Raw genomic sequence first — 144179 nt, 5'->3', positions numbered from 1 at the left:
AAACGGCAGTAAGGAAGGTAGCAGAGTCCCAGGTCTGAGCATTTTTAAAGGGACAGCCACATTCTCTTCACTGCAATTTAATAAGCATTCCGTATCTGAGAATCTGTCAGAGACAAAAGGTAAAGTGAGATCAGCCCATGGCGACATGAAACATTTTGTTTCCCAGGCAGGATAATTATTTCTGTGTCTGAGGAAGGCTCCAGAGTCCTCTGTGTGTAAATGGAGTTTACACACATGAAGTTATTCTGCAGTTTAGGAGAAGGAAGGAGAAAGGCCAGCTTCCACTGGTCCCTTCCCTCTCAGATTGTGGGTGCTTCTAGGAGAGTATTTTTGTGGGATTAGTACTCTTCATGCATGCAAATTTTGTGCATCGTATAATGATGATGGCATCACAATTGCAGTCCATATTCCCCAGCCCATTTAATCCAGATTTATCCTTTCAGGGGGAAATCCAGTAAATAACACCCCTTCACCCCCCAAAAAAACCCATAACCCTATTGTTAATGACAATTTGCAAATTAAGCCTCTATGCGATAGTCAATTATGTGGCTTAGCAGAGGAAGCTAGACTAAAAACAAGCTTTCCCGTAGCCTGCCTGGCCCAAGAACCATCAAGTCCTTTCTGTCTTGGACTCCAGCATTTGCCAGCAGCCACTCTACATCAGACAAAAGGCAAGAGAGACTTTTCAGCTGGCCATTGTTAAGCTAAAGAATTTGCTCCTTCAAGATATAGTGATGGCCACCAGCTTGGATGGCTTTAAAGGAGGATTAGATACATTCATGGTTGATAAGGCTATCCATTGCTACAAACCTTGATGGCTATGTTCCACTTCCACTGTCAGAGGTTGTACGCCTCTGAATACCAGTTTGCTGGAACCAGAAAGAGAGGAGAGTGCTGTTTTACTCGGGAGCAGCTTGCAGGCTTCCCATAGGCATCTGGTTGGCCACTGTGAGAAGAGGATGCTAGACCAGATACACCTTTGGCCTGATGCTGCAAGGCTTCTTGTTATGTTCTTATGTGGTCTGCTTGGGCAACTGTTCACCATGGCTTTCTACTGTTGATTCTCATTCCCCTTTACTCTCTTTTGTTTTCTTCGGTAAGACTGTAAATCTTCAGGCAGTGGGCACAATCTGCACTTCAAAGGACGGTTCATGCCCACATTATTTTTCAAACATAGAAATGTCTTACAAAAAACAACAACTCCCTACTCCTGAAATACAAGTTGTCCCTGAGTGAGTATTTTAGATTTCACATATGTATCTGGCTAAAGTTGAAATGATAAAAATACATCATAGGATGCAATTATTTTTGCATGACACAATAATTATCATTGCTCTGAAGTGTTCTGAAGAGCCAAAAAAATCAGTGCCTTCTCCTTCAGGTGAAACATTTTGCAATATGTCAGGAAGAGGACTCCAGGCATATTCTGATGTGTGGAACGCAGGAGTGGCAGAAGGAACAGTAAAGACACACATTAATCTTAACAAAGTATAATTCTGAAGCTGACTAGAATCCTGAGTTCTTGGCATAAAGGGGCAATTTTTAAATGATGCACCAGACTCTTAGCTTGCTTTTGTTTTGTGTTTCATAACTTACTCTCTCACACATTCATTCAAATCTAATCCCTAGGAGTGCTACACAAGGTATGATCAACCTACATTAGAAAAGTGTCGAAATTTTGCCACAGGTGAATTTGTCATTTTTGTCAGGTGGAACCATACTAAAAACAGACAAGAGAACAGCCTGGAACTTCACAGTTCTCAGTTCTAGAAACTTCTTCAACACAGTAGACACAACCTGACATGTACAGAGATGTCCTGTGCTCTGTGGTGACTGATCACAGAGGAGACCTGTGCATGGAAGAAACTTCTGGAATTGCCAGACTTGAACCTGAAGGTTTATGATAAGCTTCAAGGAGGAGCCGGGTGTTCTACAATCCAAAATGGATTTCAAAAGCAAAATGTTTGGTAGCGGACAACTGAATAGAAAAGCTTGCTCCACCAAACCTTTCCTGGAATGGGAATAAAAGAATGTGCCCATCAGTAACTGAAGGCTTCTCCCCAAATCCTGTGAGGCTTGGCTGTGCTGGGCAGTGGACACTGTGCTTCTATGAGGATGAAAGGGAATTGGCAGAATGCAGAACCTAAGGTCCAAGTTGGTACATAGAGCTCTATGAATTGCCATGAAGCTGATATCAACAGCTTGGACTGGCCCAAGACCATTTGCTGCCTGAAGTGAAGAATCAGATGGCACCCAAGGCCAGGCATCATTGTCCTGAAGCTACTGATCCTGCCCCCCCCAACACCCATATACCCACTCTCCCAATGAGGTATGGTTTTGTTAAAAAACTATCTGTTGCTATGCAGCAGCAGCTGAGCATGTGCATTTTGGGTAAATTAAGATGGTGGACAGCCACTGCAGACAGGAGCCAACCTTAGTTCCCATTCAAAGCAGCAGCTCTGTCCACCCACTGCTGAAATGGTCACCCAGAGGTTGTTAAGTGGCAACACAGCCGTGTCAGGCCGGTGAGGGGCGGCTTGTAGCCCATGGGGCCCTCTGCCAGTGCCCAACCTGAACAGCCACTGATGTCCAGCCTGATGCCACCCCCTCCCGTTCCACATACAGAAGCTGATGGGATTGGCAGAGGAATCTTACTTCAAGGCTTGTGACGGGACAGTATCCTATGCTGCAGATCAGCAGACTGTCTTAGGGTCTGCAGGACAGGCCATGTGGTACACATAGCTCTGTCTGCCAATGTCTTACCAATGCTCCTTGCTTGCTGGTCTCTACCTGCTTCAGCAACCAGCTCCCCTTCCCTAACTGTAGAGAAGCAAACCAGGACTATGAATTTCTGCCCGTTTCAAAAGGCATTGGCTTGTAGTGTAACTGAGCAGCAAGTGTGTTTTCTCCCCTACCTCTACAGCATGGGAGATACCTCTGTGATGAAAACTGCAGGCTACGCTGCCTTTTTAATACCCAATTTCAAGTTATACACACAGACAAAAATGACTATTGGCAATTTTATTTATACTAAATTAAACTTTATTGACTAAGGTTTGCTCTCCAGACAAGGTGATTTGATGAACTATGGCGGCATACATGCAATCAATGAGCTCGGCAATGGTTTTAACATGGAATGTCAAACAACTTAGTAAAAACCTAGCATATTAACCCCAAACTCTGTACAGGTGCACAATGAAACCAAGGCTATGTTCCTTGTGGAACTGTGTTGAAGTATAAGGCACTGCGGTTGAAAAAGAAAATAAAAACTGATATATTTCCTTAGCATATATTTCAAATAAATTAGAATTGTACTCTTTCAGCCTCACTTACACCCCAAACAAAAAAAATTATGTGCAAATATCAAAGCTGTCACTGAGAAGGAATGAACTATCAAAATTGAACTGAACCATGTTATAGTTGAACTGATTTGTAAGTGAATGACAAGCAAGATATGCTTGTTTCTATAAAAACAGATGTAGGCATCATATTATTAGTACAGCTCAAAGCCGTTTGTATAAGGGTCCATTCACACAATCCACTGAGGTTGCAGTTATCAAGTGCTTTCTTTCACATTCCTTTGTTCCATCAATGATGGGATCTATGATGCGTAACCTTAAACTATCATGTGGTAACTGCAGCTACTGCGTGATTTACATGGATGTGTAAATTGTACCCAAGTCTCTCACATTATTGGCAGGCTAACACTCCCCCCTCCCCCTCCCCACCCCCAGTACTATCATCTCTGTTATTCAAGCATAAGTTAAAACAAGTCAGAGAAATGGACTCAGTAACCTAGCAGGTTTCTTCTTCCTTAATTTTTTACGAAGCAAAATAATCGAGAACTTCTGAAGCATGCGGCTTTCGGTGTTCTACTCACAGTTCAAGCAAAGCTTCTATTTGGAATGCAAGTGGAAGTTTTTCAAAGGTTGTCAGGGCTTGGTTCTTAAGATGGCATTCATATTTTGTAAAAATGGTAAATTATCCACTACAGGATGCATGGGAATAATATTAAGATTTGTAAAACTAACATTTGACTTGTTTGCACTGCTGAAATCATTTAATGTAAACATCATAGTGACCCATAATATCCCAAAATGCTTAAGAATTTTTGTGTGCATATTAGTTTGAGAGTTCATCAACTCCAGGCACCCTTGTCTTTAAAAACAACACAGAAGTAAACACAGATTTAAGGGTACTGATGTATGCACAGATCTCTCCATTAAACAGCAGTTGTAATTTAACTGGATATGTGCATATCAGCGCTCTGGAAAGGGTTGGTGGGGCAGTGAATAGACCTAACCCATATGCTGTTGAACTTAGTGGAAGCGTTCCCATCAATTTTAACCACATTCTAGTTGCTGGGATTCCATCTTCACCATTCAAATCTCATTGAAGTTAATAGAATTCTGTCATAAATTGGTTTGCTGACAGCAGACAGCATTAAACAAACACAAATTAAACAAATAAAAATGGCTTCAGTGTCCAGCTTTACATTTCACACCTGGGAATGGGTGGCAGGTGCTTGTGATTGTAAGATAACAAGCAATGATGGTGCAGAACAGGGCTTCCAACCTACACTCTCAATTAGATTGTTCTGTCTAAAACCCTGGGAACACCTGGGCAAAGCATAGTGGGTGGGCCTTAACTGAAATGTAGGTTGATTGATGGATTGATTCCAAGGAATTAAATGATTGAATGTATAGACACAGACAAGTTTTCTACCAGGAAATTTTCCTTCAAAGTGCACATTAACAATGGAATGTTCTTTATAGGAAAATGATCAAAATCTGACTTAAGACTGCCAGTTATTCAATAAAAGAATATCATCTCCATTTCATCCTGACCAAAAGAATTTTCTCAGGTTTAACCTTTGTTTTTAGTATAACAAAAACAAAACTCTTTAGAAAAATCAGCATATTATACACACACATATCCAGGCATTTTATAACCTTTGCTAAAACAAAACAAACCCAAACCCAGCTACTGTAATGTTGACTAAGTTTTAAAAAAATTAAAATTAGCATTTAAAATTTTAAAAACTGACTACTTTAAATACCAACATGTGCTGTATGTCTCCAAATCACCCCAGCTTCCCACTTAAAAAAAAATCCCAATGTTTTTTGTTTGTTAAAATCTCCAGGCTGAGATTGTTAAAGTACCACCTCCAATGGAACTGCATGAACACCACATGTGCATCTTCTAATGCATTTCATATCATAGTTGTGTTAAGTATTACTGTTGCTACAGAGGGTTAGATTTCCAGATCATCAGGTCGAGGTCTGCTGCTGGCTCGACTGCTAGCTCTGCTTGGAGGCCGTTGGTCTACCACCTTGAGAGGTTGTAGCTCATGCCCAGAGCCCATTTTTTTCGTGTTCTCAGGATCATCAGGGAATTCAAAGGGCTGGGCATGTGAATTCGAAATGGTGCTCCCAGCCTGTCCAATCCTGTTCTGCTCAGCACTGTAATTTGCCCAGTTCTGTTCGCTGGCTTGCTTATTGTAGTTACGGCAGGAGGACGAATTGTTCCTGTCTCCAGTAACCAGCTTGTATCCTGGCGGAGACATGGGCGACAAGGGGGCAGTTGGAGAGGAGCAGCCATTGAAGTAGGCGTATTTTGGGGATCCACATTCCTTGGAGGGGCTCATGCCACTGTTGGGTGAGAAAGGGTTGCTTTTTGTCTTCATGCGATCCTTGATGCTCTTGAGGGTGACGTAGAAAATCTCAATGATGTTCAAGCTAAGGGAGACGATAGACACCACCAGCATGAAGATGATGAAGATGGTTTTCTCCGTGGGTCGGGAGAGGAAGCAATCCACCTTGTGTGGGCATGGATATCTCTCACACGTGTAGATGGCGTGCAGGGTGAACCCATAGATGTACCACTGTATGAGCACGAATGCGACCTCAAAGAAAGATTTGAAGATGATGCTGATGATGTAGGTGCGAAGCAGCCCCCCGCGCATCTTGACTTTGCCATGCTCTTCAATCCCATACTTGAATTTCTTGATTTCTATTTGCTTGAGGTGGAGGTCTACGTTGACCCCTTCGCTTTGCACCACCTTGAGCTCTTCTTCTCTCCTGTTTAGCTTCTCTTCCTTCCGCATCACATAAAATACGTGTGCCAAGTACATGAGGGTTGGCACGGACACAAAAATGAACTGCAGGACCCAGAAGCGCACATGGGAGATGGGAAACGACTTGTCGTAGCAGACGTTTTCGCAACCAGGCTGCTGGGTGTTGCACCGGAATGCTGACTGCTCGTCTCCCCAAGCAGACTCTACAGCTGTCCCCAGCAGCAAGATTCGGAAAATGAAAAGGACAGAAAGCCACACCTTTCCTCCTGCGGTGGAATAGGCTTGGACTTTGTCAAGGAGCCTTCCCAGAGCACTCCAGTCACCCATCTTCACTGCCTGCTACCTACAGAGAAACAACAAAAATTGCTCAAGTATTGCCTGCTGTACAGTCAAAATAGTGTGCTCTTAAAGGGAGATGCATGAGTTGTCACACCTGAATCATGGATTGCAAGAGATATGGTAGCAACTAGAGCTAAAACACAGAAGACTAGAAAATCTACCACTTTCATAAATATGAGTATAGTTCTAAGCGCTCATAATTCTAGTTCTAAGCATTCATAATTGGGTCTCAGCCATTTCACATTTGTTTATGTAGTTTATTTCTTTTCATACTATAGATCAAGAAAGAGATAGGACCTGTGACCTTCTGCATACCATGCATGTGCTTCACCACTAAGTTTACCACCCCAAAGACTGGTCATGTACCCAACAGATGTTTGCGGGTCATTAAGTCTGGTGAAGACTGTAGCCCCTGTCCTGAGCCCCTAACATACAACAGTGGGATTTGTGGACATAATTCCACACTGATTTCTCTGCTGGGACAGGTGGCTGGTGCTGTCAGCTTGACAGTGTTCATAACTCATGAGGAGAGGGAGAGACAAGGTGCCTGATATCATTCCCCAAAACAAGTGATTGGTGACATTACACTGTGGTGAATGTTGGAATTTTGCCCCTGCGTAGCATTGTTTTGTGCATGAAGGGTTTCATCAAGAGGCAGAAACCATTTGTGGGAGCTTTAACATGTAGGTCATCCTGGTTGCGTGGGGTGACTATGAATGCAAAGTAGATTTGCAAGCCACAAGTGTTTAAATAGAAAGTTATGAAGCTTGTCTTTGAAAGGCTTCCTTTTTCTTCATTCTATCCGAGAGAGAGCCATTCTGCTGTCAAGTAATAACTTCTTGATTTCATTAACTAGCTTGGTGCCGATGTTAAAATATGCCATTATCAGACTTCCCTCCAGGCTTAATGGTGTTTTGTTTTTTTCACAGCATCGTGTTATTTCAGATTGAAAGTATGATTGGAGACAAAAGAAGCATTATTGCTAGAAAGTTTTGGATTATTTGTTTTTAATTACATTCCTCTCTGGTCCATTAATATGGGAAGATATATTCCAAGTCTTAGCTGTTTAACACTATGTCAGCAATATTTCTTTTCAAATTATCAATAATTTTAAATTTTGTTTTAGTAGGCAAAATGAAGTTTTGTTTTTTCTCTAGGCTATACTGTATTTACTTCAGGAAGAAGCATTTCTTGGGTGAATTACTAAAAACACAAATATTTTTCAACAAAACTATTCACTGCAAATATCCCTAAAGCTCTGCTAGTAGCTCATCAGAAGATTCTAAGGAGATATACAGTTTTAAAGAGACAAGGAATCTTATCCCCCTTTGGGGGAAATTAGAATGGTATCCAACTAAACAATTACTCTAACGCAACAACTTTTAGCTGCACAATATGACTTCCTCACCCTCTCCTCTCCCTGTACACCTCCTAGATCTGCTCTAGGGTTTCCCTCAACTCTCCTGGGCAGATTTAGGAGGGCGTGGGGTACATATGTGGAGAGGAGGCGGCCCAGAAGCTGCACTGCACAGTGAAAAGCCATGGCATTAGTGTAGGTCTTTAGTTTTATTAATTTTTGAGTGACACTATTTTGATTTAGCAGCTAATGAACGAAGTCTGCAATTCACAGCATTCTTGTTGGGAAATGTGCTCTGTTGAACACAGGGTGGCATTTTTCAGTCAACATGCATGGGATTGCATTGAATGGTTTGATCCTGAGCACAAGTCCTGGGTAACACAAGAAGAACTCTGCTGGATCAGATCAAAGGCCAGCATCCTGTTCCCCAGAGTGGCTAACCAGATGCCTCCAGGAAGCTCCACAAGTGGGACATGGGAGCAACGCTGTCTCTGATGCCGGAGATGGCATGTGATCATTGTGAGGAATGGCCATGGTGAACACACCATGGAAGTAACTCTTGGAATAATATCCATCCTAGCTTTCATATTATAATCCCCACTGAGGGCTGAATGTAAATAAATATCAAACCCTGATCCTAAATGTTTAGGTTGGCCCACCTATGATGTTAGCTATGTTCCTAACATGCTGTTCCTGCAGTGCTGGCATAAAATCATGCTTTATACTTGTCACACCCTGACTTAATCACTTATGTAGCAACACACCGCAGCATAAATGGTTTTTAAGCATGACATTCAAAAGCATCTTAATTTCTTGCAAGTCACTTGTTCCATGTTTGAATATTAACAATGCAGGATTGAAAGCGGAAGAAAGCCAACACTCCCTAGCCCATGAAGATTTTATAGTTGCATGGCAGACTTTCAGGGCCAGCCCAAGACATTCTGCTGCCTGAGTCAGAGCAGCAAATGGTGCTCTTTCCTTCTGGCTCAAGTTGAAGTACATAAAAATTAGTCTGAGATCACAGTCAGAAAATCCCACAAGCACCTTTCCTCCTCCCTGTCAGTAAAAATACAGTATCAATAAATCTGGGGTTATATTTTAGGAACTTTTACCCGGAGCAAAAACTTAATGACCATGGCTAACTTTGGTTCATTAATGTTAATGGTTCTACTCTGAATAAAAGTTAGTTGAGCACAACCCTCAGTAACTATCAAATTGCTGTCTTTTCAGGACACCAAAATCAACTGCCTATGACAGCTACCTCATTCTGCCTAATGGTAGGGCAGGTCCAGGAGAAATAGAAAATCCAATTTAGTCACAGTCAATTCAGGATTGATCTCCGAGTCCTATACACACTTACTAGGGCATAAGCAGCATTGAACTGAATGGGACTTCTGAGTACAGTGGTACCTCGGGTTACATACGCTTCAGGTTACAGACTCCACTAACCCAGAAATAGTACTTCGGGTTAAGAACTTTGCTTCAGGATAAGAACAGAAATCGTGCTCCGGCGGCCCGGCGGCAGCGGGAGGCCCCATTAGCTAAAGTGGTGCTTCAAGTTAAGAACAGTTTCAGGTTAAGAACAGACCTCCAGAATGAATTAAGTTCTTAACCCGAGGTACCACTGTAAACATTAACAGGATTATTGATCTTTTGAAGTCACTTGATTGGGAAAAGTTAGCAGAATAACCAATTGAACTTCAATATTTCCAAATAAATGTGGCTACAATTCAGGAACCAATCTCTGAAAAACCAACTAATGATTTGGCAACGTATAGTTTGGGCAGGTGGAATCCCAGTTTTGTCTGCAGTGGTTTGCAGTGTTGTGCCCAGTGATGACAAGAAGATTTCGGCGGGATTTCTACTGCATTCTATTTCTGCACACAGAAGGCTGCTGCGCTGCTGGCTCAGTCCTTGGGAAGTATCTGTGGAAAATGCAAGGTGCCTTTCCCTGTGCCGCAATCCGGCTCTCGCTCCGCCAGACCAGATGTGAGTTCCACACAGTCAGCACTAGCTCTGCGTCACTCCCTGTCAGACACACAGAGACTTCAGGAGACCAGCTCAAGGCAAGCTTTGCATGGGGTGATCCCGAACAACCAGCTGAACGTGCAGCCACTTCACTTGGCTGGTGGTGCAGGATTATTGCATCCCCCGGGGAACTCATGGAGGGAAGTTATGCACACGCTGTAGATGTGTATCCACTGCTTGTGCAACATCTCTGCTTATTTTCCTCCTTCAGAGGCACTGATGTTGTTCCACCAGCCAAACAGGGAAAGAACTGTACATTCTGCTGGCTGTGTGGGACCATCACGTCTGAAGCAACCCATACAAATAATGAGTAGCGATCAGAGGTGCCAGAACAGTAGATCCAATCTTAAAAGGGGCCTGTCCTTAGTGTCTTCTCAGAAAAAGAGCATGTCATAGGAATAAAATAATGGCAGCACTACTTGGTTAGCGTTTAAGTGACCATATGCAGGAAAAATTTGATCTGCAAACCACAATTGGGAAAGTGAAGCTGTGCCGTGTGCCATAACTTATGGCTCATGTTTTCCAGGGCACACAAGACATTTTCAGTGTTCTAGGATGATGACTGAGCATAATGTCAGAAGGTCAGAAGGAAGGATTTGTCATGGTCCTGTGGGATTGTGGTGGGGAGCATGTGCGCATATTGCAGTTGGCTGGCTAGTTCTTTGGTTCACATAAAATCCTACAAAAAAAACTGGGACTACTTGTGCTTTCAGCCAGCTACCTGTTGGAATTCTAACAGAGTACAAGCATGTGAGATGTAGGCATTTCCAAAGAGTAACCAGGACACAATAAAGAGAGGGTCAGAAATTGCATGAGAACTCCTTAAGAAAAGATATGGGTAGTGATTTACCAATGAGGACCAGGCTGGATATGGAAAATGAGATCTGGTGAGCAGAGAAAAATAACAGAAAATTTCACATGCAAGCCGGAAAAGACATTTTGCCTAGATCTACAGTTGTTGGGTTTTTTTAAAAAAATATCTAAGGACCCAAAATGCCTTTCCTACTGTCCAACAAGGCTACAAACCCAGCTCCAGCTGAGACACTAAAGGTCTTAAATGTGTAGGATTTCACTACAGAGGCAGTGGGCTGCAGTGGTTACAGCAGTGGGCTTGGGCTGCACAGACTCAGGTTCAAATCCCATTTGAACTACAAAGAACACTGGGTGTCCTTGGGCCAGTCAACTTCTGTCAGCCTGAACAGAAGGTTGTTGTGAATATTCAATGGGAGTTAAGGAACCTTGCATACCTCCTGATCTCTTTGGATCAAGGTGAGATAAAAAGAAATGCAATCAATCACTAAAGGGACTACATTTGGGACCAAAATCAGTATGCAGAGAAATGGGACAATAAGGCTCTTCCCCTTCTTTAGTCCCAAAATTGAATCTCCAAGGTCTGTCCAATAACTGAGAGCGAGGTTTTCCCCCCACACTTTTACCAAAGCATGAGATCAACAGGGAGTCCAGCTAACACCTTGAAGATTAAGGCATAAGGCGCCAAGCTCGTTTGTTAGATGCAGGGAGAGTCAAATGCAAGGAGGAAAAGCAGCATGAGGAGTTTCAACTGTGGTACTGAGGTCAACAGCTAAGGAAGCCCTGTAATCATTCATAAAAAGGCCTGCAAACAACATATCAGATAGCCCAATCTAAGCATGCTTCGAGGAGATTATTTGTTTACTCAGAAATATTACTTGGTGGTGAACAGATGTCATCCATGCAAGTGCCTTTCTACTCAACCCCAAGGAGCATTTCCTCGTAGTGCAAAAGAACAGCTTGTTTTTCAGGCCAGATAGGAGAGCCATTGCCTGCTGGATGGAGCTCTGCGTTTACTTGATTGGCATCTGTTTGAGTGCATGCATCTTTAAGCAGTAGTAACTCTGAGTAAACCACTTGACTCTGTGGGACTGACTGTGTAGGATATGGGGAGTCAAGACTGCAATTCTGAGCTCATTTCTACTGCAAAGTTATAGCAGCAAGACACTCACCAAGGAAGACCCATTAAATACAGGAGGATTGTGCTGCACATCTCCCTGAAATAAATTCTGAGCAAAGATACATAGGCCCCTTTGCTTCTTTGCTCAGTTAACCACTCTCTAAGATTGCTTTTCCTTAAGGCTTACTTTCCACCCCCTCATATAAAATGGGAAGCGTCCCACTTAATAGAGCTTCTCTGAAAGGATGAACAGTACAGTTCTTTTGCACGCTTAAAAGTGCTGAACAATAATTGCTTATGATTGCTGCTTTATCATGGTTGGTACAGAGTGCATTATTCTTAAAATCTCAGATTTTTTCCCATCATCTCCCCTTGACCCTTTCAAATTCCGCCTGTTCATCCTTCTCCCATTTGTATTCTAGTTAGGTATCATGGCTCAGCGCCAATGTTTAGCTTTGAACACGGCCAACCGCCCCCCCCCCCCCACCTCCAGCAAACATTACTGTAAACAGTTTCAAAGTCTGGAGGCTTCAAAACTCCAGATGTTAATATGGCTGAATGGAAGCTCAAGGCAGGTCAGCTCCTTCTCTCTCCCGCCCCCCCCCCCAGCTCCTTCCTCCCTGAGAAACAAACAGATTTCTGAAATCACAGAGACATGTCCCTCTGTTGGTTGACCTTGTTGGCGTTAACAAATCTCTCTGTGAACATTCTTCTGCTTCTAAAACACAATGCACCAGATTGAAGGACTAGCGATGTATACTACAGCAGAACCTGATCAGAGAGGTGAAACTGGGCATAAAAGTGTGTGAAAGTTGAAGGGGGGGGAGTGATGTTAAAAATCCACTTTTGTTGCCTTGAATTAGTTTTTCCCTTCCTGACAAGAAGCTTACTCATAGCAGGGACTTTGAGAGCCACCCTGCTATACCTTCAAAAGGAAAAAAACCAGCTTCAGGGTAGATGCCAATACTCTTTCCTTTCCAATCCTACACTATGGTTTTCATAAGAGGTTGCAGAAATGTAGCTTGATGCAGACAGAGACAATATTCTCTGAAAGACTTTGGTAATACGCAATTTCAGTCTAGAGTAACCAAAAGGTTTCGCAAGCATTGCCAGCCTGCGGTGATATAAGATCCCTTCCACACAGTCCACATCTGGGGTTGAACACTAACTGTACAGATTCCCTTGAAATCCCCATCAATTTTTAGCTCAGTTGTTCAAAATAGAAAATCAGGAGGAAATAAGCAAAGGCCGCCTGAAAGACATCCCGTTACGAGTTAACAGAAGCGCAGGCAGCATTTGAACAAAGCCCCTAATTAAGGACCTTGCATTGTATGAACTATTAAAGACAAGCCATGATTTCCATATGAAAGTGAAATGTGTGTACGCGTGTGTTGAGAGGGGGTACTTGGAAATACTTGAGGTAGGATCTAACTGCTTTAACTTGGTGACCCTTTCAAAGCAACTGAGAGATCACAACACTGTTGTGGTGTGATTACTGTGCCCCAAAGTTGGATGCTCTCTCCACAGAAAGAATTTCTTTTGTTATATGGGGTGAGGTACAATAAAACAGGCTCCCTTGGTAAATGAGATGGAAAAACCTGGCAAATAAAATGTTACAGTGTGAAAATGAAGCACCCAAATCAACTGAAATAAATGATATCTCTCCCCAAGTACAGTTCTCTGATAAAATTCTGGTACATTTAAAATGTGCCCCCAAAGAGGCGCATAGAGGAGGAGTCCTTGCAGCTGTAACAGGATTTTTTTAAAAAAAAGAACAGTAGTAAAACTCTTGCACTTAAAATATTCATTTCTTTAAAGTCTGAGGTAATCACAGTCCTCTGAAAAGATTTGCTTGGAACTAACTTGAAGTTAAAAAACCCCGCTCAAACCCAAACCCTTTTCCATCCTTACCTTGCTTGTCAGCAGTGAAGAAAGTCAAACAAAGTTCCTCAGAGGGTTAAAACTCAAAAGGCAGAAACTTCTTCAGGCACCCAACCTGCCTATTTAAACTTTAAAAGTCCCCTGCTCTTTTGTCTTGTGACGTCCTTTCCTTGCCCCTTTCCTGAAAGAAAAGTGCTGAGAACTCATTTAAAAAACAGAACAAAACAAAAACCCCTTTTTCATCCTAACTTGAAGCGCTGCAAGAGCTTTTAAAAAGTTTTCAAGCCACTAACTGTGAGGGAGGAGGAGAAAAGGAGGGGTGAAAGCATAAGAGGTGGGGCTGCCAAGGAATGGGGAGGAGGAAAGGAGGAGAGAAGACAGAAGCTGTAGACAGCATGGGGTGGGGGCAAAGTGGGGAGAGAGAGGGGAAAGGAGGGAGCATCAAAGTGGCTGAGTAAGCACAAACTTGCAAAGAAAGGGGGGTGGGATACATGAAAGAGACCGAACTGGGACGGTATCCAGAGCCGTCTTGCTGTAGGGAAGTGACACAGTTTAATTTACGGTATGAAATACAACTCTCCCAAGGTGCGTGGTTTGCCTAGATCATGAATTTGCTGCAGACCAGTGGCGATGAGTTGAAGTGGATTCCTTCAGCAGCTGGCCTACAGGAATTTCCGATAGCTGCCGGGGTGTTAGTAGCAGAAGCAGTGCTTCCCTAAACTGCACTGGCACCGTTTCAGGTCAATCAGACGGAGGTGCGCACTCCCCACACAGCTTTTAAGGAGTCAAAGTGTGGAGAAAGAGATGGGCTTCTTTCCACCCCCTGTGCCAACTCCCATATTCTGTCAGAACTTGTAGTTTTGTGTCTCCTTCTCGCCTCCTTTCTGCTGGATTGTCCGGTGAACTTCGCATACAGTACATAGAGAGTACTCCAGGGTGGCACAAACAAACCTTCTGCCAACGGAGCGAGGGGGAAAAAAAGGGAATACCAGCAAAGTGTTGGAAATAGGCATCTTGGCACAGGGCAGCCAGCTGCTCTGTGAACGAGGCAAGGGGTTCCTCACGCAATTCCACAGCCATGCTAAAAAAGCACCATGTGGAAACACTGAGAAAGGGGAGGCAAGCCCAAAGAAGAAATTCACCACAGCAGTTAACACAACCCATTTGCCTGGTTGTTGTTTTTTAAGTGCAGAGCAGCAGATTGGTCTTGTTTAAATATGGCCTTTTCATCTTCCTTTCGACTCTGGAAATTGGTATGGGTGGACAAAAACAAATTGAACAAAACAGCAATGAAGAAGAAAAAGAACCCTGCTGGGTCAGGGATCAGTACTATTAACTACTGTATCCTGTCTCTCACAGTGACCCAAACAAGGTGCCTTTGGGAAGCCCACAAGCAGCATTCAGATGTTACATTCAGCAATCATGGCTGGTAGCCATTGATAGCGTTATCCTTCAGGAATCCATGCTTTGGGCCTGATTTCATTGTCTGATGGAAGTGACATTGATCCAGTAGATTGGGATCCAGTAGGTCTTGGGCTGGCTCCGCCCTGCCCTCAGAACACCTCAGAAGAAAAGAGAGTGCCCTCTCCTATTTCATATAAAAAAGCTGACTAGCCAGGCTGTGAAATCTTACTTCAACACAGCAAACAGAACTGCAGGCTAATTTGGGAGACGCAGGTCAGGTCAGGTAGCACACACGGCCCTGTCTGCCAGCACCTCACCCTTGCAGACCTGCCCTTCGCTGAGGCACCTGACTCATGCTGCCTAATGGCAGAGCTGGCCCTGAGACTTCCTGATGCTGCTAGACTCCAACTCCCATCATTGCTGACCATTGGCCATGCTGGCTGGGACTGATGGGAGTTGAAGTTCAGCAACATCTGGAGGGCCACAAGCTAATCCCGCTACAGCAGAGATTCTGCCTGACTGCAGTAGAAACCTAGACTAAAGCTAATTTTGAAAGGGGTAAAATTTTGTATATAGGTTATATAAGTCTGGCCATGGTATAGCCTTTGTGTGAGTTAAAAATAAAAATGTAGATTTCCCCTTCAGTCCAAGTCCTGTTTAAGTTTTGAGTTGGCAATCATATACACACTTTTCTGAAAGTAAGCTTCGTTTAACTCAGTGGGCCAACTTCTCATAACACTGCCATACGTCTAGACATTACTGGAATTTCAAAGGCAGAAATGAATTTCCGCAATGTGGCACTTTGTCCTGGATGTTTGGCAAGTTAATCGAAAAAATGTGTTTTTTTAAAAAAAAAGCTCAACAATTTTTTGGGGTCTTCATAAAAGAAGCTCAACAACTTTTGAGGTGTCCTGGTTTATAGTTTTTGAAATATGGCGACCCTAGACTTCTCTTTTTTTTAAAAAAAAAGATATTTATTAAAATTTCAAAAGAAATTACAAAAGTAATAGAAAAATAGAAAAAAGAAAACAAAAGATACAAAATACAGAGGAAATAAAAACAATTAAAAATAAATCCATCTTTCCATGTCTTGCCTTTCATTTACTTGTTTCCCTGACCTCCTCACACCTCCCTTTTTTGTATTCCGGTTCGAATGGTTAATTCAGCAAATCCTTTCCCTCTTTGTTTTTATCTTAATTCTTTATCTTAACATATTATAACTTTATATTTTCATCTATTAACAATCCATTTTTACATACTCCTTTTTAACATTGTTGCTAAAACCGCTTCATTTCATTCCGACATCATTTTAGCATTCATTAATTTTACAATGTTTCTGTAGATAATCTTTAAATTTCTTCCAATCTTCTTCCACCGACTCTTCTCCCTGGTCTCGGATTCTGCCAGTCATTTCCGCCAATTCCATACAGTCTATCACTTTCATCTGCCATTCTTCCAGGGTGGGTAGATCTTGTGTCTTCCAATACTTTGCAATGAGTATTCTTGCTGCTGTTGTAGTGTACATAAAAAAAGTTCTATCCTTCTTTAACACCAATTGGCCGACCATGCCCAGGAGAAAGGCCTCTGGTTTCTTCAAGAAGGTATATTTAAATACCTTTTTCATTTCATTATATATCATCTCCCAGAAAGCCTTAATCCTTGGGCACGTCCACCAAAGGTGAAAGAATGTGCCTTCATTTTCTTCACATTTCCAACATTTATTATCGGGCAAATGGTAGATTTTTGCAAGCTTGACTGGTGTCATGTACCACCTGTATATCATTTTCATAATATTCTCTCTTAAGGCATTACATGCCGTGAATTTCATACCTGTGGTCCACAACTGTTCCCAGTCAGCAAACATAATGTTATGTCCAACATCTTGTGCCCATTTAATCATAGCAGATTTAACCGTTTCATCCTGAGTATTCCATTTCAACAGCAAGTTATACATTCTTGATAGTATCTTAGTTTTGGGGTCTAACAGTTCTGTTTCCAATTTTGATTTTTCCACCTGGAAGCCAATTTTTTTGTCCAGGTTGTAAGCCTCCCTTATTTGATAGTAATAAAGCCAGTCTCGCACTTTATCTTTTAGTTTCTCAAAGCTGCAATTTCAATTTGTCTCCTTCTTGTTCCAAAACCTCCCAATATTTCGGCCATTTGGCCTCCATATTGAGCTTTTTCTGAGCCTTCGCTTCCATCAGTGATAACCACCTTGGGGTTTTGTTTTCAAGTAAATCTTTATATCTTATCCAGACATTAAACAATGCTTTCCTGACAATATGGTTTTTAAATGTTTTGTGTGCTTTAACCTTGTCATACCACAGATATGCATGCCACCCAAAAACATTATTAAAGCCTTCTAAATCCAAAATGTCTGTGTTCTCAAGAAGCAGCCATTCTTTCAGCCAGCAAAATGCGACCCTAGACTTCTCATACCCCACAAGTTTCCTGGAAAAAATGGGGCATCCTGTTTTTTCTCACGAGAGAATGGTGACCATTTTGGATGTGGTGATCTTGCACAATTTTGCACCCTGATTTTCCTCTTAAAAGAGCACTATTTGGGGGCTGTGATTTCACAAGGTGTCCCAAAATGTGCATGCTTTTTTGGGGGGGCGGGACTGCGGTGCAAAATCACATGAGATCATGGCACCCAAAATGGCAACTGTTCTCTTGCAAGGAAAAACAGGAAGATGGCATCCCGGAAGATGGTGCCCCAGTTTTTTGCTTCCAGGTGTTGGAGTGTATGACATCTACATAGACATTTATAGGATCGTGTAGTGGTTAGTGTCAGACAAGGACCTGAAGCTCAGTGGTTGACCTTGGCCCAGTCACTGCCTCTCAGCTTAACCAACCTCACAAGGTTGTTGTGAGGATAAGCTGGGGAGGAAGAAAGCTATGTACACCATCTTGGGCTCCTTAGAGGAAAGGTAGGGTATAAATGCAAAAAAATCCAAACAAGCAGGCAAACAAACCACACCTTTGTTCAGTTTAAATGTTCACTCTTCTTGCTCAGTTTTTAATTAAAGTCTGCCTATTAAAATGTGCGAATTTAGCCAGTTGGTCAGGCTCCTTCACTTGCAGAGTGGCCCACATGACCTAATCACCTTTAATCCTCACTCATTGTCCATTTTCCAGATAAAATCTTCTGAGAAGGGGGTCGCTAACAGTCTTGAGTACAAACATTTGTTTATTTGGTTATCACACTCTCATTTGCTTTCCTTCTCATTCACATTAACCAGAACACAGTTTGGGGCCTGCTACCACTGGCCTGTCAATATGACTGAGGTGATGTACATATCACTTTCAGTCCCATAGTCTTGCATGGGAAGAACAGGTCTTCTCATTGTCAGTTACAGCAGGAAAAAACACCTTGTACTCTTGCCATGGTGGACAGTGGCTTGCAGCTTAAGTTGAAAGAAATGTTTGCAAATATTTTGCAACATTTCCTATTTCACTATTCAAATTTATAATGTAAAATTTGGAATCTGAGCACTGAATGTGCAGCTTTATCTCAGTACTTGAAAACTGAGTGCTTTTGGACATCAAAATACCTTTGCACATCAACCATCAAGGATTAAAAATCATTGTACGTTCAGTTGAAATCAAATTGTGCTCACCATTTGAGATGTAGATGTTAAACACTGCATGACTTCTTGGCAAATATTCAAAGAAGGAGGTGAATAATCAACATCAAAATGTGAGGAGGTGAAATCCGAAGTGTTTTTCTGTGTGAGGGGTCCAAGGAAAGGGCAGTGTCGTTTTCCACCAAGAATTCTTGGGACAAAACACAAAGGAGGACATTCATATTTCTGAGGACAGTTTGGAAACAAAACAAAACAAGAATTCTCTTTGTCCTGGAGCAGAACTGCTTTTGGACTGGAACCAGTCCCTTATAAACACTTGTAGAATAATTCCCTCCTTAGAAAAAAACACTTCAGAACCGTCTTGTTGTGATACGGCTTCACATGGCCAACCTACAGATGACACTGCTATGGAAAGTGTTAAATGCTGGAAGATTTGTGACTGTCCTATGTGCTGTGGCCAATTAGAAGTGTCTTTTGTCCTTCCTTCCTACTGTGTTCCTACCCTTCAGTGCTGGGCAACTCCTTGGAAGGCATAACAAATATTCCAGCAGCTCATCTTGTTTGGATAGTTCAGTAAGACTATTGTTCCGTTGTATTTCTATATTTTGACAGCTGAGGATTCTTGCTCCACTGCTGGGTTTCAGGAGGTTCATCAAAGGCCCTCACCCGGATGGTGCTCATCTTGAGCTAGCAACCTTTTGATATCATAGCACAATCTTTATAACAGACAGGCGTCGGTGTATAAGTGAAAAGCAGTCACATTTCCACTTGTTTCTCAAGCCTTACATGCATGCTGTGTTATCCAGCTGCAGTATATAATCCAAATCCATATCCACTGTATTATGTTTCCAATACAGTGGTACCTCAGGTTAAGTACTTAATTCGTTCCGGAGGTCCGTTCTTAACCTGAAACTGTTCTTAACCTGAAGCACCACTTTAGTGAATGGGGCCTCCCGCTGCTGCCACACCGCCAGAGCACGATTTCTGTTCTCATCCTGAAGCAAAGTTCTTAACCCGAGGTAATATTTCTGGGTTAGCGGAGTCTGTAACCTGAAGTGTATGTAACCTGAAGCGTATATAACCCGAGGTACCACTGTATAAATCTTGATCGGATCATAAACAAATAAAACAGAATAAATACAAATAGCTGGCTAGTCTCAAGCGATATTAAAAGTTGAAGGCAAGTATCATTACATAGACATTTAAGGTACACAGGCCCGAATTCTGGGAACTGTAGTTTATCTCTCACGGAGCTGCAATTCGCAGTTCCCAGGATCCTTTGGGGTGGAAATGTGCTTTAAGTTTATGGTGTGCGTGCAGCCAAAGACAAATTTTCCTCCATTTAGTGTCAGAAATGGGGGGGAGGGGGCTTTATATAGTCAATTGATTGCATTGCTGCCTCATTTGAAAGGACAGGAACCAGTAGAGCTCAGAAGTATAGAGCATGCTTCTCAGTCCCTTCAAAAGCTATCTGTAGGTAATCTAAACTCAACTGCTTCTTTCAGTCGAACACTGCTATCTAAAAGTTTGATACAATGTTTGGTACGTTGGATTCCAGTGATGGTAGAAAGTAGATACATAATTACAGTGGAGCCTTGGTTGTCAAACGTAATCCATTCCGGAAGACCGCTCAACTTCCCATTCGACAACCAAGGCGCAATGGGCTGTCAGCAAACTCAACTGAGAAAATTGAGAAACGCACCTTGGAAGCCCTTTGAACTTCCGAGGCGTGTTCGAAAACGGAAGCAATTACTTCCGGGTTTTCAGCATTTGGGTTCTGAAACATTCGGCTTCTGAGACAATTGAAAACTGAGGTTCCACTGTATAAATATGGAATGCTCTCCTCAGAAGACTGCCTGGCACAAACACCAATATCTTTTTGGTACCAGGTTAAAATGGTCGTCTTCTCCCAGGCATTTGATGGAATATGATGCCATGGATTATTATTTGGGTGGGCGTGCTGTCATAACATTTATATTGATCCATTTCCCCAGTATTTTCAGACATAGATATAATATTGGACCTTAAGAATTTGTCAGCCTAATGAATTCACTATCACTTTTTATTTATATTTACCTGAAGTAACACGTTGAGCCTGAGCTTAATTATTCTAATATTTTTCTCCTAGTCTTTCAACAACATTTGGTTTCCAATGTAGCTAATTAACAAAAAGCCTTTTCACTACTGGGTTTCAGCATATAAAAATTCAGCCATTTCACCTGACTTGCTGATGAGGTTTGTTGTTTATGAACTGAAAGACTTTCTCTTTCCTTCTGCTTCCTGGCACTTTGTATCATAATGTTTAGATAATGTTGGGATTCATCATTTCAGGATGCCATGGAAAAACTTAATTGAATAACAAAACAACTCAGCAGGAAATTACAGAAATGCCAGGGTAAAGTATGCTAAGTACTGTAAGTGGAAAGTTCAGATCTGACCTGTAATAGGGGGCTTTCTGGTTCTTAATCTAAACACAAACACTATTTTTCAGAGCTACATAGTGCTGCCAACCGATACTGATGGTCTTTGTGCTACAAAGCATCAAACACAAACCAAAAAAATACCTCATATCCCTCAAACTTGGGCTCACACAATGAAATATTTGACAGGTTAAGTTCTGGACAGAACAAATAAAGGACCTCTTCATAGTATGTGACACTTGTGGAACTCATTGCCACATGTTGTGGCAATTTTTGCTAGTGCAAGTGGCCTTTTAAAAAAAGGTTAGACACATTCATGGAAACGGGTCTGAGAGGAATCCCAAGGAAAGCAGAAACCAGATGTTTCTCTTATTAGTAAAAGACTTACAGCAGGGGCAGCCAGCATGGTGCCCTCTTGAACTACAACTGCCATCAGCTCCAGCAGCAGTCTGACCAAAGATTACAGATGTTGGGAGTTGTCGGCTAGCAACATCTGGAAGGAACCCCTCTCTTACAAGATGATGGACTTTTCTGTTCAAAAGTTGCTTGGATCCAAACATTCTGTTGCATGAGCAGCCCTCCCCCAGTTTCCCCCGACAACTTCCTTCTTCCGACTGCAGCCCTCTACACCACAACCCATGCCTCAAGAATCAACTTTTCTCTGTGTGTGTGTGTGCGCACAGGGAACTGCAATAGAAAGGGAAGTTCTGATCCAAGCCATTGTATCTAGTCTAATTGAAGCTGGAGGTTGCATCACACAGATAAGATTTTACTGGCTGAAGAGAGATTATTCTGGTTGTTCTGAGTTGCTTTTGATAAGATTAACCAGGGCTATAAGGAAAGTGGGTTTAGTTCGGCCCACACTGTGAACATTTCTTCTGAAGAAATTGCTAACAAGATGCAAATTAAGTTGTGAAACTCAAGTCTGCTCTAATTTTCCATTAACTGGGAGAGAAGGAAAATAAAGAGCAAAGGCAGCTGTGTTGATCCATAATGGAAACCCCCAACCACTCAGGTGGTCAACAACTTTTTTGGGACTTCCCAAATGTTTTGCAAAACTAGTCAACAAGGTTTTGGGGTTCTCCAAAATTCCTTATCAGGTGAGATGTTGCACAAAGCAGGAGAAGGAGGGCTTTTGGTTTTAAAAGACTGGTTCTTGATGCTTTGAGGTCTGCATTTTGACTCAGTCTGAAGATGGAGATTCTAGTCTGAATTAGTCTATGTATGTTAAGTCCCTGCAGGCACACAATGAAGACAGAATTCAGTCTGTAATCTCCATCTTCACACTGTGCCTAAAGGCAAACTTCAGTAATTCAAGATCCAGCATAATTTACCCCTTTCCGCTCTCATTTCTCCAATCCAATTTGTGTATTATTATTATTATTATTATTATTATTATTATTATTATTATTTTATTTTCCTAATACCTCAAAAATAAAGTAAGAATGCAGACACAGCAAGAAGCATCACAATAATTTCCCTTCAAATGCCCAGAAGAAGAGTTACATCTTCTCTCTTCTCCTGAAAGGTTGCTGGAGCCAGCATCCCACATAGACTCTGTAGGCTCACAACCAAAGTTCTGGAAAGCTCAAAAGCCTGGAAACTATTTTGTGACATTTTCGTGAGTCCTAATAAAGATATTGCCCAACAGTGGACTTGGGAAAATAAAGAGTATGTAAAGAATTCACTAATTAGGCAAATGGAGTTGTCACATGGCCTGCAGTCCAAAGGCCATTGTCACTCATATCTGGGCAGACTCCCCTCAGCTGCATGTACACACATATCCATTAACTAAAGCTGCTTTTATCTGTTAAACGGTGTCTAAACATGTTTACTGGCCTTCACAAACTACTATAGCTAAAGAGCAGCAGTTGACACCCTGCCAGGGATGAGGAAATTTCTCTAGAAGAATTGCAAGACACCTGAGGGTGGCGTCAGGAAAAAGTGCAAGAAGAGCTTGTAACAGACAAGTAATACCCATAAGCTGATGTTGACATTGATGTTTATCTACTCATTTTTATTTACTCAGCTCTTAGAAAGCCACCCAGTAGCATTGTTCTCTAGGTGGCTTGCTGGATAAAACAATAATTAAAAACACAATATCCTAAAATGACCATTTGCAGCTTAAAAATTTCCAGCACAGAGAATAATAAAAGTGCATAACTAGCAAATATAGCGCACAGAAATATGAAATGTGGTTTGCAGAGCAATGCAACCTACTCAACTGTGTGTGGGTATGGAAACGGTGTTGTACTGGAAACTGTGGAGGCGTCCTCCTGCCCAGCTCTCCTGGATGATCTGGTCTTCTGGTGCTGACCACTCCTTTTGCTTGTTGCCCATGCAGACAGCTGGGAGGCTGCTGCAGAGATTCTCATCAGGAGCAGCTAGCAAAAAGTCCTGAAATGGTGATGTTCCAAGAGTAGGAAGGGACAGGGGCTGAGCTGGCTGGGAATCCATTAGGAGATCCATTAGATTTAGAACCACTTTCACTGCTGTCACATGACAGCATGGGGCCCAGTTATTTCAACATTTCTAAGTTGGTAGAGAAACCTGCCTGTCCTCTGCACCTTATGCCGCAGCTGTAATGCAGAGCAGTTTCCTGAGCCATTGGGCTTAATAAAGGTTACAGTTGTTTACAAGGTCTAGCAATGGCTATTAACCATTGAAGCCAAGGGGGTCGTCCCTGTTGAGATCATCACCACCTGTTAAATGCCTACTGCTAAAAAGTCTTGAGGCAATTCAATGCACAAAAGTACATTGCAAAATATACAAATGAATTTGAAACAGCAACATATCAATGCAAATTTTGCATCTATGCATGTACAGTGGTACCTCGGGTTACATACGCTTGAGGTTACATACGCATCAGGTTACAGAGTCCGCTAACCCAGAAATAGTGCTTCAGGTTAAGAACTTTGCTTCAGGATAAGAACAGAAATCGGATTCCGGTGGCGCGGCGGCAGCAGGAGGCCCCATTAATAAAGTGGTGGTGCTTCAGGTTAAGAAGTTTCAGGTTAAGAATGGACCTCCAGAACAAATTACAATGGTACCTCGCAAGACGAAATTAATTCGTTCTGCGAGTTTTTTCGTCTTGCGAATTTTTCGTCTTGCGAAGCACGGATTCCCTGGGTATTAATGGTTTTAAGAAAAAGGAAACAAACTCACAAGACGTTTTCGTCTTGCGAAGCAAGCCCATAGGAAATTCGTCTTGCGAAGCAACTCAAAAAACGAAAAACTCTTTCGTCTTGCGAGTTTTTCGTCTTACGAGGCATTCGTCTTGCGAGGTACCACTGTAAGTACTTAACCCGAGGTACCACTGTACGTAAGTATGTGCATTCATTTTATTTTTATTTTGTTTTATTATTTTACAAATCTGTGTTCTCTCTGGTCCTTTTGGATGATCCCTTCCTTCTTTTTGATGATGCATGAGGCCATCTTCCTTTGTACTGACTGCTGAACCAAGTAGCCTGTTTCCAATCAGTTGAGGGAGCAAGGCAGTTAACAAGAAGACCAGATGACCAGAACACAAAGCACAAATATTCTCAACCGCTGTTCAGGGGAATTAGGCAGCTAATCGGGAGGATGGCATTTCTTCTCACAATGACCTCAGATGAACTATTATATGCCAGCTAATATGCAGTCTTAGTCACTGTTATAGGCTTACGGATTAGCTAAGGCCCCAGTTCAGCTCGGATGTAATAAAAAGATTCACACAGGCTCTGCGAACTAGTAAAAGCAGAGCTCTGGTTGTTTTTTTAAATGAAAGTGTAAAATATTATTTGAGACTTTGGGCAGGACAGATTTAGGGGAGTGCAACCAGTTCGCCCGCATTGGGTGCTGAGCTGAGAGGGTCCTGCAGGGAGCATGGCCACAAGAAGGGAAGACAAGATGGGGGGAGGGAGATACACCAAATTTTGGTGTTTCACAGGCCACTCCTGAAATTTTAAAGCCCACTGTTTGGGGATGCTACCTTGAGAAATTATAATCAATGGGACTGATTATAATAGAATGTATGTTGCCTGTTTTAGGAAATAAAAGCAATGTCAACTAATTGGCCATCATGAAAATAACAATTGAAAAAGAAACAGTAATACATTATAATTCAGCTTCCAATTCCTATTGTCACTAAATCCCCTCTAAATGGATATTTTAAAGATTTCTCAAATAAAATAAATAAATTCCTTTACAAATTTGTTTCCTGCCAAGATAGCCTATCTATCCACAGGCTTGAGATGAATATTCTTTGCCCTTCAACAGCCTTCAACCCATGATGAATTCAACCTGGATCTCATCGTTAGCCATTAGAGGTGCCTTGAAACCAGTGCAATATCCTTCTAATCTGGAAATGCACCATTTGAGGTTTCTGCAGCGGGAACCTTGATTTTTCCAAGATTTTGCATCACTCAGGCAGCCTCCATGAGTGCAGGTGACTCACCATTTCAGATAGTCTTTCTTCAACTCATGGAGGTTGATGGGGATATGGATGGGTAGAATGGGGTTAGTTTTTTATCCCCACAACTTCCTTTGTGCTATATTTTCAGATTAGAAGACTGTCAAACAGGGCTATGTCTTTCATGGTCTGTGCATGCCGTAAAGCAGGCCTTGGCATTCTGCACCACCTGAAGATTACGAACTGTATTCAAGAGAAGTTCCACAGACACCTCTTTGCAGATTTAGGCCATAGTCTAAATCCATGCAGTGCATGGATGCAAATTGCAAGATCTCTTGGTAGCGCATGGGGCAGATCCCACTTGCAAAGCAGCTAGTGAAAAGGATCTTGGACACTGCTATCGCCGGGGACTCCAGGAACAGTGCAGAGTTGGGGAGCTCTATCCTTCTGTTTTCCAAAGGGAGTGTGATACTATCATTAATAGCAATCTTTAAGTCTTCAAATTATCTAATCCTCCTGCTTTCTAAACTTCTCTCTTGTCTGGATTCATTTTCTGCAGCAAAGTTTTCAAATATGAGAAGTCAACAAGTTCTAACTTTCAGTAGTATATTCCTGGTGCCAAAGGCCATATCACAGCTCTTTGCCCCCATGACTTGACTTTGACAGATGCTCTGTGCTGTCTGCTTTGAACAGAAAGTCTCGGAATACCCTAGTTACCAACCCTGATTTACTGCCTGCTGGCCAAAAATTAGAAATATAGTCCCTTCAGTTGTCATTTATAACATTGCTCCATGAAAAGCATCCTTCAGCCTACCACTACAAGTGATTAAGCATAGTACACTTCCTAGAAAGTAGAATACTTTTATTTTTTTTTAAAGCTTCTATAAATAAAAAAAATCAGATACAATAACACTGCATATAATCAAAGGCTATGCATGGCCTTCATTTTTTTGCATTTGGCTCCCCCTTCTGTACACAAGAGAAATGAAACAAAGGGTTGAAATCCTTGCCTGGAATGTTATTTAAATTTTGGGGGTGGGGTATATTTGTGAAATGTGTATATATCGTTTTAGGAAACCTTGGGCTGTTTCTTTTCTGTCGTTTATGGTGCAATTTATGCGTGTCTACTCAAAAATAAAACCTATCAAATTCAGTGGGGTTTAGTTTGTTCTAGACCAGTGAGTAAGTCGGTAGAATAGTGTCAAAATTTCTCCATACTTTATATGGGCTAAATTCAATGGATTGGATCCCAACCTAAGTTATCATAGAAGTAAAGTTTCATGATCCCTGCTTTCCTATGCACTTAAGTGCATTTCCCAGAAAGTCTCTATGAAGGATAAGGACAATCTGAGATGGAGCACAAGGGGCTTCTGAAAAGTTGGAAATTGCCCCAAATTAGACAAAAGGTTTTGGATGATTCTATCCTTCCCTCGAAGTGCTTTACACTTTATCCCCTATTGTTCAGAATACCTTCCCAGAGCCCTGCAGAAATGCCTGGCTGCCATCCATGGTGCTTGGTTTGCTGCCTGCCTCCATCTTCCAGTTTCACCTGGGTTCTGAGAAAGGGCTAAAGGTGTCCTCCTTCTCAGAGTGAAGCATTCTGGGAGAAGTGGCCAGGACTATGGCTGCACCACTGTTGTGGTTTCCCACTGTGGCTTGAAAGGCTTTTTAAAGTTCTTTTTTTCAAAAAGGCTTTTCTTAAAAAAGAAAACTAAGTTGAAAAAGCTTTTCTAGCTACCGTAACAAACCTTGTCTGGTCTCACTGCCCGGAATGACTGACTTGGAAGAAGGCCTTTGGCCTTTTCTCAGAACCCAGGATGAGTCAAGGATCCAGAAGTTGAAGCCACTATGGCTGAGTTTGGTTCCGAAGCATAGTGGTGCCTGCATAGTGCTAGAAGCCAGGTGCAGGAGGCAGCGGAAAAGCTCCCAGCACTGTCCCTGCTATCATGGCAGTGAAGCATGCTGGGATAGTAGGGCCTTTGATCCAAATCAGCAAGGTTCAGCACTACCTTTCTAGAAAAGGAGGTGCCAGAACTCCCCATGAATGCCTCCTGGTTCTCTTATAATGGCAATGGTGCCCACCCGAGAAGGGCCAGAACTGAGTTCTGCTGAGTTCTTCCTGGGGGGAAAAAGGCCCTGGCAAGGTTTATATCATTAAATCTACCATTTATAAGGATCCTTGGTCAAATGGACTTCAGAATCACGTGAAGCGAAATTATTTTCATTCTTACATATGGATATTTAACCTATAAAATGATACCATGCTACTTAGAATTGTGTTACAAAAGTGTACAAAAAAAATTGGACAGACAAGCACTTGCCATTTCATCATGTGTAGATTTGGGGCACAATCTAACCAAAGTTGATTATTTATGTGAGAAATAAATACAAGCTAAGTACCTTTAAATCCCATTGATTTCAATGACAGAGATTTAGGAAAGTGCTCAACTCTCTCTCTGAAATTGATGGGTTTAAAATTTACTTAATTGATGGGTTTAAAATTTACTTAATTTGGGTTGGATTATACCCTTTGTTTTTTAAAATAGCATGTCTGTTAATCGGCTTTAATATTACCAGGTTTAAATGATATAATGTAAAAAAATACCTCTCAACATTCATAGAGCTCTTTTTAATCCAGATATGGAACGCTAATTTAAAAGCCTATTGTGAGCCTTTGAAAAATTGTAGAACTAGCATTTAAATGTGGCAGTAAGCATTTTAACAAGATCAAAACATAAACTTGTGAGGTACAGCCGGGAATAACATTGAAAAATCCTTCTGGTTTCCATCTCAAATTACTGTTTACATGGATTTTCATTGAAGCCAACTCTGCATTTCGGCCTCTGGATTTAGGAGTGTGAGCAAACAAGACAGCATGTTTATTTATTGTTTACATCTATTAGTTGCTTCCCAACCAAGTCCCCCAAGCAGAGTACAATAGAAGCATCTAAAACAAACATCAAGACAGAACGCAAGTAGAGCAATCAAATGTCACAATAAAGCCCAGACCCAGCACAGAGAATACAAACATGTTATATCACCATACTCAGATTGCCAAAGGGCATAGGGGGAGCTAAGAACAATCTCAAAGGGCTAAGATTTTTTTAAAAAATATATGAGAAGACAGAACAATGTCAAAACTAGTAACATCTATCTTTAGATCAATCTTTTATTATTATTATTATTATTATTATTATTATTATTATTTATACCCCTCCCTCCCCAGCCAAGGCCGGGCTCAGGGCGGCTAACAAGCAATAATAAAAACAAGTTGAAAAAATACAACTTAAAAACAAGATTAAAATACAACATTAAAACATTGAAATATTAAAATGCAGCCTCATCACAGGAGGAGAAAGGAAAAAAGAGGGGGAAGGAATCAAATTGACTCCAAGCCAAAGACCAGGCGGAACAACTCTGTCTTACAGGCCCTGCAAAAAGCCACTAAAAATAAAATAAACCCCCAAAGTTATTAAATATGTTGAAATATATTGCTAAGATGTTAAATGACATGGGATAATAAAAATGTCTTTGCCTGGTGCTTGGAAAATATGTAGGTGCCAGTTAGGGCTCTCTCTGGAAAGAGTATTCTACAACCCAGGCGCCATGATGGAAAAGACTCTCTGCATCATAGCCACCATAAATTGTTGGGGCACTCAGAGAACCTCCATTGATCTTTTCCAAGTAGGTGCCTATGGCAGACCCTCCAAGTGTCCCTATTTTCCAGGGATGTGCCTGATTTAGAGAAGCTGTCCTGGTTTCTGATTTGATCCTGGAAAGTCCCACTTTTCCTTAGGATGTCCCTATTTCCATTATAGAAATGTTGGAGGGCATGGAGTTATCCGACCCCTGAGCTGTCTGAAGGCAATCCTGCATACGGAAGTTCTTTTTAATGTTTAATGTTCTATTATGTTTTTATATATGTTGGAAGCTGCCCAGAGTGGTTGGGGCAACCTAGTAAGATGTGTGGGGTATAAATAGTAAAATTATCATTATGCAATGAGACATTTCTATTTTCATCAGAGAAATTACTGGATGGTATGTTATAAGAAGAGGTGTTCGTTTAGGTCCTACTGAGGTCCACAGCCATGCTGGGCTTTACAGCTCAAAACCAGCACTTTAAATTGGGCTTGGAAATGAATCAGAAACCAAGGGAGCCCAAACAGTCCTGATTAGAACTTTGGCTGTGTTATTCTGAACCAGCTGAAGTTTCTAGACCACCTTCAATGGCTGTCTTCAAAGGCACCAGTCCCATTCTCCCAGAGCCTCACCTGATTTAGATGCAAAGGAGAAGCAGAGTTGGATACCATCTGCATACTCATGGCATCCCTCAATCCATCGTTTTATTTGTATGCCACCTTTCCATAGTCAAAACCCTGCTCTAGGTGGCTTACAACATATAAAAAGTTCCATAACTACAAACAATACAAAAGTAGTCATAAGCATCAAAAAGTAAAAAACCAAGAGGAGAAAAGTTTAGCATGCAAAGCTCCACCAGCACCACCGATTCCTTCAATATCATGAGGGAAGAACTGTGCCTTTAAAATCTGTCTTCCTTGTGGCTCTTAAGACCTTAAAGCTCTTAAGACAGCAGAAAATCTGTTGTTCTTGGAAAGTAGTCACCATAACCCATTGCTTCATAGCTGGCCTGTTTGTAATCCAGACACCTGCTGTCTGCTGGCAAAGTGAGGTCCGCTGGTTCCGTAGAGCTGGACGGTCCCTCGCTGGTCCAGCCCTCCCCAGCCCAAGAACTTCTTAAGAGAGTTTTCCCCTAAAGAGCCCTTAGGCATGTCTCTTCCCTGTTGAGTTGGGTGTTTATTTACATATCACAGTTTTAAAACCCTGCCTTTTTGACAAAGAGCCCACAAGGCGGTGTTATGTTTTAAAAACCAAGAACAAACATAGACACTCCCCCAGATATGTTTTTATCTGTGAAGGATGAACAACACAAAGAGAAGAAGAAAGACTCCTATCCAGCCACGACCACTGCAGGCTGGTATAGTGCCCGCAGAAGCTAAGGTTGTAGGTCCATAGCAGCCCATCCTGTTTTAGAACCCATGACCAACATAGCACAGCCACAAAGTGCAATTCAATTTGGAAGCAACTATTTTGGGAAGGCTGGTAGCATGGCTTATATGCGGGTGCAGCAAGCTGAATTTACTTCTTGGGGAACCTGATTTGCTGTTTCCATCCTACTGTTCCGGTCCATGTCCCAAATCAGTGTGCAAGTTTTTGTGTTCTTCAAAACTCTTCATCAGGCTAGAATGTCAACAAAGCAAATCAGGTGTGTATCAGGTGTGTGTGTGTGTGTGTGTGTGTGTGTGTGTGGAGTAGAAGGGGAAAAGAAATGACTGGTGGTAAAGTTATGAGACTGTATATTGTAAGAATCCTAAGGTGGAATGTGCATGTGTTGTCACCACATGTTACAATACCAATCTCTGCCCGATGCAGCCAGCTTGAAGACTTCTGTACTCATGTCCTCAGTGGCTACCCAGTTCAAAGGAATCATTGACTTATTTACTCCCCGCCTCTCTCTCCCTCCCTCTCTCTCTATTGGGGATGGATCAAACTGTCAGTTTTTGTTTTCTTAGTTTCTCATTGTTCCAATCTTAAATTCAGTTTTCTGCAACAATTCATGAGTTGTTGTTCTTGTTGTTTTAAAAATAAAAATCATGGAAATTCATCATTTTAATGTGAATTGCTCCAAATTTTGGTATGCCTAACATGCATGTTTGCAAAGCATTTCCCCCCTAATATGATGCATTTTATGTGTTATTTTATTAACATATGCATTTTAAAGCACACTAATCCTAGCTTATGCATTTATGTACATATTACTTGTCTGGAGGATTGCATTGCAAAATTCAGAGATGAGAGAATGTTGAGGGATGGGCTTTTTCTTTGCCTATGGTTTCGTAAGGTACAAATTTGGTAGGATCACCTTGAAATGTGAACTGAATTGAATTTCTCCTCCATTCCCATCCTGTGCTGAGGCCTACTGCCATATCACATTAAGTATCTTAAATATGTGGGGGGACCTTCAAATTACCTAGCACCAAATATATGAAAGCTTAGTAAACATATGTTTTTTTCCTGAGGCAGACCTCCTATTGCTACAAATCAGTTTATTTCAGTCCATGGTGTAAATGAAAAAGAACCACAGACATTTATTGTGTTCAATGGGACTTTTTCCCGGGTAAGTGCATACAGGATTAAACCCCGCATATACAGTAAATATGAATGTGTTGTTTAAGTAGCATTGTGCGAACTCAGTTCTGACATTCTATTCTGCGTTCCTTGTAAGCTTTAATATGTCCCATATGTTTTGCTTTTTGGAGAGGAATGACAAAACCTGCAGTTTCACACCTGATCAGGAGCATTTCTGGAAGAGAAAAACAAATGGGGAAAAAGATTACTACAAATTTAAAAAGTGTACCCTAATATATTGACTTGTGCAAATTGCTGTAAAGTTTAGAAATAGCACATAACATTTAGATTTTTCTGCACTTACTCTGCCACCTAGTGTTTATGCAGTTAAAGTGTTTTTATATAGCATTCCCAATGATGCATTGCACAACAAACCCTTGTTTCCCTTGTTTCCCACTAGCATATACTTACCAAGGAACCATGTGGAACTTCCAGCCCTTGGAGAGGGGTTCAGCCTTCTTCGGTGCTGAGTTCTCATCATCAGCTAAAGATCCATCTATTTATCCAGGCCTTTGGAACATCCTGGTATCTATGCAAGGTTAGTTGTATTATGCAACCTGCTGCTGGACTGTTTCTATGATGTGCACCATTATTATTATTATTATTATTATTATTATTATTATTATTATTATTAAATTGCCCTATACCTGCAGGTCTCAGGGAGGTTCACAGGATAAAATCACAATATAAAAACACAGAATACGTAATCAAAATAAAAAAACAAGAACCCAATAGCCACCCGCAAAACACATTTTATAAAAATGCAGCAGCACATGTTTTACAAGTCCATCTTTAAAAAAAAGTGTGAGATGGCTCTTTAAAAGTATGTTTCAGACTTGAAAACTATTTAAATATTTTCTCCTACAGTATATGTTCCACAAACTGTACAATGTTTAGGACACCTGCGTGCCATTTAAAGAAACCAGCTCACATAAAGAAGAGATGCTGAACTACAATAATTAAAAAAGGCTTGACTTTTAGAGCGCTTTCATAGTGGGATGGCTCTAGACTTGGTCATGCTTAGAGTAGACCCACTGAAATGAACCGTACTTTAAGCATGTGTGAGTCTGGATCCAACCCATCTTTGCTACAAACTAAAATTACACTCCCTTTGTTTTCTATTACAGAAGAGGCTACACAAGTCCACTGAAATAAATAGGACTTGATTTCAAGATGCTCTAGGCATCTGGATCCAACCCATTTCACTTTATTATTATCACTGCTGGCCATCATTGCATTGAGGTAGGAAATGAACAAAAATGCAAGTGTCTCTTGTTAAAGCAGCTTTAGATATTATATTGAATGCAAAGCCTTTATAGTGGTAGTGGATGTGTAGCATGGTAGTGATGCTCACCTGACCTTCAGCTGGTCATGTTGCTGCTGCTGACTGGGAAGAGGAGATCAGCATGGGGCAGATGCACCAGCGGCGCCAATCTGGCAGCCCCACAGTGCTTGTGCCCCACAGTGCCCTTGCCCTACCCCTTTTGCCTCTTGGTAAGCAGCAGCCGCAGCATGACAGATCAGCGGTAAGGTGAGTCCTGCCACTTTCTCACATCATCTGCCGCTGATTAGTAGACATTTTATGTTCTGCAAATTCATATGGGGAGAAAAAGCCTGTTACTAAGTATTATGTTATTGCTCCTTTTCAATGTTCAAGGCCTGTTTATAATTGTTTCTGAATACATTTAACAGTCCAGCAGTAATCGCTACACAACTGAAATTAATTCTGCTTTCAAAAATATATGTCAATCTCAGAAGAAGTTTGTCTGTGTCAATGATTACCCAAATATATGAAAAAGACTGATAATTACATTTTTATTGAAAAGGAAAATTCATGTTGTTAGCAGTGGATACATATTAAAATGATAAATTATGTCCCACTAGGGGGAGTTGCAACATAAAGAGATTTCGATCCATATTCTGGTATAGTATTATTAATGTGTGTGTGTGTGTGTGTGTGTGTGTGTGTGTGTGTATTGTAAGCTGTGATCTCCACAAACTGCATTTATTTTAGTTTTCAACTTCTGCTACTGCCTGGTTTGTACATTGAGGATAATGAAACAGGCCTACCTTACATGCACGTTTTGAAAGGCTGCTGTAAACATCAAGTTACAAAATGAAACAATTTGGGATTCCTGTCCGTAAAACCTACTTCCTGCACTGTTTGGTCTTATGAATAATGATTTTGCAGCCCTGATCACAATGAGTTCAGTCCAGAAATGTCTGTGTGCTAATCAACAATCAGACTAGCATACAAAATAGCATACAGTAAGACTTGTGTCCAAAAGAATGCTTATTAACCATCCTGTCAGCACATGGAGTTAAGCATGTGCAACAAGATTTTCCCTACTCTCCTCCCTGCCACCCCCACAATCTGTTTTGCCTCCCCCCCCCCCCGCTGCAAGCAAATTTGGGGAGGTTGCGGAGAGGCAAAGGAGTTGTGCAAGTGGGAATCCTTGCCAGGGCTGAATTTAGGTTTGATGAGGCCCTAAGCTACCTAAGGCCCTAAGGTAATGGGGCCCTTTATATGTCCAGCTGTCCTTTGTCAACAACAAATTGTAACAAATGGTTGCTGTTTCTTGTGTTGAATATATGGTAATTTATGAACCTAATAGGTATCTAGATGTGTGCCATTTGCATACGTTGTCATGCAACCAGTCCATGCAGAATGTAGGCACCCTATATATAGAAATGAGCAAACCAGTGATATTTTAGGGAGCAGGCTAGCAGGCAGGGCCCATTACTTACGTCATAGGAGCCTATGCAACACAAAACACTGTTGCTGTATGTAGGTTTTTTGCAACTGTACATCCAGTTTTCTTTCCCTTTAATTTTTTTGGGGCCCCCAAGAGAGTGGGGCCCTAAGCTGTAGCTTGTTTAGCTTATACGTAAATCTGGCACTGATCCTTGCACTGGTCGAACAGTTGCTTAGTGCTGCTTTCAATACAAGGCTAAGGGTGCAATCCAACCCCTGGCTGCTGCCTAGGGAGAGGGGGTGCTTAATGGAGCAGTGGAACTACTGCCATGTTCACAGCACTGCTGTGGTCCCTGGCCAGGGTTGGAGGTGGTGGTTGTGGGGGGAGGCAAATCACTGTGCCAGCCTGGAGCTAGTGCAGTGATTAGGCTTGGATCAGGCCTAGTTTCAAGATTTGATGGCAGTTGGGGATCCAAGGGATGTGGATCCAAGGGATTATGGGCGGACTCAGTCTCTCACCCTTCCTGCCCTGGGACAACCTGTTTTGGGACTTTCATTTGGTTGCTGCCAGCAGTGACCTGATGTTGGGAAAGATTGAGGGCACAAGAAGAAGGGGACGACAGAGGACGAGATGGTTGGACAGCAGTCACGAAATTAAAAGATGCCTGCTCCTTGGGAGAAAGGCGATGGCAAACCTAGACAGCATCTTAAAAAGCAGAGACATCACCTTGCCAACAAAGATCCGTATAGTTAAAGCCATGGTTTTCCCAGGAGTGATGTATGGAAGTGAGAGCTGGACCATAAAGAAGGCTGATCGCCGAAGAATTGATGCTTTTGAATTGTGGTGCTGGAGGAGACTCTTGAGGGTCCCATGGACTGCAAGAAGATCAAACCTCTCCATTCTGAAGGAAATCAGCCCTGAGTGCTCACTGGAAGGACAGATCGTGAAGCTAAGGCTCCAATACTTTGGCCACCTCGTGAGAAGAGAAGACTCCCTGGAAAAGACCCTGATGCTGGGAAAGATGGAGGGCACAAGAAGAAGGGGACGACAGAGGACGAGATGGTTGGACAGTGTTCTCGAAGCTACAAACATGAGTCTGACCAAACTGTGGGAGGCAGTGGAAGACAGGAGTGCCTGGCGTGCTCTGGTCCATGGGGTCACGAAGAGTCGGACAAGACTAAACGACTAAACAACAACAGCAGTGATTTCAGCAGGCAGGAGGGGAAGCTCTACTGCTGGAGGATGCAAGGGATGGGTGGAGGAACGCCACCCAATTCAATACCACTTCCAAGCTCAGTGGAAAACATTGTGGCCGGTGGCCATTGAAACTCTTAACCTCCATGAGTTTGTCTAATCCTCTTTTAAAGCGACCCAGTTTAGTGGCCATCACTTCATCTCTTTGTCCTGAATTGTTCAACATTTAGATTCAATGAATGGCGCTAGGTTCTAACTTTATGAGAGAGGGAGAAAAACTTATCTTTCTCCTCGCTATGCATAATTTTATACAAATCTATCATGCCCCCTGCCTTTTTTTCTAAAATAAAAAGCCCCAAGTGCTGTGACCTTTTCTCAAAGGAAAATTGAATGATGCATTTGCTATCTGAGCATCTCAGAACATCATCATATATTGCTGAGGGGATCAGAATAAAAAGTAAACAATTACTCCAACAGATTACCTACCAAGAAAATAACAGGATCATGAACAACTCTGAACCTGGATTTATAAAACAAAACATCCCATGAGATTCTTTTTTCAGTTAGTGTAATCTTTTGAAGCCACACTCTATAAACAAACTTCTGTTGAAAAAAGTGACAGATAAGGTGATCAATAGGGCATTTCTCTATCTTCTGTTCTTTGGATTTTTGTTGCTTGTGGTTTTTTTAAAAAAATCAAAGCAAATAATTAATCATTATTTGAAAATGTATCTAAATAGAAGCTGTGGAAAATAGTCTTTGACTCTAACTTTTTCAAAGGTTGTGAATGTCTATTATCATGAAATAAATCGTAGAAAATGTTATTTTTAAAGCTACTGGCAGTTTTTACACTTCAAATAATCCACTTTCGTTAAGAAAACAGAAACAACATTATCTGATAAAAACAAAGAATGCTGCCTTGAAAGCAGTACATTCTCCAGTGAGTAAGTATGCATTTACTTATAAAATACGTTTTAAAATTAAATTCTATTAAATGTAAAACATGTAAAAAAAGGCTTGTTCAAAATACTTACGTGATTTACATTAAACTAATCAGTGCAAAACGATATCTAGGAAGATAAAGCTTTTAATATGATGTATCTAAGCTACAAAGGATAGAATTTTGGAGCATGTAATTATAATACATAAAAAGTAAAGGTAAAGGATCCCTGGACAGTCAAGTCCAGTCAAAGGTGACTATGGATTGCAGCACTCACCTCGCTTTTCAGGCCAAGGGAGCTGGCATTTGTCCGTAGACAGCTTTCTGGGTCATGTGGCTAGCGTGACTAAACCGCTTCTGGTGCAACGGTACACCGTGACAGAAGCCAGAGTGCAAGGAAACACAGTTTACCTTCCTGTCGCAGCGGTACCTATTTATCTACTTGTGCTGGTATGCTTTTGAACTGCTAGGTTGGCAGAAGCTGGGACAGAGCAACGGGAGCTCACACCATTGCACAGATTTGAACCGCCGACCTTCTGATCAGCAAGCCCAAGAGGCTCAGTGGTTTAAACCACAGTGCCACATGCGTCCCTGTATTTATAATATGCAGATATGATAACACCTGTGTGTGTGAATGTGTGTGTGTGTATATACCCATATATGCAAAGATGGAGCCAGCAGTAGTATGCTTTCTTCATTTTCAGTTTTGTATGGCTTTAGAATTGCTGCTGGAGCTGGACAGTGGCCAAACCTATCGCTTTAGCCCTTCTGCACATGCGGAGACAGATCCTGAAGGGCAACTGTGTACTTATTTTATAGGCAATTTCATCTAATTGAATTTAGAAGCAGGATCTTACATGATTTCACATTGCGACTTTAACCAAGCAATCAATCTGGCTAATTTGAAAGTGTAGAGATACACAAATGGTTGGTTGACTGATGATCGAAGTTCACAATGAGATTATGATCGAGGTGGCAATAAATCATCATGCTACATTTTATTGCACACATACTGCCCTATAGGTAAACAAAGGAGAGATGTGTTCATTGATGGATAACAATGTGTTTTTTGTTTTGAAATCTAGAAGGTACCTGAGAACATCATCATCATCATGAAACAAGGAGTCAGGCAGCAAAGGCTTCAATCTAGTCATGCTTACAGTAGATCCACTGAAATCAATGAGACTTAAGTTAAAACCATTGGGTTGTATCCAGTCTCAGTCCTACTCAAATAGATGTACTGAAATTAATGGGCATGACTATTGTAAGCCCATTAATTTTTTGGGGTCTGTCTCAATAAAAGTTAGTTGGACACAATGCACTGATTTGAGCGAGTCTGTTGTAAGCATGACTAAGTCTGGACTCAACTCATAATACCTACTGAGTTTCAGAACAGTCACCATTCTAAAATACTATTATTATTATTATTATTATTATTATTTATTCATTTTTTTATCTTGTCCTTCATCTGAAGATCACAGAGCAGTTCACGACATAAAAATACAATATTGGGGGGGGGGGGGAATACGTAACAGGAAAATAAATAAAAACAAAACTCATTAACCCTTCTCCCACAAACACATTTAAAAGGTCATATGGTATATTCAGCCAAGAGCCTGGTTACCCATCCTTATCTGGGTTAGATACTATGTGTTGTTCCTCTGAAAAGGCTGAATCCAGTTCTAAGTTTCTATGCAGTATCCAGTGATGACTCTGGGCGAACAGAAGCATTTCCATTTGCGCAAACTGGACCATCTGATTTCTGCTGATCCCACCTACCCAATGCAGCACCATGTGTCTCCCAAGAGCTTCTTCTGAGGGTTGTGGGACCCTCTGGAACAGAATGGGATAAGGTACAGAGAATATGATAAACAGGTGCTTAGGGCTGATGGAAACAAGGTTGAGAAAGGCTGGAAGAGGGGGCTGCCATTGCTGGTGGTGGGATGGGTGAAAATGGAGGACCAGACTATGGGCATGCAGAAACACTTCTGCTAGTGAAAGCCACCACTGGATGCAACCCTCCTGCTTTCAACCTGAAAGCCACTGTGTAGTTGAATGACACTTCAAGACCCATTGTTCTGGTTTTCATTTTTTTAAAAAATGGTGCAGAAACCAGGAATGGAACATAACAAATATACTACTATAGGTCAGGACTGGGGAACCATTCTTGGCCCAAGGGCTGCACACTCATCTGGGAGCCAGTTGCCAGGGGTGGGTGGGGCTTGCCGTAAAAGGCAAAGCAACAATGTAAATTTTAGACTTGTTTCTACAGACATCTGCACACCCTTCTGCATCCAGGCAAGTAAAAAGCATTACCAGAATTCAAGCACACATTCTAACCAGGGAAAACCCGAAGAGGGTGCAAAGCAGGCCTGGTGAGGGATGCAACCTTAGGAGAGGGAATGTGGCTGGGGAGAAGGTGAAGCTTGGGAGACTCCCAGTGACAAGACTGAGAGAAATGGAGGTCTGTGTTTGGTCCCCGTGCTTGAGGTTTCCCCTCCCCTGCTGTAGGGCATATACAGAACTATGGAAAGTTGTGCAATAGTCATCTCGCTCTTCCTGAGTTTCAGTGTTTAATTGTCAAGTCCAAATGACACCGAAAGCTTACATTCTTTACCTTCAGTGTTTTCCCAAGCCTACACGAACAGATGTTAGAAACGACGAATAAAGCGTGACTTCACAATTGCTTAGTTTCTCTGTCCTATTTCTCTTGGTATTCTGCGCCTTATGGACGCATCTGTTACTCTGATTTCATGCTTCCATTTGTTCTCTCTCACTTCTTCAGACTGTTGGGCAACAACCACAGTTACATTTGGGAAATGGCTCTGTGATGTGGTTTCCAAAACTCGGCTCAGCATTTCTCCACCAGCTTGACAGATCTATCCGCCGAGGCTGAGCTAAACACTATTGCCAGTCAATGGTAATTGTGTGTCTAATACAGAACACGGAACTTGGATGATCAGCAATTTCAAAACAGATTCCAAGGATTCTGCATTCTTGCTGTCCTCTGGGTCTCTCCCCCCCCCCCCCCCGCAACAAAAAATTATAAATAAACAGCACTTGCAGTATTGGATTAGTAAACAGACTGCTTTCCCATTTAAAATGAGATTTATTTCACAGCAACCACCACCATGCTTTTCTCCCCATTTAATAGGAAACAAACATCTGCCAGATTCAATTTGTTTTAGTCCTTTGAAATGGGCATAGCTTAATAATTTAAAAGTACTGAGGATGAGAGAATGGGCCTGCTGTCAAACTCTTAAGTTCAGGCAGTGAATCTCTCTAGAGTAAATGGATCAATTCCAACCTCTGATAAATGCACACAAAACAATGGCCATTTAAAACTAATATCACAAATATGTTTCTTAGACACATGAATCTTAGTAAAGATTTTGGAGATTAGAAACAAAGAGTCTGGGACTTCTTGTAAATGCACAACCCCCCTAATGATGCAAGATTTACTAGCCGCTCTGTTTAATCTAACTAACAAAATTCCTAGCCTAGCCATATATGATTTAAACTTTCTGATTGGCAGTAATTTCTAGAATGCATATTCAGGATAATTTACTAAGGGTTAGCATCCTTTAGCCACCTTGTTACATCTTCATCCACTAGCTGTACATCTTGTTGGAACATTTTTTCTTTTCTGTCCTGTGATTTTCAGTAGTTTTTATTACCCCCCCCCCTTTGCAGGATTTAAGAACCTCTGTTTCTGTTTAAAAGCACTCATCGAAAAAAGCACTGCAGGCTGCATGACACATGCTGTCAAATGTGGAGAATGTCAGTCATTTATTTTTCGGCTTTTAAAAAGCCACCAAATAACATGATTCAATGTGGCTCCTTTGTTCTCTCACAATGCAGTATTTCATGCTGAATGAAAAGTACAGATGTATTTTAGTGGTCCTGGTTGAAATATATATGGAGCCATTAGCAAGACATCCATTGACTTGGACATGCAAACTTCTACAGCAGCATTCAATCTAAAAGGTCATTGTGCTATGAGTTGATTCCTGCTTGCCTTCTAAGAGTTGAATTTGTCTCCAATAACACTTGAAAAAGGGCTACATTCTGGTTCACATCCATGCTCTTAGGATCCAAAGACATTAATAGAAGGAGTCGTCTTCTACACTACTCAGTCAGACCCATTTTCCTTCAAGACTTGGCATCTGCACCATCTGGTTTTCATGCATTTGTCTCAGCCATTCCTTTTGTAGGCAGCTTGCATGCCCTGGGCTCATACCCTGAAACATTTCTCTGATGGAAATATGGATGTCCCATTCCATAATGATAATTCTACTATTTATACCCCACACATCTTACTGGGCTGCAACATATATAAAAACACAATAAAACAGTAAAAAGAACTTCCGTATACAGGATTGCCTTCAGGTGGCTCGGGGGTCAGATAACTCCATACCCTCCCACATTTCTCCAGTGAAAATAGGGACATCCTAAGGAAAAGCGGGACATTCCGGGATCAAATCAGAAACCAGGATGGCTTCTCTAAATCAGGGAAGTCCCTGGAAAATAGGGACACCTGGAGGGCCTGTGAGTACTAGGCAAAGCCCTTCCCTGGCTGCCTATTAGGAAAGGGATAGCTAGCTATGTCACATAAGCAGATAAACAGAAGGTGACATTGAGAGAAGAGCTTGAGGCAAAGTTGATGAGTGCCCTAGACATTGTCCCAAGATTACTTACTTGGGATAAAACTGGGAAAGGTACATGGGGTGGCTACTTGTAAGGTAGCAGGGAAAAGGATAAAAAGCAGTGAAAGCAGAGGCAAGGAAAAGCTGAGATGGGAATCAGAGAAACCGGAAGGGATGCTCACCAATCTCTACCTTCCATCAAATGAAGGATGAGCCAAAAGCTACCATCCTTCCCGACTTTGGTATACGTTCACACAGTAACATTATTGTTAATGTTCAGCTGTGGAATGTGCTCCCACAAGAGGTAGCAATGGCCATCGGTGTGGATGGCTTAAAAAGTTGAGTAGACAATTTCATGGAGGGTAGGTATGCTAGCCATGATGGCTGTGTTCTGTGTCCACTAGTCTGCCTCTAAATACCAGTTGCTGGAAATTACAGAGGGAGGGACAGGAAGCTGTGGCACTTAGGTTCTGCTTGCAGACTTCCTGTGGAGGGTATGGCTGGCCAGTCAGGAATGAAGCAGTTGAATATGAAGTGTAATGGCCAACTACCCAAACAATGCAGCCCCTTTTTTCTGACTTTGCTTTTGCTTTCTTTACCACTGCTGCCATCAATTGCTGAACCTGTCTCCCCTGGGCTAAATAAGACCCAAGTTAGAGGCGGGATATCTGTCTATCATTCCGCCCCAGCCCTGTCAGTCACAGGTAGTATCCATCCACCAGAGATACACAGCAACATTTTGTTGCAAGGTCCCAGTTGTGAAATAGCTAACACAGTTAACTTTCATTGTTTTATACTGTACTTAAAGTGCTCTACAACCTGAACTTTCATTCTTTTTTTGCTAATATTATCCTAAGAGACAGACCATACCAAATCCAGTTTTAAAGATGACAATCTGATGTTGAGAGAGAAAATGAACGAACCATCAAAAAAAGTTAGGCAAGGTCTCTATCCAAGTTTGCAGACAAAACTCTCTTCGGAAAACCTAAAGGGTTTCAGTCAAGTCAGCCAAGAATTATTCGAAAGGTATAAGTTACAGGTAAATTGTTCTCCAGAGACGTATCATGAATGTGTCTGGGAGCAAAGCTCATATATGTAAGATCTGTGCCAATAAAAAGTAACATCAGAAGAGGATGTGAGCTGGCTGTGAGCCCAGGACAACATTCCACTCCCAATGAAACATTGACTTTTGAATTAGGTTCCCTCACAGTGGGGGACTAAGAATGCCGACACACTGACTGTGATTGAACCAGAACAAAACTGGATTAATGGCAGCCTGCAGATGGGTGGGCATCATCTTCTTTTGGAGCCTTCTCAAAATCCAAGCTGCAGACTAACAAAAGTGTGATAAACCTGGTTCAGGCTGAATTTTAATGGATAAGGTTAAACCAGTATGGGGGTGAATTGACATGCTAAATGGAGGTTTATACTATAATGCTCATTTTATTCTGTGGGTTTCATTTTGTTTAAATGCTGCTGTTCATCCCAAGGTTTTGAGATACAATGAGCTAGATGTTTATATAAATGCTTGGAGTTGGAATAATCCAACTGCCTTCTATTAATAGCTATTCCAGCAGGCAGCATGGGAGGGGAAAAACAGAAGAAGGAGCTATTCCTGTGACACAGTTCCATCAGGCTTCGCGTATCCCTCAGTTGTCATCTTGCAACAGCCATTCCATCAGGCTGCATCAGACTGAGGCCACTTTCAGAAGCAAGGTCAATCGATTGCTGGGACCAGCAATTTTTGGCTCCTCCTTTCTTTGAACTCTTTTCATTCCAGCCAATCATCCTATGAAGTACTGCTCTTGAATTTGTATTTTTCCTCCTCCCTTCTAATCTCTTTAACTTTTGTGTTGTGTATTTTAGATTGCAAGTCTGGTGGCAGGGACTATCTTATTATTGATCTTTGTAATCCATTCTGGGAGCTGGTTTTGACTGAAGAGCTTTAGACCGACAAATAAATAATATTGCAGAGTTCTTCACTGCCATGACTAGTGCTATGAAGCCAGGTGAAACCAATGTATAATTCCCGAGGCAATATGATAAATTCAAAGCACCATTACTGAGCATGCACCCACATTTGGACAGAATCCAAGCTTTTTTTTGAATGCTCACTGTGAAAGCTAAAAAGCAATGCAAACCATTTATGAAAATCTGGTTGGAATTTGCCCCTCACTGAATAATGGGATAAATTTCTAAGGATGTTTGTCAAAGTTTTCCTTCCTCTGGGAATGAGGCTTCTAGTTTTCTGCTTCATTTTCAGGTTGCTTCCATATTTTGGTGAGTTTGGGGTTTTCAGTTTACCTTTTCGTGAGGTGGCCAAAAGGTGATCCCCCCACACTTCCAAGAAAAAATGTATTCCACACTCTGCAGTCTTCTTGTATTTCCTCATCTGAAAAAGCCCCATGGGAGGAATTACCTCACAATGTTTCCCCCTGGGCTTTCAAGGGAGTACAGGCACACAGGAAGGCTGCAGAGTGCAGAGCACTGGGGAGATCCTTTGTAGAATGAAAGAAAGGGCACTCACAAACACTTCTTGGTCACCTCAAAAGTACAGTAAGCCTGTACCCCAGACATGAGAATTTCAATGAATTATTATTTTTATTTTTAAAATGCATTTTCTTTTTTCATTATTTGGATTATGTTTTTTTTTTAAATAAAACAAAAAACAAACAAACCCCACAACCCAGTGGAAACACAAAAAGCAAGAGAATAATGGTATATTTAAATTATCAATATCCATGTCTAAAATTAGCTTGTATAGTCATATATGACAACGAAAACTGATTGGATCTAAACTGAAGAGTAAGAAATGCTGGTAAACCTTGGAGAGGGACTGTAGCTCAGTGGAAGAGCACATGGTTTGTCATGCAGAAGGTTGCAGGTTCAATCCCAGGCAATTCCAGTTAAAAGTACCAAGAGCAAAACTCTTGACACCCTGATTAGCTGCTGCTACTCAAGTGTAGGCCAGGGGTAGCCAAGGTGGTCCCCTCCAGATGTTGTTGGAACCCAAATTTCATCATTCCCAAGCAGCTTCAGGTCAGGGATGATGGGAGTTGTGCTCCAACATCTGGAAGGCACAATACTGTCTATCTGTGTTGTAGACACAATAGACTCTAACTTGATATGAGTAAAATTCCTGTTTGATAGTAGGGAGAGGAAGCAAGATTAGTGTTCACCAGACTATTTCAGATCTAACAACTTTAATTCACTGCACCCTTAACATGATTTTTTATCCATAACCTGGAGGGCTAGAAAAAAATGGTGTGCCTAGGTGGTATATTACCTAGGCATGGAAAGAGAATTGGCAATCAATTTCTTGTGGTTGGCAACCCTACATACAAGAACAAAAAAAGAGTTGTTCTTGCTTTAGCAAGTACTCAGTAGCATATTATTTCCATAGCTCTAATACCATTGCTGTTTCTCAATGAAATAGCATATTAAATTTCAGCTTTTAGGAATACATTTGGCAACAGTCTAATTGCAAAAAAATTGAATCAGCAGATGTGCTTAAACTTATTTGAGAAAGAAGCTATCTTCATTAACTCTCCTCAAACTATCACCTGAATTGGAGAGTAGTCGCTTACACTGGGAAATAGATGGAAGTTTAATTGCCTTCTAATGAAAATGGCCTTTTAAAAATGCGTATAGAATTATGGTGGTCAGATTTAGTGCAAGGCAGTTGGTTTTAATAGAGTGCAATCATATGAATGTTTACTTTATTTAGAAGCAAGACTCACTTTGCTTAGTGGGATGTACTCTCATGGAAGGACAGCATGAAAAGGATAATCCAGGCAGTTGGAAATTTAGTCCCTGTGCTGAATAGCTGGGCATATTGTCTTGCTATCTCTGTCTTGCTATCTGGGCATATTGAATCTGACAACAATTATGAAGAAACAGAGATCAATAGTTTTGAGTGCATAAACATAGCTGAGCACGCTAGATCATCCAAAAAGTGAGATTTAAGAATAAACGGTCAAGGTCTCATTATGCTTCACAGGTCTTACTAACATTGTACCTTGAAAGTCCTCTGACTGAGTTGCATCCTGGAAAAAATATTCCATGTGAAAAGGCCAATTCTGAGGCTTTGCTAACATGGTACTGTTTTAGTGACAGGTAGGTAGCCATGTTTGTCTGCCATAGTCAAAACAAACAAACAAACAAAATTCCTTCCAGTAGCACTTTAAGAGACCAACTAAGTTTGTTATTGGTATGAGCTTTCGTGTGTGCATGCACATGAAAGCTCATACCAATAACAAACTTAGTTGGTCTCTAAGGTGCTACTGGAAGGAATTTTTTTATTATGGCAATGTTTGTCATCGCAGTGGTCGAGGTTTTGCTTGTGTGCCATTAAAACAAAAACCAAAAACTAGAAAAGCAGATGTATGCAACTGTGTTTTGTCACTTTATAGATTGCAAATTGCACAAATTAACACAGATTTGTAAATAACCTGATTTTGTAAATAACCATTGTCAGGGAACTGCCATCAGCTCAGAGGCGAGAGGTGGAAGGGCAGTTGTGTTACAGGGAGCCTCCGGAGATCTTGCGAAGCAGTTCTTCCTCTGGCGAGGAGGGAAGCCCCGCCTTCAGTGGGGAAGGGATGCAGACACCAGAAGATGCTAGGGAGAGCCGCAACACCGAGCCTGAGCAAAACGGAGGGGAGGCAAGTCCCCCTTTGCCAACACCCACTCTGCGCAGTAGGTTTGCGAGCAGAGAGGGGAGGAGAAGGATGGGGGTCCAAAGACTGTTATGCTGGGGAAGGTATAAGGACCGCCCACTCCCAGATTCTGCTAGCGACTGAGCAGACATGGACTTCTGACGCTCTGCATTGTAAATAGTTTTGTACAGATAATAAAGCCTGGAAAAGACAGGTTGGAGTCTTGCCTGTTTGCTCTTGGGCAACCACACCAGCACATAACAACCATGAATCAGATAGAACATATCCCCTCTTTTTATTGTTTGCAAGAAAGATTTGGGTAAGGCAGCACTGAGAAAACAATTTATTACCTTGGCCAAACAGGGAACAATAATGATCAAAAGCAGGCTAGTCAACGCTCGTTTCATTTTAGTGTTTGCTTCCCTTAGTAGCACAACTGAAACCTTGCAAATTAAACCTCACATGGTGTCCACACATATTCTTGGGTATTTTCAAATTCAGCTCAGTAGTGCCTCCTGGAAAAGTGGTATGGAAGATAACACTATGCAACAATGTTGGATTCTTGCAGGTTCGATACCCATATGGGACAGCTGCATATTCCTGCATTGCAGGGGTTTGGACTACAGATAATCAGAGTCCCTCCCAACTCTACCATTCTATGAAACTTAATCATGTTATTTCTCTTTATATAGAATATGGTGACAAATGGTGTGTTATAAAATGAAGCCATCTGTTTAAAATTCAAATTTGAAAAAACACTATATGGGATATGGTGTTCAAGAATGGTATTGTCTCTAGATCTTTGGTTAATATATTTCTTTGTAATGAGAGTATTTGTTGTGTTCTGCTCTTCCTTTAGTAAATGTTAAAGAAAAACAACAATTTGCCACCTTTTGTTTATAGCTCTTTTGACATACAATGTAGACATCTGTTAAGTTGATGAAAATCAGTGACTTGGTATTATATTGAGTTATATGCAATCAAATATCTGAGTTATATGCAATCTAATACCCAACAACACCATAAGGTACATAAATGGAAGACTAATGAATGAAATACAGCAGCAATATAATTATTCAATGATTTAGTAGGAAACTTGCAAAATGAAAGAGGCACACACAGCATTTCATTAAAAGTTAGAGATGTGGAATAAAGAGGTCCAGGAAACTCCCAATATAGCTAAAACCATGCGTAGGCAAACTAAGGCCCAGGGGCCAGATTCAGCCCCATCGCCTTCTAAATCCAGCCCACAGATGGTCCTGGAATCAGCGTGTTTTTACATGAGTAGAATGTGTCCTATTATTTAAAACGCATCTCTGGGTTATTTGTGGGGCATAGAAATTCGTTATTTATTCCCCCCCCCCAAAAAAAAATAGTCCGGCCCCCCACAAGGTCTGAGGGATAGTGGACTGGCCCCCTGCTGAAAAAGTTTGCTGACCCCTGGCTAAAATGATAGTCCACTTAAACCAGGCAAAGTTTTACCTATTCAGTGATGGCATCATTTTTCTCTGCCTCTGTTTGGATGACAAACTGAGCAATCACCATAAAGACACAATACTCAGTCATGCTCACATCTGTCGGTACACTCTGCATTAAAGAGGGTATAAAATATTGAACCTCAGTCGGCAAAAAGTGAATTGCTGAGGCCTCCACAAAGCTAAGGCACTTCAAATTCTTGAGATGTGCTCCCCCCACCCCCAATCAGATGGAAGGTACAGCACACCCTTTGTATGTAGAAGGTCCAAGGTTCAACCCGACATATCTTTTTTTTTAAGGACTAAGTAGCAGGTGATGGGAAACTTTGCTTGGAGGCCCTTGAAAGCTATTGTCCACCAAAGTAAATAATATTGGAGACATAGTTGAACTCAGCTTCATATATACCTTTATGTTCAGAAAGATTTGACATACAGAAGAGTCCACTTTAATAGGATATACCAATATTACCACTATGTTGCAGCCACAATGATAAGCACTGAAAATGCTTTAAGCCTATTTGGGGTACAAAATAACTAGAACATCTTTATAAATATTCTTAAAAGTGATATAGCCTTTGCACAACGCTTAGCTATGTATAATACATGCTCTACATCATAATTCTCTATGATGTGTATTAATTGTAATGCATCTCTATATTATTTAGAACAGCCAGCTGCTGAAAAGTGTTCCATCTATTAATATGTATGATGCAGCATTACTCTGACACATTTCTAGCGATCATTTGTAAGGAGGAAAGAATCTCCTTCAGGATTAACTATGGCGTGTGTGTTTAACATTTCAAGATCATTGCACTGCATTGCAAATGTGTCTTTGAAGGGTTTTTAAAAACCCAGCTGAAATGTCTTCATTGCAAAAAGTTTTGATTACTTAAAAATAAAAGTAATCAAAAAACTTTTTGCAGCAGGCATTTTCAAGTGGTGGTAAAATTCACTTTTTTTAGTTGTGGTGGTAGATAGCTACTTTCTTGATGTGGATAAGCTACTTGATCCCTTCCCTGTTTGCAAAGGGAAGGCAGGGGATCCATATGGCTAAATGAATTTGTTGCTACTGTCTTCTTGCTGGAAAACTGGAACTCAAGACAGAGCAGATCACATAAAAGAGGGTCCTCGGTACTTCCACTGCTCCAGTATTGACAGGGCTACAACTTCCATCAGGCTCATTCAGCATGGCCAGTAAAGAGGGGTGATGGGAATTGTAGTTAAAAAACACCAGGAGGGTACATTAGTTCATAGCTGTCAACCGTCCCTTATTTGGCGGGAAAGTCCCTTATCCCAGCGCCGTTTCCCGTTGCTGTCCCTTATTGATGATGTCCCTTAAATTTCCCGGGTTTCAAAGGAAGCAGCTCCTCTCACTCCCTCCCTGCTGGCCAGGGAGGAGGGAGGCTCCAACTGTGCTGCTTGGCTGCGTTGCTCACCCAATAAGGAGTCTAAGAATGACTGGGGGGGTGGAGCTTGCATGCTTTGTGCCGATCAAATCGGCCGCGTTGCCTGGGGACTCGCCTTTGCTCAGCGCTTCCCAGCGGAGAGTTGACGGTGGTTTTCCTTGCTGCATCCCCTTTGCCGGGTTGCTGCGCTGTGGGAACCACCGCTTGAGGCTTCATTTGGCTGCTGGTTGACTAAAATCCCTTATTTTGGCTGCTGGTCCCTTATTTTCAAATCTGTAAGTTGACAGCTATGCATTAGCTACCCCTGCAGTAGATAGTATTTGGAACTATCTTCCATATGTTTTGGAAAACTTGTGCAAAATACGCTGCTTTCGATTTCATGCCATAGGGCACCTTCAATTTCTTTAGTTCCTAATACTGTATCATACTTGGGCAACACCAATTTTTGCTTTGATGATAGGTATCTTCAGTCTCATAAAAAGCAAGGCCAAGATAAGCCACTCTCTTTTTAGCTCTATAAAAGGTCTGCAAGCATTCAAGCCCCTTGAATTCTTCTTCAAGCCAGCGTTCAGAGCCAAGAGACCATGTTGCATCTCTTTCACAAAAATGTATTATTTTAATACTTTTTACAAATTGCAGTGATCTTCTGGGTCACAGAAAGCTGTACTCATGGAGCAGCAGCACTTTCAAGCTATGCTCCAGGAAACCTTGAAATGCCTGGGAAGCTTATCAGGAATGCCTCAATGAAAAGATAATGGTGGGAAATGTCCCTGAAAGGAAGCTTGGTTAGCCATCCAATTGCTGACCCTCCTGTGCAATCTGCAAGACTTCTACTGGCTGCATTCTACAACAAATTGTAGAAGCAGGTGGCGCTGTGGTCTAAATCACTGAGCCTCTTGGGCATGCTGATCGGAAGGTCAGTGGTTCAAATCCCCGTGCATAGCTGTCAACGTTTCCCTTTCTTAAAGGGAAATTCCCTTATTCCAAATAGGATTCCTCGCAAGCAAAGGGAAAAGTTGACAGCTATGTCCCCGTGATGGGGTGAGCTCCTGTTGCTTTGTCTCAGCTTCTGCCAACCTAGCAGTGGCAAAAGCATACCAGTACAAATAGATAAATAGGTACCACTGCGGTGGGAAGGTAAACGACGTTTCCATGTGCTCTGGCGCTCGTCATGGTCATCCGTGCACCAGTAGTGGTTTAGTCATGCTGGCCAGATGACCCAGAAAGCAGTCTGTGGACAAACACCGGCTCCCTTGACCTGAAGCAAGATAAGCGCCGCACCCCATAGTTGCTTTTGACTGGATTTAATCATCCAGGGCATAAAGCAGCCCATTGCTTCCCAAAATGTGTTGTATTGCTCCCTGGGGGGCAGTGTGATCACCTAGGGGGGCACTAAGGCAAGGGGGTGGCAGAAGGGCACTAGAGGTGTAAATGATGATCACAGGCTCAATTTTGTTGAATTAATTAAACTAGTTTTAATTGGATTTTGAATGAATTATTACTGTTTTGAATTTGTCATCCTCTTCCTCAGCGGGTTGTGCAAACCAGTTCTAAATAATGCTTTGTATAGGGCAGGGGTCCCTTGGGGTGACTTTATGCAACCAGGGGGGGGGGGGGCTGGAAAAGTTAGGGAACATGGAGGTAGACTGTGGTTTGAAACAATCGTTCAGGGGCACGCAATCTGGGGTTCCCCCCCTAACCTAGCCTATCTTTTAAGCCAGACCGCATGCACTCAATTTAATGGGGCTTACTCTTGGACTAGCGAGCATAGGATCGCAGCCTCAACAAACAACATTTACTGTACGCTGTCCGGAGAGCTTGTCAACGGGCGGTGGAAACATGCAGCCAGCAAGTCAATACACATATAATATGGAGCAGCTATGCAATACGATCTGTGCCACGTTGATTTCAATGCAAACGGGATCTTCAAGCCTTTGCACCCCGCCTTGTGGGCGGGGAGCCCCTTATTGGAATAATCAAGCGCGCTTGGGATTCTCACTTGCTCGCCCCGCCCCTTTCCCGGCAACCTCCGCGCGGCGCATCTCTCCCCGGCGCCGTTGCTAGGGACGTCCGTGCGGCGAGCGAGGCTGCGGCGGGCGGTTGCTAAGGGCCGCGCCCGGGGGAGAAGTTGAGGGTTTGTGTAGCAGCTGGAAGGCGAATCCCACCCTCGCTCTTTCTCCCGGAGTGGAGGGCGTCGCTCCGGAGGCTCCTTCCCGGGAGAGCGCCCCAGTTCCTTTTCTAGGCCCCTCGGCGGCCGAGGGCAGAGAGCGCCCTCCTCTCGCCCAAGGTAAGCGCTCTCGCTGCGCCTCCCCATCCCGCGCAGCCTGAAGCTGCCATCCTCCCGTGAGGCGCGCTTCTTGGGCAGTTGAGCTCCCCCGGGATTGGCAGCGCAGGGTCGCGGGCGGGCTCTTTCCACGCTGGTCTCTCCTCGCTCTTGTCCCACCGCCCACGGCTATGCTCTCTCCGCCGCCCCGTGACTCATTTCGGTGCCGTTTGCGCAAAGTAGGAGTTTGCGCTGCGGGTGACGCTTTGAACGCGGTGGAAGGGAACCTGATAAACTGCTGCGGACCAAGTTGCTGTGAAAAGCTGTTGAAACTCTTCCGTTGAACCTGGCTCTCCCATGTCAGCTGGCCACTCTGCTGTCTCGAAAAATCAACGCTCAGGTTTAAAGCTACCCATGTTGTATTGCCATTTGCAATGCACCTTTCTTCCTGCCTTTCTGCCCCATTACGGAACCTTCCAGCTCTTGGTTTCCCCACCCAAACATAGAATATGTAAGGGCAGGTAGTTGATGGTTTTCAATTCACAGCTAAAACCCATTGAAATTGGTGGAATCTTAAGTACACAGTAAACTTTTTAATTGCATAATTCTCAGTGCTGGATTTACATATAAGCTAAACAAGCTATAGCTTAGGGCTCTCTTGGGGGCCTCAAAAAAATTAAAGGGAAAAAAACCCTCAATGTACAGTTCCAAAATAAAAGATTAAAAAAATAAAAATAAAACCTACGTACAGCAGCAGTGTTTGGTGCTAAGATGTAAGTAATGGCCTGCTATCCTGTTGCCTAAAATATCACTGGTTTGCTCATTTCTATACACAGGGTGCCTACATTCTTCATCGACTGGTTGCATATTTTGTTATGTGCAAATGGCTTTAGATACCTATTAGGTCCATAAATTACCATATAGCATATATTCAACACACAAAAAACAGCGACAGTTTATTGTTGACAAAGGACAGCTGGACATATAAAGGACCCCATTACCTTCAGTAGCTTAGGGTTTCATCAGGCCTAAATCTGGCCCTGATAATTCTGTATATGTTTACTTTGGAAGTATCTTTACAGAGTTTAGGAGGATTTATTCCTGAGTTCAAGGTGCAGAGGAATGTGACATTAGGGAAGCAATCCTATACACAAGAAGCTAGTGTAAAGTAGTGCCAAGTTAAACTGATTTAAAGTACCATACACCAGAGCCTAATGGGGCTACTTCTGGCTGAGCTGGCCCAAGCCTGGCAGAGAGAAAACAATCCTTGAAAACGGTTACACCACCCTTTTGCATATCTCCCCCATCCCAGCTGAGCCAAGACCATCAGGTGAGATGTTCCAGGAACATGGCAGGGGCAGGGGAGATAAGCTGGTATATCTCTTGCTAAGCCAAGGATGGAAGGAGTTAAGTCAGTGTAGCCCAGCCGTGCTGGCAACTCTCAGCCAGAGATCTGCTAGATCCTAACCCTGCTCTTCCTATAGATTGCTCCCTAGGCACTTCTTTCTCTGAATTCACTTTTGTTTGGGTGTAGTCATGATTCCATTTGTATGGCCATTGTTTTTGATGTGGTAAAATACATAAAGCATTCATTTAGTTTCACTGAAGTCTTTTGCCATGAAAGTTTCAAGTATTAACTGAGTTGTCTTCAGTACTACATTTCTAATGTTAATAAAACTCAGAGTGGCCCCGTGTATGGGCATGACTAACTTAGCTGACTTCATTTTGATGGGTTTTCTTTGAGTACGATTTAGTTGGATAAAACCCTAAGTTCCTCACAAGTTATTAAGGTGTCTCTACCTCTGCCCAAAATCAATTTCCTAGTGCCTCTTGTTCTTACTCCCCCAAACTTTGATGGATTTCACATTTCTAAGAATGGAGGAATTATTTAGGGATGCCAAGAAAACCTAACACTTTCTTTTTATGACCTTGATCATCCATTGTCAGCCCAAAGCCATATCTGTAGGCCCATTCATGCTAATAAAGATGATAAAATAGCACTCCTTTTACCTGTGTCACTACTGCCTGAGAGAAAGGCAGTAAAGGAAAGAAAAAACCAGGAATTTGGGCCTAGGGAATGCAGGTAATACAGCAACAGCAGATAATAATCATATAAAATTAGAATTACATTTCTGTATCTCATATTTCTGTTAAGAACTTACTAGGCTTCATTTCCTTTCAGTCTAAATCTGTAAAAGTTTAGAGTGAGTTGTGTATTAGAGTATTACAGAAATGCAATGTTTATGCTTATTTCTTTAGATGTCTCATTTTTCTAGTGAAGATGAAGCTCTTTTGCAGTCTATGCTCAGACAGTTACTGCAAAGTGTCAAAGAAAAAATCACAGGAGCGCCATCAGTAGAGTGTGCAGAAGAGATTCTTCTACATCTGGAGGAAACAGATGAAAATTTTCACAAGTAATTTTTTTGAAAGTTTATTTTTGTGTCATCGTTGAAGCAACTGAATAGTGACTGCTGATCCATGTGGGGAAACTTGCTGCTGCAGTTTTGCAGCTGATGACTGGCAGTAAGCAATGTTTTTGATAGTGTGTTGTTAGAACATTGCGGGTACTCATACATATAATGTTCAAGTCAGTTGATTTTAGAAATTGAGATGTTACAATCCTGCAGATGCCTTTAAGAAACAATTTCCAACTTAGTTAAATGCTTGTCTGTCATTCACAGGGTGTTTCTACCAAGCTACTCATATGGAAAGAATTATTGCTTGCCCCAGGTCTGTGGGCAAGCGGTTAATTGTAAGATACTTTGGAATGAAAAAAAATACTGAGCCATCTGTACAAATCTAGCAGGCTGCTTTGTGGCATTATGTATAATAACTGAAAACATTTGTGAACTATGGTTTTTGAGACATTAAATATATCTTTACATTTTCTTTTTTTTATGTGTGTTTGATAATTTTGCAGCCAGAGGATTATGTACACTAAGTATTTATGGAGAAATACTTTATTTTTTCCAGTTGGCAGATAGACCACAAATTCTTTTAAAGCTCGGTGTGAGTTAAATACCTAGTTTCTTTTCACCTCTGCAAATCTACTGTTAAAAATCTGCTAATCTTTCATGACATCTCTACAGCAGAGGTGGGGAACCTGTGGAATCTAACAACCAGATGTCTCATCAGCCCCAGCCAGCGTGGCTGGTGGTCAGAGATGATAGGAGTAACATCTGGAAGACCACAGGTTCCTAGACCAACTCCTGCTGTACAGAATTCTAGCAGTAGCCTGATGAAATACAGTTTATGTAACATTGAAAATACAACAGCACAAAGTAAGTTATACTTTACATGTTTATTACAGCTATGAATTTGTGAAGTATCTTAGGCAATATATAAGTAGCATGCTGGGCTCCGTAATAGAAGAAGAAACTGAGAAATGTACATCTGCACAAAATCAGGGTGAAGGATCTGGCTATGATACACTGGTACAGCATGTTACTAAAAAGACTCGAGAATCAAAAGAGTGAGTACATGTACAAAACACATGTAAAAACCTACAGTGTCCAAAAAGAATGACTTTCTCAAATGTTCTTTCCTGCTTATACTTGATTTTATCGGTCCTGGCACTATCCTTCAGAAATCGTGTCCCTTCATTATTGTAACTCTTCTGAAAGATTGGCTTCAGATTTGGCATTGTTTGTAATATTTCCTTGCTTAAGCCAGAAAAAAATTACTTTATGCTGGCATTAAAACTCAAACAAGTGGCCCTGCAACAAAATACTGCAGTGTAGAATACTGGTTTCCAGCCATTTTATCCTGTCCTCACCCCCTGGTTTTCCTCTCCTCTCATTGAACGTTAGCCAGCATCTCAGGCCCACTGAACATGCCCAGTCCTCACTAGGCTAATTTTGGGTTGTTGTTTTTTCCTCTCCTTTTGGATCTTTTTGAGGGTGGGGTGGGGTAGACGCACTTGGTATCCAATTCCAGCTACATTTATTATTTTTTCAGTCAAGATCTAGTTTTTCAGTGTGAACAATATGTCTCTTCTGTGTGTCTCCTTCTGTTCCTGCAGCTCTATTCTGCTGCTCCCACCCAACCATGTTAGTTTTTCCTTTGCATCTCAATAGTTTTGGTTGGCCACTATGAGAACAGGATGGTGGACTAGATGGGTTACTGGCCTGATCCAGCAGATTTTTCTAATCTTCTTGGTTTGTGCTGTGGAGTAGTTCAGGGGCTGGGTTGTTGTTTTTTTGAATTGGTGTCTCCCTTCCTTAGCTTTCCACCCCACAGAGTTTTGGTAATTGTATGTACCTCAGAATTATGCTGAGTCTGCCTATACCTCGCTCATGTGTCAGTGGTATGATTTTGATTCCATAAGTATGAGCATGGGAAGACTTGGTATTAATGTGCACCTCACATTTCATGCTTATCCTGAGACACCTGTTCTTTCTGAATGACTGTTTCTGCTGCTTTGTTCAAACAAGTGTGCTAGGTACCATGGAATCATGGCATGGTGTCGCAGTCCTATACATGCGTACTCAAGGAGTAAGCCAATTGGGTTCAGTGGGTCTTACTTCCATGTAAATGGAATTGTAGCCAAAATTGTAGAGTGTAGTTTGACCAGAAATGTTGAGAAGATATATCCTGCTTAAAACTAATTCAGATGAATTTGTACAATAAGCTATTTACAGTAAGTACTTTACCAAAGAATGCAACGCAGCCCCCTAAGTTCAAAGTTTCACTGCATTTACAGTACATTTTACAAAATGTCTCTGGAAGGAAGCAGTGCAATAAGTACAGCCAATTTATTATCTAAAAGCCTTCATGAAAAATTACTCTTTGGTTTTTTTGTTTTTGTATTTGTTGCAGTAGTTTTTTCTTCTGCATCTTTTTTTTAAATGCTACTTTAAAGCACTGTGCTGCAGATACCTCACTGTAACAAGCTAGAGGTATGCACACAATGTTTATGCATCTTTTCTACCTCTAAGAAGGGATTCAGGGAGGGACTGTAAACTATAATCTAATCTGGTGCCCATCAGGTGGTCCAGTAAAAAGATTTCGGTTAAGTGGGATTTTCACTGTTCAGTGTAATTACATTGGTACTGTCGGATGTGAGGACATATCTGTCCTTGGCATTAATTGGGGATGCCTGTGTGAGCATGACACTGCTGTGTGTATGCTTGTGCTTTTGTGTTCATAGGTGGAATTGGATTAGGGTATATGATTGTCAACAATTTCTGTGAATAGTAGCAAAATTAGAACTCAATTATAATTATTTACAACTGGAAAGCAGTGCATTCAATAAATACTAATTACGGAAATGTTTCTGTCAGCCCAGTTAGTTATGAGATTTTACCAAACAAAATATTACTGGAAGTGTTGATCACTTTAAATATAGCCAGAGGGATATATCAGACAGAGGGAGATTGCAATACAAATGTGAAAGTACCAAGGGTAAGGAGGACCCCTTGTAGAAAAGTTCAGTGAACCTCTAATGATGAGATCAATCTTAGGAACATTTTAATAGTAATTTCAATGATATGTGGATGGCCTTGTTCTGTGAGAGGAAATTAGAAATGTCATTGTGAAAAACTTCGTTACTTAATCAGTGCTTAATTGCTTTTATAAATTAATGTGTGGACTGCTGTATTTTTAATAAGCCATTTATTTACATTTAGGAATGGCATGTCAGTTTTGAGCCAACCGCACAAAGAAATAATTTTTAGAGAGCACAGATGAATGCCAGGCTATGTTCATTCCTGTAGGGTAGCCTTTGTTTATAAAAAAAAAACCCCAAGGCTAGATACTGTTATTTAGGATTCTCAATCTTCATGGGTTTCTTTTTTAAGACTAAAGGGGAGTGATTAGGAAGGCAGTGTATAAAAGCACAAATAAATATCCCATATACCCTTTACTTCACAGTACCCTTTCCCTTTTCACTGGGAGGAGGGACTACTGAATCTCTAGTGGGAGGGAGTTCCATGACCTGGGCACTGCCAAGGATAAGGCCCTATCTTGCATCATTGATACATCTGTTGACAGGACCACATTAGGGACCTACCCTGCAGACTGCAGTGTCTGACTAGGCAGATACAGGAAGAGGCAGTATTTCCAGCATTTGGGCTCTAAATTGTTTAGGGCTTTATATGCTAACATTAACACCTTGAGTTGGGCCTGGTAGCAAATGGGCATTTAGTGCAATTCCAGAAAGATAGGTATAATAATAGTAGTAGTAGTAGTACTTTTATTGTCAGTGTTCAACCTGTGTACAATGAAATTAACCGAGCCTCCCCCTCCCAACACTCAATCTCATTGCACTCTGTGTGCTTGTCGCACAACACACCAACCCCGAAAGTCAGTTGCACTATATTATTTTCCATTCAGCAGCCTAACAGCCCACAGATAGAAACTGTTTTTTAGCCTGTTGGTATGACTGATTATACTTCTATATCTCCTGCCCGAGGGTAGAAGATTAAAGAGGTGCTGGCCGAGGTGTGAATCGTCCCTGAGAATTTTTCTCGCTCTCCTAAGGCAACGAACCCTTACGATGTCATCTAGCGTGCTCAGGGGACAGCCCATGATATCATGTGCTGTGTTCACCCCCCTCTATAAAGACACTCTCTCCGTGGTCGTCAAGCCAACGTACCACACTGTGATACAATATGAGAGGACACTTTCTATTGTGGACCGGTAGAAGGAGGTCATCAATTGTTGTTTAACATTGTTCTTTCGCAAGACCCTGAGGAAATGGAATCTCTGCTGGGCCTTCCTAACCACCTGAGTTATATTGTTTTTCCAAGTGAGGCCTTCACTAAGATAAACTCCCAGGAATTTAAAGGAAGAGACTCTCTCCACACAACCCACCCACCCCCCGATATACAATGGGGCTAGTTGCCCTCTCTTCCTCCGAAAGTCCAAGTATAATATGATAGTGTTCTGCTGCAACTTCAGACTGTCTTCAATGGTAGCCCCATGTAGATTGCATTACAGTAATCAAATCTAGAGTTCAACAGAGCACGGACCACTGCAGCAAAGCTGTTGCAATCTAGGAAGGCACATCAATTTAAACTGGAGATAGGCATTCCTAGAACTGAGATTATTTGGGCCTCAAGCAACAAAAGTGGTGTAGTCTTTGAATCTGCTCCTACAGGGGATAGTGGCTTCATCCAGAACAGATTTATTCCCCACCTGCCCACAACAGCACCTTTGTCTTGTCAGAAAATATATAGAACCTAAAAACACCCAAGGCAGCCTTGACTAGGTTTCCCAAAGATATGGTTTGTGGTTCAGCAATACAGAGACTGTATTTTCCTGTTCTGTTGCTCTTTGGTCCCAATACTGGCTTGGTTGCTTTGTATCTGAATGTAAATCAGTTTGCTATTGGCAATTTGTGACCTTTTCTATTTTCCAGTTAAGTCTCCACTTAACTGGAAAATTCAAGTTTATTGTGTAAAAGTCCTTCAGTGAATAGGTACTAACATTTGTATGGTTTCCCTCTTGTATGGTTGGACATATCTGAAGGTAACTTCCCAACCATTGCTTCGCCTTAGAAGTTTCTGTTCTGACTGCAATGCTACCAGTGCAAAGCCCCCACAAAAAGAGACCAATCACTTCCTATTGACTGTACTTACCTACCCACAACTAAGTGCCATTGATGTTCGTGCTTAGAAGTTCAGCCTGTGTGTAATAAGATTTGTGAACTTGCTTGTTTTTATAACATTTGTTCTGCTCTGAAGGTATAGAGAAATGATGCATTCTCTGAAGAATGTTATGATGGTTGTAGTTGAATCTTTAATTAACAAGTTTGAAGAAGATCAGATGCGCTATAAGGAAATTCAGAGGAAAGTGAAAACAGAACAGCACAGCAGTTACTATACAGATAATTGCTCTGATAGTGATTCTTCATTTAATCAGGTATGGCCAAGTCTATGTAATAATCTTGTGGGGCCACCATCTTTTATGCTGTTGTAACAACAAGGGTGTAAGGGGAAGGCACGGGTGTGGTAAGGAATGGAAGAGTGACTAGTTGGCCATAGTTGCCATTCTATCCTCCCCTGGGCTGGGCCTTACTTCCCTGCTGACATAGAGCTATGCCACCAAAATAGCTGTCATATCTAAATGCTCTCCCATTAGAGTTAATGGAGAGCCCTAGTTGGTTTCTGTGATTTCATCTTCATGTTCCTCTTGTTTGTTGCTGATGAAATCAATGAGAAATTCTTTTCTCTGACTTACACTGCCAGTTGAGGCTATATTTTCTTTAGATTGTTACTGCAAAATCAATAGATAAAATCCATTCCATTTAGATCGAGGGCTGGAAGCCTATTGGTTTTTATGGGGTTGCATTATCTCCACTGAAAGTTAGAATACCTTATCTGAGGGCATGCATAGAATTCTCACAGCATTAAGATTTCCCATCAACCTCAGTGCAGTTCTACACATCTCCGCTTTGTGCACAGGGTACCCACAATATTGAAGTCAGTTTAAGTTGTTGGCATCTCTGTGTCTCGAGAGACAATGGAGTGCTCCTCCAGGGGTGTAGTCAAACTGCTGTGTTAGCATCACTGAAGTGACCTCCTGGAGGTGCAAGCCTGGGCAGTGTGTATGGAGGTCCTGGGCTGCCCAGATGACAAGACCCCCACTCTTGGCCTTGCTATTATGGCCCAACGGAAAGCAGAACTATACATTTGACACCAGCTTGACTGCAGGAGTTGCTGGAAGGAGGCATACAACCGCCTTAGGGCTCAATACGCCAGAGCCTGTCTTCGCATGCAGGCGGAAGTGCCTAATTCACTAATTCCATCAGCTATCTTCACTTGGTTTAGCTGGCCAGCTGTCACATTCTGACAGCTTCTAGGAGCCACAGGTTAGAGCTGAGTGCAGGGTGGGGACCAAAGGTGTACATGCACCCCATACAATTTAAGTACAAACCTAATTACAATACTTTACTTCCCAGATAAAAGTTAATATTCAAAATGTTTGCTATGTACTTAAACCTTCTCAATGATTCCTCCATTGCAGGGGTTAGACTAGATGATCCTAGGGTCCCTTCTAATTCTACAGTTCTATGATTCTGTGGGTTTTTTTACTGGGAGCAGCACTATAAAGTTTAGGTCTTTCCAAAATGTCTTACTTTTATTTCTACAAAATGTTATGGTTGGTATCACATGTTGTATAATTAAAAATAGAAAGGTTATTAAAAATAGAAAGGTAACATTTTCCCCTTATATTTGATAATTAACAATACCCCCCTTAATATTTCATTAAGATAATGTGAATCCCTTAAAGATAATTTTTATTTCGCTAATAATAGCTAATTATTATAGTTATTAATCATTTTAATTTAATGAGTTACTTAATGAGCATTTTGCAATGTGTTACAGAGTTATACATTCATGAATCAAGAACAGTTGCAACTACTGGTAGAAAGGCTTGATCCGGCACAACCTAAGGAAGTGAGTCTAAAAGGCAAATGGACACACCCACTTAGACAATACTTTTTATTTTAGCACATCTTAAGCTCACGTTGCTTGAGTGAACTTGGATAGTCTCATTTGGAGGGGGCATGATTGGTTATTAGTTCTTTATACGAGTGTGGGCTTGAGACTTAGGAAGAGGAAGGTGAGATCTAGAAAGCAGAAGTATGGAGGCATTGTGCAGGAGAGCTAAAGGTGGAAAACATAGTGGAGGGTAGATGATTCTGTGGTCCACTGGTTGTGTGTGTAGGTACACACACACACACACACAACCTGTTGCACCAGAAGTGGTTTAGTCATGCTGGCCACATGACCCGGAAAGCTGTCTGTGGACAAACGCCGACTCCCTCAGCCAGGAAGCAAGATGAGCGCCGCACCCCATAGTCACCTTTGACTGGGCTTAACTGACCAGGGGTCCTTTACCTTTACCTTATCGTGTGTGTGTGCACGCGCGCGCATCATCACATTGGTTGAAGATTTCTGTTTTATTATGATAATACTCTTTGTGATTTTTTAAACCCACATCTTACCTTGATGTTGCAGGTGCGTCAGGAAGCTATGCAGACATTGTGTTCTGCTCCTCCATCTGATATATTAAACTGTGAGAGTTGGGCTAATTTACGTAAACATCTTGCAACAGCACTTTCAGATCCGGATTCCAGTTTCAGTGTAAGGAAATTATTTTTTACCATTCCTCATTTATATAGTGTGCAAAATCAAAGCACATGCAAAGATTTTATGTACCTCTCAGAAATTCCATGTAGAAAAGTGACTATTGGGATTTTAAATGAAGCAGGTCAAGTATATCTTTCTTTATAACTACTACTACTTCTTCCTTGAATAGCATGCATATATATGCAGTGTTTTAATTGTCCCTGTTGTATCGCAGGGATCGGGAAGCTTTTCTATTTGGTAGGCTGAATCCTGAGCTTCCCCACAAGCCATTTTGATAGGTGAACAGAGCTGTCAACCTGTCAGTCACTTCATACCATTACAACATCAGGTGGCAACTTCAGGCATGCTCACTGTCAGTGCTGATGGGTGATCACAGCGTCGCTGCTTGCAAAAGAATAATTGCAAGCTCAGTTTAAGCTCCTGATTGTTCCTTTGTAAGTACTTCCTTACCTGCCCCACACTTGTTGCCTCATATGACATGGTTTGGGGAAAACAGCCTTGAGGGCCAAATTGAGAGCACTGCTGGGTCTCATTTGGCCTTTGGGCTATGTGGTGTTACACATTTTTTGAATGAATGTAAAATATCAATAATAATATTTATTTATTTATTACTTATACCCCGCCCATCTGGCTGGGTTTCCTCAGCCACTCTGGGCGGCTTCCAACAGAAGATTAAAAATACATTAAGACATCAGTCATTAAAAACGTCTCTAAACAGGGCTGCCTTAAGATGTCTTCTAAATATTAGATAGTTGTTTATTCCTTTGACATCTGATGGGAGGGTGTTCCACAGGGCAGGTGCCACTACCAAGAAGGCCCTCTGCCTGGTTCCCTGTAACTTTGCTTCTTGCAGTGAGGGAACTGCCAGAAGGCCCTCGGCGCTGGACCTCAGTGTCCAGGCAGAAGGATGGGAGTGGAGATGCTCCTTCAGGTAAACACTGAAATAGAAAGCCTGCAGGACTATAGCAAACCTTATGCCTTCCAATATAGTAATATATCTATAAGCTATCTTATTGTTTGATAAAGTGGTGGTGTGTTCTCCCATCAAGGTAACTCCAGATATTGAGGGAGAGGTCCTGTAGGTACATTTTGGCATGGCCTCTATACAACGTGTTTTGTGTATACAGTCATACCTTGAGTTGAAGTTGCTTCAGGTTGAGCGCTTTCGAGTTGCGCTCCGCAACGTGTTACTTCTGGGATTCACCGCTCGCTTTTGCGCAGACGGTCAAAATGACGTCACACGCATATGTGGAAGCGGCAAATTGTGGCACAAACAGACGTGCAGACGCAGGTTGCATTTGCTTCAGGATGCGAATGGGGCTCTGGAACGGATCCCATTCGTATCTAGAGGTACCACTGTATAGCCTGTTGTTTGTGTGTTTATATATAGGCCCAAGTGCTTCAGCTGTCAATATAGGGAGTTATGTTATAATAATTTTCAGCTTTTGAATGAAAAGTCTACAGGTGCATCTGGTGTATGTTAGAGCTACAGAAGTTAGTGTGGTATAGTGGTTAGTATCAGGTTAGGACTATAGAGACCCAGATTTAAATCCCCATTCACTCATGAAGTTCACTAGGTAATTTTGGGCTATTGATCGTCTCTCAGCATAAACTACCTTACACGGTTGTTGTGAGGTGGAAAGACAACAGTTCGAAACGCCTTCGAAGAATGCTGGGTAAAAAATGAAATGAAATAAATTAACAAGTCGGATATTCTTTATAACATTGCTGCTGACGCAGAACATTGAAATTCTGTTTAGATTTTATGAACTAGCTTTCATTTTTACTGTTTCAGGACAAAGTTTTGAAATTCTATGCCAAGACATTTTCTTCCTCTCCACTAAATATGACAAGGGAACTGTATACAAGTTTGGGTAAGTTCATTAAGTCAAATGGAGAAATGTTACTTGCTTTCTGTAGCCAGCAACCATTTTTAAAATTTGCCTCTTAAATTATTTGGCAATTATTTATCTCTTTACAGCAAAGTATTTAGAGATGTACTTCCTTTCTGAAGATAGTTATGTTCCTACCATATCAATAGGTATTGATATAAGCAACCCAGATATAATCCGTTTACTTAAAAAGGTACAAATCAGTTTTCCCATATTTCTTTTTCAAATTTAATTATTTTCCCCATCTAGACTTTAAAAAAAGCAAACAAGCTGTTTTTCTTTTATTCATAGATACGTCTGCTAAATGAGTACCAGAGGGAAGTACCATCTTTTTGGATTCGTCATCCAGAAAAGTATGTCACAATTATCCAATTGTTTCCTTAGTTTTCATTTGCCTGTTGCAATTTCTTTGTGCTAAATTACTAAAATCAGTGATTTATTAAACATGAAATTACTACTGCTACTCATCTGTCTTTTGATAGTGAAGTTTCTTGGTTCCATTGCTTGCTGTCATAAGTCAATCTGTGTCTATGAGGACAAAGTTCCTTGACTTAAAACTCCCTAAACCAACTAATCTCTTTGTGCTATTTAATCTACGCCAGTTACTGGTTTCCTGATTTGGATTCTACAGGTGACACTTCTGTTTCCTGTTTGGTGATTAAGGATCACAATCACTTTCAACTGGTCCCTTTCAACTGGTCTTCACAATATTTAAGCATGGAGAATGGTGTTCTGCGTACTCTATAAATTATTATTACAGTTTAACTCCAAAATGTATTCACAGTACCCCAGTAAACATACTCACAATATTGCTCATTGTAACTTTCTTAATCTCCTTTTGAAGGTGACTTTCTTTTGGTGTATACAAAATAAAAATAGTACATACAATTTCTTGACTTTAAAAAATCATATTCACAGTAAAGTGGAAAATATTAAATGCATCTGATTTCTTTCCCTTTTCAAATTCCTTTTTTGAATGATGGGCAGTCTAAATACAAATGGCATCAGTACGAACATTGGGATTTTATTTAACAGCTCGTTCTTTATAACATATTTAGGTACATGGAAGAAATAATGGAGAGTACCCTGTCACTTTTGTCAGCAAAGCGTGAGTCAAGCCACCCTGTTTCTTTGGATCCCGTGTACTTCTTGGCTCTAGTCGATCTCAAGGCTGTTTGGTTTAAAAAATGGATGGTAAGCAAATGTATGTATTTTGCTGATTGCAGCTTCTTCTGTTAGTCCTTCAAGGTTATTGCTTTGTTGATAATGCCTTGAGCTAATAATCCTCTTAGTCCTTTTCTTCAAGAGGTTGATATTGAATGTGTCAGTGTAATGCAATAGATGAGATAAGTTGCAATTTCTGAGGAATTGCACGGAAGGTTGCAGGTTTCTCCTTCATCTGGCTTAATGGGAATGGTATGGGCTCACCAGGATAGAATGCAACCCACAGTAACATTTCAAACTAACCCAAACCAAGTTAAGAACATGGCAGGAGGAGGACTACTTGTATTTTAAAAACCCAAAAAAACTTGCACTGCAGGAATACTATAGCACTCTGCTAGCACATGATGGATGTAACACTAAATCCCACCATAAGCAAATTAATTGCATGATCCCTACAATGGAAATGCATCTTAGAGGCATGGTGTCTGGACTGTGCTTAAGAAGTAGATGACTTAATCTATTACGCATGTGGAACGTCCCCTTGTTTTAGAAGGCTGTAGAGCAGGGGTCATCAAACTTTTTCAGCAGGGGGCAGGTCCACTGTTCCTCAGACCTTGTGGGGGGCCGGACTATATTTTGGGGGAAAAAACAACAACAAATTCCTATGCCCCACAAATAACCCAGAGATGCATTTTAAATAAAAGCACACATTCTGCTTATGTAAAAACACCAGGCAGGCCCCACAAATAACCCAGAGATGCATTTTAAATAAAAGGACACATTCTACTCATGTAAAAACATGCTGATTCCCAGACCATCCGTAGGCCGGATTTAGAAGGCGATTGGGCCGGATCTGGCCTCCGGGCCTTAGTTTGCCTACCCATGCTGTAGAGCGTGGATGGTGAATTGGGAGCTCTCCATATGTTGGACTGAAACTTCCACTACCCCTGGCCATTGGCCATGCTGGCTAGGGCTAATGAGAACTGAAATCCAGCAACATCCACCCCTGCTGTAGAGTATGGGTAGAATTGTCCTTGGTGTCAATAGGCAGTAGTCAAAATGAAATTAAAATAGTGCTGTAGGTTTACGGACAATTTGAACTATTTTTCCAGTAAATACAAAGCACTTATTTGCTTCTCTACACACCTGTCTCCAAGCCAATATATATTAACATGGACTAGCTTCAGAACTTATTGTGCAATTTTGATCTTGTAATCAGTTGAAAAATAATTGAATCATTTTGATTTTTTACTCAGTGCTTTAAGTGTAATGTATGTCTGTTTTGTCATTTTAGCATGCATATTATAGCAGAACAGTGGTGCTAAGGCTACTTGAAAAAAAATACAAATCTTTGGTAAGTCTGTTTTTTCATCAGTCAATATCCTTTCTCATCAATACAAGGAACAAAGTACATATCAATTACAACTGAACCAAGACATATCTTAAGATATTACATACTCCTTAATTGATTTTTGTTTATCAATATGACCATTTAGGAAGTTCAGTTTCACATTCTAAATATGATGTTCTGCAGAGACTTTATAATTTACACTACTGCCTGTATGTACTTCTACCAGCTCAAAATTCATGTGAAAAGGGTCAAATGCAAATTTGCTAATGATGTGAGTGAAGTGAATCTTCATTAATAAAGGGAATTGTGCAATAGGCATTTCCTGTGAATTTTGTTATACCTTGTTGTTTTATTCGTCAGATTATTGCATCTGTTGAGCAGTGTGTTTCCTATCTTGAAACTTGTGAATCAGTGATTGATAAAACAGGCAGGTTTAATTCTTTCTCCACATTGCATAATGGTAAGTAATTTTTCCATATGCTGAATAATATATATTTATTTGAAGTCTTCTTTTTTGCTTACATTTTAATAATATATGTAGCAGTGTTCCAGTAGCGCTTTTTATGACAAATGTTCAGTATATGTTCTATCTCAGAATTTCTAAATAACATTTCAACTGTGTGAGGCTTCCCTCCCACCTAGAAATGGCAAATCCAATTTTTATTGGTGGTTGCATTTTTTGTGATCTTGGCAGTTTTCTTTATAAATACATTATTGCCCATGATAGCAGTGATTGCTTGGACTCTAGTATAAAAGAACGAAGCAAGAAACAGCACAGGTTTATTGACATGAACTGTCTTGTCTTTCAAGGTAATAAACAGAAGAATGTTTACACTGGAAAAGAATTACAGTATATATATTTTGTTCATTCCCTGAGCCTCTTAGGAAGATTGTTGATATATAAACAAGGCAGAAGACTTTTTCCTATTCAGCTGAAAAACAGAAAAGGTAAGTGCGTGTTAAAGAACATAGAAGCATAGAAACATGACAGTGTGTTCTATTAGGGCCATTTTTCTAATTCTTTTTCAGCTTTGGTTCTGTTGTTTGTGGGAGAGGGCTTATAGGTATCCAAAAGAGATTGTACAACAGGGTGTAAATTATGTGGCGTAAATTATGTAAGCAGGACAGTTATTGGAGTGCCTGGTGCATCATCACATGCTGTTCTATATAGAAGGATTACACATAAATTCCTGTCTCACTATTTTTATCTGGATTTTTTAAAACCTATTTATAACAAAACTTTGTTGTTTTCTGTAACATTGGCGAAGCTGAGATGTTTATCAAAACTAACATGGTGACTTGATTTGAACATAATGCTAGACCATAGCTTAGTGCAGTGTAAACAACCTTCGGTTCATGCACTTTTATTCTCTTCAACCCATCTTTCCTGAGGAGGATTCAAGGAAGCATGTGTTTTCTGTTTTCAACTAACTGGTGTTTATTGTTATGTCCAAACCTTGGGAGTGAAGGGAAGTTACCAGATCTGCTAGTGTGCCAGTTCACAAATTTGCATGGACACATCTATTGCATGTACCTGTGGAAAAATGGGGAAATTAGAATACTGCTTTTGAGTTCTTTGCTGGAGACAATGACAGGCACGCGAGACAGAATTGCATTGGAATACCTTGCTTCCTTTGGGGAAGTTATCATGGCTCAGTAAGAGAACTGATATCAATGGAACTGGAACTCTGGTTAGTTTAAACTATAGTTAGTTGCAATAAGACAGCATCGAATCACAGTTTATGATTCTCCAAACATGGCATAGTTTAAATTAATCAGTTTCCCTAGGTGGGATGCAACAAAACTCTAGGTCATTTAACCCGCAATTGTCTTATTTTCCACCTCCTGCTGTTGTACTGGAAGAGGAGGGTGAGGACAAGTGCCTGGGGCTCGCTTGTACTTATTCATGCAGCGCTGACTTATGGTTTTTCCAAGGCAGGTTGGTTTATGGCTATGAAGAAGTACACATTATCATCTTACACAATTATCTAAATATTCTTCCATCTGTCCTCCTTGGCCTGTGGCTGTTACACAAAACGTTTGATTACATTATTTTCCAGGAGGGAAAACATGAACCCAACAGTTTATTTGACATTGGTGGAAAAGCTCTACCAGTAATAAATTAAATTAAATGGTTTCTGTCTGTGAAGCAGTTGGAAATGGAAGAAAAGCTACAGCAATTTAACTTAAATTTGTATTCAGGTATTCGTTTGTTGTTCCTAATTAAATTATAAGTAACATGAAGTTATTTTTCCCATTCTCTTTTTTGTAGATTTGATGTCCTTGACAGACCTTGTCGTAATGTTTACTCGTCTTATCTATTGCGCCCCAAATTGCCCAAAGACTCTTACAGTGCATTCAGGTAACATTGCCCTTTATATTTGCTCTGTTATTCTTTAATGTTCTTCTTTGTGAATAAAGGTTTGTTCACTTCCATATTTCTTAATCATTTCTGTGTCTGTAGACACCATGACATCATATTTAAAGTGAAAACTGAATGACTCTTCACATCTGATGGGTATTTGAAGTGGTGGGCTTGGCAAGAGGGAAGAAATATCACTTGTTTCTTTTCCTTTATCTGATTGTGTTGCTCACTCTGTTGTTCTTTACTATTTTGAAACAAGTCTCTTTTTATTTGTCAGGCAATTATTCTCCAGCAGGCCTTATTACTGATGTGCTCGGAATTCTTTGTGAGAGAAAAGAATGTGCAACTGAATGTCTATATACTAATACAGTGATAGAAGCACTTCTTCAGCCAATACATTATTTACTGAATGGAACAGAGGTTGGTTGTATTTCCTTCAAATAAACATGAATAAAACTTAATGTAGAAAAATGTAATGGCTGTGATCCATTTAATTGTCAGGCACAATGTGGTCTTGCGTATAACTAGTGAATGGAGATGTGCATCGCAAAAGAGTGAGAATTGCATTGGGGGCATTGTGTATCTGTTTCAATACAGCTGTGCACATCACAGTGAAATAAAACATATTGTTGACTGGAGACAGGGAAGATTATGAAGAAAGCTGCATTTCATGTAAGTCAAGGGCAGCTAACCTATAACCCTCCAGTTGTTGGATTCCAACTTCCATCATAAGGGATGTTGAGAATTATAGTCTTTTGACATCTGGAGAGTCATAGATTTCCATCCTTGTTTCAGTAAGAGAAGGAATGTGGAATTGGCATGCTGGTCTATTTTGGAAGTTAGCCCCATCTGTTTCTATTTTATATTTGAAATAAATGTTAATTCATTTTGAAAGGACTTGGGATTCTTCTGTTCTTGTTTGTCAGTTAACATTTAGATTTATCCTCACGGCTACTTTTAGCTAAATACAAATCAGCAGTATCATTTACAACTGTATTGTTAAAAATCAAAATCAAAATCAAAGCTCCATTGACATAAGCTGGATTATAATGTAAGAATGTCTCAGTCTTGTTACATTAATTTGCCTTTAGTTACACAAGGTTTGTAGACAAAAGTCTCTATAAAACATTAATCTTCAGAGTTTTTAAAATGTATGTGCAGGTGCATCTAAATTCTCCTGAAACAACTCTAATACATATAGCGGATATTTTGGCAAGGATTGCTGCTGCAGATGATGGTCTTTCACTCCTTCTCTATGGAGGAGAGAAGCCCTCTGCCATGGAGGGTGGTAGGTAAGAGAATATGTTTTAACAGAACAAAAACAGTGTTATGAAATAAGTTCTTGTCTCTCATATCTAATAAATTGTATATAAGTCTTGAGAGAAGCTTCCATGATTTGAATTATAAAATGAACAGCTTGCATGTTTTGTTGTTTATGCAAATGTATCTAAGGAGATAGCTCCCACACCTGTAGAAAACAGTCTGCATTCAATACCTGAATGGTCCGTACACTGTAATTTTCATGTTATTTCTCATTAGTCATGCTTTTGTTTCTTGGCTTAAAGTATTACTGCATTTGGTTGTAATGATAAACTATGATTTCTTGTTACGTCAACAAACCTCAGGCTTGTGTACTCTCACCTACCTTCTCTCCATAAGAGGATATCAGAAGGTTTCATTTCTGTTTTAACCTAACCACAATTAAACATTGTGTCTGAACCCAGACAAATGTAGAATTAACTAATGTTTACTGCTTACTGAATTCAGTGGCAAACTGAATTCAGTGGATTAATGAAGTTGGCTTGTTGCAATAGTAGCTAAGATTTAACTACAGTTTATGATTTGGATGTATCATAAACTGTGGTTAATCAACAATCGAAGTGGAATGCTTCCATCTCCAGAGCATTCTGGAGAAGGTGGCATGTAAGGGGAAATAGTTAAAGGAACATATTCCCAATTAAATTGAAGATGTGTTTCTGCTATCTGGGAAATGTGGAGATATGAAAATTGTGTGCTTCTCAGAATACATCACCATTTTCACAGCAGTATAAATGCCTTCATACACCTTCCCTGAGCCAGGTTGCTCTGTCTTAGAAATGAACACAAACATTTCTAAATAGTTGAGATCATACCTATTTAGCACCTGGTATCATTGATTATGTCCTGTGGGTTGATATAAATCATATGTAAAACTAATGGAGTTCTTAAAAAAAATGTAAAAAGGAAAAACATGCAAATTCAATATCACTTTCTTAACAAAGAGCAGCTATGGCAAAGGGCCATCTGCATTATGACCACAATCCAAATGAATTGGGTGGGAAGGTGGTGGTGCAGGGAGTTATACAACATCTTCCAACAATATGGTTTCAATATGGATTGGGTCTTGCTGTTGCTTATTTGTTAAGAAACAGTCATACCAAGACCTAAGCATGCTGCTCAAAAACATGGTGGATGTGTTAGCTTCACTAAGAATAAAGCAGTTTTATAGGTGATCTCTGTGGAAGGGGGAGAGAAGCCTTCCTACTTTGTTTTGCTCATGTTTGTTCCCATCTTACATGGGAAGATGATAGGCAGTAAGTCTTTCTTTAGGCCAAGTCTCAGCATATTGTATAAGCAGAAGAAGGATTAACATTTCAATTACTAACTGAAAAGCTTTATTTCATCATAATTCTGCCGAATCAATAAAACATTGTTTTTTGAAATGATTCATTCTTTGTAGCCTTAGGGGTGCACATACTATCGTTCAGTTTACAAAGAAGCTTCTTGATGAAGACATTTCTGTTCTTTCTGGGTCTGAGATGTTGCCAGTGCTCAAAGGTGCTTTCATCTTTGTATGCCACCAGATGTATAGTACTTGTGAAGGCTTAGAGGTGTTGCTACCTTATCATTTACATGGATCTATTTCTGAGGCTTGGAAAAAGGTAGTCCTATCCTTGTTTATACAAAGTATATGTATAGAAGTTATGCAAAAGATGTTTATGTTTGCTTGTGTGTGCATCCGTTCCCAAAGGGTACTTTTTATGCTGAAATAGTATTGTAGTATAGATTTTATCATGGGAGTGGCACCTTAACGTTATAATATCCCAAAGATGATTATTAGTTTTGCCTTCTTTGTAACAAGCATAGCAAAGAGGGAGGGGGAGTAGCAATTTCTCTTGGATCCCCACAGTGTACACAGTAGTTAAAAAATAGGCAAGTCTTGTCCTCTCAGGCTGTGGGAAATATTGCCAGTATCGTATACAGATGTGTACATTCTAATTTATATTACATATAAATTCTAATTTATATGTGAAATAGGCTTGAATAGATGTTGGGAGTTTGAAATATTTTTTAAAGTTGGCAAGTAGATCTGTTTGTTAATCTTCATTAGTCATGAAAAGTCCAGTGCTGCATTTCTTGCATGCTTTGCTTTTGGTTCCAAGAGTTACATTAGAAACATTCACAAAGTAACTTCGTGATGCCCATAGGTTGGTCAGCGCCCATCATACAGGGGCATATATTGGGGTTCCACATGCCCCAACGGTTCTGAGAGTGACAACTTGCTGCCCCCCACTTTCACACGGGTGGTTGCTGCTGCAGCAGCTGTTGCTTCTCACCTTGCACATTTGCAAGCTAGTTTATCTAGTGGTATCAGGATTTATTATTAGATTATTAATGTAAGTGGTGAAGGATCCGAACATCCATTTGGCTCTCTGGTGCATTGCAGTGTTGCTGCAACTGGGTAAAGCCCACTTGGAAGCAGGTAGCTGGCAGGTTTCTTTAACAGGCATACCTGGTGATGGCACTATAATGGTCTGGGGAACTAGGCAACCACCATCCCCCCTGCACACAAGTGGGTTTATCAGACAGCAGAAACAGCATTGTCATTACCACACCCATTGCAGCACCCCCACCAACAATGGCCAAGCAATGTTGACTGATAACTGCAGTAATGTTACTACTAGGATCCGAAATGGTGGTAGACACTCGGAGAAAGGCGCCCACCCAGGCCCCAGATATGTCTGCCCTTAAGATATTTCTGATTCTTAATCAAATATCATTATCATACTATGTTGTTAGTGATCATAATTTAGATTTGCTACTGTTGCTAACAGTAAATTTATGTAATTTGCTTTTCATTTCTGACAGACTAGTTTGCTTTCGGAGAGAATTCCAACGCCTGTTGCGGGGGCAGATTGTGTATCATCAGCAAGTCAAGAATCACAGAGCTTGTAAGTACTAGTTTGGGTTACCTGCTCAGAGATACATGAGAAAAGTCCTCAAAGCTGCAACATGGGGGTTAGGTAACATTTAAAAACGGGAAATCTTTCTGATAAAGCTGTATTGCTGTTACCAGGCAGAGGCAACAGCAAAGTTCTGCATGGGAAAATAAAATACAGTTTAGTGGCTCGCACAGCCTCTTGCTTCCCTTTCCCTTTGCTCGCTCTGTCTTCCTCACTCCCTATTGTTTCTCCCATTTCTTCTCTTTGATTTCTGTTTCCTCTGTCACTGTGATTTCCATCCCTCCCCTCTCATTTGCTTTACAGCTGTCCAGTATGTTGTCACTTCTGCTTTCATCAGTCCTCCGTATTTTCAGTCTTACTCTTCCTGTCAGCTACATCTGCTTCCTCTTTTTCATCTGCCCCCAGCCCCGTTTTGTTTACTAATGTTATTGTTGCTTTTCTTGCTCCTTTGTTTTCGATTCTTAACACATTCAGAAAGGAATCTTCACAGTGGCTTTTTGACATCTGTTGTGCAAGCCTCACTTGGAAAAGGACCTGGGTGAGGCAGGCATATGGTACATGAGATGCAGTTTCAGTGGTTGGGGTGCAAATATGTCCACTTTTAGGCCCCCCCCTTTTTTCTACTTCTGCATAGCATGTAGTTCTCCTGAATATGAACATCTTTCCTCTTCTTTGGGTGTGTGTAGCTATCAGCTTTCACCGCTGAATGTTATTATTATACAGATAATTATTATTTATGTGGTTTCTGCATTTTAAGAACTTCTGAATTCCACGTGTCAATACAGCGCTTCATACTTTTTATTTTCAATAACCAGTTCCCTAAGTCTATATTCCTAGAAATGGGAATGGCATATTATTTTTTCATAACGATGACATGTAACATTCAAATTGAAACAGGCTATAAATTCTTTTTAGCTTTTATAAGCTGTCATTTTTCCATGCAAGATGTATTGGCCAAGGCAATGAAGACATCACAGTTTATGGGTATATATTAATTACAATTGGTTTAAATCATTTTCAACAGGCATTTTTCTTTTTTGTAATGTCAGCATCCACTGACTATTTATAAAATGAAGTGAGTCATTTTACTGTCAGACTATAAGACAGCAATCACTTTATTTTAAAAAATATGTTGCTTACAATGATAGTTCCATAGAAAAAAAATCTAGCAGCATATAAATGCATTTTTAAAAAGTAAGCACTGTATAATATAAAATCATGTTTAATAGCTTTTGAAACGACGTTTTAAAAGTTTGGATTAAATATAATTGATATATCAGCTTTCATGTGACAATTTAATACCTAACATGCCTAAAACATACAGTCATGGGGGGGGGAAGTGCACCATCTTTGAATTCTGTGGCTTTACATATGAAGACATAATAGCAATCATCTGTTCCTTAGCAGGACTTAAAATTATGTAAATGCAACCTCAGATGAACAATAGCAAATGGCATATTACACTGTGTCATGATTTATTTAGCAGAAATAAAATGAAATGGAAAAGCTATGTGTGAAAAACTAAGTATACCTTATGATTCGGTTGCTTGTAGAACCACCTGTAGCAGCAATAACTTGAAGTAATCATTTTCTATAGGACTTTATCAGTCTCTCAGTTCATTGAGGTTTGCTGGCATTTGTTGATGCACAGCTCTCTTAAGGTCCCGCACAGCATTTCAATTGTGCTGAGGTCTGGACTTTGATGGGGCGATTGATTCTATTCTTTTTCAGCCATTCTGTTGTAGATTTGCTGGTTTGCTTGGAATCCTTGTCCTGTTGCATGACCCAATTTCAACCAAGCTTCAGCTGTCAGGCAGATGGTCTCACATTTGGCTGTAGAATACTTTAGTATACAGAGGAGTTCATGGTTGACTCAATGACTGCAAGTTTCCCAAGTCCTATAGCTGCAAAATAAGCCCATATCATTACCCTTCCACCACCGTGCTTGACAGTGTGAGGTGTTTGTGCTGATATGCTGTGTTTGGTTTTTGCTAAACGTGGCACTGTACATTATGGCAAAACATCTTCACTTTGGTCTTGTCTATCCAAAGGACATTGTTCCAGAAATCTTGTGGTTTGTTAAGATGCAACTGAACTAATCTGTTCTGCCATGTGCTTTTTAGAGGGAAGAGACTTTTTCCTGGCAACCCTTCCCAGCAAACCATACTTGTTCCGTCTTTTTCTAATTGTACTGTCATGAACTTTAACATTTAATGTGCTAGTTGAGGCCTGTAGGGCCTGAGATGTAATTCTTGGGGTTTTTACAATTTGAGCACTGCACGGTCTGATCTTGGGGTGAATTTGCTAAGACATCCAGTCCTGGGAAGATTGCACCTGTCTTGAATGTTATGTTTTCCACTTTTGAATAATCTTTCTCACTGTAGAATGATGGACTTAAAATTGGTTGGAGATGGCCTTAGAACCCTTAGCCCAGTTTCATGGGCAGCAGCACTTGCTTCTCCAAGAGCACTGTGCCATATTTCCTTCTTGGCAATGTGTTAAAACACACCTGAATGCTCCAGACCAGAAAACTGCTAAAACTTTGGCTTTTATAGAGGTGGGCACACTTACTGATGATCAATTAAGCAAGCGCATTTGATTAGCAGCATCTGTCTGCTACTTGGCCTCTTAATTCCTATGGATGCAGTAATGGTGTACTTAGTTTTTCACACATGCTTTCTCCATTTTGGCTTTATTTCTGTTAAATAAATCTTGACATGGTGTAATATGTCATTTGTTATTGTTCATCTGAGGTTGTATTTACCTAATTTTAAGACCTGGTAAGGAACAGATGATTGTTGTTATGTCTCCGTATGTAAAACCACAGAATTCAAAGAGGGTGCACATTCTTTTTCCCATGACTGTACTAATATAAAAGAAATTTGTGGTACATTAGTAGCCTCAAAAAGTGTGTGTCTCACTGAATATAGGTAGCTTTTGGATACCTATATCAATATTAGAGATACTCTATAGTTCAGATTTCACTTTCTATAAGAGTTTTTCCCCAGTGAAGAATTCAGTTTTAGAGATGGGTATTCTTAGGTGGGTTTCTGTATGTTCTCTTCTCATTGGATGATTATGTTGCTCTAGTGTTTTCTTCTTTCCAGGCCTTTCAGAGTGGTGAACAAAGTTTGGGTTAATAGTAGATCCCTTGCTGGTGCAATGCTTGTTTGCTGCAAGCTATGGTTTGCCTACTAAAAACCAGCCTTGGGAAGAGGCATTCCAATGCCGCATCCCACTCCAACACAGATATCACCTGTTTTTCTCTCCTTGTCACCTTTAATAACACTTTTCTGTTACATCTGTACAAATGCTAATCATGGGTAGTGTTAGCTAGACTTACCAGAATATCACATAGATTTGCTAAAAACTGTATTAAGAAGGAACCTGGTTAGCATTAACTAGGGTTAGTGTTGGAGCAGGTGTAATATTAGGACTGCCTTCTCCCACAGATTTTTTGTACGCCAAGACCATCTTCAGGTGCCCTTCTCAATGTACCCCCACAATTTCAGGTTAGGCATATGACTTCTATGATTTTACTGTTCCATTGTTTCTGTTGCATTGTATGTGATTTTTGTGTTTAATTGTTTTACATGATTTGTAATACTGAAGGACGAGGTATGCATTTTATGTAACTGGCCACGTTCAGATAATCGAACCATAGCTTAACGAGTGAAGATATTCACAAGCTTCATGTATCCGCATGTTGCTCCTTTGCAGAAGTAAACGAACAAGCTGAGAAGCTGTAGTTAAACAGAGCTTCATGTTACATCAGAATCAGGAAGTTTGGTTAATGGCTTTTAAAGAAGCCAGGTTCTGAAAAGCAAGTGTAAGTAAGCTTTAGGTTTTGGCTCATTTGGAATCCATTAATTACTGAAAGTAATGGGAAAGTAATGGAAGTTATTGTTAACTATTGCTTCCTGGCTTGCTTCTATGTTCACATGAAGGGGGAGCAAAGGGCCTGCCTGCTGGTTACTCAAGATTCGATCATCTGAATGCAGCAATAAATGATATGAAAATGTAATTAAGGCAACAAAGGAAAGCAAGGGGGTGGGAAGGGAGTTGGTATTCTTCAGGCTGCCAAATTTGCAGACCTGAGTTTGTAGCAGGTTCACATTACATTGGCACTGGACCTTAGAATACAGTGGTGCCCCGCAAGACGAATGCCTCGCAAGACGGAAAACCCGCTAGACAAAAGGGTTTTCCATTTTGGAGGTGCTTCGCAAAACAAATTTCCTATGGGCTTGCTTCGCAAGACGAAAATGTCTTGCGAGTTCCTGCGGGGTTTTCCCCCCCCTTTTCCCCAAGCCGTTAAGCCGCTTATCAGCTGATCCGCTAAGCCGCTAAGCTGCTTAACAGCTGATCCGCTAAGCCGCTAAACAGCTGATCGCTAAGCCGCTTATCAGCTGATTCGCTAAGCCGCTTAACAGCTGATCCGCTAAGCCGCTTATCAGCTAAGCCGCTAAGCGGCTTATCAGCTGACCCGCTAAGCCCGCTAAGCCGCTAATAGTGCTAAGCCGCTAAGCCGCTAATGGGCTTGCTTCGCAAGACGAAAAAACCGCAAGACGAAGAGACTCGCGGAACGGATTCTTTTCGTCTTGCGAGGCACCACTGTACAATTATATGCATGCTTAGGAGTAAATTCTGTTGAACTGTCAGTAGGTAAGCATGCATATATATGATCTGGAAAGCAACTTAAGAACTAGGGATTGGGTACCGTGAGCACAACTAGCACCATCCTATGGTCAGTAACAATAGGTGCAACTTGTGGATCCTTGCCTGCTGAGGGAAGAGTTTGCTTGTATGTGCAATTCACTGAGTTGGCATTATCACCATTATGCTTTGCTGCCTTACTACCTATTTTGTTTCTCTCTTTGTCGGGTAGTAGAAACTTAAGCAAATAATCAAAAGAGTAGTAGAGTTAAACTCTTGCTTTGCTCTTGGCCTCTTTTGTATATGGTGAAAGGGTATCATTGTTGGAGGAAAATGTGTCAGAAGAGTTAACAGACAAACCTATTAGATCCAAGAGAAGGGCTTTAGACCTTCAGGGGGAGACAGCTGTCGCGTAGGTAGAACAAGCACAGATATACAGCTGCTTTCCTAAATGAATTAATTGCACCCAGATGGTAAATTGAGTAGTGTAAGCAATATTGAATGGAAACATTTTTTTCTAACAGAAATTATATACTGGTAGACCAGTCTATGTCTTTGCTATAACAAATGAGCCTTTTATGCAAATCATTACTAAAAGAATCCCTTTATTCATTGAGGGAGAGGTTACTTGGTTGTTGTTGCTGTTTGTTTGTGGGTACTTTAATTTAGTTTTTATCTATTTGCTTTTTTCCAGTATTGTACTGGAAGAGACGCTGTTGGATGACTTGCTAAATTTTGCAGCTACACCTAAAGGGCTTTTGCTGCTGCAGAATACAGGAACAGTAAACGAGTGTGTGACTTTCATGTTCAACAGGTTCACAAAAAACCTCCAAGTAGGTATAATCATTCACGCACACACACACACAAAACAATATTTTCATCACTTAGTTTGCCTGAGCAGTCTTTATTGCCTATGCTATAACCTTTCTCTGTTAAAGCGGAATAATGGCATCAGAATGTTAATTAGGTGATGCTTGTTAACGATACATTTGGTTATGGAATTAATTGTTTGTTCCAAAACAAACAATATATAAAAAGCACCGTTATTCTTAACTTGTATAAACTGTGTTCCTCCTGTATAGCTAAGGTGTTTGAGCCCTTGAAATTTATGGTTTGTTATAATTTGTTTGTGCTAGGTCTGTGGATTTGAAAAGTTTGGCTATGGAGCAATTGTATCGCAAGTAGCTGCAACAGCTGCAGGTGCTGTAGCTCTGCAGAGTTCAGGTAACTTTTTGTATAGATTATCATGAATAAATCTTGGTAATTAAGGCTGCAATCCTAATCCCAACTCCCGGAGAGCAAGCACCACTGAATTCAGTAGGACTTAACTCCTATTGACATAGTTAGAATTGTGTCTATAGCTTTGACTTTTGTCAGCAAGCATCAGAGCAAATAATTTATTTTATTCTATCATCCTGTCTTTGTGCTTCTGTATGGGACAGTTCAGACAGAATGCCAAACCATGGTTTTGCATTATATATTTGAAAATCTGTTTCTTCTCCATCCTCCACTTTGCAAATGCCTCCCTCCTTTGCTCGTCTGAATAAAAGGCAAGCCATGGTTTTCCAAAAGCCGTGATTTGCATCAAACAAGGAAATGAGGGAGAATTTTTTTGCAAGGGAAGGAGGGAGAGGAGCATTCAAGCCCAAAGATGCTGCCATGCTTGGTCATGTAATGTCAGATCATGATGTGGGATTCAACTAAATTGTTGTGTGCATGGGATTAAGGCTTCAACGGGGCTTCCTAAACCTGCCCTGGAGGATTGGGGAAACCCTCAGAACAGGTTTAGAGGGCTTTGGGGTTGGAGAGGTGGGAAAGTCCCATTGCACGAGCGGGCCTTGTTTCCCATGTGCACACCCCAGTGCTACATGGAATTCCACCCACTGAGGCCCTCAGTGTTCCAGAGCAAAGTCCATGTGGAACCAAACAGAGCCCCCACCTGAAATGTGGAGGTGGCTGCACCAACTGTTCCTATTATGGTGTGAAACAGTACAGATTAAGACACCATGTTAGAAATTGTGCATGTTATGAAAGAGGATAGTTTCATTAGTGAAGAGCTGTGGTAGCATTATCAGCTTAACCCTTATGGAAAGTGTTCTCAGTGTGGTTCCTGTCCAATAACGTTTGCTAGGACCTCTGCTATAAAATATAACAGAGTCCTTGTGAATAAAATACTCTCTTCCTAGGATTTATAAAAGCACTTGTTACCGAATTGTGGGGCGTTCTAGAGTGTGGAAGAGATGATGTCCGAGTAACTCATCCCAGATCAACACCAGTTGATCCCATTGATCGGAGCTGTCAGAAGGTGGTTTGAATTTTCTTTTGCACATTAATATGTGAATATAGTTTTTATCTGAAGCAGAACATTTTCCTTGGGATATTCCTTAAGTTGCTTGTAGCTTGCTGGTTGTAAATTATGTATTATGCTAAGGTAGAGTATTGGGGAAACAATAAAAGAATAGCATGGGATTGCCGTACCATGCTCTGATATGCTGTTTATTGAGGATGTGTTCTTGATAAACTTGCTAATAAGGATAGAGACTGACTCCAGAATTCAAAAAGAAAAAGAAGTGCTAACTTTGTTTAGTGTTAATATTTTGGAAGTTTAGCAGCTTAAAGAAGAGGAGCAAAATCAGTTTGAGAAGAGTTACGTATAATCGCATCAGGATTCAGTGAATACGTTTCAATCAATCAGTTTTATTATCTCGGCCAGAGGCCATAATACAGAACATAATTACTAACAACTCCAAATAAAGACAATTATCCAGAATAAAACAGTACCCATATAAAAGTCACAATCCACACTTCTTGCAAATAATCACCACCTCAACATAATTCTTTGGTAGAATTTAAACGAGCGTATCTTGAGAAATAAAAACTAAGTGACTGTTCCTACTTCATAATGTAGTTGCTGTTCCTTTGGGAAGCACCCTAGACTGCCTGCATTTTATTGTACAATCTTTTTTTCTATCTCTGTGTGATGCAGCAATATCACTCTTCAGTGATCTTACCGGTTGAGCATAGCCATGTATATTTTAAATATACATTATTCAGGCTGAGAGAGAAACTGCTATACATAGAGCTCATCCTATTTGCTCTCAGCAGCCTAGTCTATGAATGGCCATGCCTGTCCTAAAGCAGGGGATTATCCAGCCTGCTACAATGGTCTAATTGGAAAATAACGGCTGTGCTATGCTAACTCTTGTCAGTACAGTGCCATGGTGCAGAGTTACTGTACTGGAAGGTAGTGTCCCTGTAGTTAGACTTGTATTACCTCAGTCTGCCCTCCAGGTTTAAAGTGCAAATGTAGTCTGGGCTTCACTGAAGGAGATTCTAGCTAAAGGCAGCAGCGTTTGGATTTGTGGCAGCCCTCAATGCTATTTGTTTCCTTATACCTGGATTTAACCTTGCTTGATCTGCCATTTTCCCACCCCTGCTCCTATAAAGGCTAAGCCAACTGGTATTGCTTTAATGTCTGTGATTTGCAGTGGGCGTTCATTCCAGCTGTTTGCATTAGATTTCCTTTCCGCCTTCTTTTCCACAGTAGGTGCTCTGCAAATGTCTTTAATTACCTTTAAATAGCCCTGCTCTGCCTGGGATGCAAACTTACCTTTCTATTCTGTGCATCGCTACAGCTTGAAAACACCCACACTGATAGGAGTTGGTCCAATAAAAGGTCACTCTTTATATATCATATTTGTGAAAACCAAAGTAATACTAACGGCTTTTGTAACAGGCTTTAGATTTATTTATTTATTTTGACAATTTGTATAACTCAATGACAGTAGCCTCTAAGCAGTGTACAGAAGACTTGATACAATAAGACTAAAAATGTGTTAAAACTATAAAATCTGGATTCATTTAGAATGCCTGCTGGAACGAAATGCCAGTAATCATTTTGTTTACTGTGTCACCATTTCCTGCTTTAGTCTTTTCTAGCTCTGATAAACTTGTTATCCTACCCTGCTGTTTACGAACTGATAGGTGATCAAGCGATACCTAATAAACCAGAATATTCTCTCCGTGAAGTTCCTACAGATATTATAGTAAGTAGCTTGGCTTTCAATCCTTTTTGAAAAGCTCTTTTGAATGGTTATATTGCTCTGATTGAAACAAGCTCTCTTTGAAAATGGATTTAATGTTTTCTTATTGCTTTAACTTTATAATTTTGTATCTCCTTTTGACAATCATGAGTGGTTTACAAATCTGTTCAATAAAAATAAGAAGCTTCATATGGGTTTGGTGTTCTATTGCTGCTTAGGTTCTAAGTACATTTTCAGCATTTCTTTCTTGCATGCAGCATGAGGGCAGTATATGCACAGTGTCCTCAGTGTGAATCTATTTTTCCTACAGTCATAGGAAAATGTAATACTTAAATAATAATCTGCAGATGCTGCTTTCTCTTGTCTAAAGACAAATCTCTTCTTTCAAGTGTAAGCAATGGATTTGATTATAATAAAATTATTCTTTATATCATATAAAATCTGTATATGTATAAAAATCTTTTGCATATCTAAAGAAATATAGATATATTTAATTATAACCAATGTCAAAGTAGAACAAGAGCCACAATTTTGGCACCTGTGTGTGCCAGCCTGCCTAGCAGCACCTCTTATGGTTCTTGAGAAAGGGTTCAATAAGATTCCTTCAAAAATCCATGATGCTCAAGACACGCTTTGCTCATCCTGTTCAGGTTGTGTTTGCATTGGTTCGGCCTTTCCTCATGCCCCCTCAGACATGCCCACATTTCATTGGATGCCAGGATTGGACACCCAGCCTCCTACTCTGAGCAGAGGAGATGTGCAAAGAGCTTTCCTCTGTGAGTGAGCATGGTGGTGACTGATGCACATGCCTTTTCTTCATTAATAGGGAAGGCTTGAATGCTTTTTGTATTCCTGCAATTCCTCAAATTTGCATATGCACCCACTGCCTCAAAAAGGTTGACGTTCCCTGAACTGGAATGTGTTTTTCCTTTTCTTGGTCTTATACCCATGGCCCACTTGAGATCCAGGGTACAGACATTACTGTGTTTGGTGTTGCTGTGCTTTATGCCATCCCTGAAGGTACCGTATTTTTCGCCCTATAGGACGCACTTTTTCCCCTCCAAAAATGAAGGGGAAATGTGTGTGCTCTCCAGGCTTCGCGGACCTCTCCGCAAGCAGCGGAAGCGCTCCCGCTGCTTGCGGAGAGTTGCCTGGATGCCGAAGCCTGCGCGCGCTGAGCTCAGCACATCCAGGCTTCGCGGACCTCTCCGCAAGCAGTGGGAGCGCTCCTGCTGCTTGCGGAGAGTTGCCTGGATGCCGAAGCCTGCGCGCGCTGAGCTCAGCGCGTCCAGGCTTCGCAGACATCTCCGCAAGCAGCGGGAGTGCTCCCGCTGCTTTCGGAGAGTTGCCTGGATGCCGAAGCCTGCGCGCGCTGAGCTCAGCGCGTCCAGGCTTCGCGGACCTCTCCGCAAGCAGCGGGAGCCAGCGCTCGGCTCCCACGGCTTGCAGAGAGCTGCCTGTTTGGGGGCTGGGGTCGGGGGAAGCTCGGGCCTCCCCCGCCCCAGCCCCGCGCCTGGGGGGGAAATAATTTTTTTCCCTTTATTTCCCCCCCAAAAAACTAGGTGCGCCTTATGGGACGGTGCGTCCTATAGGGCGAAAAATACGGTAATTTAAACCATAAAGGCATCTGTGACCTTTCTTTTTTGAGGGCAGTTCCTGAATCTTGGGGATGGCTCTTCCCACTTCCAGTGATGCATATGTGGGCTGTCTGGTCAAGCAGATGTCTGCCTGTGTTGCCATCGCTGTAGATGATTTTGGTGTAAATGGTTCTTTTTGGATTTCTTCATTCTGTTCTGTTGCTCTTCCTTTTGACCGGAACACTTATCTTGGTGTAATGTTGATCAAGTTGCATTGGGTTGTTTCACGACAGTTTTATACTTCTATCCCTCTGTAGTAGGACATAGATGAGTTCTATGTGACTATAGCTGGTTTCTTTTAAGCAACATAACAAATATCTAAACATTGTAAAATAAAAAACAAAAGCAAATCTTATACAAAACAAGGATCCATCAAAATACATCAATATAATACAACAGCAAAATACAGCAACAGAATGCAACATAATTGCAATATTATCTTTAAAACACACACACACCAATATTGCAGAAAAGTATCCTTATAATGAATAATACAAATCAGGAATTCAAGAACCATACTTGGATACTGCTCATTCAGCCATCACACTTTCTTTGCACACGTTATACCACTTCATCCACTCAATTCTTACTTCAGCTGAACACTATAAACATTTAACAAGCAAAAACCATGTATTGTACAAATCTAACTGGTGAAAAGCCAATCACCTGCCCTGCTCTCCAAAGATGGTAAGGGAGGAAGTAGATACAGCTGTGTGTGCTTTGCAACCCTGCTCTGTGCCCAGAACCTAGCCTGCTACTCTCTGGTGCAGTGAAGGGCATTACTTTGTCATCAGGTTGAAATAAAATTCTACTGCTAGTCTGACCATGCAATATGCTATCTTGTCTTTTGTCTCAGGTAGCACAATGTCTATGATCTCCCCTGCTACCATGGCAAGCACACTATGACTCTCATTTAAGGAAGGGTTGTTGCTCAGTTGCATCTGCTTTCCATATGGAAGGCCCCATGTTCAATTCCTGGTATCTCCATATGGGGCTGGGAAGGACTCCTGCTTGAAACCAGGAGAGCTGCTGCCAGTCAGTGCAGACAGTACTGAGCTATATGGACCAATGATCTGACTTGAAATAAAGAGTATAGTGTCAAATCCCCTTTGGCTATTCACATTTATTCTGGGGTTTTGGGAAAGAAACTGGAAACCTTACTCTTGGCTGCTGCAGCTGGGCAAAAGTGTTTTTGCTCAGTGTAGACGGAGTTGGTTAGCTGTTCGAGGTGTCAAAGTACTTTGGATGTAAGATCAAATCAAAAGATGTTGCCAAGTTTCTATTCTTGGCGGATTACTTACACTCTCACATTAGCAAGGTTGTATAAATTTACTTGTTTAAGGAAGTAAACTTCCAATTAGGAACACTTTTCCTTTATAGGAATGCTATTCTATACTTATTCACTGTGTTTTCCCCAGATGTACACATAGATTTAAAGATAAATGCACTGGGTATTAAATACATGTAGAGTATCTGATAATGACTATTTTTATGATTCTGTTTTCACTTGAGTCAGAGAAACTGACTGGAATGAAATGGGGAAAATACTTACTTTTTAAACACAAGAACAGTTTGCTGAATTGCTTGTTGCCAGTTTAAGAGCTATTTGTGAGGAAATGTAACAACCAAATCATATACTTGTCCATATACTTTAAAAATGTGGTTTAATAAAAATGGTTGAGTAATAATGTTGTCTACTCAAAGTGCTCGTCACATATTAATAAAATTGGTGCTTATATTTCAGGATATCATTGACAGGCTTATAATTGTGAACACAGAAGCTAAAATTCATTCATTGTTCAATTATGAACAGTCTCATATCTTTGGCCTGAGGTAAGATACTAAATTTTCTGATTCACTTAAGGTAAAATAATCAGCTAGTTTCTTCTGTTCTGCAGTGCTGACTTGGTAAAATGCTTATGAATCGGGCCAATATGAAAATGAGGGTAGAGGTATCTGTGAGTGAAATATACAGGTTGAGTGCTGTATGGCAATGAAGACCAATATACAGTCAGGGAAAATAGACTATGCACAAATGAAGTATTTCCACTAGACAACTTTTATTGTACCCAAGTTCATATGAGGCTTAGAGAAAATCCTCTCAACGCAAATCTTTGGTGTCCCCACCCCCCATTATATTGTTTATCATAGGTTGCTTTGGGGGGTTGGAAATCTTAGCTGCTTGGGATGCAGTCTACAATTTTTGCTGTGCTGACACAATAGAAAGAACTTAGGCACTTAAACCATTACTCCTTGCTGTCTCTTGTTGGATGAGGAAAGAAATAGGATGCTGAAATTTTAATCAAGAGCTGCAGTGATTTTGACTGATGTTTTGTAGCTTATTGGCTTTATACAGTCTTGGATCTTTGAATGTCAGGTCAGGGGTTTCCTGTGCCTGGTTTGATGAACACAATCTTTTTGTTAATTTTTTTTAAGCGTTTATATACTATTTAACGTTACAAAAATCTCTAAGCTGTGCATAGTGTAACAAACAAAGAGTAGATTATTAAACCAAAAAAGCACAAGCTAAACCAGTAAAACAGCAATATTAAAAAGTATAACAGTGAGAGAAAAAACTCTTGAAGATTCAAACATGTAAAACAGGGTCCAGTCTTATGGGTTAGTGGAAGAGAAGTTTTCACATCTGAAGCAACTGATGATTGCGTGCTTCGTGTATGGCAAAGGGAAGGGCATGTAGGACCGTGAAAACAGGATACGCCCGGGAATTCCCAGACATATGGCAACCCTATTCACCCTTCCGTTGCAGCTCCCAGCACACACCCTGAAAATTGGCTTCAAAGGGTTGGGGGCCCCTCCAGAGCAATGTGAAAGGTAGCTTGGAGAAGAGAAAATTGGCAAAAATGGGTTCCTCCTCCTTTTCAGTTAGTGGGGGTTTCCAGTGGACCAAAGGCCCTTTGGGAGCTCACAGACATCAGCTGGGTAATAAATGACAACAACAATAGCAATGACTATAATAATAATAATATACTAAGCCAGGCAGTCTTTCAGACAACCTGGTCCTGAGTTGTTCAGGGCTTTATATATGTTAACAAGTTAATCAGCAGGACGCTGATTAAGGATGCTTCAGTAGTTACTGTCTTTTGCTAGCACAGAATGAAGAAGTTTATTCCTGCTCAGTGCACTCGCTTTTACCACTTTCTGTAGGTCAGTTTCTTTCACTTCTGTGTGAAGTGAAAGTGTGATTCCTAGCTGCTGTAATTTTAGACTTGTGCCATGTGCTGTGCTATTCTGGTCCTCCGTCTGTCCCCAATATCTCTCTATTTCTTCTGCCTCAGATTGGAAGGTGTTGTTAGTATGTGGCAGACCCTGTTCCCTGTTCCTGACAAATTTCCTTTGCTGAAGTAGATCAGCTTCAGTAGAGCTTGTTTGACAGTTGTGAGTTTACATCTAACGCAGCAACGTGTCAGAGGGAGGAGGACTCATTGGAGGGCCAGATCCACATATTAGAGCTGTTTCCCACCATATCTCAACCCATGTCTGAAACAATGCTAACACAATTATTTTATGCAAAATAATTATAGGAAAGAGACTGCCAAATCCAGTGTCAGTTCTAACATCTCTCTACATTATAGCAATGAAATTTACTATGCTAAAGCAGTGAAACAATACTATATGCTGAAGCATTTCTCAGAGATTATTGTAATTTGTGTTCTAAAATTTATACCTCATCTGTCAACATCATAGCTTACAAAAAGGGTTTAAAACAATTTAAAGCATAACTAAATTGCAGTAAAACCACCATAAAAACTGAGACAGTAGGCCACTGCAATGATGGTCAGCTGTTGTTGGACTTCTGGTCTTATCATCCCTGACTACTGGCTATGTTGACTGGGGTTGCTGGGATTTGGAGTCCAGCAGCTTCTGGAGGACTAAAGGTTCCCTGTCCCTAGTCTAGCTGCTCTAACATGTTTATCACAATAAACCTGTCTCAAATAGGAAGTGAATGTTGCTATATCTTCTCAGAGAGTATTTACAGTCCTGTGGTTTGTTTTTCCTTTTTTTGCAGTAGGATTTTTTAATAGGTTTCACATTAATACACGTGAAAGAATTGTATTCCTTATGGTCTTAATCTCAGTGGTCCACAACCAAGTCATCAGATGGATATTGCAAAACATTGATATCCCTCAAGTCTGGTGAAAGGCAGGCGCCCTTTTGAGTTTTCTTAAACAATTCTCAAAAACAATTTTCCCAGGGGAAAGCCTTCACTGCTTGCTTCCCTTTCTCCTAAACTTATCATTGTCTGTTGGGGAGGCCTGTATGCTAGGGAATCTGAGAAATGAAGTTCCCAATGGATCTTGGCTCAAAAGGCAGCAGTTTCCCAAGCTCTCTAGCTGCAGTTAATTAACACTCAGGAGAATGTGTAGCTTTCCCCTAAAGAAACTAGCTCATCGTGTTCTCAAGAAAATATGTGCAAGTAGTTGTCATTAGGTTATGTGCCTGTCCTTCTTCTGAACATATAATGAGAAGCCTCAGGTTAATTTTAGCTTTTTATTTGTACCTGAAGTGCCACAAGATTTTCCATTAGTGCATCAAGAGTTTAAATTGGATTCTCTACTTTGAAGATACATTATCTGGATTAAAACCTTTATTCTCTTCCAGTAATCTTAGTACCTGTCAACTCTAGTTTTTAATAACGTTATTTTGGTTCATTTCCTGTATTAGATGCTTCATAGTTGCTCATGCTCTCAGGAGAAGCACAGGGAAGCAGCTCTGTACTCGCCTTTCTTTGCAGATCCAGAACAGGGGGGTGGGTAGAATCAGGCTCACAAACCACAACCAGTTCCTCTTAGATTTTGAGAAGACTGAGGTCCAAACTACTTATAGCATTATCATATAATTTCTCTTTGTAGATCAGTTCTTTCTCACAGAGTCCCTGATCCAAATTGGGAAGCTGGTTTGATAGGAAGGTGAGCCTGCTGCTGTAGTCCCTGTCTAGTTTGCACACAAACTTCGCTTGGGAATATGCTTCTGTCAGCCAAAACTTAGTTAATTTTCAATCAGTGTATTACCTATAGGTTTTTTAAAAAAAACATTTACTGCAAATTATACAGGATATTGCAGTCATTCTAATTTTTGTTTTGGAAAACAAAACAGATTGTATTTTCCTCCAGTTTCTCTATTGGAATTGGAATTATGTTGTGTAAACAATCTTTAGCAATAGTTTTAGGGAACTGTATCTTTTAAACGAATGTACCGTGTTCTACAGAATCTGAGTATTGTCAATGGAGGAGGATAAATTAACATGTCATATGTTAATGAGGGGGTGGAAATCCCTGTTTTGTTATATATTCACATCTGGTCTGTTTCCAGTGGCATTAAAACCTGACTGTACGTACAGGAAACAAATAATTAAGTAAAACATTCATGTCACAATCTGTACATAAGCACATCAATTTGCATTTGTTTTTAAATTTCAAGCAACACTTGAAATCTTGAAAAGCAAGATTAACAGAAGTTAACAGGAAAAAAATGGAAAGACCTAAAATAGCATGGCTAGCAGAACAAGTACAGTAAATGGAAATAGTTCCTTTGAACTGCATTAGATTTGCAATATGAAACCGCCATTACTGATATCAGATACAGAACAGAGGGCTAAATAATAGTGTCACATTTTCCATACCTTTTGAAACAACTAGGGAGCATTGGCTATGAGCACAAAAGAGCAATCAGGGTTTTTAGTCCTAGACCAAGGGATAAAGTGGTGACCAGGAGCTATTTCACAAGTTACATAGAAGATGTGCATCTGTTAGGAGCTCATGAAAGTGCAGTATAATTCATGCAAAGGCATTTAGTGTGGATAACGTGGATAGAAAATGGTCTGGATTAGTGGGTTAAAGTATTCTAGTTTTAATATCAATGGGTGCTTTGTTTCCTTTGTTTGCTAGTAATATTCAAATTAAACTGTCAAAGGCATGCCATGCAGAAAAGGGCATTTGTGTATGAAAAATTATTTTGATATCACACTGATTTTCTGAATGCATCATAATGTTTCTCCCCACACTGATTACTCATAAGTAATTCATAATAATCTTTTCATACTAAAAATGTTTTAGAATGACATGATCATCAGTAATGAAAATATGAATGCTTCTCTTTTCTCCTATAAATCTTTATGAAAGCTTTAAATGTCTCAGTATTGATTTTATTAATCTCTCTGTATCACTTCTTGAAATATACTAACGAATGAATGCTTGTCCTGAAGACTATGGAGAATAATTTTATGAATAAAACATTCAAGCAAATGAATAGGCTTTTGAAACTAAAAATAGTTATTACTACATTGCCTCTAGTAGCTTTGTTTTTCAGCAGCCGAATGAGAAAGAAGGCTGGGTCCACTGCAATATTATGTTGGGCTCTTCTTCCACCTATTCATGAAATGGAGCATTTGGGTTACATGGCATGGATGAGATAAATTTGGACAAACCAGCCATGTAAAATTCAGTGCAATTCTGTATATGTCTACTTAGGACTAAATCATATCGCCTACTCCCATATAAGTGGGTATAGGATCGCAACACTGGGAAGGCAATTTTCTTTCATAAAGGGACCAAAGGTTGTTTCCATGCTAGCTTGCTTGCATTGTTGCCATCCTTGGTTCATTCATTTTTTTTCAGAGAAAATGGGTGGCATTGTTGGGATGTTGTTACTTCCTTACATTGTGCACTCCCTTTTCTGGCAAAATTTCCGCTGATTTTTTTGGTATATAAATTAAAACACAACTGGAGGACGCACCCTGTCTGGTGTGGACATCCCAAAGGGTATTCATCACTCCTGGGCTTTTAGATACAAGCTTCCTAGTTTCAGGTTTTTGTTTTGCTTCTTTCTGTTTTGTGTAGCAGTGGGCTCACTGATGAATAGTCTGTACAGTGGTACCTCCGGTTGCAGACAGGATCCGTTCTGGAGCTCCGGTCGGATCCCAAGGTTTCTGCAACCGGAGGGACCGCTTCTGCACATGTGCGCACGGCAAAAACCCAGAAATATACCTCCGGGTTTGCTGCTTACGTATCCCGAAGTTTACGTAACCAGAGGGACACGTAAGCCGAGGTACGACTGTAAATTGTTTCTATAAAGCCTTTCTACATTGTTCCCTATCAGTTTCTGTTCCTATTGCAGAAAGGAGCTTTGTATAGTAAAACAATGTTGTTGTATAAAAAATAGAAGAAAAAAATAAAAGGAAGAACTGGTAATTAAAGCCCATTCTCCCTGGAACAAAACTGACAATAAGAAATTGACAGTCAGTTTAGCAGTATTCAGCAAGAAGCAATAAAAAGGCAGTGTGCACATGCAAGAATATAATAGAAATACCTTGACTGTAGATAACAGTGTTGTTTCGAATGGTGTTCTAGGATAGGTCAGTGGTATTCTACATGCAAACCATATGCTGTGTCCCAGGTTCCTAATTCTGCTTTGTATTACAGCAGTTAGTTTGTTTCTTTTTTTAAAAAAAAGAACTCAACTCCAAAATATTTAAACTTGTGTAGTGCTGCTCTGCATTTCCCATAACTTGTAATGTTCTGATATTTCAAAATATTACATTCTGCAGGTTATTAAATGTGCTCTGCTGTGATCTAGATACACTTCTACTTTTAGAATCTCAGTATAAGGTATCAGAAGTGCTCTTAGATGCCCAAAGAGAAAATACCATCTACATTTCTGAAACTTCTCGGTAAGGAATATTCATTGAAAAAATGTATCACCCCACTCTATAGTTCTGTGTAATCTTTACTTGGAGCTTTTCACATAAACCCACAGCCTTACCCTCCAAAAGAAAAATATCAGTGGAGAAGGCAGCTCTGCTAATAACAATAACAATAACAATAACAATAATAATATATTAATGTATGGCTTCATTGAGTTAAGGGATTTGGCATGAGACTCTTTTTTTCATTTGTTGGGGATACAAAAATTATGGTATTGAAAGCATGAAAATGGGTTGTGTTTATTGTCCTCATTGTTGTGCCACTTGAACTGTTCTTGGAAGTTTTATCTGATGACTACATATCGCTACATATCGTTCTTTACTACTTGGCTGCATACAGTCACTAGGAAGCATGCATGAAGGGGTACAACCAACATGAGGCAGAATGAAAATCCCTGATGTATTCACAATCTTTATTGACCTGGCAAGGATGGGAATAATTTGTAAGCTTGCTACTCCTTTGAAGTAACTATTCGTTAACCACAACCCATTTTTGGCTTCTGTGTTGTAATTTGATCTTGGGAAGTGCTGATATATTATCTCAAAAACCATTAGGGCTGGTCAGTGCACAATAAATAAATACTGAATGCCATAAAAAGAGTAGTTTGTATTATATTCTGGTCAGAAAAGACTAAGCAAAGCACACATAGTGCATTCCCTTCTACCTCTGAATTCCCCTGAATCCAGTGCCAGGATTTTGTTACCTTGTTCAAAACTGCAATTCAGTGTCCATGCTAACAACCGAACTTGAAGTACTTTCTCAGTAATCTAGCTCTTGAGAATCATGAGACTCACGACAATTTTCACATGCAATTCAATTTTGTTTTGTTGCAGAGACTTTATAATTGATGGCCTATCAGTAGAGAGAAACCATATTCTTGTTAGAATAAATCATGTTGGTGGACCAACGGAACGGATCTTGCCTCCAAGAATATTGCATAAGGTTGTAAACGTGCTTTTCAATTTTCTTCACATTTAGCCTCTCTGGAGATAAGTGCTGCAGACTGAGATTTATTTATTATTTCTACCATTTATTTAGAGCTGATTATTCCATTGAACCTCTGCTGACTAACTGCAGCTATTGCCCTTTGAGTGGGCTTAAAAGAGTTGTTCTGTGTAATCATCCTGACTCATTACACTGATAGCATTAAAGTACAGTGTCAAGTGCACTATGTTTTATATGTGGGTAATGCATGAAATATCTGAAGATTACCTGTAAGTACAGAGTGCAGATTCTTCAAACGACAGAATGAAATAGACAAGCCATCAGTAAGTTATAACATCACTTTATTATTGGTGGTTCTCCCTTAGGGTGATGATCCATATCCTTGGCCCATGTTTTCATCATATCCTTTACCAACATGCTATCTTGCTGAATTTCCAAGAAAAACTGACACAAGGCAAGGTATAATATGTTAGTTTACTGGAGTAATGTATGTGAAAAGCACAAATATGTATTTTAGATTAATTTGTGGTTGTGTGTTAGTCTGTGCATAAATCTTGGTATGTTTTGTTTTGAGGAACCCTTTTGAAAGGCTCACGAGGGTAAAGAATATGAGCTGAATGAATCTGTAGGGCAGCTGGAGTTTACCATATTCCTTTGGGATAGTTTTTTCTTATTTGTATCTCTTGATTTTCTGTTTGCATTGCTTGGTTTGTATTTTATCATTGAGATGCAATATGGATCTGTATTTATTCACATTTGAATCATAAGGTGTTGTCACAAAAAGGGTAGCTCCAAGCAAAATCCCTTGTGAAAGAGAGAACACAGTAGGTGCAGATATTTATGTCCAGGCAAACAGTACAATAACGGCATGCATTTCAAACACTTAAGGCTCTTTAGAGGATAAAATAAAAGTCTTTGTGGAGCTTAACTCTACAAATCAAGGAATTTTACTGAATGTATCCCATGTCCCATAGGCAGCATTTATTCCCCAAAGAAGAGTCTTACGCATTCAAAACCTGCCAGGATTGCATGGTTTATCTGTGTCTACTGTGCTTTTCCCTTTCAATTCTAAGATGCACACATTATCCATTAGGCTTAACGTTTTTGTTAATATACATGTATATTACCAAGTGTTAAATTGAACACAGGATGACTTTTCACTTGTTCCTTGAATTTAATACAAACACAGCAGGGTTTTTATAATAAAAGCAATCAGATACTGGGACCCAATTCCTTTACGTATGAAAATCAAACTGAGGGAAAACAGAATATGGGAACAAATTAGTTTTCCCCTCCCACCCGATAACCTATAAAGGAAACTCAGTTTTGTTCTAGAAAACCTTTCCCTACCCTAGTACTTTCTGCCTGGGGTTGAGTCAGGGCTGTCAAAATGAGGCAACTGCCTCAGGTGACAGTAGATTATAATCCTATACTTTGCTTAAGCAGCCACGTTTCTTGGTGTGGCCCTGAATTGAATCTTTCTCCTAACAGACACAGTCTTAAGTTTTCTAAGTTATTCTTGTTAAGTACTTTCCAGTCTTCTACATTATTGCCACCTTTCATTCTCGTAAAAGGAAGGGGCAATCATGTAGAGTCAAAAAGTGGGATCCTGAGAAGCATGATAAGACATATAGAATACCTTACACTTACAAATAGATATAAACAAAAGGTGTTGAAAGTAGGAAATGAATAACTATTCCTCCTTGGCAGTGGGAACAAGTCATGATCATACAGGGAGAAAGGGCCAGAGGAGTTTCATCACCAACGACGATCTAATCTGCGCAAGAAGCTTCTTTTTCCCTGTGCCTGGCTACATGAAGTGAACATTAGATGAAGAACTAAATTAGGCTTGTGCCAGTGAGGGCCTTTGAGAAATGAAGCCTTCTGGTGTAATTACTTAGCATTTGAATGTGCATATGGAATAGATTGGAAGAATTGTACTAGTTGAACAGCTTTGTGAAATACTCTGGGTTGGTCAAATGAATTCCAGTGACGGGAAAACAATTTAAGTATAAATTATTAAAGTCCAAACACCAGTTTAAAATGCATTTTATGCAGTGAAAGAAACAGAAAGCAAATATTTTCTATTTAATAAAAAAAGGCTAACGGCATTTGCAAGTGATGATTTCATTTAGGAAGTTGAATATTAACTAGGATACTAAAATGCTGAAATGAAGCAGGAATAATAAGTATCTTAAAGAACCAAAGTTTTTAAAGTCTGACTACAGAAATGTTTTATTGTGTATACTTAAAATGAATTTAGGCAATTTTAAAGCCTAGAAACAGGTACGATATTGCACAAACAAGAACTTGGTAGAGGATGATAGCAGGGAGAAATTATCTTGATCACTTTGATATTTACAATTAAGAAATTCACTGAAAGCTTTTGGAGGCTCATAAAGAGCTATTTCTAAGCACCTGTTTGTAAAAAGCAGGACTTTTAATTTCAGGAAAATGCTGTTACTATGGTAATATTTAGTAATTCTAATACTGCATGAAGTTTAAATAGGCAGAGCAGCCAGGTGGGAGGGGAGTGCCTCCCAGCCCCCATCTGCTGCTTGAGCCAAGCAACTCACCTTCACAGTCCAGTCCTCTTATGAACAGTGAACATCTTTTTGTATTTCCTTGTATAGGCGCTTTATTGGTTTGAGGCAGACTTACCAAGTTCTTCACTGATTGTTGTGATCATTTAGGCAAAAGTAAAACCATAGCTTTCATAGCAATATGTTCATCTTCATTTTAGATGGCGATGCTAGCAAGCTTGCATGTGCTTTAAATAATCCAGATAAACCGCTGGAATTGATTGAAAATATTCAAAGACAGTTTTGTGAAATCATGGAAAACAAACCTACTGTTATGAGTGGAACCAGTAAGTATAATTATTTTTAAAGGGAAACTGCTTATCCTTGCTATGTTATATTGAGTTACAGATAGGTAGCCGTGTTGGTCTGCCATAGTCAAAACAAAATTTTTTTTTCCCTTCCAGTAGCACCTTAAAGACCAACTAAGTTAGTTTTTGGTATGAGCTTCAGTGTATCTGAAGAAGTGTGCATGCACACGAAAGCTCATACCAAAAACTAACTTAGTTGGTCTTTAAGGTGCTACTGGAAGGAAAAATTTTTTTTTGTTATGTTATATTGATGATTCTTTATAGTGAGGTATGATGGAGGACTGTCAAAGGGGAAGACATGCCATTTAAACCAGCTTGCATTATATGTTGCTATGTCCTAAATTGGTTGGAATATGCCTGTCTCAAGCGACAATTGAGGTGAAGTCAAACTGTTGCTGGGTTGTAGCGCTTGCTGTGGCTGTAGAGACAGATGTGGGAGAGACATGTTTTGTTGCATCTGGGGCAGATGAAGGCATCCAGTTGTGCTGCAGCAGATGCACCATGGCATTTCTTCTCTCTGCACTCCTCCCACGGTTATTTTTCCTCTGCTCTATGGGGAGCTGGATTCCAGCACCAGGCCCATTGGTAGACCAACTCTGTGTTCCAAAGATGTCTGCAAATGTGACACGAAGCCTGACAGCATCAACTCCGCCAGACCGGAATCCCTTGCAGACAACTGCAGTGCCTGGAGACATCATGTATCCATAGCAGTATATCCTAAACACTCCTCTAAGAATCCCTGACAGAGTTACTCCAAATGAATTACTACATCAGAATAATACATTATTTAGGCAATGGCTTCCCAAAGTGGTTGATATTGATGTGAATGTGCAGGGGCTGAATAAAAGATCTAGAATTTCAAAGTAGGTCAGAAACGGCCTAGGGGTGGAAAAGATTGCCACAAGGGACAGTGTGGAAATGCAACAAGCCTCAGGAGTAAAGAACATTAATATGTACAGAGTGCATCTCCCTTGCCAGTGAGGAGCCTCTGTATTTACCGTAATAGATGATTTTACAGTGTGACAGTATTCCTTTTTTCCCCCCATTTTATGATTCCTAGTAATGGTGATTGGTGGTTTAAAAAGGTTGATTATACATTGATATTTCTGGATGTCATTTCATTTGCATCCCTATGAATTTGGGTTGGGGGTCAGTGACAACTTTATAAGCTCGTCAAGGGGTCAGTGAACTCAGATGTTGGTGAAAGCCTGCTCTAGGCAAACCTGTGTTTGCAAATATGACTTTGGGAAGTATCCATGAAAGAATGAAAAACAATCGTACTCAGATATGCTGTGTGCATAGAACATAGAACTCTTCTCCCATTTAGAGCTTTCTTACTCATTTAAATGAGTAAGACAAGTGCAAAAGACTTCCGTGGAGAGCTTGGAAAGTTTCCTGCTGAGATGCAAAAGGAAGCAGGTAGCTGTGTTGGAACGCCTTTTGCACAAAGGAGGACAGAAACTCTTAAAGTGCATTGACCTTTACTGCAAGATGAAGGCCAAACTTCCCTCCTCAGAACCTCTATATAGAAGAATGTAGGCAGTGCAATCTAATTACAGCTAATTTTCTTTATGTTGAAACTGTCTAACAAATTCTGAAGTAATCCTTAGAGGATCCAAGGATAACAAACGATTCCCTTTCAGTTTACACTGAATAGATTGTCAGAGAAGCCATTAAAATTTTAATTTAAACCAGGAATGTTGTTATGAATACAAAAACAGAATGCCTGTTTTGAATTATTTTTGCCATGCTTTTGTGAATAAACATGTGGTTGTATAGACAGCTTTAGGCTGCAATCCTGTAACGCACTTACCTGGGGGTAAGCCTCAGTGAGGCTTTCTTCTGACTGCATATGTAGTAGATTACACTGTTAGTTGCCTGTAGGCTTTAATTTTGGTTCATTTTCTACTCACTGTTGTGCTGTGGTAAGATTCAATCCACACTCAGCCATGAAGCTCACTGGGTGCCCTTGAGCCACTCACTGTCTTTCAGCCTTTCCTCTCCCGCAGGGTGATTGAGAGGATAAAATGGAGTGGAGCAAGCTACATATGCCACCTTTGGAAAGGCAGGGTATATGGGAAACAAACAAACTGGTTGATATAGTTCTGCATTTTACTTTGTGGCATTTTAATATTATTTTTTTATTTTATTGTTACAAAATTGTGTGCACCCTAATCACAAAACGTGACATGATTTCTTTTTTAAAGGAAATTTTGTGGCATTGATGCTTTAATCATTGTGGTTTTATTGCAGATTTGGCAGAATTAATGGAAATGTTTGTCTTGCATCTTTCTGAAACACCATCAGAATGCTACTTCACCAGCAGAGAATGTGAAGGTAATTTTCTTCTCTCATGTTGTTTTTTTCTGGCTTGCAATGGTCAACTGAAAGGTAACTGCCATACTTCTGGCTTCTGAGCCTCCCTCAGTGGCACTGAATGGAATAGGTAGAAATAGCAGGCTCCTTTCTCTTGATCTGGTTTGACCCAGCTGACCTTCACTTTTTGACTGAAAAAGAAAAGCAGGCTATAATTATAATTAATACATTATAATAGGAGGATGGCACATCTTGGCATTTTATGATGTAGTGATGAGGTTTTCACCTTTCTCATAGCAACATGCATAGGTTGTAGAATATTGAGTTTGCTATTTTATTCTAAACTGAGTATTTGTCACAGCATACAGCTGGTGGCAGAGGGACAAGGGACAGAATTCATAGACAAATAGGCGGATCCCCATAAGGGTTCCTTGGTGGGGCTGCCCTAAGGCCTTGGCTGCAGCTCTGGAGACTGAGGCTGGCCTCTTTGCACCCATGTGGGTGAGCGACCACTGGGATGACCCACATGACTGGCAACATCATGCAGAAGTCAGGCCACCCAAAACCAAGATCCTTGCTGCCATGCCACAACAATCTCCATTATCAACAAAAAATTGTGGCCATATTTCCCCCAGCCATTGACTTTGTGTGTGATCTTTGGTCCAGTACAGTTGCACTCTGTGTCTGGGGTACAGCGTGTAACTCTCAACATTAGCTGGATTTGCAGAGTCACTTTGACCCTGTAACCTCATTTTTGAAAAAAAATGTTTTCTTATACCTTTCCAAGAGGCATAAATCTGACATAAAGCACACATGATTTCACTAAAATAAGGAGGATCCCTCTGAAATACCACATAGCTATTTACATCTCATTATGGTTCAAGAGTAGCTGGAACATGATTTTTTGATTGGGTGCTTCTGTAGTGCATTTTATTCCACCTATCAATGGAAATTGAAATGTTTTAAAAATTAAATATAATTTTATATTTTCAACTTATTCCTTTGACACTTTTGTTACACTATGGCTCCCTGTTTGTCTTCTCCTCTGTATTGAGCCCTTGAATCATATACTGGAATAAACCACAGAGAATCATCGAGCATAAGAAATCTGATGTAAGGATGTTCGGTATCCCAAATTATTTGTAAAGGGAGCAGATGGATTTGAGTTTTAATAAGCCAGCAGACTACTTAGTGCAGCCCCTCTACACACACATACACACACACACACACCTTGGCTAGGCTTTGATCAACAGGGAGTATAACAATAGTTTAGCCTGGCTTTTTAATGAATAGAATCAATGTGTTATATGAAAGTAGTTTCAGGACAATGCATTGATATTCAGTGTTATCATGTTTCTGGAAATGAGAAATTGATTATCTTAAACTACAGCAGCTTTCTAAACCCTTGGGTAGTTGAAATTAGAATAACACAATTCATCCAGCTGTTGTGAAATCCCTCAGGATTCCAATCCATTATAAAATTTGCAAATCTGGAAAAATCAAATTAGTTTCAGTTAGCGTTTTAAAGATGAGGGAGAATAATAAGCTAATATATTGACATTTATACAGTTGCAGGGCTTTAAAAAATTATAATAAACAATAGCAACACTTAACTCTATATTGCCTGTCTGTCGGCTTATGTGGAAGATGCGCCTAAAGTTAAAGCTTCTATGAAAAAAGACTTCTGGAAATCCAGCCTCTGTCTTTCATATAATATATGGATGACTTATGAATATGATCCATGCATATAGCTATATATAACTTTAAATATCACTCCTGAGCTCAAACCACCACAACAAAACTGACACTAGATATTTTTAAAATCTTTCCTCTTTGTTTCTCTTTTCCATCGCCATATGGCAGCCTGCTGGCCCTAGAGGTGGTACTGGAGTATTTGCTAGTCCTGACAGCAATGTTCGCATCAGATCATCTGCTATAAATTAAGATGCTAAGGTGGTAGATTTGCCATTTTCCAGCTACATTTGTGAAACCCCAGATTTAAGTCTACTCATAAGATAACATTTGGAGTGGCAAACCTATTTTTGGGCTGTGCTTTTTGGGCCCCTCTGCAAGATTTAATATTTTTCTGCAGAAAATTAGCATGGTGAAGACAAAACTCATTTTAGGATCCGTCTCACAGGCATCCTAAATGTCTCTGGATTGGGTTTTGTAATATTAGTTTTGGTATGGAGTAATAGTCAGACATGTTGGGCATGTCTTTCAGGCATAGGTTTGAAATCTTATTTCTTATTAAAGGATCTCTAAAAGTGGGACAATGAAAATCATTTCCTGCCCATCATTAATGGTTGACCCTACTTGGCTAGATTGTCCTGAGAGAAGACCAAACATTATAACCTCACTCGTGTGTGTGTGTATTAAAAGCAACCTTTGACCTTTTTTCTGGAAAATATCTCCTCTCATCCCTCCCTTCCATGTAGTTCTTGCCCATAGTTTGGCAATGAAGTGAAAGTGGACAAAGCTTCCCTTTTAATTGGAGAGCATAGCAAACATTACAAATTGGGCTGCATGTCCCATTTGGGATTTGGCTATTAAAAGAACATTTCTTACTTTGTTGTCTTCCACGGGTTTTTTATTTTCATGCTTGCCATTTGATTACATGGGGTTACTGAGCTCTATAAAACTAAGACTGCACTTCTGCTGCTCACATTTTATTTTTTTCCCCTTCAAAACTCTGAGGAGTACTTTGTTAATAGAGAGACAATTCCAGCTGAAGAGAGTCTTTAAAATTCTGGCAAATGTAATGTCATTTTAGAAATAAGTAGCTGTATATATTTCGAGCTGAACACGTCTCATGTAATTAGAATTAGGACAGATCATACACATTATTTTGCATCTCCTTTCAAGGTAGCAATAAAAGCTGAAAATCCTGGAACATGGATTGCACTTTTAAAAATTGACCTTTATGTTTTGAAATTGCTTTATTCTTACCAGTAGTAATTTAGCATGAGGACAGGATTGCTCATCTGCTAGATGGTATCTAAGGATGCAAGTGCAAAGAATTATTTTATTATGTGTAGATTTGTAAGAGATTGGAATTTTGTGTTCTAGGAAAGAAGATTATTCATTGTTATCTTTTTTTAGTTTTCTTGACCTTTATGAAAGGCATTTAACTTCTAAACTGAATTGTGTTCTAGCTGCTGTTTTCAGCCACTGTTACCATATTTCTTTTGAGTTTTAGTTTTATGTTGGATTTTATTTTTTATTTTTTCTATCATACTCTGTAAGCCAGCATGAGAGCCATCCAGATTCCTCTTGATGGGATAAACATAAAGATAAGGCCTTCTTTAGGTTCTGCGTATTCTCACTCTTGCAGTTAAGGTCTCCTCTCTCCTTCCACCATGCACTGTTTTGGGATTTCTCCCAATCCTCTGGAGCATATTGGGGGGGGGGGGCACAGGGGATGAGAAGGGGAAAGGTCCCATTGCACTGGTGGGAATCCTTAAGTTAGCTTCTGCTAGTACATCAGGGTGATTAGATACAGCCTCTGGGTCCAAGTGGCTTCAGGGAGAGAGACCCATTGCCTGTCCAGGTCGTTCCTATTTCAGTAGCTACAGTATGGAGGTGGAAAAGCAGCAGTTTCTCAAGCAGCTTCCTTCTCTGCGAAAAGAGAGCTGGATGGATTATGCCAAAATGGCGAAATTGAATGGGAAGATTAGACACCAAGAGGACAAAAAAAATAGAAATGAATGGATTAACTTCATAGAACATATGTAGGAGCATTGCAAACATTTAAAAACGTTAGCAGGCTTGGATTAGCACTTGTAATATAATTTGATAAAGGGTATTGAAAAAGCAGACTTAATAGATTAGATAAAAGTATTTAGTCACAGAAAAGAGAAGAGATAATTATTGGAAACTGGGGAGAGGAGTGGGGGGAAGTCCGGGGGTTGGAAGAACCCCTATAAAGATATTAAATTTGTTATGGATTAATGCAATTAATATTGTATGCAAAAATAAATTGTGCTTCTTGGATGTCAAGAATAGCACCCTGTTAACACTATGAAGAGGAAGCCACATTCCTTTTGAGAAAATTGACACCAACACTTGTAATTATCAATGTTAATGGCATCCAGCTAGTACCAACATTTTTTGGTATTTTTTAATAGACTATTAAATTGTTACTTTAGAATCTAAATTTGATAGAAAACCTAAGAACTGCACACAATAGATCTGATTTTAAAAATGGTGTATGGTGGTGGGGAGGCTGCCTTATTCTGCTTAGAAGCCGCTGAACTCTGAATTAAGGATGCGTTTTGAAAAACAAAAATGGTCAATATTGTTAAACTACTTCAGCACAAGTTTTCAGCATGACTGTATCTGGAATTCTGACAGTCACCATACATTGAAATTAAATATGAATTGTGATACATCCAATTGAATGTTTGATTTCTTCTTTAAAAAATGAATTACACATGTTCTGTGCAATTTTTATTTCTCTTTGAACTGTGAGGTGTACTTAAATCTTTTCCCTGAATTTGGCAGCTTGGGAGCTGCTGCCATAGCATATTTTATTCATTCTGCTTAACTACTATAGCAGTTTCACCTCTTTGTCTGATTGACAGTTCAGAGATACTCTGCCTTTTGTTAAGGGGAAAATGGTTTTCTTATTGAGAAAATTGATCCTTTGATGCTTTTGTTCTGAAAGCCACATTATTTCAAGACATTTTTAATAAAATGGGTTTCACATTGATTTTGGGGGAAATTAAATAATGTATCTTGGAATAAACAAGGTACATTTTGTGCATCATTACAGTTGCAGCTTTCGTGCCTCCTCCCCTCCCCTGTAGAGGTGTTGAGCTCCTAATGTATTGAATAAAGTACAAAGAAAGACTTGTAGGCCCACTTTTTTTATAAACAGCAGATTAAAATATTGTTAGCCTGGAAAAATCTAAGAACTACCGCACCAGGCCAATGCTTCACTCATTGGTTAATATTAAGTGTACTTCAATTGTGAAGAGTTTAAAATCTGCACTGAAAGAATTGATACAAATATCTTCGGAATAGGAAAACATAGCTATAATGACAACCCAGCCACAATTTTGCACATTAATTTATGTCATGAATAGATACATATATATATAAAAGAGACTGTGAAACACGATAATCTGTTCATTCATTTTGATTATAGTGAATTAGGCTATTGTTTTTACTGGATGCTACCCATACTTGGCAAAAGGCTGAGTTGAGTCAAATATTGGAGAAGAGCACTTGATGTCAAGTTCTGTCTGCGGGATAAGTGCTTAGACAGAGCAACAGTGTTGGGAGTGGTTAGTAGTTATAGAAGACAAATCACAAAATCCAAAGCCCTCTGGGAATGCACTGTCAGGACAGAAGGTGGTGTGATGGTGTTGTTCCCCATTTTCTCTCTCCTCCTATTGGCTTTTAGTTTTTTTTCCAAGAATTTGAATAGGGAAAAGAAGGACACCAGCCAAAGGGTCGGCATTCTTTCCCGATGGTTTCAGAGTGAAAGGGCTTTGAATTCAAGCAGATCCAAAGGCACCACTTAAATCCACCCGCAAAATGCTCCCTTTTGCCCTCTTCTCTGTGGGGAAGTAGTAGCTATGGATCTTTTCATAGCAACCTGGATGAAGCTTCTTCAGAGCCCATGGAGAAGGCGAGATTCATCTGCAAAATCCTATGGTTCCTGGAACTCCATCGCAACACCCATAGGATTGTGCATAAGTACTTAGTATTTAGGCAAGGTGCCACTTTGACAGTTTTATGAAGTTGTAAGGGGTGATGAACCATAAGCTGACAGTTATTTATATCTGTCATAAAATGGAAGCTTGTAGAGTTCAGTTGTTAAAAGTAAGGCCATGGATAGTCCAAAATGTTGTCTTATTGTAACTATAATAACTATTATTTATTGCTTTCACTAAATTCACTGTATTATGGATTGCCACCAAACTTCATCTTTTAAACAGTTCTTAGAAATTCAGATTAAAATGGTTAAACACTTATTTTTATAAATTAATTTTAAAAAAAAATTCCAGTAGCACCTTAGAGACCAACTAAGTTTGTTCTGGGTATAAGCTTTCGTGTGCATGCACACTTCTTCAGACACCACACGAAAGCTTATACCCAGAACAAACTTAGTTGGTCTCTAAGGTGCTACTGGACAATTTTAATTTTTATTTATTTATTTTGATTGCGTCAGACCAACACTGCTACCTACCTGAACTTATTTTTATGTGACTTTTTCTTTTCTTTGCAGCTGATGCAAATGTGGAGATCAAAACTCTTTCATCTGTACAGCAGCTTGGCATTAAAATGACAATCAGGTACATTACGTCAAAACATTTCACTTAGGTATTTATAAAATGTTCATTTTTAATTTGTTATGACTTGAATGCTATTGAAACCATCCATTCGACATAATACAACATTTAAATTGAACAATTTTATGGTGAAAATCATTATTGTAACGTGAATGGCTTGGAACCACAGAACTGCACACGGTTTCTCTCACTGCTACCATCACCTTCCAGACCAGATACATCACCAAAATATTGTAATGTTCCATGAATCAATGGCCGAGCAAGCTCTTCCTCCTCTCACTGATCCTATGGTAGAGCTATTGCTACTTCCCAATCCCTGTTGTCTCACTGCATCCATTGTGGGGGGTCCATAGACTTTTTTCTCCTTTTTTCCCCCACACCCCTCATTGCAGCCAACAGAAGGGAATTAACTACACCAGACTCATCAATGTGGCAAAATTATGCACATCAGCATGCATCACCAGGAACCAGATGATTACATCTCTCTACCAACCACACTAGCACTCAAAAAACTCATTCTAGTGTGATTATGAATGTATGGCAATGCAGAAACATACCCTAGTTTTTGGTAGTACTGGTAACCCCAAATTTATAATCTCTGTAAAATTATATGTGTTGGACTATATTCTAGTGGCTGATCTGAAATTGTAACAAAAAAAAACCAAACCCGATTGATTGAACTATATCAGATCCTCCATTGTCCATGAAACACTGGGCAACCCCTCAGTGTTTCAGTGCTAGCAGAACATCTATGTCTGTGGAGCTTTCTGTGGGTGAACTGCAGCAGTGTAAGGGCTGGTTTGCTGGCGGGCTTCTTTCCCCACCGGCAGAACAGAACCTACATCACTTTAAGTGACCTCTTAGCCAGCTTTGTCTGCCTTTGGGTGTTCTCCATGAAGCATCATAGAAATACGGTAGATGGGGCTATAGTGTGCTGAAACAACACCAGACCAAGTTAAGTGTCTATATAGGGATACTTTAAATGTTATCAAAACAAAACAATACTCATTATCAAAGATGTACTAAAATTAGTGCCCCATTGCAAATGGAATACTCCATTTTTGCATAATTGGTTATTTTTGTGTGTGCCAATAACAAGCTTTCAGGTCTAAGTAGTACCCGTCTTAGAATGGATTCATTAGCCTTTTTTCTTTATTTTTACCTTTTTATGCCGACTGATCAGTTGTGCTGTATAAATGATGGCTTTGTGTTTTCTCTTTGGGCTGCATCCAGTTCCCCTCTGGGGATCCTGCTCAGAAGCCATGCACCTGCTGTAAACTGGACAGAGAGTGAATATTGTGCAATGCGGTTATCATATATTTTCTTGGTAATCCTCACAAGACGACCTGTATAAAATAGACCAGTGTCCCACACTGGAATGACCTCCCCTTACAGATATGACAGGAACCTACAGCGCAGATGTTCTGCTGCTGGTAAAAACTTTTCATTTGATATGGGCGTTCCTGGACTCTAATCCTTAGTACCAGCTTTACTGAACTCTAGATAGTTTGCTTTATTTTTTATTGTACTATATTTATTTGTAAACAACCTTGTCATTTTTTTATCCTGAAAAGTTGCCAGTAATTTTTAAAGAAATAAATATTCCATTATTGCCATTGAAAAGGAGGGCAGGCTGAGGTGAAGAGTTAAAGGCTCGCCTAAGTCACCCCAGTGACTTCATAGCTGAGATTTATAAGGAATACTGATTTTCTTACCAGTATATAATTCCTGGTATGGTTTGTATGTTTTTCATGCCTTTAAGTAAGTTTGAATTGTATATTTCAACATAATTACCGTAATTGTTGTTTTCAGAATAGATTTGATAAAGGTCATTTAGCTTGTCCTTCAAAACTAGGAATTTGCTTTTATTCTTTTTTGTTCCACTGAAGGGATTAATAATGGTGTTCAGACACATTGAATGTAATTTATTTGAGGTTGGTTATTTGCTCTACCCCGGAGGCCTAGTGCAGGTTAAAAAATATATAACCAGATTACACAAAAAGAAAAGTGCTTGATTACTACTATGATAAAATAAACCCCCTAACTGAATACAAAAATCATGTTTTGTTTTGTCTTGAAACCAGTTAACAATTTGAATTAACCCGGTGCACCAAAGGCCACCCCAAACTAGAGAGTGCTTCTAGATGATTAGGTTCTTCTGAGATGATTAGCAGACATCTCAGGAGTGAGAATTTTATAATTTTTCTACTGAGAAGGTCTATCTAAAGGTCCCTGTTGGTCACAGTAGGAGCAATAGTGAAATAGAAGAACATTCTTGGTTATTTTACAATATAAGCTTAGGAACTTTGCAAGACCCTTGTGACATCTTTATGACATTAGGTGATTGACAGGTGGGTGGCCCTACCCTGCTCTATATTGTCCTGCCAAGCCTTTGAAATGAGCTAGGTTGGTCCTTCTGACAGTACCACCAAAAATGTAATTAGAGGCTTCTCAGCGCTGGTTCCATCAGTTCAGGAATGTCCCTCTCTCCAAGACTGAGCTGATGTCATTCATTTTCAGCGCCAGCTGAATTGCTTTCTCTTCCATCATGCTTTCTAAATATCTCTGTGTAGTCACACAGTTACAGAGAGTAGGTATAGGCAACCATATGGGTTTACTTTGATGATTTTAACAGTATTTTAGTGCTTTATCATATTGTAACTTTTTTGTAACTCACCTTGAGATAAGTTGTGATGAAGGGCAGGAGATAAATAAATGAATAAGTTCACACCAGGCTTTAGGAGTGAGGAGTAGCTCATTTGGTAGAGCATGAGACTCTTAATCTCAGAATTGTGGGTTTGAGCTCCACATTGGGCAAAATATTCCTGCATTGCAGGGAATTGGACTAGATGACCCTCATGTTCCCTTCCAACGCTACAGTACTTTGAATCTGTGGTCACCTTGATTCATTAAATCAGCCAGGCCTCTGCCCTTTAGGGCTTTTAAAGTCATGAACAACAGTGTGAATTCTACATGGTAAGGTAACAGGCAGCCATTGCTTCCCTCAAGCCATTCCTCATAGGAAGTGCGGTAACAGGAGTATCAGATGTTTTAAAAACATCTTTATAATACATACTATTATTTTTGTAGTAAGCTGTTCTAGTATGAGTAACCAAGCTCTGAACACTATATTTTTACCAAAATACTATTAACAGATGCTTTAATAATTCCATATTAATTCAACTGAGACCTAGTAATCTTCTTCCTTGCTCTTGAACCACTAATGTTTCATTCATTTATTTAAACTATCAACACATTTCCATTGTATATGCTTTATTTGATCTTCCTAGAATGAATAATAATCTAAATCAACATAATGTGCATTTTAAAGCTGACTTAAGCTGTGAACAGTGGGGTGCAAATGGAAGCCTGAAGCAAAGCAGAATGCTTTGTGGAAGAATTTAATAAGTTTTTATACTAAAAATGTCTAGTATCAATGGATATGCATGTGTGTGTGTGTGTGCAAGGGAGTGAGATGGCTACACACACTTTTGATCACATGCACTGCTGGTATGCAGTTTTCAGGGGGTTGTTCAAGGTTAACTGCAGCCCTCAGGCCCAGAAAGGTTAGCCATTATTGCTCTATATTTTTTATATAAAAATATAAATACACGCCACACCTATGCTTTCACTAGGCTGGCACATATTATAGTTGTAGGGCAGCCCATTTGTTTTAACATTTTAAATGTGCAAATGCTTATACAATACTGTTGTGCCATTATTTCTGTTCTGTTTGCTACCTTGCCTTGATGAGAAGACACTTACACAATTTTAAAAAGGCAAATAGGATTTGCAAGCAGATGCAGATAGATAGTCATGGAAAGTACCAGGTACAGGTTCAAAAATTCTGTTTTGTTTATTTTTATGTTGCACATTACGTTCCTCTTATGCATCCTGGTCTTGCTGTAACGGCACCAGTTGTGGTTGGGAACATGTAATCTGATGTGTATTTAATATACTTTTTTGTACCTTCCTGCACCTAGCTTGAGGCTTCACACCCAGCTCCTATGTCCCCAGCAAAACCACCAACAACTTTAGTTGGAACTGGGCATAAAGAAGGTTTGGGATTATTGTTTACATTAGTGGAACAGCAATCTGAGTAACTGCATCATTTTTTGCATGCAGTTGCAGCATCTATGACAGAAAGAGCATAAATTTGTCAAATCAGTGCCTTAATCCATTAAATCATACATTTCACGCAGAAATTAACCAGCGGTCTCATTTAAGTGGCAGAATGTGCTTTACTTGGAGAGAGAGGTCAGGCCAGGATTCAAAGAACCGTTAAACTAGTACCACGAACCCAAGGGGCCTTTAGAGTGCTTTCTTTTGAAGACCAGCCATCTAAGCCACATGGAAAACTGTTTAATCTGGGAATGAGGGACTTTCAAATGCAGTTTATGATGTGCCATGGGTGGTGGTGATGGAGTTCAGCTGTTTGATGAAGGAGTCACAAATATTGTTGGGTTTGTATCAAGCCCTTCCATGAGCTCTCTGTATTCAGATTATTATTTTATGTGTAATGTTACGCATCTTAAATAAAGTAGCAAGGTTTAAAAGAAAGAAACAGCTGCAGACATGTTTTCCCAGTATAGATTGCCTATAAATATGATGTGGATTAAGGCTTCTGCCAATTGGCTACAAATCACTCACATTAATGTCTGGTGTGCTCTTTTCCGTAATGAAATAAGTAAATGAAAATGTGTATAGCTTCTAGTTAAGTTAAACTTTTTTTTTTTTTTTTTTTTGGTTTAGCTATGGTAAACATTTGAACCTGCTGAGAGAGAATGCCGAAGATGATCTATGCCATGTAATAATGCACTGTGAAAATTTTTTGAAACGACAACAGGCAGTTCTAAGGACATCGTTGCGTATCCTTTCTCATAATATAAACATCACCAAGTCTTTTGTCGGTATAACTGTCAAAATAATTTTTAAGATGCCTTCTTGAATTATTTAAGATGGCACAAAGATTTGTGCCATATAGGCAGGAACTTCATAACATTTTCCTTTCTCAACAGGCATATTTTTCAGAGCAGATGCTCTCCCATCTAAGTTTTCTATTTCTGCCCAGAGTTTTTTTAAAATCTACAGTGGTTTCCCCACTTACTCCAGTGTAGAAAGCAGATCCACAGACATCCCACAGTTATAGATTTGCATTCACAATTGCAATGAAAGGGGTGTACTTTGTACATGATGCATGTGAATACCCTTAAGTCTCTGGATTTGGTATCTAGGCCTGATCCTTTTCTAATAATGGTCTACTAATAGATGTGTTTTCGATGGCAGGGTTTTTCTGCATTTAACAACAAACCCTTGGATTTCCTGAACGTTTTCCTACAGGTGGTTTGCAGGGAGGATACGTCGGCTTTGATTGGTTTGCATCTTCTGTATTTCTAATAATGATGGGAGACAGGGGAAAAACATTAAATTTTCTTCACCAGTTCTCCCGTCTTCTTGTGTCAGCATTCCTTTGGATACCACGGCTGCACAGTTCTGTAAGACTTCAAAAAAGGTTTCATCTTGACAAGATTGCTCTGAACATTTTAAATGAAATTTAATATTTCCAAAGTTGTTTATAAACAGAACACAATGTGGTTACTTAAAGGTTTTTTTAACCAAATGTTTGCCCTGCAAAATTTCTCTCAGAAAAATATGGATTTGACATCTGCTCAAATGGTTGTCTGGAACTAGGGAAGAAACAGGTAGACAGATAGCAGTGGTGGTGTTATTGAATTTTAAAGTGAGCCATAAAATTCACTTTATTAGTAGTGTTAAATTCTGTATGTAGGCAGATAGAACTATTGAATGGCCTTTTTATTATTATTGCTATGTGCAAGCTCATGCTTTAGATTATTAGCTTTTGTTTTATTATAAAATCATTAAATGATACAAAGTAGCAATTTTGGATAAGGGGAAAAAAGTAAGGCAGCTTGCATTGTCACTGCTAGTCAGAGCCTCACTATTTTAGCATCTCAGATATTTATACAAGTTTCCTTTAACATAAATAATCACAGAATTAAATGAAAACTTGTATGTTTAATTTTTTACTCTCCTACTAACATAAACTTCCACATACTAGAAAACTGAGCAAACAGGGCAAGTGTGGCTCCCCACTTGAGACATGTCAGCATCCCAAAATAATAAAGCCATATGACAAGAGGGACTAAGATTTGAAAAAGAGTTTAAGAAATAGTGTAGGGCATGATCAAGAAGTGCTACTCATGAACATTATGGACATGTGACAATTCCAAATCATATTCTGGAACTTCCTCGACGCTTGCACAGTTGATGCCCGTTTGTTTCTAAGGCCATTAGAGGTCAAAGCAATGGTTCACATCTAGTAGGGAAGCCACAAGCCAAATCATATTGTTAACACTGGTAACAAAGCACTCAAATTAGCAGTTAAATGTCATAAACTCAGTTTAAGGCAAGCAGGCTGTCAGTCAATTCATGGAGTTTCTGGCAAGAACAGGCTTTTCTGTACACTACTTTTTAGAGATAGTAAACCTCCTTGCAAAAGGTAGGTCAGCAGAAAGACCCCAAGCAGTCCACTTGGGACCGAAATGCTTCTATTAGGCACCAAGGAATTCTGTGCATGCCAGGATTCCTTGAAGAGCCACAGCTCTTTCTAGTGTGCAGCTCTTGGTTTCCGTGAAGCAGTCCAGCATTAGAGGTGTGCTACAACACCTTCGACAACACTCCAAGGGATCCTGAAACACACATTTTGGAATGTGCAATGCAGCTGCTTGAAGACAGCCAAATGTCTGGCCCTGGCAAGGACTGTGACTTGGATCCTAAGGCGCTTCTCCATTCATTTAAGAGGGACATGCAGTTTTTGCCAGTTCCACCATCCATCTGCAGCTCCCATCACTTATGTCCCATATTCCCGGGGGGGGGGCAGCCTTCAGGACCAGATTATCAGGGGGCTGTGGAGGGAAGGGGGAAGCAGGTAGTCCTTTCTTCCCATTGCTCCCAAAGCAATGGTAAATGTTACTGGTTACTTTGCCGTATTTTTTTTTCTAGTTGTGTTGGGAGCAAATAAACTTTCTACAGCTAGACATAAATTAGGAAAAGCGATCACTGTTCTATTCTGCATGTGGATAATGAGTGGGCAGAGGGAAGGTGACATCTTTTTTGAAGGGAGACCTTTGAAAAGCTGTATAATAAGGATCCTTTTGGGTATTGTTGCTTCATTGACCAGATTCACCTGCCCGTTGACACAGCAGCGTCTGGGATCCATCCAATCTATTTTTGCAGTGCACACTATGTTGAGATGTTGCTGAAGGCTGAGTTACCCCTAGTCTTTTCTGCGTTCCATATGTCTGGTTTTACGTCGTCACAGGTAATAAAAAATATTCCAATTTGTTTTTTTTAAAAAATGGTTGCCTTGACTGTCAGTGAAAGGGAGACTGCAAAACTGGAGCCAAAGCACTTTCCTCTTCTATAGTGCAGCCCCTTAGGTGTTTACTCAGAAGTAAGTCTCATTAAGTTAAATGAGGCTTACAGGGAAATTAAGACAAGATTCCAGCTGGGTAGGACTTCCACTAAATCATTTCATGTTGAAGCAACTCTGAAAAGAAATTCACAGGAATGAAGATTTTTCTTTTTCTCTTAAAAAGCATAGTGGTAAAAAGAATAGCTTTGTCAGACCCTTAAATGCACAGCAGTGGGCAGAGTTAACTATAAATTATATTTACTGCTAATGAATAGTCAGCTGGGAATTGTAGAAAGAGAGAGCTTTTTGAAATTGAATTGCTTTTGTCTGGTAGTTCTTCATAACCATACTTGAAATCAAGTTATACAGGTGAGACCAAAAAAATGAATTATTGCTACTGCAATAAAAAACAGTTTGTTTTGCTGATATGTACTATTTATTGTACAGTTTCTACAATAAGGCTGAAAGTATTTGAATGCTTAGGAATAACAATGAGACTTGCCTCTGAATGAAAATACATAGAATTGGGCAGTGTATTAGATGCCAGCTCTTACACCATAATTTTAAGTGAAAAGAGCAAAAGTAATTTTGCTGTCTAAACACTAATTGGGATAAATTCAGAGTTTGTTCCTGCTGGATCCCCTAAGCAGAATTCTGCTCAGGACACTCCCATGAAAGAGGAGGAGTGATTTTTCCATTCCTCAAAATCCCCAGTGCTACCTTCCAAGGGATCCTTAATCCTCTAGGTAAGTTTTTCTGGAGTCATAGAGTGTAGGGGGGACTCAACAAAAAATGGTTTTCTCTGTTGGATTAGAAGCTGTCCACAAAAAGAAAAAGTCTGGTTCCAGTCCATTGTCACTGTTGGATACAAATGAAGCAAGCTAAAATCTGTTTTAAACCTTATCTTTTGCAATCAAATTAGTACTTTTGCCTGATTTACTTTTGTAAATATTTACAGGCTGATTAACACAAGATTCATAAGTTCATAGCTAAATGAAATTGTCGTGGTAGATATCAACAAAAAGAACAGTTATTCTAATTTTGTTTTTCATAATCAGTTTAATAACAGAATGTCAGATTTATTAAAAAGTTGGAGAGCTCCTCTTCTGCTAAATACAAACACATTAAACAAAACCAAAGTACTACTGTTTGTGACATTCTTCACTAGAAAACTCTTTCATGTAGCAATTCTTCTTCCGGGTTTTTAATGATGCTACACTCAGGTGGAAACTTGTTTATGCCCATGATTGCCAGAAAGAAGATGCAGTGCAAATGACCAATTGGGAGATGATGATATGACACACCTCCCTCATTCCTTTTTAGTTCAAATTCTTTGAGAAAAGATGCCCCCCCCCCCTAGCCTAGGGGACGTGGTCTAGAGCTTTAGTTGCTTTTACAAACGGAAGTGCTGCCTTCCCAGACAAGCCCTTACTAGTGGCAGTGATTCAGGTTTTCAGTGAGCTCTGGGAACCTCCAGGGAAAAACATTTCACTTCCAGTGGCGAAACAGGGTGTGCTGCCCCCCCCCCATGACTAAGAGCGGGGAGTGGGGGGTGGATTCTGTTGTAAATTATGGTAGCTGACAATTGCAAGGGACCTCAGAATGGAGTATATAGAGCTGGTTGCATTATGTGGAACAGTTGCTGTTGGAAGTGATGAATTGGATTATTGTTTTTTTCCTAGATCTGTCAACAATGGTTGACTCAGTGTTTCTGGAATTACTTGGACTGGAGCGAGATCTGCCATTACATTGCCATTTGTATTTTTCTTGGCCCAGATTATCAGATTTATATGTGTATATCTGTATTCAAGCATCTACAGCAAGAAATTCTTCAGCATACGCAGACTCAGGATCTCCAAGTTTTTCTTAAAGTAATTTCTTCTTTATCTTCATGACTTAGAATAATAGAACAGTGTTGAAGATTTGATGTCAACTTTTTAGAAAAACTTAACAAATCATTCTTTGAATATGTGTTTGTTTTCAGTCTGTTTTCTTACTTCGTAGCTTTGCTTAGTGACAATGGAAAATATCCTTTCTGTAATCATTTAAAGAAAACAAATGCATATGCCAAATGTATATGAAATAGATTCTTCCTTGTTTGTTCACTGGGAATTGGTGATGAGCCTGATCTTGATATGTCATTCTCTCTTACAGAATGCCATATCCTTGATGGACTTTGAGCAAAATACTTTGCTTGTGAGATTTCCAGGGAGACTTGGCTGAACCCTGTTGGAACAGAATGCTGGACTAGATTGATTTTTATCTGATCCAGCAGGGCTGTTCTTAACATTTTTAATAACATTAAGCTATAGATTTGTTTATTTCAAAGCTTTACATTACTCTGCAGAAACAGTAGCTGCCTTTTATTAGAACCAGAATTGTAGAGTTGGAAGGGACCACAGGGGTCATTTAATCTAACCCCCTGCAATGCACAAATCTCAGCTAAAGTATCCATGATAGTCCTGTCTCCTCATAAGTGTAGCGGCTGTATTAACTCAGAAAACTCAGTGAAGAATTTCAGAACTAGAAATGAGCTTTTGGCAAACCTGAGTTAATTCAAAGCTGAATGAATGGTCATTGAGAAGGTAACTATGTCAGTGCTTTGCATATTCTGGTAACTGATTTAGGTGGTCAGAATATATTTTTTCCCTTATCCCTATTGCCTCTCCCCATTTCAACCTACCTATGAGTTGAAATCTGTTAGGGAGAGCTTTCTGATGGTTCCATCATTGAGAATAGTTTGGGACTTTATAACCCATCTGAGGGCCTTCTCAGTAGTAGCACCCCAGTTGCGGAAAGCACTTCTGCCAGACATTGGGCAGGTGCTGACGTCGTTCAGGTTTAGGACTCAGCTAAAGACCTTCTTTAAATGTAGACTGACACCTAGGCAGACTGTTTTTATTCTACTATTATTGTTTTGTTTTAACATTAATTATGTATTTATTGTTGTCCCCTGCCCCTAAGTCTTTGGGCAAAGAGGTAGGGATATAAATTTTAAAGCTGAAGTTAAATGAGTTATTATTTTCTGAAAGCTGCTTTTCTATTTAAGTTTCATATCTGTCTTTACCTTTTCTAAGAATGCACAAACGAAAACTCCAAAGTAGAATTCTCTGTATGAAAAGAGTTGCTTCAGGCATTATATATATTAAATTTAATAAACCCTGTTTGATATACATAACTTTAGAATCAAAGCTGAATATATCGTTCTAGACTGGATAATACTTTTAAAATAAGAAATATCAAGTTAATTGTTTAAACATGCCATTAGCTGCTGCCTGTCTATAACAGCCATTTTGTATAATGTGATTCCCAAAATATACTTTTAATTTAAAATCTTTGACATTCATTTTAAAATAGCATGACAGATCTGTAGTCCTCATTATATAGCAGGAGACAACACACCAGAGCTATTCTTCCTCCTAATAAAATTCATCTTAACATCTGATGACAGGCCATCATGATTAAATAGTTCTTAAGATACAGAGGCCAAATAATAGGTCAAAAATTATGAAACTCTCATTAAAAGTGTGCTGAACACATTTTATAAGGAATCATGGGGTTTGCTGTATTTTTATAAAAGAGAAAACTAAATGTTTTTTGAGGAAAGAACACGATTTTAATTTACACTCTCTGTCAAATTGTCCTAACTAGACTTTAATAACTAGGCTTGACTTGGCAGATTTTGGAAAAGAAATCCACCATATCTGATTTCAGTTTAATTTTAACTAGAATACTCTGGACTTAATTGGTTGTAAATTACACCCTTAGAATACAATACATTGTTTGAAGGAAACACAGTACTAAGTACACAAAGCAGTGCATCATTAAAATGGAAACTCTAATTAAGAGGACCCGGTCTACTTGAAGCTGTGTGCAACAGTTTGTGGCTACATATAGGAATGTACAAACCTATTTACATCAAATGCACAAGCCAGTTTAACGGAACTCAGGTGTGCAGTGTAATACAGACGAACATCTGCATCCATGTTGGTTATTACGTGGTAGGTTTTTTCTGCACATGGATTTCCCTTGCTAGTAGGCTGAGACAATTGACTGCAAATCTCTCCAATAAAAGCCTTATTAACTGCTTCATAAAGCAAATAATTTCTAATTACTCATCCCATTGATACTAAAAGTCAGTATTTAGTTGTAGCTAGGATTGTGGGCCCGTCAGGTCACCTCTTCTTTTCCTCCTTCTCTCCTACCCACCCACACCTCAAAAGTCTATGTGGGCATTTTCTTATCCCAATTTTTCTGATGCTGACTTTCAAGAAGAGCCAGCTGCTCTTTGTCATATAACTACTTTATAATAATATATATGGATAAAAGTGGAAGATTCTCTAACAAAACCACTATCCTCCATTACAGTATGTGAGGTTACTGGTGGCCCATAATACTCCAACCAAGTGTTTCACTTTTTTTGCACAGTGACATAATATATAATATGCAATTTTAGATAGATGATTTGAAGCATCTAGTAACCATCATACAGCTATGCACACAATTATTGACAAACAAAACAGTATCTGAATTACTTTTCCCCCATCAAAACCTTAATGTGGAAAGGCAGTAAAATGCTCATCTTGTATTTCCATATGGTTTACACAGCACTCAAAGTAACAACTAAACTTGCCTCTAGGTTAAGGGAAGCACTGACAAAGCATTGATTTCAGTGTATACTAAAAACTTACTTATTCTCCCCAGTGTTTACTAGCCATTAATGCTACAGTTGCTGCAAATGAGATGCAAATATTAACATCTGCAACACTTGCTGTTGTTTTGTAGAGGAATTCACAACCACTTCTGTTTAGAACTACCGACTTCACTGATGCTCTGCACCTTGCAAAGTTTTACCATGTCCCTAAGATTACTTTAACAGTGGATAGCTTTGGAAAATATCCTTCTCCAGCTCTTGCCAGCATTGTGGTAGGAGCTGGGAGAACAAAAGTCTGCAGTTCCTTATCCCTCAATAGCAAATCAGTGCAAAGGCATTCCTCTTCACCCAGGCCTTAAACCATCTATGCCCTTTTAAACTCTGTTGTGGGGTGTTATTGTTTTTATTTGTTACTATGTTATTCATGTTTGTGTTTTTCTATAGAAATTTAAAATAATAATAATTAAACTTGTCTGTCCTTGGGTTAATTCCCAATTATCTTATTTTAAAAGACATTCAAAATGTACCGTTCATAATGCAGCTAGTGCTAACCTTCTAACAAGATGGTTGGTTTAATTTGTCAGAAACAAAATAGGACATGGCATGCAACTGCAAACAAAGGGTATGGGACAAGGCAATGTTAGTTGGCCAAGTATGCACGTCACAGTAAACCATAGTTAAAATAAATGATGGTTCAGTGTGATAGAGCAGCATGCTACTCCTGTGCTGAGGAAACAAACCTCAGGTTACCTTGTCTGCATCAGGCTTGTGGCTTGTTTATTTTCAAACTATAAGCAGTAAACTAAGAACAAACACAGGCTTCCATTTGTTCTTTATTTGGAGACAAATGAACGATGAGACCAGTGTCATAGCTGCTTTTCTTGCTGTGTGGCGGCGGTAGGACCAGGTTGAAGCAAATTGGGAAGTTTGGAGCAGCATGAAATAACACACTGCTCATTTATATTAAACAGTAATTTATTTTAACTAGGGCTACTGATAAATTGTAGCTTATTTTATACTTCAAATTATGTATACTGATACAGCTAAGAAATATGTAAAGTTTGAAATCCTCATTTTGCTGTATTAATTCCGTTAGTAAATATGTCATTAGACACCATTGTATAGAAACGGATGTGTCTATTTTTCACTTTTGTCATAATGCAGTATCTGTGTATTACAATGGAAACAGAACAAATTTCTAAATGGGATGAAAAAATAAAACAAGTTGCCTCTTGGGAAAGCCTCAAATGTTAATATCCATCATTTTTTCCCTGGCTAATACTTTGCTTTTGTGCAATGTGCAGGAAGAAGCACTTCATGGATTTCAAGTGAGTGATTATTTCAAATACATGGAAAACTTGGCTCTAACCTACAGACCAGTGCTGCTAAGAGACATGAAGAACATTAGAGTGCAGAACACATAGATCAAGCAAATGAGCCTCTCATTTCAAATTTTAGTTACGTTCTTAAAAGGACACTGATTATTTGTTTTATATACTTCTCTATAAAAATGCATTCATTCTAAATGTACATACTGCCAAATCAATAATAAGGCTTTTCAGCATTCTGCTTTCACAAGACATCCTCTAAATTGGTTCATCTGAAAAATAATGTGTTTTTCTAGCCATGCACCATAGCCTTGTTTACACTTGGCTTCAGAACCTGCCCTTGAATTACTTAAATGTCCTGCTTATATTTTCTTGGACTGATTTCCATACTATTAAACTTTGCTTCTCTTCAACATCTACCTTAAATTTCTAAATTGCATACAAGTTTGCCAATAAGAGGCAGTAATATGAATCCCCATTCTGAAAACCCAGCCTTACTTAATATTGATAAATAAAGGCAGAGCTACTTCCTTGAATGTAGCAAGATTGACCTTCGAAGGTCAGGAAACAGAACATCCTTGAAGATTCTCCATTCTGAGTATCTTAGTCTGAAGTAGAATTGTAGTTTTTTTTTAACAATGTACACTAAAACCTTGATGTTTTGATGAGCTGAACAAATTAAACTTCCTGTAACGATAATATGCAGTATTTATTGTGTTTTTTGTGACTTCTCTGTTATTCCAAAATTGAAAGCGAGGAGGTCAGTTTTGAGGTTGTGTGTATGAGCATTGCTAATAATATTTCCAGTTGATCTGGAGTTAAACTATCTGCAGGCTTCTCCAATGTATTACATGTTTGTGAGCATCTTATATGGTGCACACAAATTAGGTATATGTATTAATTAACAAGTTAAACATCAAAAAACTGAAATCACTGGGACTTTAAAAGTGCTTAAATTTGACTGAATTTTACCCAGACATGATTACAAAATTCTGAAATGTACATTCCTGTGTAATGGTGAACAGTTTTGGCTGGCATGCTGAATTTAAACTCAGTGATTTCTTTTGGAGTACAGACAACTCCCCATCTGCATGTGCTCTGTTTACATGTGACCACAAACACACGTGGTGCCAGGATCTCAGAAGTGGATTCTGGAAATGGGGGACACCCTGGAGAGGCGTCCTGGCTTGTCAGGAGACCCTTCCCAGAGCCTGAATAGGATGTCCTCTTAAGGCTCTGGGGAGGATCTCCTTGTGAGCATGAGTCCTTCCTGCCTAACAGCTGATTTTCAGGGTAGCACGGAAACAGCTGCGTCCCCACCTGTCAGCTGTGAGAGAGCAGAGCTGACCCTCTGCTTGCATGTGCGAGCCAGAGGAACAATGCATCTCTGACGCAGATGATGTGGACCAGAAGTGGAGTAATGTGCACATGAGTAGAGGAACAGTTTGGTTCTCCCACAGCTGATGAATAGGGAGGCTCTTACCCATGCATCAGCTGAGCTGATACAGGCAACACCCCATTTTAGGTGATTTCACATATGGGGGGGGTTGGGAACATAACCCCCGCATAAATGGGGAGTCACCTGTATATATGTTTATTAGTAAGGCCTATACTGTGGCCCTCCAAGTTATTAGGGCAGTTTATGTGCTTGTCATATATTTACGCTTTATGGTGCAACTTCATAAAAAGGCAACAAATAAGGTCTTGGGAGAAATAATTGTATCATTGTTAACTTGCGTTGCTTATCAAGCTATAGCCTTGGGTATAGTTTGGTGTTTATATTAGGGGTGTACACCAACCACAAAATTGGGTTCAAAGCCAATTCATCACATCCTTATTCCATCCAAAGCAACTGCCTGATTTGGTTTGAGTCGGAATCCCAATTCTAGAGTTTGTTGGTCATATATTTTGCAACAACTAATGCAAATATAAGTTTAACAAAATCTCTAAAGGCACCCCCCAAGATACATACATGATAGGAAAGCTACAAGTATTATATTGCCAAATGCAGTCTGATGGGTGCTGGAGTTGGAAATCCTCACCTCCATTTTCACTTATTTATTCCAAGTTAAAAATGGTGTGCCCAAGGACTTCCGGGTTGGCGCCATCGCCGAATGGCGGACTCCCTCCGAGCTCCGGAGGGAGTCTGCTCGGCAGGGGCTGGGTTCTACCGCACCGGCGATGCGGGGACCCTTAGAAACCACGGCCACGGAGGCCGTGGACATGGAGACTCGGCTTGCACCGTTAGCGCCCTCCCGACTCGTGAAGGAGCCTTTTTAAAGGCTACGGATCGGGTGCCGGGGAGAAGCGTGGTGCCTTGAGTTCTCTGCTTCCCCTGCTGAGCGAAGCCGCATGCCATTCGGCGGAGAGCGCTGACTTCTTCCATTGAAAATTCGGACTTTTCAACAACAACCCGTGAGTAAATTTGGAAATCGGGTTCAAAAGGAGGAAAAAAAAATTTTTTTTTCGAATTGGATACGAGCGGGGGGGATCCAAAAAGGAAGTCAGTCCCCTCCCTATTGTAAACTTTCCAAAACAAGGACGGGGAAACCAAGACCCAAAAAGGCTTGCATTGCTGATAAAAATCCAAAATTTCACGATGGGGAACTACAAGAACTGTGCTGGAGGAGGAACTGGAGAAGGGAAACGCAACCCCCCCCCCTGGGAACCGGGGTGACTGAAGAGAGAGCCTGGTGAAAGGAGTCGGAGATCTTGACAGCTGTCAAAATAGCTGTCAAAGTCGAAAAGCGGAGTGGATTTTATTATGAGAACTTGGCTGGTTAAATTTGATACAATTTGCTACAACTTGTTAAAATTTGGATACAAAATGGCGAATATGGATAACAAATTGACTTTTGGATTAGAGGAAACAAAGATACAACAATCCCCCTTGAGGAGTTTCGGGACATTACAAGGATTGGGAAAGTGGAAAAACACCAATGGAACTTTACAGGACTGGTTATCTTCTGGGAAAGCTGCAAAACGGAAATAACATCTCGTCTTCAGGGTGTTTTCTTTTTTGTTTTTTTAAAGGAGACAATAGATTTTTCTATTGAAGAAAGGAAGGGACTGAACGTAAGGTTTTGCCCCTGAATAACAACCATCCCTGCAGACTTACCAAACTTTCGAACTACAACGTTTTAGCAGCGGAACAAAGGGAAATCAGACTACAACCTGGAAAGAACAATGGAGGGAGTTCTATTACAGTTTTATTAAAGACTGAAGTTAAAGTTTTGAAAAATAATGATAATAATAATAATTTTGATTTTCAAAAAAATTTATTTTTAATTTTAAAAAAGAAAAAGCCAGCAAGGAGTTGGGGAAAAGTTGTGATTTATGGTCTTAAGAATTCCAGGCAGACACCAGGGGTTGATGGTCAGGGGGAAATTAAACCGGGGACAGGGGGGGGAGAACTAAAACTCCAAAGGCTTGCCAACTTGGTTATTTTTTGCTGAATTGGTCTATTATTCATTATATTTTTTTTATTCTCTACCTTTTCTGTTTCTATTATCTGGGGTGCTTCTTTTATTAAAAAATGGAAATTGTGGAATGACATGGGGTGGGTCTTGGGGAAAGAACACTGGGTTTTTTTTTTTCTTTTTTTTACTGTAAAACAAATTAAGTTTCAATTTGAATGGGGAACTTGTTTGGCCAACAATATGAAAGGGGAATATGGTAGGGGTGGGGGAAGGGGGGAGTCCCGTAAAGTGATATTTTTTGTATTTTTGAAAAATTTTAATAAATATTATTTAAAAAAAAAAAAAAAAAATGGTGTGCCCAAGAACAGCTTCACTTTTTTTCAAAAAAATACCGCCACAAGGCCGAAGTAAATTATGCAATGGCACAGTCCTAGTGAGAGATGCAAGATGACTTCATTGGGTACAGGAGAAAGACAGAAAATGAGAGGCAGAAGCCTCATCCATTTCCAATTGTCACATTCCACCATGTTTTATTCATGCCGTGCTCCTTTTTGAACAGAGAAGGACACACAGAGGGCTAAAGCCAATGGTGCTCTTTTTCATGTTTTAGCGGGCAATTTGTTGTCCCTTTGAGCTGCAAAGATAGGCTTTGTAACAACACTCTGTGGGTAGTGCCAGCTGAAATTGCAGGTGCCAGGGTGGGCCTTACTAAACCTTATTGGGGTTCAATACTTGGGCGGGGGGTGGTGGTTGGGGCTATAGGGTCCAGCATAGTCTGATAAGCAAAATGAATAATGCAAAGCATGCAAATATTTTATCTTGTACTTACTTGTGGGTCTTGCATAGTAAGGGTACTTACTATGTGGGTCTCAAAAGCCAGATGTTTTTGGAACATATTCTGGCAAATTTGGATTTTATCCATTGCTGAGTACACACAGTCAAGCTTGTAAGGTTACAGGAGGAAATTGCACTGTTTTATCCAGTATGCATTTCAAAAATTTCAAGATGAAAATGAGAGCCTACCTTTTATAAAATGCAGCTGAGGAATGCTGTCTTTGGATGTTTAAGCTGATCAGGTAATGCAGCACAGATTGTTCAGTATATAAGCTAATGTCAACCCCCTCCAAAGAAATAAATAATGTCTAACATGTTGCTAAATATAAATACAGTCATACCTCAGGTTACAGACACTTCAGGTTGTGTGTTCGGGTTGCGCACCACGCCGAACCCGGAAGTACCGGAATGGGTTACTTCCAGGTTTCGGCGCTCGCACTTTACGCATGCGCAGAAATGCTGAATCGCGACGTGCGCAGACGCAGCGCTGCGGGTTGTGAACGTGCCTCCCTCATGGATCACGTTTGCAACCCGAGCGTCCACTGTAGTGGCTTTTTAAAAGCATAATTTATAATAGCAATGTCTGGGAATAGAAGAAGATACTGTGGCCTTTCCGAGTCCATCTAGCTATGTATCTGAAAAGAACCTTTTCTCTCTCCCCCAATCTCTGTTTCTAATGTATAAATATTCATGTTGACAGCTTCTATTCTGATATGAATAGCCTGTTCCAAGTACAGTGTCTGTAAAATAACAGGAAGAGAACTAGAGGGCACAAATTGCAAGCATTGTAATTTCCACTAAAGCAAGCACTCTTACTTTTTTGAGCTAAATCGTAAATTGCGGTGCAAGAACATAAGGATTGTTTATATGTGTAGCAAATAGCAATGACTGCTGAAATGAAAAATGATATCAAAGACTTTCTGTTTGTTGATATATATATATATATATATATATATATATATATGCGCACTTATTTCAGCACAGAGAAAATCTTTGCCATCATTTCTCATTTTGGCAGTCATTGCTACTTGGATTGAAGGGCTGAACAGGCAGATGATATCAGACACCCACCTTCGACGTCCTATATATTTCAGCTGTGTGCTCCCGTAGTTTCTGATGCAGCAGCACCATTGGGAGTAATAACTGCAATCTAACTACATGCTGCAGCAAACACTTGAGCCAAGGAAAACCTTTTTAAAGAACGCAATGTCACAAATGGATATTTTGGTCCAGAATGAACCAAGTAGTAAGTAGCAGTAGCGCTTACTAGTATTTAGCACCCAAAACCAAAAGGGCTATGACAGTTGCATTTGTATTAAGCTCCATTGCCACACTGTTTTCACTCAGGTCCTGCTTGTCGGTTTCCCACAGTCATGTGGCAGGTCAGTATAACAACCAGAGGGGGACTAGATGAGCCTTTGGCTTGATGCATCTGGCCTCTCCTTATGTTCTTATTTGTTCAGTCTGCAATCCGGATTAGTTTTGTTCTTTTCATAATTGCAGAGTTGGTTTCACTTTCTGCAACGCACACGTAGGCCACCGGCGTACCTCGAGGACTATGAATGCGACCTCCCGGGCAGGACTGGAACTTAGAGGGGAGGGGTGTTATGTACTGAGTTGAATAGGATCCAAACTGCAGCAGTCTGATTGGTCCTAGAACAATAGGATTCAGAATGCAGCAGTCAGATTGGTCCTAGAACTCTTTGGAATTCTCAGATTGGTCCTAGAACTCTTTGGAATTCTCCTGACGTAAATGCAGTCCCGTTGTCTGAGACGAGAGTGTCAGGGAGCCCGTGGGTTGCAAACAGCCTGCGTAGTACCCGGATGGCTGCGGACGTAGAAGTGGACGGTACCAGTGCGACTTCCAGCCATTTGGTGTAGGAGTCCACCACTATGAAGAATGTTTTCCCCTGAAAGGGGCCAGCGAAGTCCACATGCAGGCGTGACCATGGTGCTCGGGCGGACTCCCAGGACTGGACTGGGGCCCTTGGGGGATCTGGGCGGGATTCTTGGCAGGCCTGGCAGTGTTTGACCCAGGCCTCTATCTCTCCGTCGATCCCCGGCCACCACACATAACTCCTGGCAAGGGCCTTCATTCTTACTACCCCTGGGTGTGTCTCGTGTAGGGCTGTGAGGACCCTTTTGCGGAGGGGCTGGGGAACAACGACCCTGCTTCCCCATAACAGGCACCCCTTGTGGGCTGACAGTTCATGTTTGCGGGTTGTGTAGCTGGCGAATTCTGGCCCGGGGCTGCTGCTGGGCCATCCCCTCCACACCCAGTCCAGGACGCGGGAGATGACCCTATCTTTCTTGGAATGGTGTGCAACTTCTTGTGCCTGAATGGGGCGGTCGGGGAGCAGCTCCAGGCTCATAACCTCTTGTGCAGGTGCTGGGTCGGGGCCTGTTTCCGGTAGTGGTAGCCTGCTGAGGGCGTCCGCATGGCCCATCGCCTTCCCAGGGCGGTGAATCAGTGCATACTGGTAGCTGGCAAGGAAAATTGACCACCTGAGGACACGAGGAGACAGCACTTGGGGGGTCTGCTTTTCGGAGGCAAACAAGCCAAGCAAGGGCTTGTGGTCAGTCACCACGGTGAAGGGCCGCCCGTACAAGAAATCATGGAATTTTTTTACTCCCTTCACGATTGCCAGACCCTCCTTGTCGATTTGCGAGTAGTTCCGCTCGGTTGCGTTGAGTGTCTGGGAAAAGTATGCCACCGGTACCTCTCTTCCATCTGGGAGTTGGTGTCCCAGGACAGCGCCAATGCCATAGGGTGAGGCGTCGCATGCTAGCACCACCGGCAGCCTCTCGTCGAAGTGTGCCAAGACCGAGTTTGAGACAAGCAAGTCCTTGACTGCCTGGAATGCGGCCTCCTGGCGCTGGCCCCACACCCAAGGGGCCCGCTTGTCCAGGAGTCTGTGTAGGGGCTCCGCTACTGCCGCCTTGTGGGGAAGGAAGGAATGGTAAAAGTTCAATAGTCCCAAGAAGGCCTGAAGTTCAGTCTTGTTCTTGGGCGCTGGGGCATCACAAATGGCCCGTACCTTGTCCCCAGTCGGGTGGACCCCTTCTGCGTCCACCATAAATCCCAGAAAGTCCACCTGAGGCACTCCTAGTAGACATTTTTCCCGCTTCACCTTGAGACCCGCCGTCTGGAAACGGTGCAGAACGGTGCGGAGGCGGTCCTCAAACTCCTCTGGTGTGGGCCCGGCAATCAACACATCATCGAAGAAGGGGGTGACGCCAGGAATCCCTTTAAGGAGAGAGTCCATTAGATTCTGGAATATGCCTGGTGCCACGCTGACACCGAATTGCAGCCGCTTTACCCTGAACGCTCCTCTGTGCGTCACAATCGTCTGTGCCTCTGCTGTGGCCTCATCTACTGGCAGTTGTTGATATGCTTGGGCCAAGTCCAGCTTGCCAAAAATTTTCGACCCAGCCAGGGTGGCAAGGACATGGCTGACCACTGGCACTGGGTATGCATGGGCCGTGAGGGCCTTGTTTATGGTACATTTGTAGTCTGCGCAGATGCGGACCGAACCATTCGGCTTGACGGGTGTGACGATTGGGGTTTCCCAGGGGGCATTAGGCACCGGCTCCAGCACGCCTTGCTCCACGAGTCGGTCCAATTCCTCGTCTATACGGGGTTTCAGGGCGAACGGGACCCGGCGGGCCTTGAGCCTGACTGGTCGTACTGCGGGGTCAAGCTGTAGAGCAATGGGGGGGCCCGTATACTGTCCCAATTTCCCATCAAAAACCCCCGGAAATTCCTTGCATATGGCGTCCACGTCCACTTGTAAGCTCGTGTGGTTCACCCCGGTGACGGCTAGCCCCAGTGGTCCAAACCATGCCAATCCCAGTAAGCTAATGTAGGGGCCCTTGACCACAAGCAAGTCCAGTTGCCGCGTCCGCCCTCGGTATTGCACCCTGAAGGTCCCCACCCCCATTGTGGGGACCTTACGTTTCTGGAAGTCCCGGAGGGTGAATGGGGCCGGCCTGAGTTTGGGACCCCCAGTAGGACACAGTTTCCTTAAGGTCCTTGCCGAGATTATGGATAGAGTTGAACCCGTGTCAAGCTCCATGCGGCATGGGGCCCCCTCTATGTGTACCTCTACATAAATTTTCTCTACGTTGGGGTGGGGCAACTGGTATACCTGGAAGTCCGTGAGCTCCGTCGAGTTGCCTTGGTGTGTTGGGCCCCGGGACCTGGGGCTCTTGGATTGGTCATCTGATGCCTGGCGTCGGGTGGGCCGAGCTCGACACACCCGGGCGATGTGTCCCAATTTTCTGCACTGCCTGCACTCTGCGTTGCGGAAACGGCAGGTCCTCCTCTCGTGACTGTCTCCACAGCTTGCGCAGTTCCCTGCTTCTCGTCGAGGCAGCTGTGGTATGTGGGCTGCTTGAGTGCGCTGCTGTACTCGGTGCACCTCCTCCCTGTTGGATCCTGAGTCGTCGGTGAGGTCTTCGTGGTGGACCCTCGGTTGGGACGGCTGGCTCGGCCGTGCCTCTTGCGTCGACCTCTCGGCAGCTTCCGTTGCCAGGGCCTCCTCCAGAGCGACCTGGAACGTTAGGTCCTTCTTAGCGTAGAGGCGTCGTTGCAGCTTCTCATCCTTCAGGCCACCGACGAGGAGGTCACGAAGCATGTTCTCCAGCTCTGAGAAGTTGCAGAACCGGGCAGCTTGGCGGAGGGAGGTCACAAACCCAGTTATGGTTTCCCCAGGGGCTTGCCGCTTTGCATAGAAGGCATTTCGACGAGCCACCACAGAGGGCTGTGGCGAAAAGTGCCCCTTCAGCTGTTCCATTATTGTTTTGTATGGAACAGTAGCGACGTCTTCGGGTGCAAGGAGAGCCCGGGCGATTTCAAACGTCTCCTCTCCGCAGACGCTGAAGAATATCGCCCTCTTCTTGGCGTCTTCTTCATCGGTGACCCCTTTGGCTTCTAGGAGGAAGGTGAAACGGGAGGCATACGCTTCCCAGTCTCCAGATGCTGGGTTGAACGGCGAGAAGCTGCTGTTGGTTGCCATTCTGAGTTCCTTGTGTCCCGGAGCTGAAGCCTGGATACACGGTGCGAGGCAGCGGTGCGGCAGGTGGCGGTGCTGCGGTGCTGTGTGTGGCAGTCAGCTCAGCGGGATCCCATCCTCGTCGCCAGTGAAATATACTCAGAGTCGCAAAGTGATTTCATGCTCTTTATTCAGCTCATAGTGGTGAGGAGGAATGAATGAATGTCCCCTCAAGGTATCTGCTTTATATACATTATTTACACAATGGGCTGCACATGATTGGCTAATTCCGGAATTCTACTGTAAGCCAATCAGGTTGTGGATTCACTTCTATCTGGAGCATGATTGGGTGGTTCCTGCCAACCAATCATATTGCTGCATTGTTCTAGGACCAATCTGACTGCTGCATTCTGAATCCTATTGTTCTAGGACCAATCAGACTGCTGCAGTTTGGATCCTATTCAACTCAGTACATAACACCCCTCCCCTCTAAGTTCCAGTCCTGCCCGGGAGGTCGCATTCATAGTCCTCGAGGTACGCCGGTGGCCTACGTGTGCGTTGCGGCCTGGGGTGTTCCCTGGTCCGGGGTTCAGGTTCTGATTGGTCCTAGAACAATAGGATTCAGAATGCAGCAGTCAGATTGGTCCTAGAACAATGCAGCAATATGATTGGTTGGCAGGAACCACCCAATCATGCTCCAGATAGAAGTGAATCCACAACCTGATTGGCTTACAGTAGAATTCCGGAATTAGCCAATCATGTGCAGCCCATTGTGTAAATAATGTATATAAAGCAGATACCTTGAGGGGACATTCATTCATTCCTCCTCACCACTATGAGCTGAATAAAGAGCATGAAATCACTTTGCGACTCTGAGTATATTTCACTTTCCATGTTTCTTCCTTTTACTGTGCTACATACAGTGGTGCCCCGCAAGACGAATGCCTCGCAAAACGAAAAACGCGCAAGACGAAAGGGTTTTTCCGTTTTTGCGTCGCTTCGCAAGACGATTTTCCCTATGGGCTTGCTTCGCAAGACGAAAACGTCTTGCGAGTTTGTTCGCTTTTTTCCTAAAGCCGCTTGAAGAGGCGCAGTTGTGACGGACCGTGCTTCGCAAGACGAAAAACATCGCAAGACGAAGAGACTCGCGGAACGAATTAATTTCGTCTTGCGAGGCACCATTGTACTACATAAAGAACTGCAGAGTAGCGCCAGTTGCTTCCAAATGCTGGTACTCCCCTTAGGTCTTCAGGCAAGTGGGTTATAGTGCAATCCTATCCAGGTTTACTTGGAGTACCAGGGACTGTGTGCTTGTGTGTCCTGCGGTTTTAAAAGCCGTTTAATATCAGTGCAAGGTAATTTTTACATTGAGGCCTCAACCTTGCAGTTTGTCATTAAATATGGAGCTAAGGAGCCAGGGAATTTCTGATTGAAATCTCTCTGGTTCTGGAAATCGTTCGAGTGGCTCTAACATAAGCTCCTGGCTCATGCATCTGTTCGTTGCTGGTGCATGGGTTTATGTAATCTCTGGGTCAAATCAAATCCATATCACAGGGTGATATCTTGACTAGTGCCTCTTTAATAGCTAATGTGTAGCTGGATGCAGTGCTCAAGAGACTTTGTCTTCCTTAATAGCACTTCTGTTTAGTGTCTGTCCTTTTCTGCCAGAGCATAATCTGCATAGTGAACCTGGTAGGGGAGCCCCCAGTAAGAGAAAGGGGGGAAGCACCTTGGCCCCAAGGTAACAAGTGAGATAAGCAGCTGTATGAGCAGAGTGGAAGCACCACCCATTTATTTTTTATTTTTTATTTTATTAAAGCCTCTGCTAAAACTGTAAGGCACAGCAAAGGTATTGTGTGACATGAACTGAATCCTTGTGAATTAAAGACTAGAAAAATTTACATGCTGAATCCTTTTTGGGGGGTTGGGGGAGACTGTTGAACAGGGATACCCAACACAGTGGCCTTCAAATGCTGTTAGACTCCAGCTCTTATCAGCCCTAACCAGCCTAGCCAATGGAGAGGCATGATGGGAGTCCAACAACATCTGGTGCCGATGTCCAACAGCATATATATTCAGCATATATATTCAGATTGGTTTTCAGCTCTACTCTAGTGATACAGCCTTGAGGAGCTGCAAAAAACTACATCCAGGCTTTTTAAGCTGACATCTTTCCTAGTCTGCATCTGAATTGGAATCGTAAGATGCTGTCTTTTTATTTTTTAAAAGCACTTGTTTGCTGCTCTGGGCTCCTTTGCAAGGAAGAGCAGGGTGTAAATTTAAATTGGGAGTACTCTAAGCAGTTCTCGTTGAAAGGAAGGAGGCCCAAAGTCTGGCTTCTTGCCCCAGCTGAGACGTTTACACAAGACATGCAGTAATGAGGGGCGAAAGCAGGAGGGACAAGTTTGCAGGGAAGTGGGACCTCCTCTTGCATTATTTGGCAGGCCAGGGACATGTATTACAAGTGCTAAGGGGAAAAAAATTGGTTAGATTTATTACCAAGACACCTGGATAACTAAGCAATCCATGATTGTCATTGCCAAGTATGTATTTCATGTGCTTCTGAATTTTCTCTTTTAACATGGAGTAAACTTGCACACTATTGCTGTGTTAAAAAAGTTTGTATCATATATTTTGAATGATGTTGCGATGTCATGGATTTATGAATAAAAGCAATAATAAACTGTTAATCATGTCTCTTCCTTGCCGAGATGAAGAGATGTTTGGGCCATTTGTGTTTGTAGAAACCTCTGGCTTTGGTGTAACTGCATTATAGCCTATTGTCCAAAGATGAAGTCACACCCTTTGCCTTACCAATTTTACATCTGGCAGCACCCTCCAGCAGCACAACTCTGCACAAAACCAAACCTCACTCACACAGCCTTGAATTGTCAATAATACTCGGTTCGTGGCTACAAATAATTCAGTTTGTGGCTGAATTTGTCTGGAGCTGCCAGAGAGCCATGGAAGCCTGCTTATGATTTCTAGATTGCAGGACTTTGACTAAGCCTAAAGCCTTTGGGAAGTTAGTTATAATGATGATAGGATGGTTTATTTCAAAGTCTCTTAAATCTGAAAAGACTGGTCAGTTGCACTACCTCCTCCAAACCTCATTAGAAAACAGATCAAGGGCCAGATTTTCCCTGTTCCCATTTTGTACCCCATTATGGATGCACAACTACTAAATAGGGTGGGCATGTCCACAATTTTATTTTAATTTAGAATATTGATGTAGCACCCTTCCTCAGAATCCGTTCCAGGGTAGGTTTACAATAATTAAAACTACAACCCGATTGTTGTGTGTTCTGTTTTGTAGCTAAGAAAAGTAGGTTATAATTGTTTACCAAAAAAAAAATCCACCCAGCTAAAAATACAGTATTCCAAAGCATTAACAAGCAGCAGATTCAAGAATGGAAATAAAAACCGAGTTGTAAAATGCTTGAGGAAATACAGAAATGTTTAGCCTGGCATTTAAAGGCTATTGATGTTGGTTCCAGCCGAGCCTCTTTGGCGAGGGCATTCAATAATTGTGGCATCACAGACCTCTGTCTAATTGACATTGGTCCCCTCACAGATGGAAGAGCACTTGCAGAAGGCTATTGGCAGATGTTAGTGTTGATCTGGGAGTAGGCGCTCCGTCAATTTGGCATGCTGGGGCTCTTTAACATGCTTGGAAATGGCAACTAGGAATGTACCACAGCCCACCTCTGAGCATTTTAAAGTGATGTGACCCGGGTTTTATTTGTACATAAGAAGATTCTGTATTTTGTAGGCCAATATCCATACCCAACTGCACAAATATAAAAGTGAGAAATGGCTATGATCTGTAGGACATACCTATGTAGATAGTTCTAGGGGGGGGGGAGGTTGCGCATTGTGCTCATACAACATACCTGGTTGCTCTGGTTCCATGCACATTCATGCTGTACTGATTCTCCCTCCATTAATCCCATCTATGCTGTTGGTGGAACAAGTTAAAATAAGGTTACCAGATTTTTTTCAATGAATCCGGGGACACCTTTCAACTTCCTACTAAATAGATGGGTTTTGTCAGGGGACTGATTTGTAAATCCAGGGACTGTCCCTGGGAAATGGGAACGTCTGGTAATCTTAAATTACAAAGGTGGCATCGCCTGAGTAGTGCATAGGCCAGGGTTCAGGAACCTGTTGCCCTCCAGATAATTGTGGGACCACAGATCTCATCATCCCTGGGTGGAGATCACGCTGATGGGAGTCAACAGCCCCTGGGAAAAAAGAATAAATGGAAAGAACAGCTTCATTTCCAAAGCTGCATACAAATGGCTTTTGGGAAAGTCGAGCAACAATAATTATTTGACTAAGTACTGAGTTAAGATAGCAGTATTTGTTGATTAAGTTCCTCTACATCATCAGTATGTTTGGTCTTTTCACCATAGAAAGGCTGTTGGAAGCGTTCCTATTTGAAACATGAGAAGCATACACTACAAGAATCCTGTTTTGGGGAAGCAATTAGATAGTTGGGTTGCACTGTAATTAATTCTCATTGCCGTTTGATTAAAATGCCACTGCTGTGCACACAGAAAATGACACCTCCAAGTTGCTCTTTTGCACTGTGATGATGAAGACTCTGGCTATCCTTCCTTTTGTGTATACCTGGCCTGACTGCTGCAGAAAATAACCACTCTGAGAGTGTGCTGCATATGATATGCACCCATGGCAGACAATTAGAGTCCATTATTTTCATAAAGCGTCACACTAATTGAGTCTCTGCATTAGGGCAGATTAGGCATCCTGAAATATCACACAGCAGCTTAGCAAGGCAATCATCTATTCATTGCTTGTGGCTTGAAAAGGGCAACTCGAAAGCTCATACAATTTTTCTCAAACGTTTCAACTGCACTTTGGCATCTTGACAGGAAAGCACCCTACCAACCCCTGTACTTAGATATTTTGTTTATCATTTGCCCCTCTTCTCATTTGCCTGTTCTCCAGTTTCTTTTTGACCAATTCAAGGAGTAACGATGGTTTACAATGGAAAACTTCTGCTTTTTCTCCAGCTTTATCTCTGAAGGAGCTGGTGCCCAAATAACAGCCTGGTCTCTTGAATTCAAGATCAGAATCAAGTGGAAATAGTTGCTCCTGGGTGAAGCTCAATGAAGACTGTTGGATTCTACCTTCCCAGAAGGAAACGTTTAGCTGATTTCCACCCAGACACTGCTTTCGACTGCAGTATTTAGGATACGTCCGGGAAATTCCAGATGTATGGCAACCCTTGGGCTTCTCACAGCTATGTGGATCCCAACCTCAAGTCTTTGGAGCAGTTCATTTAGGATTTTATAATTCATTTGATTGCACTGGTACCTACAGATATGTCACTTTCTATAAGGAAGGAACTGAATAATCAAACATGCTTTTTCCAAGAGTCTTCAGTCCCATCCTATTAAGAGGGAATCAAGTAAGTCTAGAAGTTGAATTTCAATCTCTACAGCAGGGGTAACTAACCTGTGGCCTTCCAGATGTTGTTAGACACCAACTCACATAATCCTGAATCATTGACCAAATTGGCTGGGGCTGATGAGAGTTGGTGTCCATCTGGAGAGCCAGGCAGATTTGCCAACTCTGCTGTACAGAGTCACATTCGTATACATGACCCCATCTCAACATTGGACTTTCACTTTTGATTGTCCCAAACCGACGGAACAGAAATATCTCTTGCTAGAATACACAGCAAAGCAGGACTCGGAACAGAGTTGACTTTTTGGCAGGGCATGTGTTTTTCAGTAAATTATGTACCAAGACCGCAAGTGAGTGGAAAGAGAGGCCATCTGTCTAGATGACTTTGGATTCATTCATTCACTCTTAGGAAATACATTCTGCATAAAGCTGAGCAGCGAGTTTGAAACCATGGTCCCCAGGTACATAAGGCTTTTGAAGACCACACTGGAAAGGAAATGTAATGAATGTTGCAGCCAAATCACTTGGAGCCAGAAGTGCAGCGTCTGCCTGGGTAAAATTAATTCTTTATTCATTATCCTAACTTTCAGTGCACACTAGATTTAAATTTAAAAAGGGGGGGGGGGACAACCCTGCACTGTGGAGTGCATACCCACCCATTCTGGACTTAGTCCTAATAATCTACTGGCTGAAGTTTATATCACATGGATTTAGATCAATAATAAGAGTTCTTAACACAAGGCTTCACATGCAATTTACATTAGGAGTACTGTATTCCAAAGATAAGAAAATTCAGAACAGGCATTAACATGAGATTTCTCTCATTAAGAAATCTATCATCATGCTTTTTAAGAAAATCAGCCAGCGAGAGGGAAGAGGGCAGTCTTTATATATGATGTATGGGGGGGAGAGGGGGGAGAGTACTATCTGTCACCAAGCAGCACGACCGGAAAGCTAGAGTTTCTCTGTCCTCAAGCCTATATTGATGGACTGGGGAGTCTTTGGTTCTCCAGATGTTGTGGACTCCAACTCCTGGCAGCCCCAGCCAGGTCAGCCAATTAGAGATGGTGGAAGATGCAGTCTAGTAGCATCTGGAGGGCCAAGATTCCCCAGACCAAACCAAAGGAGCCCAGAAACACCAAGCCAGACCAGGATGTTTTGCTACCTGAAGGGAATACTTCTTTATTTTACAGCTTTTCAGACTGCTTCATAGCCAGAAGCTATAGAAGCAATGTACAATAAGAAATGAGAGATTAAACACACAATATAGAGACTCTCAATGTAATAAAACCATTTCCACAATTGTTTTTTTTAAAAAAAGAATATTCCATAAAATGAATGTGGCATCTTTCAGGGAAAGCCTTCTTAAACGAACATATATCTGGTAGCTGAACAAACACCTAGATGCCAGCTGGTCTGTCTAATTTCAGTCAGCAACTCATTCCAGTGGAGTGGAGATGCAACATTAAAAACCCAGCTTCTAGTTCAAACTAAGCATGTCACTGGCATATGTGGTACTCTCAGCAGTGCCTCATCTGAAGAGTGCAGTTGTCAGGCTGGGATATATGGGGAGAGGAAATGCCTCAGGTAACTTGGTTCTTTTCTCCGCTCTTGAATTCCATATACAGAAGCTGATTGGAGCGTTGGACTTTTACTTCAACACTGGCAGCTGAGGGCAGAAATCTTGTTTAGTGGGTATATGACAGGACTCTGGCACACATACCTCTGATCTCCAACAAAGAAGAATGGCTGGGAGGCTCATGAAAAATGGTTGGAGGGCACAGTTGCCACCTTATCTCACTCTTTTCATAGTAGGGCCAGCCCTGGAAAGTTGGAGTCACCCCCAAGTCTTCTCTGAAAGGATGTTCCTAAACCAGCAGCTCATCAGGTTCTTCATTCTTCAAGGAAGAAGCAGCAATGATACTCCAGCACTGAAATTACTTCCAGCACTCAAGAGTATACAGCAATCAAGGCCATACCACTCAGAATATGCCTGATATCGTGTGGTCTTGGAAGCCACTATTGTTGGTATTTTGTTTTAAATAAGCTAAATAAAGTAAGCTAAAAATACCTAGAAAGAAAATAATTTTAAAACTAAAGTGTGGCCAGAAGCATTTGCCCCTTACACACAGGAGGTTCAGAAGAAAGAGCTCCGTGCCACAATACACACAAGGGAAACAAACCCTTTGGGGCCTTGTGTAAACTCACTCTTGGAAGTCTACAGCTTCAAGAACAAGCAGCAGGGGAGGGGGGCATCAATAAAATCCATCTGTCCTTGAAGAAGGAATAAAATTGAGGTCATTATATCGAGATTTTCCTCCCTTCCTATACAATTAAAATAGGAGCTGTGATATTATATCTGAGATTTGGTGCTACCGAGATCAGAACCTGGAAATCTGTAAAAGGGATTTCTAAGCTGTGCCCTGAACACTTGTTCATTTTCTTTCTTGGTTTTCTGGCGATTTGTGATTGATGGCCTGACTTCTGGCTCGAGAGTATGCTGGTCTCTAATTATGCCTTTGGCTACATAGCTCACCCTTTCAATTAGGGCTCCCCGCTCCTTCCTCTCAGGGTTTCTATGCAGCAGCTGCCCATCCCAGTGGCTGTATGTATAGCATCAAATAAGGCTCCTATTGGCATGAAAGGGTTTAATCGGGGAAAACATTTTCTTTTTGATTATGAAGGAATGCTTCTGAATGCAGTGCTGTGGCACCAAGATTGTTCTCCAAAGAGCAAGCAGGGTCAAAATGAGAGCCAGCCCTGCAATGCACCACTTTCCCTGTTGACTCCTGCACATAGAAACAGCTGTAGCCATTCAACAAGGTGTCGGATAAAACCTCTAGCACCTTAAGCACACAAATACTACATGCTGGTAGAGAGATGTAAAATGTCATAATGCCTGCTGGTCATCTGTTTCAGAGATTCATTACAACAGTTAAATTTTACTAGTCACTCACAGGAACTGCCCCAAAGCTGTAGTCATTAGCAATGCTTCATCAATCTGATGTGAGGGCAAGAGCTTCACCGAATACCCAGAGCTCCTCCTCTTTTTATATATCCATTCTGGTCATAGCTTTGCATACACTGATGAGTTCCCTCCTTTGGAAATATGTCATTTGCCTGCATGCGCAAAATAACCATGTGTATACCTAAGTATTTTTGGATTTAGTCCATGAGTGCAATCTTGAGTAAACTTTTATGTTATAGTTTGCTTCATTGGCCCAAAGTGGTGAACAGCATATTAATGCAAATGAAAGATAAAATAGAAATACAATAAATACACCAGAACTTAATGTCCCATGCTTCGGAGCACTCTTCCAGCAGAGTTGAGAAATTAAGTGGGGTGGGTGGGTAGGTGGGTGGGTGCGCATGTGTGAGCCAGGCCCAACTATCACTAATACCAAGGGTGCCTAAGCATTCTTCTTGAACAGTTTTCAAATAAAATTAAAAATAAAACCAGCTTCTTCCACTTGGGCTGCATTTCCTACTTGCCATAAGGTTGCAAAAGCTAAATCTGTATGGATGAGCTGTGGTAGGATCAATAAGAAAATTAGGAGTAAGGGATGGCAGTGCTCAAGCTATTTTCACCAGGACTTGCTGCTGTTTTGTTTTTCAGCATTCAAAGGCTGTAGGAAAGAGGTATAAAAAAGAAAAATGACATATTTTGCTGCAGCTTATCCAGGGGGCAATCACTAATTGCATTGATTGTTGGAAAACGCAACATCCAAATTAGAAATGGATCGTTCTCAACATTTTTTCACCGTTTGCTGAAACATGTATGCACGCATCAGTGTTTGTGTTCCAATAAAATTAATTAAAGGATTCTAATATGCCTGAATCATCCGAAGGAGCTGCTCAACGAAAGATTAATATTCCAGTCCCATTTCATTACTGCTGCCTTTAGCACTGGATTCTTGATAAACAAGCAACCAACAGATTTTCTGTAAAGATCCTGCCCAATCTTCCCAGCCTCTTTAGCATTTTGTTTTATTTTAAAGTCATTGTTTATGTGCTTCACTTTGCCATCCTGCCCCCAGTGATTAGCTCCAGTCTGGTGCAGAGCTGTAAATCAGACGTCTAGCAGGCTAGATCAAGGTGAACTCTCCGCCAAGGATCTGATATGTGGAGGTATTGTGCTTCCAGATCATTAAGTTAGACCAGGCTTTTAAATTTCACCCTACCTGAAAAGCACCCACACATTCTGGTGCTGTATTAAAATAGGCTCTTCCCTTCCCTTCCTCCCACCGCTTTAAATCTTGAGTCTTTGTGGTCCATTCCCATCTACGGAGAAAAAGGCAGGGGGATATTTTCAGAGGGCAATATGCTAATATTCCATGTTCAGTGGGTCAGAAAAAGATTGACATTTTGGTTCGTGCTGTTGATTAGTGGAATTGATCCCAGATACAAAGTATGATCTGGCATGCAGACCATTTAGGATGATTCTCAGCACTGCCAGACAAACAAGAATCCTAATCCCTTGTGCAAGGCTAGTAAATGTCACTCCCTGCAACTAAAGCTAAGCCTTCTGATAAAAGGCAGAGATGAGATGCTTCCATTTTGCGTAGCAACCTGGGCTTAAACAATGGGGCTTTTTACTGCATGACTGAAAGGCAGAAAGAATGCCATTATAGAATGTCAATGCTGATGCACTGATTGGGTACTGTGCATAGAAAACAGACAACTACAAGGCATGCGGGGCTAATAACTCACCGCACTGCTGTTATATTTTCGATCCTCAGAACTCACCATGAAATCATTTCCGTCGCCTCTTGTCTTAATACTTAAATTATTCATCAGTGATGTTTCTCTAGATGCTGTTATTTACACCTGACTTCCCCCTCCACCCACCCTCACTGAAGTCTTCCCTCTTCAAAAAAACATCTCTCAATCTTTTGTTAAAAAGATGAAGGGGATTTCTCTTCCTGGGGAGAAAAATTATTTCGTGGGATTTTTAAAAAAATCTTCTTATTCACAATTCTTCCTGTCAAGGAGAAACCAGAAGCTGCACATTTTAAAATGAATTATAAGGGGTTCTTTGGCAAGGGGGGAAGGTATTATTTTTTGCTGCTGTTCGTTTTCCGTCCGGCAAGACTGGTATATCTTAAAGAGGCTTGGCCAGACAAGACTTCTGCTGGTAGTTCCCACCCTGCTTACTTTGGCAACCATCTTCAAAAGAATAGAAAATTACTTTTCGCCTTGATGTCTGCCATTCATTTGCACAAGCCAATATATTTCCTTCTGAACTTGTTACAGCGGATGTTGTGCAGCTATTTTTTATTTTTGTTTGTTTCACAGTGGCAGAGGTGATAGGGAGAAGGAAATAAGCATTTCTTTCTGCATCTAATATTTGTGGCAAAGATGACTCAGCACAACCTTTTGGGGTAAAATTTACTATTGTGCCTAAACAGGGGGGGGGATTGGGGGGGCTTAAAATAACACTTTCTGCTGTTTGGCTGATCCACTTTGAAATGGCTCTGATTCCGTTTTGATGGGGGAAGAAGGTTGCTCATAGTGTTCCACCCCAGTTCTTGAACTGGACTCAAAAGTCTGAAACCATCCACCGTTAGGGTTGCTGTGCTGTGCTTCTCACCACACAAAGAAGCAAATGCCCACAGGATGGTACCATGTGATTTTTCTATACCAGGGTGCTTAAAAAATGGCTCCTGGCTGGGGCCTGCGTTGGCATTCACTCTGCAGAGTTGGACCCTTTGTCTAGGATAGCGAAAACATTAATATGTGAATAAAAATAAGCTGTAAATAAAAATGACTCCCAAAATATCCTTCAAAGCTTAAACCAGTGTCAACATATGCAATGCAAATAACTGCCCCACAGTTCAAAATGAACATCTCCCAGGAGGAAAGCTCTCCTGGCAACTAAGATATTTTTGCTTACCACAGTGCTGCTGTTGTGGTTCAGGAGACCTGCAAGTGCTAGATAACAGCCGAAATAAGTGATTATTTAGAAAGTGGCAAAAAAAAAACTCTGAGTAGGATTTTTGTAAAGCCCATTATGGAGAATAGCCTTTATGAGACGCCACAAACTGTGTATCGGCACCTTTTGCTAAAAGTTCAGACTTTTTACATTTTGGTGCTGCAAATGAGTAGCAGGCGGAGAAAAAGAGCTTATCTTTTCAGCCGTCAACCTCACATCAAGCTTTTTAAGCAACAGCCTGGACTCAATTCCGCAGTCAGAAATTGAATTCAAGCAAAGGCATGTACCACATCTGTCCTCTGGAAGGTCCCCTGTTCTAATGGACAGAGAAAACCTAAACAACTGATGAAATGGTTTCAGTGCAGATCTGCCCAGAATGGCAACTGCAACTAAGGCCACATCTGCATTGTACATTCAAGGCACTACTATGGTATTTTAAGTAATCACAATTTTCCACTAAAGAATTCTAGGAACTGTAGTTTGTTAAGGGTGCTGAGAGTTGCTAGGAGACCCTCTCCCAGAACTACTGTTCCAATAGTGGTTTAACAATCAGTGGTGGAGCATCATGCTCCGGCACCAGGGGGCGCAGAGCAGCTGGGGGCGGGGCTGGCGCACGTCCTAGTAGCATGGAGCGCGTCCTGAGAGTGTGGCACACCACCCACAGGGGCTTGGTGCACATCCTGGGGGCGTGGTGCACCGCTTGCAGGGGTGTGGCATGCATCCTGGGGGTGTGGCACCCAGCACAGGGGGGTATCCAGCACAGGGGGGTATCCAGCCGCGATGGCACATCACCGGGATCGCGCTGCCGGGGGTAGTGTGCTCCCCCCCGCACCCCTCTTCTTCTGCCAGTGTTAACAATCAATCCATCTTTGCAGAGAACCCTGGGAACTGCAGCTCTGTGGAGGAAATAGGGTCTCTTGCCCATTGCCATTGCAGGCATGTACCCTCACTACCCACGGACTGCAGTCTTCAGGCTAGTTTCCTTTCATCCTGCAGGCTCTCTGATCTTCCAGGTTTCTCCTTTCTGTTATTTGTAGCAGAGACAGACACTGACTGCAGGATTCCATGAGTATTAACCTGTTATCCTGCTTTATGTTTTGTGAAGCTGTCAGAACACTGTAGAACTATCTGGCTGAATAGTCCACCCGACTTCCAGCAGTGGTCGTCTTTCCCAGGGATTAAACCTGAGGCCTTCCCATGTCCCTGCTGAGCTAGAACCCTTTCTTTCCTTCATTGCTTGCTTATACTCTGGAGTGTGTAAACTGAAGCTTGCAAAGTACTTAGAATCCAGAAGAATAAAGATTCCTCTGAGAATGACATTGCTGAAAAGGAAAACTGACCTATTTGTTGCTTGGGGGCTCCTGGTTGGTTAGTCAGCTCTCAGAAATAATATCCAGCTCCTAGACACGTAACATGCAGGATCAATAAGAAACTAATCTTACTCCAGAGTGTAGCACTATCTTGTTTTGCTGCATTGCTAAGCGATTCTACCCAGCTGGGTTTCAGGCCTTGCCGTTCATTTGCTGCTTTTAGACACATAGGATGCTCCCTGGTGAGTACCATGCTTCCATCTTAAAGATTTCCATTTCAGGGCGAAATGCAAAACCTGCTGAAACTCATCAACCTGGAGCTAAATTAAATGATGAAGGAGGCCGAGTCTTTTCATCTGTCACGTCATCTGGAATCTGTCATTGCCCATTATTTTCACTATATGACCTGACACAGACTGACTGCATGTATAGGGATGCTAAAAAGTCCTTGTTAAGACTGAAGGGCCACGAAATACGATGTGGCATATCCTTGAGTGCATGGACACTTCCCCTGCCTGCCACCTGGTCTCCTTTCCTCATACGTGGACTGATGGAAGCGATGGAGAAAGAGCACACAGTCACACATAGAAAATTCCATGTTACAGCAACTAGGTTCAGCATATGGTCAGTGGCAGAGTTTCATGCTCTGGCACCGGGGGGCGGAGAGCAGGTGGGGGTGTGGCTGGCGCGTGTCCCAGGCACATGGCACGTCGCCCACAGGGGTGTGGTGCGCAGCCTGGGGGTGTGGCGCCCAGTGTGAGCAGGGGGGAGCCACATGGGCACCCCACTGGGATCGTGCTGCTGGGGGCGGTGCACTCCCCCTGCCCCCCTCTTCCTCTGCCAGTGCATATGGTCACAATTCAGAGATAGAACACATGCTTGTCATGTCTAACACCTCTGTGGTGTTAAAGGATACAGTACTAGGGAAGATGAAACGACCTCATTCATAGGCCTTCAGCTGGTGTGTCCCGATGCAGAGGCAGGTTGTGGAGTCATGCCGGGTGTGTCGCCAGAAAGCCCCTCCCCTCCCAGGTCCAAATGGGTGGGCAGCCCAACTGATGAAGCAGTCAGGAGGAGTGAGGCTGCCTAGCCAGGCCTGCAGGGCTTTCTGCACTGCCCCATCTCCTCACAGTTTGGCCCAGTCCTAAGATTCCACAGGCTGTCACTCACAGAGGAGAAGGGAATGAAGGAGGGGATAGTTTTTCTCCTCTTCATTCTGTGCCACTGACAGAAGGATATGGGCAGCAGAGCAGGGTCAAAGGGAGAGAGACTTCTTCCACTTTATTCGCCTCTCCTCCACAAGAGGTAATTTTAGGATTGGGGCAAGTTGTGGGGAGGGGGGAACTGTGAGGTAGTGATTGGCAACAGGGATGGTGGTGATGGTGGATAAATGGTAGTGTTGAGGGTAGAAGAAGCTGTGAGGAAATAGGTTTGGAGCTGGGCCAGCCTGAGAGGCTTTGCCGCCACTGCCAAAGTCGCTGCTGGCTGCCAAAGCCACCTCCCCATCCACAACTCCAGAGCTGCCTTGGTAGTGGAGAAAAATAGCCAGAGAGGAGCAGGTGGCAGCAGCAGAGAAGATGGCAACAAACGGCACAGCACATTCCTCAAAGATCTGCCATTCCTCCCAACTGTCCCCCAATCTGAGGCAACTGCCTCATGGGTTGTCCAGCCCTGTGTCCTGAACCCCTGGCCCATCTGGCAGCAAGTCAGTATGCCAAGTCCAAAGTTGAAAGTTTGGGGGTCAATTTACACAAGCGAAGTCCAAACGGCAGGAGATGCAGTTCAGGGTCAATCCAAGTAGCCAAGTCTGAAGTCCAGCAGGCAGGAGACACTCCAGAGTCAAACCCATGGAGGTCCAGGAGCATCCAAGTCAAGGTTCATCAACACAGGCAGCTGAGCAGACACAGCACCTCAGCTCTGTTGCACTTTTACACTTGGCTTGCACCCTCACCTGATCCAAGCCTTCTCCAGCTGAGGAATCACACCCCTCCTCCCAGGGCTAGCGAGCCCCACCTGGCCAGCTAAGGAACTGGGCTGTGAGCCCTTGCCTGCCTCACCCTCCTAGGGCACCCCTTCTGCTGATCTCCATGATCCCACCATATTTGTGGAGACAGGGGCCCCTCTGACTCTGGTAATGGGTCCTGCAGCTCTGTTTCCTGTGCCCTGACCTCCATCCCTTTGTCATCCTCTGTGACCCTGTGAATACTTCCTACACCGACCTCTCTCTCCCTCATGTCCAGCTTGCCCCGATGTGTCCCAGTCTTGACTACACCCCTCGCCAGGATCCTCTTCCTTCTTGTTGTTGTCCTGCCTGTTCATGACACCCTGGTTTGAAGGGGTTGTGTGAGAGATGTGAACAAGGGAGCCAAGGCAGCCTGTGGTGCTGGGAGCTGAGCTGCTGCCTCTGCATTAGGGAACTCTCCTGGAGAGAAACATTTGCTTTGCCATTTGGAGACTGCCTCTGATGCTGGGATTCACCTTCCCCACCCCACCCTGCCTTTTCCCCTTGTTGGCATTGCTGGACAGCACACACACCCCTCCCCCCGCAGTGCCATGACCTGACAAGGAACTGCATTCCAAGGGCCTTTCCCGGCTGCTGCAGCCTCTAAATGGTCCTCGCTGTAGCTGGAGAAGTGGATCGTAGCCCTCTTTGCCTTGGGTTGTTCCCAAATAGGTATACTCCAACAGGTGGGCTGGTGGTTCAATGGTTATGCCGAAGACTGTGCCAAACATCCACATCTGTAATCAATAAAGGTGTGGCTAGCTTTGACCCAAATCAATGTTGTCCTGGGAGTCAGGCTTTGTGGGAGAGGAGATGACTTGTCCAGGCAAGTAGGGCTTACTGGAAGGGGGTGAGAATGGGGGAGAAAGGGGGAATGGGATGTATGTAGGAACTGGGGCCTAATGAGTATGCTCCAAAGGAGAATTTGGGGGACCCCCTAGAAAGGAAACTAGTGAGAGTAGGCTAAAGGGGGGATAGTGGGGGCTGGAGAATAGAGACAGGGAGAAGGAAAAATGAGTGTATTAAGAAGACCAGTCATTGTGGAGGTGGGGAAACAATGGGTGAGGGGAAGACACTCTGCACATGTTTAGAAGAGGCTCTTTTGAGTAAACATGATTAGGTTGCTTGTCACACCTGGATAGGAGCTCCATGTTCACTTAGGTTTCCTGGGGGGGGGGGGGACATGGATGCAGGAGTTAAAAGTTATATCACAATTAAAATATGGGAAGAGGACAAAGCTAGTTCCTGAAGGACAACTGTTAAAATGTCTATTGGTAAAGTGATGGGCACAGAGCAATATAGTATGCCAACTCAAATTGCTGCTACACGGTCATTTGCCTTTGACAGTATAAAGTAGATGTGGTGTTTATTGTTGAACTAGATTTATGCTCACGTCAAATGGAAAATACTTTCACACTATTATCCTGGGGACAGTGGGGAGTGGGGAAGGAGATGGTTGAAATCCCCTTGGGGGATGGAGCAGAGAAATGGGGAAAGAGCTCAGCAGCCCCTCTGCTGATCCTCTTTCTAAACAGCACCACCCCAAAGCTGCTATTTTAAGCAAAATCTTGGATTTGGTCACATGCATCTGCATCTAACATCGAGATGCAGGCTGTAATAGCATAATTGGATATGTTGAAAAGCATTTAAATAAAGAGAATTATTATCACAAGTGAAGATTCTAAGCAATCTTGGGTTAGGGACAGCTACCCTTCAATGTATTTGTTTCCAGTCTAATTCTGATTACAGTTTTCCGTTCTAGTTGTGGTTCATTCAGACACAGCAATGACCCCTGGGCTCATGTGAGCTGCTAGCAGGAAAAGGACACCAGATAAAAAGGGCACATTGTCTTGAATTCTGCTGTTCAATATGCTGTGGTTTGGGCGTACTGGAAAAAGAGTAAGGGGAATGACTGGTCACGTGTCAGTTTAGGGTCACCTTATTAACCCTAATAAACCGGACTTGATAACATAAATCCAACCCATACATTTCTATGGCAGCCATTTAATTTTGGCGAAAGTGTTTCCATGCATGACCACATTAAAAATGCAATCTGTTCTTTGTCCTTTCCAGCAGAAGTATTGGGGTTGTGCAGTGAATCCTTAAAGCATGCTTTGGGATTATATTAATGCACAGACCTTTGAGACAAGCACAGACTTGTTTCCAGAAAGAATGAAATAGTAGAAAGCTTGAAGAAAAATAATGGGCCATTCTGAATAACAGGCATTGCTGATGGAAATGACCTTTTCAGGTAAAAAGATATCCCAGCAGGTTATATGAAAGACAGCCCCCATCTTATGTTCTAGCTAGGCAAAAGTAGCTGGCTATATGCTTTCTCATGCCATTCGCACCAGGGCTTAATTTTAGGTGGAGGGTTGCAGCAAGATGGATTACCAGCGTCTTCCAGAACTCAGAGGCGTACCTAGGCTCCCTTGTGCACTTTGCAAGGAGCTGTATCGGCAACCCCCTCCCATGAAAAAAAAATTACTTTACTGCAATAGCCACATTAGAAATTACTGCATTTTATGTGACCCAAGTACAAGGTGAGGAGAAGGAATGAAAATATTCGCACACCCCAAAGAATATGTGTTTTTACTAGAACAGCAGAACAAACACCCTTATTTGCATATGAAATGGAGGTTCATAATTTTCAATTATAAGGAAAAGGATGGAAATTATGAGGAGGTTTTATTTTTAAAAATGGTTGGCATTTGAACTCTCTATATAGGGATGATGGTCACAGTACAATATTATTATTATTATTATTATTATTATTATTATTATTATTATTATTATTATTACTACTACTACTACTACTACTACTTTTTCTTGCCAAAGGCAACTCAAAGCAATTTACAACCAATATATTGTTATATAGAGAATGGAATAGATGGGTGCAAGCAGATGTTTCCTTCCCCCTCTTCTTTCGTGTGTTGCTGCAGGCTGCTTTTGTTTCTGGTATTATCATTACCTAGCTTAATATTTGTTTAGTAATTATTAGGGTTGTGCAAACCAAATTGGTCAAATCTTGTTTCCTAAACCAAATTTAGACAATTCATGCAAAATCCAGACTGGGTTGCCCTGAGTTGATCTAGAGCAATCTGGAACTCAAAATACTCTCAAAGAAGCCAGACTCCAGATTGTAGCAAAACATGAAAACAACACCATTTAAGGAAAATTCCAGGAGGGAGGAGGGTCTCACCCAACATTGTGCAGCCACAGTGCTTGCAAGGAAGAATGTGCTTGTGGAGGGGGAAAATATACTGCTGTGTCCTGTTTTCTGTGGTTGTCTTCATTAGTTGTTTATCATTTTTGTTTCAGTTAGACTTGTGAGTACATTGTACACAGTCCAGTACACTGGAAACAGTCCAATCTTAGCAGCACACATTACAGTGTAATATTACATATAGAATATACACAGTCAGTATATATAAACAAGCACATATACTTTCTCTTTCTGGCTTGCTGCCACTTCTGCCACCACCTCTGCCGCATTTCAGTGTGATGGCTCAACTCTCCTTCCTATTTTAGCAATGTCATATGGACTCTGTGCTTTTGCCTTTTCTGACTGCCTGGGACCAGTTTCTGTGAAGCAGCAGGGCTGGGTGCTTTGTCATGGTGTGCCAGCTCCAAGTTCCGGTGAATAATGCCAAGTTCATAAAGGTATTGTATAGCCAACCGTATCTGATAGAAATAAAACATGTAGGTCACTTCGTTTAATCTTGATGGGCACAGATCCTTGCCAAACAAGCTTCTTGCCTTCCATAAATTCCAAGAGACTGTAAAGTCTATTTCTTCAAAGAAGTCTTGTTATCTTGATTAGGCAGGGATGGTCAACCTTCTTCAAAATCTCCAGGCTGTTTCCACATTAAAAGGCTTGTCCTGATTCTCTGGTGAAACCTCTGCCATAAACCTTCACTGACTTACTGTATTTCATTCATGCAGCCTTTCTTGCAGGTGCCTTCAAAGGCTGACTTGACTTCTCCACATGCAACACTGCCCAGAATCTTTTGATATGATACACTGGTTCCTGAGCTCTTAGGGATGCTCTTACTGATGATCACCAGAGAACAATGCAGTCAAGGAGGGTATGACTTCATTGATGTGTGCCCAAGGACCTTTCCACTGAAGAAAGTCTCCCTTGACAGGGATGCTCTTGGTTTTGGCAGCAATAGTCCAGTCCACTCACTGACCATACCTTTTAGATCACAGCAGTTCCCCAAACTGTACACAGTAACTGCATCCCACCCCACCTTCCTGTCTTTCAGTGCAGTTCTTCAACTTTGAACTCAAGGAGACGTCTGTGTCTCACACAAGCACAATGTCCACACTGTTAAAGGGACTT

General features: G+C 41.1%; 2 protein-coding genes and 1 long non-coding RNA gene across 8 annotated transcripts; 1 reads left to right on the top strand and 2 right to left on the bottom strand.

The window, feature by feature from the left end:
• Nucleotides 1-3019: 3019 nt before the first annotated feature.
• GJA1 (gap junction protein alpha 1) lies at nucleotides 3020-13932 on the bottom strand. The gene is made up of 2 exons (XM_083608739.1): nucleotides 13642-13932; nucleotides 3020-6419 (listed from the first exon to the last, which is right to left on the bottom strand). Exon 2 carries the CDS (start codon nucleotides 6401-6403, stop codon nucleotides 5255-5257), a length of 1149 nt encoding a protein of 382 aa, XP_083464865.1. The 5' UTR covers nucleotides 6404-6419; nucleotides 13642-13932; the 3' UTR covers nucleotides 3020-5254.
• Nucleotides 13933-30727: 16795 nt separating this feature from the next.
• Nucleotides 30728-33793, bottom strand: LOC310760361. Its single transcript, XR_014546925.1, has 3 exons — nucleotides 33690-33793; nucleotides 32974-33206; nucleotides 30728-31794 (listed from the first exon to the last, which is right to left on the bottom strand). It is a non-coding gene; the product is annotated as an uncharacterized lncRNA (long non-coding RNA).
• A 16865-nt stretch (nucleotides 33794-50658) lies between these two features.
• On the top strand, nucleotides 50659-116609 carry TBC1D32 (TBC1 domain family member 32). Of its 6 annotated transcripts, none has more exons than XR_014546885.1 (35): nucleotides 50659-50921; nucleotides 53157-53311; nucleotides 54208-54369; nucleotides 58583-58760; nucleotides 60227-60298; nucleotides 60863-60988; nucleotides 62790-62868; nucleotides 62976-63079; nucleotides 63178-63239; nucleotides 63945-64080; nucleotides 65345-65404; nucleotides 65762-65861; nucleotides 66212-66349; nucleotides 67674-67763; nucleotides 68044-68186; nucleotides 68928-69058; nucleotides 70486-70687; nucleotides 71895-71977; nucleotides 75442-75501; nucleotides 77337-77475; nucleotides 77779-77866; nucleotides 78829-78947; nucleotides 80572-80688; nucleotides 84067-84155; nucleotides 89887-90009; nucleotides 90877-90985; nucleotides 91354-91447; nucleotides 93732-93857; nucleotides 96132-96215; nucleotides 102430-102496; nucleotides 107246-107361; nucleotides 107834-108005; nucleotides 109695-109835; nucleotides 111611-111799; nucleotides 115887-116609. XR_014546885.1 is itself a non-coding variant. In XM_083608494.1 (35 exons), exons 2-35 carry the CDS (start codon nucleotides 53157-53159, stop codon nucleotides 116004-116006), a joined length of 3957 nt encoding a protein of 1318 aa, XP_083464620.1. In that variant the 5' UTR covers nucleotides 50659-50921; the 3' UTR covers nucleotides 116007-116609. The 6 variants fall into 6 exon arrangements, 4 of the variants coding, with proteins under 4 accessions (XP_083464620.1, XP_083464621.1, XP_083464623.1 ...); XM_083608494.1 differs by having other exon boundaries at nucleotides 107834-107988; XR_014546884.1 differs by lacking the exon at nucleotides 75442-75501.
• Nucleotides 116610-144179: the final 27570 nt, after the last annotated feature.

This window comes from Podarcis filfolensis (assembly GCF_964270895.1).
Source record: "Podarcis filfolensis genome assembly, chromosome: 3".
Classification (NCBI taxonomy): Eukaryota; Metazoa; Chordata; class Lepidosauria; order Squamata; family Lacertidae; genus Podarcis; species Podarcis filfolensis.
This window is presented reverse-complemented; position numbering and strand designations above follow the sequence as displayed.

What these genes read in the sequence shown, in the direction of transcription:
- GJA1 (XM_083608739.1), bottom strand. Translation starts at nt 6,403, where the DNA reads ATGGGTGACTGGAGTGCTCTGGGAAGGCTCCTTGACAAAGTCCAAGCC.
- TBC1D32 (XM_083608494.1), top strand. Translation starts at nt 53,157, where the DNA reads ATGTCTCATTTTTCTAGTGAAGATGAAGCTCTTTTGCAGTCTATGCTC. An exon ending in AAGACTCGAGAATCAAAAGA is followed by an intron (nt 54,370 to 58,582) that starts GTGAGTACATGT and finishes TCTGCTCTGAAG; the next exon opens with GTATAGAGAAATGATGCATT. An exon ending in TTGATCGGAGCTGTCAGAAG is followed by an intron (nt 78,948 to 80,571) that starts GTGGTTTGAATT and finishes TTCCTGCTTTAG; the next exon opens with TCTTTTCTAGCTCTGATAAA.